The 144179-nt window shown below is 35.2% G+C and overlaps 2 protein-coding genes across 2 annotated transcripts; both read right to left on the reverse strand.

Annotated features, from left to right (window-relative positions):
- Positions 1–81138: 81138 nt before the first annotated feature.
- On the reverse strand, positions 81139–81597 carry LOC148938366 (uncharacterized). Its single transcript, XM_089107853.1, has one exon. The coding sequence runs from the start codon at positions 81595–81597 to the stop codon at positions 81139–81141; it is 459 nt and encodes a 152-aa protein (XP_088963979.1).
- Positions 81598–83358: 1761 nt separating this feature from the next.
- Positions 83359–83748, reverse strand: LOC148938367 (protein CFDP2-like). Its single transcript, XM_089107854.1, has one exon. The coding sequence runs from the start codon at positions 83746–83748 to the stop codon at positions 83359–83361; it is 390 nt and encodes a 129-aa protein (XP_088963980.1).
- Between the last annotated feature and the right edge of the window lie 60431 nt (positions 83749–144179).

Consider the following 144179-nt stretch of genomic DNA (forward strand, 5'->3'; position numbering starts at 1 on the left):
GGGTAAAGCTCTTAAGGATTGTGGAGATATATCAAACAGTTTGTGGTAACAAACTGTAAGTAAGGAGTGACTCGGCTCAATAGTAACCGAAACTCTAAAAGATGGATTTTTGATATTAACAGATGCATCAAAAAATTTGGCTTATTATTCTGATTCCAAATATATAAGATTCATTAAGTTTAATGTTACCCATCCAAAAGTTACGAGCCTGAATAATTTGCCTGATTTTGGAAAAAAAGGGTAAAACACCCCTTAAAAGTAAGGAAATCTTAAAGAAAATCACACCATCAAATTCAACGTAGTAGAGATCCTTTATGTAGAAGTTTCAAGCTTAAATCTGCAAAAATGTGAAAATTTATATTTTTGCCAGAAGAAAGATCATGGATGCGTGTTTATTTGTTGTTTTTTTTTTCCCCCAAGGGTGATCGCATCAAACCAATAGTCCTAGAATATTGTGAAAGTTCTCATTCGAATGGAAACTAAAAGTTTTAGTGCCCATTTTTAGCGACTAAAAGGATTAGGGGGCAACTAACCCTCTCCCACCCCCTTTTTTTCCTCAAAGTCGACCGATCAAAATTTCCAAATTTTGAGACAGCCATTTCGTTCAGCATGGTTGAAAAGTCCAGTAACAATGCCTTTTGGGGATAAAATGACCCCCAACAGTCCCTTTGGAAAGGTTTGTATGGATTTTACCCGTTGTTTACGTATAGCATTTGTCATTGGGAAGTATACAGATACTTTTTTAGAGGGGGGGGAGTAAATATTCTGCTATGGGGATTTTCCATGGGGAGAGTTATCCATGAGGAAGGAGGTTTCCAGGGGGGGGGTGAACTTTCCAAGGTAAAGTTTACCCTGGGGAAATTTGCCAGATTTCCTATACAAAATAATTTTTATTTGTCTTACATTATCTTTCCCGACTCAATTTTACGTGTCGAAATGTTCAGGAAAATCGCCAGGGGAAATTTTTACGGGGTTGCAATTGTCAAGAACATCTTTCCGTAGGGGAGAAGGAGATTTTCCCATGGAGATATTCTTCATAAGGGAGTTTTCCACGGAATATATTTCCCATAGGGAACTTTCTACAGGAGCAACTTTCTACTAAAGGGAGGGGGAAGCTATTTGCGGGAAAACTTTTCCACAGAGGAGCGAGCTTCCGGCATGATTTTAAAGACAGTCAGAAATTGAAGTCGTTTTCAAATGAAAGTGCGTTAAGAAAATTTTGTTACCTGGAATTACCCGCAAGAAATTATCCGAGTGGAATTTTCAGCCAGAATGGAACTGTCTAGGGGGAATATCCCTGGGAGTGGAGGCGGGTGGTATTTTACGAGGAAAGAACTTTCCATGGCGAAATTTTCCATGTGAAGGCGAGCCGTATTTCCCGGTATTATTTAAAAACGATTAGAAATTAAATAAAAGAAACAAGATTTTATCAACTGAAAGTAAGTAGCAACATCCGAACCTAAAACGAACATCAATTATTTCGTATAGAAAAGGGGTTGTCCCCAATTCGAGACTTTGCTCTTTACGCTTAAGTTTGACTTTGTGTCCCAATTCTTTAAGCATGACTCCTGAAACACAAAGGCCGTTTAATCCCAATTCTTTAATTGGAATTTAAAAATCTTTAATTCCAATAATCCCAATTCTTGAAGAACGACTCTTGAAACACAAAGGCATTCCACATTCCACAAGGTCAAACATATTCCAATTCTTTGATTAGAGTTTAAAAAACATCTTTAAATCCAATAATCCCAATTCCTTAAGAACGACTCCTGAAACACAAGGCCCGTTTAATTTGAATAATCAGCTTATTTATAGATTCTATAAAGCACTTTAGCGTAAAGAACGAGATCTTGAAGAGGGAACAACCCCTTTCATATACGAAATAATATCTGTTCGTTTTAGGTTTTGATGTTGCTCCTTACTTTTGGTTGGAAAAAAACTTGTTTATTTATTTAATGTCAAACTAAGTCAAAAGACACTACTGTATGTGCATCTAGGCTATGAATAAGGGCTTACCTACAATGTCTCAGGAAGGCAAAGCGTATTAAGTTGAAACTTCCAGACAATATTGACGGGATAATGAACTAAATCAAAAGATCCTATGTGCAACCAGGTTGTCAATTTGTCCGGTTTCGACAGGTGGTACAAAAAGAACTGCAAAAGCTCTCGTTTAATTTTGATTTTTCTAAGTTTAACTTTCGCTAAACATGTTTTGTATTAAGAATTATAATAATATTTAAATTTTTTATATTTACATTACGGTCTGCCCGGAGCGACCCATGTCATGTCCAAAAAAACCCCGCTCTCTGGGGTTGTTTCGGAGGATTTTTGTTCTGTTTTTTAAACCGTTTCTGAAAAAACCTGCGCATATAAAGATTGGCAAAAATTATCGTAGGTGTGGAATTTCTGAACACACATTGAGTTGCTTGAAGCGCCTAGATATGTCTGCTAGTTTACGATGTTTTTGAGAAAGAAAAAATCGTCCAGGTCAACCCCGACCTCCCCTATTGACCTGAAACTCTCTTGGAATTTTGAGGGGGCTATTGAATTAGATCAAGTGTGTTAGACCAAGGTTATCTAATGGGTGTATCCGCTCCATCTCAGGAACGACTATGGGTATTAAGTTGAAACTGTCAGGGAATGTTTAGGGGAATATTGAACCAAATCAAAAGACATATTACTGCCAATGAATAAATGGAAGACAAAACGGGCTAAAAATAAGACAAATAATTATGTCAAACACAAAGATAAAACCAATTGCTATAGATGAATCACAAACTAAAATGAATAATCCAGTTGAACTAAAATCAACCCAAATTACTACAAACGGAAGTAGGACTATCGCCCCCTAAAACCTCTACGGGCCATAGCGTTATTTGAGCTTTATTGAAAATGATTTGTATTTCAAGGAGCTTTTTTTCTATTTTTCATAACATCAAGAACAACACAACAAAGAAATAATATCACAGGACTAATCAAGGTTTACAAATAAGAGTGGTGCTACTTTCCCCCCTCCCCCAAACCCTCTAAACAGGTTGGGTGTCATTTGAGTTCTATTGAAACAATATTTCGAGCAATAGGTCTATTGGACAGTATGAATTTGAATAATCAAAACACACACGCACAAAAAAACACCATAATAATCAATTGACTAAAAACAACAAATGAAAGTAGACCCAGAGGCGTAGCTAGGGTTTTCAGCCCCAGGGGACAATGTTGTTTTTGTACCCCCTCTCCAATAACCTCCTCCACCCAAATCGTAGTATTAACCTAAAAATCAAGTTTGACGCCCCCCCCCGCCCCACAGTGGCTGCGCTTGGGGACATCTGTCCCCCCCGCCCTCCTAGCCACGCCACTGACAATAATTCTTACTTAATATATAAATGCTTTAGTATCTTCTAATTACAGCAATGTTCTATTCTCCTTTATTTTCCAAATTTTAATTATAAAAAGATTTAAATATGTTTCGTTTTCAGTAAAGTGTAAATGGCGCTAGAACCCTTTGAGTTTGTTTTTTTGAGTGTTTAATTCTACCTTTGCATGAACACCTCTATCACTAGCAACATAAAGCAAAACTTGGGTTCATTTTACGACTAAGCATAAATGGTTCCAAAAAAAAAATCGCAAATCATCTCATTAACGATAATACTTTCCCACAATCCGCATAGCCTAATTACTTGCCTTTGGTAATACATCACACTGGTATATTTCCGTGTTTAATTTATTTATATTCTCTGCTGGTTACGACAATGTTTCAATCCGAAAAGCTGTCGAAGAGTTTGGCGTTAAGAAATCTACATTACAGGATTATGTTAAAGTTCAAAGAGTTTATCAAACAATATAGCTGAAACGCCACTAGAAGAACAAGTAGGGACTTCCGCAGCGGCAGTGTCTCAAGTCCAAGAGCCTACACAAGCTCTAGTCACAGGGAGAGCACCAGATCTTAATTTCACCTTTTCAGAGAAGATAGTTCATAACAGGCATGTCTTCAACCCCAACGAGAAGAAGGCACTTTCAGACTACTGATCAGACTACTTTCAGACTACTGATCAGAAGGCACTTTCAGACTACTGGCACTTATCAGATCCAACGAGGCAACAAGTGCAGCTAGAGCAAGTGGTTTCAACGAAGTGGTTGTACGGAGGTTCTTTGATGACCTTGCCTTAGCCTATGCAAAATACCAAATCCCTCTGTACCATATTTGGAACACAGATGAAAAAGGTGTTCCAACTGTATTACCACCTCCTAGAGTGCTTGCCAAGAAGGGCCAGAAGCAAGTAGTCTAGACAACATCAGTAGAAAGTGGTCACAATGTAACGATGGTCTGTTTTGTTAGTGCGACAGGTAACCACGTAACTCCGGTTTTTGTCTTTTCAATTGCTAATTTCCAACAACGGATGCTAAAAGATTGGCCCCCTGGTGCTCTGGGACTAGCTCATCCAAGTGGTTGGATTAATTCTGACAACTTCTTGGAGAAAATGAAACTTTTTGTGAAGCATACCAGATCATTAAAAGATACCAAAACTCCACTGTTACAGGACAACCATAACAGTCATCAGGACATCAAAGTAGCCAACTACTGCAAAGAAAATGGAGTAATCTTACTTACCTTCCCACCTCACTGCTTGCACCGCTTGAAAACTTCAGATATTTCAATCTATGGACCATTCAAAGGAGCGTTGAGAAATAGTTTTAGTGAATGGTTGAACCTTCATCCAGGCCAGCGTATCTCTATACATGAAGTAGCAGAACTCAGCCGTATTCCATATCTCTAGAAGTTCAGCATGAGTAACATTGTGGCTGGCTTCAGAAAGCCTGGACTCTGGCCATTCGATTGCAACACTTTCTACTATGCTGACTTTTCTGCTGCTTCAATTACAGATCGTCAATTGCTGGACAGCCAATCTCAACATGCTGTGCCTGACCCACACGAGCCAGAGCAAAGTGCTGACGAAACTCAAGCACTTTTTGTAGTCTTTTCCGTAACTCCTGAGCAACTAAGACCGTTTCCTCGTGTACCATCTACAACAACCATGGGTAGAGGAGTAAAACAAAGAGGAAAAACTAGAATACTTACAGAAACACCAGAAAAGGAAGAGCTAGAACAAATGGTGGAAAATAGAAATAGATCTCAGAAGAAAGCTGTCGCCTCCATTCCAGACAAAGCAAGAGAACCAAGGGCCACTGACCGAGGGGATGATAGTGAAGATGAGGAACAGGAATATCAATTCGTAGATGATAGTTCTGGTGAGTATCTAAATTTCAAAGAAACTGAGCTGGACGATCTGTTTGATGTAAAAATCCTAGCGGCTAATGACTTAGTGTCCGTGAAATTTGTCGTAGGAAAAGGAAACGTTTTTTAAGTTGGACGTGTAGAAGGCATTGTTGATGCTGATGTGGAGATGACGTTTCTAAAAAAAATGGGACAAAATTTGTCTTTCCTGGTCCTGTTGACCAGGCTTCAGTTTCAAAATATGGCATTATCTTGAAACTTGCTTGTCCAGTTGTGGCAGGTGGTACAAAAAGAGCTGCAAAAGCTCTCGGCTTTAACTTTGATTTTTCCAAGGTGTAAAATTCGCTAAAGATGTATTGCATAAAGAATCTTAATAATAATTGAAAGCTTTATGACTATATTATAAGCTGCCTAGAGCAACCCATGTATTGTCCGAAAAATCCCCAGCCTCTGGGGAGGTCCTTCGGAGGATTTTTGTTCTTCTTATTTAACCGTTTCCTAGAAAATCTGCACATATAAAGATTCGCAAAAATTACCATAGGTGTGGAATTTTTGAACACACAATGGGGTGCTTGAAGCGCCTAGATATATCTGCTACTTAACGAGGTTTCTGAGAAAGAAAAAAATCGTCCGCGTCAACCCCGAACTCCCCTATTGACCTGAAACTCTCTTGGAATTTTGAGGGGGCTATTGAATTAGATCAAGTGTGTTAGAGCAAGGCTATCTAATGGGTGTATCCGCTCCATCTCAGGAACGACTATGGGTATTAAGTTGAAACTTTCAGGGAATGTTTAGGGGGATATTGAAACCAAATCAAAAGACATATTACTGCCAATGAATAAATAGAAGACAAAACGGGCTAAAAATAAGACAAATAATTATGTCAAACAAAAAGATAAAACCTATTGCTATAGATGAATCACAAACTAAAATGAATAATCCAGTTGAACTAAAATCAACCTAAATTACTACAAACGGGAGTAGGACTATCGCCCCCTAAACCCTCTACGGGCCATAGCGTTATTTGAGCTTTATTGAAAATGATTTGTATTTCAAGGAGTTTTTTTTCTATTTTTCATAACATCAACAACAACACAACAAAGAAATAATATCACAGGACTAATCAAGGTTTACAAATAAGAGTGGTGCTACTTTCCCCCCTCCCTCAAACCCTCTAAACGGGTTGGGTATCATTTGAGTTCTATTAAAACAATATGTCGAGCTATAGGTCTATTGGACAGTATGAATTTTAATAATCAAAACACACACACACAAAAATCACCATAATAATCAATTGACTGAAAAGAACAAATGAAAGTAGACCCAGAGGCGTAGCTAGGGTTTTCAGCCCCAGGGGACAATCTTGTTTTGTACCCTCCTCCACCCAAATCGTAGTATTAACCTAAAAATCAAGTTTGACACCCCCCCCCCGCTCCCGCCCCCCCGGGGCTGCGCTCGGGGACAGCTGCCCCCCTTCCCTCCTAGCCACGCCACTGACAATAATTATTACTTAATAAGTAGAAAGGCCCCTATTGCTCGTGACAGTACATAATTTATGCATGTTTTTATGGTTTTTGTCACTGAGAATGAAAAAACAGGATTTTTCTCACTTTGATGTATTTTCATAGTTTATTGATTCTACTGGGGTCAATTACACCTCCTTCAAGGTCGATTTATTTGTTGTTTCCAAGTGTATTGTTTCCGGAGTGAAGTTTGCACATGCGTATTAACGGTGGGGAAGAGATATATTGGTCTAGGACAAGAGGGGGGAAATGGATTTCCGAGAAATTAATTTGCATAATTGAGGGGAGAGAATTTCCGAGAAATTGATTTACATAGTCGAGGGGAATCATTGATTTACGAAAGGGGAATTAACAAATAAATATGGCTTCTTTGATCTTAGGTCTGAGGGATAAACGGTCTTTAGGTCAGAGAGAAAAATTAATATTCGTTTTTTTAATATGGCTTCATTGATCCTTAGTGTCAGGAATTAGAAATGACATCACTTTTTATCTTGGAATTATGTGGGAGTCTAAAGAGATAGAAAAATCCTTTTTTTAAATACGGCTTCTTTGATCTTTAAGTCAGAAGGATGAATTGATATTCTATCGAAACCTTAATAGTGTAGCTAGGAACATCTATGGGATGAAGAGATTAACGCGGGAAAGGGTTTCCTAGGAATTTCAAATGTGACAGCTCAGGGATGCCAAAAAAAAGGAACACCCAGAAACTACTTTTAGGGGATTATTTGGGCGAAACAGTTCGAGACATTTTAGAAGATGTTTTGGGTGAAACAGTTTGATGCATTTTAGAAGATGATTTTAGAAGATGATTTAGAAGAGGGTTTTAGGGTGAAACTCCGTGGTCATTATAATACGCAAGTTCCATTTGAAGAGTGTTGTGAGGTCCTCTACCCCAACCCCAAAGGGCCCTCCTACCCCAACCCCAAAGGGCCCTTCTACCCCAACCCCAAAGGGCCCTCCTACCCCAACCCCAAAGAGCCCCCGCCCAACCCCAGCGCCCCCCCTGGGTCCCCCCAGCCCCCAAATTCCCCCGGGCCCCCAAAGGCTCCCCAGACCCCCAAAGGCCCCCCGACCCCCCCCCCAAATAATCCAAGGCCCCAAAAGTTTTTCGGCCCTCCAAGTGCCCCCGGGCCCCCAAATTTTTTAAATACTTTAGAATCAATTTGTTTGAATGTCTGGGTTGGTGTTTTCAAGTCGAAGAATTTGTCTTTGTTGGTTTGTATATCTAAAGGCCTACGAACATGTAGTAGGGGAGGGGGGACGTATTTTCTCAAGAGCTATGGGGAACAATTTTACTGTTTTTTTTATATGTTTTCAATGAGATTACAAAAAAGGGTATTTTTCGATGAAAGTATCATAAAAAGCTGTTTTCCAATATATAGTGAGAAGGAGTGGAAGGGAAGATGATTTTGAACAGGATTTGAGGTTGAAACTCCGTGGTCATTATAATACGCAAGTTCCATTTGAACAGTGTTGTGAGGTCCTCTACACCAGCCCCAAAGGGCCCTCCTACCCCAACCCCAAAGGGCCCTACTACCCCAACCCCAAAGGGCCCTCCTACCCCAACCCCAAAGGGACCCCAAACCCCAATGCCCCCTCCCCCCCCGGGGCATCCTGAGCCCCAAAATGCCCCCGAGCCCCCAAAGGCCCCTGGACCCCCAAAGGTCCCCGAACCCCCCCCCCCCAAAAAAAAAAAATGCCCAAAGGCCCCCAAAAGCCCCCAGGCCCCCCAAGTGCCTCCAGGCCCCCACATTTTTTAAATACTTTTGAATCAATTTGTTTGCATGTCTGGGTTGGTGTTTCCAAGTCCAAGAATTTGTCTTTGTTGGTTTGTATATCTAAAGTGCCTGTCTTTCGCCGTTTGAATGTCTGATTCTATTTGTTTGCATGTCGGGGCTGGTGTTTGCAAGTTCAAGTATTTTTCTTTGTCGGTTTGTATATCTGAAGTGCCTGTCTTTCTCTGTTTGCATGTCTGATTCTATTTGTTTGCATGTCTGGGTTGGTGTTTTCAATTCCAAGTATTTGTCTTTGTCGGTTTGTATATCTAAAGTGCCTGTCTTTCTCTGTTTGCATGTCTGATTCTATTTGTTTGCATGTCTGGGTTGGTGTTTGCAAGACAAGTATTTGTCTGTGTTGGTTTGTATATCTAAAGTGCCTGTCTTTCAATGTTTGCATGTCTGATTCTATTTGTTTGCATGTCTGGGTTGGTGTTTGCAAGTCCAAGTATTTGTCTTTATTGGTTTGTATATCTAAAGTGCTTGTCTTTCTCTGTTTGCATGTCTGATTATATTTGTTTCCATGTCTGGGATTGGTGTTTGCAAGTCCAAGTATTTGTCTTTGTTGGTTTGAATATATAAAGTACCTTTCTTTCTCTCTTCACTTGTTTTAATCTATTTTTGTTCATTTCTGGGATGGGTGTTTGCAATTCCAAATATGAGTCTTTGTTGGTTTGTCTATCAAAAGTGCATATGTTTCTATGTTTTCATGTCTGATTCTATTTGTTTGCATGTCTGATTTGATGTTTTCAAGCCCAAGTATTTGTCAATGTTGGTTTGTATATCTAAAGTGCCTGTCTTTCTCTGTTTGCATGTCTGATTATATTTTTTTTTCATGTCAGGGTTGGTGTTTGCAAGTCCAAGTATCTGTCTTTGTTGGTTTATATATCTAAAGTGCCTGTCTTTCTCTGTTTGCATGTCTGATTCTATTTGTTTGCATGTCTGGGATTGATGTTTGCAAGTCAAAGTATTTGTCTTTGTGGGTTTGTATATCTAAAGTGCCTGTCTTTCTCTGTTTGTGTGTCTGATTCTATTTGTTTGCATGTCTGGGTTGGTGTTTGCAAGTCCAAGTATTTGTCTTTGTTGGTTTGTATATCTAAAGTGCCTGTCTTCCTCTGTTTGCATGTCTGATTCTATTTGTTTGCATGTCTGGGTTGGTGTTTGCAAGTCCAAGTATGTGTCTTTGTTGGTTTGTCTATCTAAACTTCATGTCTTTGTCTGTTTGCATGTCTGATTCTATTTGTTTGCATGTCTGGGTTGGTGTTTGCAAGTCCAAGTATTTGTCTTTGATGGTTTGTAAATCTAAAGTGCCTCTCTTTTTCTATTTGTATGTCTGATTCTATTTGTTTGCATGTCTGGGTTGGTGTTTCCAAGTGCAATTACTTGTCGTTGTTTGTTTGTGTATCTAACGTGCGTGTCTATCTCTGTTCTCATGTCTGATTTTATTTGTTTGCATGTCTGTGTTGGTGTTTGCAAGTCCAAGTATTTGTCTTTGTTGGTTTGTATGTCTAAAGTACCTGTCTTTCTCTGTTTGCATGTCTGATTCTATTTTTTTGCATGTCAGGGTTGGTGTTTGCAAGTCCAAGTATCTTTCTTTGTGGGCTTATATATCTTTAGTGTCTGTCTTTCTCTGTTTACATGTCTGATTCTATTTGTTTGCATGTCTCGGTTGGTGTTTGCAAGTCCAAGTATTTGTCTTTGTCAGTTTGTATATCTAAGGTGCCTGTGTTTCTATGTTTGCATGTCTGATTCTATTTGTTTGTATGTCTGGGTTGGTGTTTGCAAGTCCAAGTATTTGTCTTTGTTGGTTTGTATATCTAAAGTGCCTTTCTTTCTCTGTTTGTGTGTCTGATTCTATTGGTTTGCATGTCTGGGTTGGTGTTTGCAAGTCCAAGTATTTGTCGTTGTTGGTTTGTATATCTAAAGTGCCTGTCTTTCTCTGTTTGCATGTCTGATTCTATTTGTTTGCATGTCTGGGTTGTTGTTTGCAAGTCCAAGTATTTCTCTTTGTTGGTTTGTATATCTAAGGTGCCTGTGTTTCTATGTTTGCATGTCTGATTCTATTTGTTTGCTTGTCTGGGTTGGTGTTTGCAAGTCCAAGTATTTGTCTTTGTTGGTTGTATATCTAAAGTGCCTGTCTTTCTCTGTTTGCATGTCTGATTCTATTTGTTTGCATGTCAGGGTTGATGTTTGCAAGTCCAAGAATTTGTCTTTGTCGGTTTGTATATCTAAAGTGCCTGTCTTTCTCTGTTTGCAAGTCTGATTCTATTTGTTTGCATGTCTGGGTTGGTGTTTGAAAGTCCAAGTATTTGTCTTTGTTGGTTTATATATCTAAATTGCCTGTGTTTCTCTGTTTGCTTGTCTTATTCTATTTGTTTGCATGTCTGGGTTGGTGTTTGCAAGTCCAAGTATTTGTCTTTGTTTGTTTGTATATCTAAAGTGCCTATATTTCTCTGTTTGCATGTCTGATTCTATTTGTTTGTATGTCTGGGTTGGTGGTTTGCAAGTCCAAGTATTTGTCGTTGTTGGTTTGTATATCTAAAGTGCATGTCTTTCTCTGTTTGCATGTCTGATTCTATTTGTTTGCGAGTCTGGGTTGGTGTTTGCAAGTCCAAGTATCTGTATTTGTTGGTTTGTATATCTAAAGTGCCTGTCTTTCTCTGTTTGCATGTCTGATTCTATTTGTTTGCATGTCTGGGATTGGTGTTTGCAAGTCCAAGTATTTGTCTTTGTGGGTTTGTATATCTAAAGTGCCTGTCTTTCTCTGTTTGTGTGTCTGATTCTATTTGTTCGCATGTCTTGGTTGGTGTTTGCAAGTCCAAGTATTTGTTTTTGTTCGTTTGTATGTCTAAAGTGCCTGTCTTTCTCTGTTTGCATGTCTGATTCTATTTGAATGCATGTCTGGGATGGTGTTTGCAAGTCCAAGTATTTGTCTTTGTTGGTTTGTATATCTAAAGTACCTGTCTTTCTCTGTTTGCATGTCTGGGTTGGTGTTTTTTAAGTCCAAATATTTGTCTTTGTCAGTTTGTATATCTAAAGTGCATGTCTTTCTCTGTTTGCATGTCTAATTCTATTTATTTGCATGTCTGGGTTGGTGTTTGCAAGTCCAAGTATTTGTCTTTGTTGGTTTGTATATCTAAAGTGCCTGTCTTTCTATGTTTGCATGTCTGATTTTATTTGTTTGCATGTCGGGGTTGGTGTTTACAAGTCCAAGTATTTGTCTTTGTTGGTTTGTATATCTAAAGTGCCTGTCTTTCTCTGTTTGTGTGTCTAATTCTATTGATTTGCATGTCTTGGTTGGTGTTTACAAGTCCAAGTATCTGTCTTTGTTGGTTTGTGTGTCAAAAGTGTCTGTCTTTCTCTGTTTGCATGTCTGGTTCTATTTGTTTGCATGTCTGGGTTGGTGTTTGCAAGTCCAAGTATTTGTCTTTGTTGGTTTGTATATCTAAAGTGCCTGTCTTTCTCTGTTTGCGTGTCTGATTCTATTTGTTTGCATGTCTGGGTTGGTGTTTGCAAGTCCAAGTATTTGTCTTTGTTGGTTGTATATCTAAAGTGCCTGTCTTTCTCTGTTTGCATGTCTGATTCTTTTTTTTTGCATGTCAGGCTTGGTGTTTGCAAGTCCAAGTATCTGTCTGTGTTGGTTTATATATCTAAAGTGCCTGTGTTTCTCTGTTTGCATGTCTGATTCTATTTGTTTGCATGTCTGGGTTGATGTTTGCAAGTCCAAGAATTTTTCTTTGTCGGTTTGTATATCTAAAGTGGCTGTCTTTCTCTGTTTGCAAGTCTGATTCTATTTGTTTGCATGTCTGGGTTGGTGTTTACAAGTCCAAGTATCTGTCTTGTTTGGTTTTTATATCTAAAGTGCCTGTCTTTCTCTGTTTGCATGTCTGATTCTATTTGTTTGCATATCTGGGATTGGTTTTTGTAAGTCAAAGTATTTTTCTTTGTCGGTTTGTATATCTAAAGTGCCTGTCTTTCTCTGTTTGTGTGTCTGATTCTATTTGTTTGCATGTCTGGGTTGGTGTTTGCAAGTCCTTGTATTTGCATTTTTGTGTATGTTTCTATAAAGTTAAGTTATTTCTATTTTTTATTGTTTTATTATATTTTTTTGAATGTTTGGGTTAGTGTTTGCAAGTCCAAGTATTTGTCTTTGTTGGTTTGTATATCTAAAGTACCTGTCTTTCTCTGTTTGCATGTCTGATTCTATTTGTTTGCATGTCAGGGTTGGTGTTTGCAAGTCCAAGTATCTTTCTTTGTGGGTTTATATATCTTTAGTGTCTGTCTTTCTCTGTTTGCATGTCTGATTCTATTTGTTTGCCTGTCTGGGTTGGTGTTTGCAAATCCAAGTATTTGTCTTTGTCAGTTTGTATATCTAAAGTGCATATCTTTCTCTGTTTGCATGTCTGATTCTATTTGTTTGCATATCTGGGATTGGTTTTTGTAAGTCCAAGTATTTGTCTTTGTTGGTTTGTATATCTAAAGTGCCTGTCTTTCTATGTTTGCATGTCTGATTCTATTTGTTTGCAAGTCGGGGTTGGTGTTTGCAAGTCCAAGTATTTGTCTTTGTTGGTTTGTATATCTAAATTACCTATCTTTCTATGTTTGCATGTCTAAATATACTTCTTTGCATTTCAGGGTTGGTTTTTGCAAGTCAAAGAATGTGTCTGTGTAGGTTTGGATATATCATTTGAATGTATTCTTATAATTTAATGTCTTATTATATATGTTTGCAAGTCAGGGCTAGTGTTTGCAAGTCCAATAATCATTATGTGTAGCTTTATATATAGAAAGTGACTGTCTTTATCTTTTTGATTGTATGAATCTTTATTTTTGAATTTCGGGGTTGATGTTTGCAAGTCCAAGTGTTTGTCTTTGTTGGTTTGTATATCTAAAGTGCCTGTCTTTCTCTGTTTGCAAGTCTGATTCTATTTGTTTGCATGTCGGGGGTTGGTGTTTACATGTCCAAGTATTTGTATTTGTTAGTTTGAATATCTAAAATGCCTGTCTTTATCTGTTTGCCTGTATGACTGTATTTTATTGCACATCTGGGTGGGTATTTTTAAGTACAAGTATTTGTTTGTGATGGTTCGCACATATAAAGTGCCTGTATTTCTCTTTTTGCAAGTGTGATTCTATTTTTTTGCATGTCAGGGTTAGTGTTTTAAAGTCCAATAATCTGTCTGTTTTTGTTTATATATCTAAAGTGCCTGTCTTTCTCTGTTTGCATGTCTGATTCTATTTGTTTGCATGTCTGGGATTGGTGTTTGCAAGTCCAAGTATTTGTCTTTGTCGGTTTGCATATCTAAAGTGCCTGTCTTTCTCTGTTTGTGTGTCTTATTCTATTTTTTTGCTCGTCTGGGCTGGTGTCTGCATGTCCAAGTATTTGTCTTTGTTGGTTTGTATATCTAAAGTGCCTGTCTTCCTCTGTTTGCATGTCTGATTCTATTTGTTTGCATGTCTGGGTTGGTGTTTAAAAGTCCAAGTATTTGTCTTTGTTGGTTTGTACATCTAAAGTGCCTGTCTTTATCTGTTTGCATTTCTGATTCTTTTTGTTTGCATGTCTGGGTTGGTGTTTGCAAGTCAAAGTATTTTTCTTTGTTGGTTTGTATATATAAAGTGCCTGTCTTTCTGTGTTTGCATGTCTGATTCTATATGTTTGCTTGTCTGGTTTGGTGTTTGCAAGTCCAAGAATCTTTCTTTTTTGTTTTTTATTTATAACGGGCCTGTCTTTCTCTTTTTGCATGTCTGATTTTATTTGTTTGCATGTCTGGGTTGGTGTTTGCAATTCCAAGTATTTGTCTTTGTTGGTTTCTATATCTCAAGTGCATGTTTTTCTCTGGTTGCATGTCTGATTCTATTTGTTTGCATGTCAGGGTTGGTGTTTGCAAGTCCAAGTATCTGTCTTTTTTGGTTTGTATATCTAAAGTGCCTGTCTTTCTCTGTTTGCATGTCTGATTCTATTTGTTTGCATGTCTGGGATTGGTGTTTGTAAGTCCAAGTATTTGTCTTTGTTGGTTTGTACATCTAAACTGTCTATTTTTATCTGTTTGCTTGTCTGATTCTATTTGTTTTCATGTCTGGGTTGGTGTTTGCAAGTCCAATTATTTGTCTTTGTTGGTTTGTATATCTAAAGTGCCTGTCTTTCTCTGTTTGCATGTCTTATTATATTTGTTTGAAGGTCTGGGTTGGTGTTTGAAAGACAAAGTATTTGTCTTTGTTAGTTTGTATATCTAAAGTACCTGTCTTTCTCTGTTTGCATGTCTGATTCTATTTGTTTGCATGTCAGGGCTGGTGTTTGCATGTCCAAGTATCTTTCTTTGTGGGTTTATATATCTTTAGTGTCTGTCTTTCTCTGTTTGCATGTCTGATTCTATTTGTTTGCATGTCTGGGTTGGTGTTTGCAAGTCCAAGTATTTGTCTTTGTCAGTTTGTATATCTAAAGTGCCTGTCTTTCTATGTTTGCATGTCTGATTCTATTTGTTTGCTAGTCGGGGTTCGTGTTTGCAAGTCCAAGTATTTGTCTCTGTTGGTTTGTATATCTAAAGTGCCTGTCTTCCTCTGTTTGTGTGTCTGATTCTATTTGTGTGCATGTCTGGGTTAGTGTTTGCAAGTCCAAGTATTTGTCTTTGTTGGTTTGGGTATCTAAAGTACAAATTTTCCTCTGTGTGCATGTCTGACTATATGTGTTCGCAGGTCAGGGTTGGTGTTTGCAAATCCAAGTAATTGTCGTTGTGTGGTCTGGTGTATAAATGGCATGTGTATCTCTTTTTCAGTATCTGATTCTATTTGTTTGCTTGTCTGGGTCGGTCTTTTCAAGTCCAAGTATTTGTCTTTGTTGGTTGTATATATAAATTGCCTGTCTTTCTCTGTTTGCATGTCTGATTCTATGTGTTTGCATGTCAGTGTTGGTATTTGCAAGTCCAAGTATCTGTCATTGTTTGTTTCTATATCTAGAGTGCCTGTCTTTCTCTGTTTGCATGTCTGATTCTATTTGTTTGCATGTCTGGGTTGTTGTTTGCAAGTCCAAGAATTTGTCTTTGTTGGTTTGTATATCTAAAGTGCCTGTCTTTTTCCGTTTGCTAGTCTGATTATATTTGTTTGCATGTCTGAGCTGGTGTATGCAAGTCCAAGTATTTGTCTTTTTTGGTTTGTATATCTAAATTGCCTGGATTTTTCTGTTTGCATGTCTTATTCTATTTGTTTTAATGTCTGGGTTGGTGTTTGCAATTTCAGGTATTTGTCTTTGTGGGTTTGTATATCTAAAGTGCCTGTCTTTCTCTGTTTGCATGTCTGATTCAATTTGTTTGCATGTCTGGGTTGATGTTTGCAAGTCCAATTATTTGTCTTTGTTGTTTTTTATATCTAAAGTGCCTGTCTTTCTCTGTTTGCGTGTCTGATTCTATTTGTTTGCATGTCTGGGTTGGTGTTTGCAAATCCAAGTATTTGTCTTTGTTGGTTTGTATATCTAAAGTGCCTGTCTTTCTCTGTTTGCATGTCTGATTCTATTTGTTTGCGTGTCTGGGTTGTTGTTTGCAAGTCCAAGTATTTGTCTTTGTTGGTTGTATATCTAAAGTGCCTGTCTTTCTCTGTTTGCATGTCTGATTCTATGTGTTTGCATGTCAGGGTTGGTGTTTGCAAGTCCAAGTATCTGTCTTTGTTGGTTTATATATCTAGAGTGCCTGTCTTTCTCTGTTTGCATGTCTGATTCTATTTGTTTGCATGTCTGGGTTGATGTTTGCAAGTCCAAGAATTTGTCTTTGTCGGTTTGTATATCTAATGTGCCTGTCTTTCTCTGTTTGCAAGTCTGATTCTATTTGTTTGCATGTCTGAGCTGGTGTTTTCAAGTTCAAGTATATGTCGTTGTTGGTTTCTATATCCAAAGGGCATGTCTGTCTCTATTTGAATGTCTGATTCTATTTGTTTGCATGTCTGGGTTGGTTTTTACAAGTCCAAGTATCTGTCTTTGTTGGTTTGTATATCTAAAGTGCCTGTCTTTCTCTGTTTGCAAGTCTGATTCTATTTGTTTGCATGTCTGGGTTGGTGGTTGCAAGTCCGAGTATTTGTCGTGGTCGGTTTGTATATCTAAAGCGCCTGTCTTTCTCTGTTTGCGTGTCTGATTCTATTTGTTTGCATGTCTGGGTTGGTGTTTGCAAGTCCAATTATTTGTGTTTGTTGGTTTTTATATCTAAAGTGCCTGTCTTTCTCTGTTTGCATGTCTGATTCTATTTGAATGCATGTCTGAGTTGGTGTTTGCAAGTCCAAGTATTTGTCTTTGTTGGTTTGTATATCTAAAGTACCTGTTTTTCTCTGTTTGAATGTCTGATTCTATTTGTTTGCCTGTCTGGGTTGGTGTTTGCAAGTCCAAGTATTTGTCTTTGTCAGTTTGTATATCTAAAGTGCCTGTCTTTCTCTGTTTGCATGTCTGATTCTATTTGTTTGCATGTGTGGGTTGGTGTTTGCAAGTCCAAGTATTTTTCTTTGTTGGTTTGTATATCTAAAGTTCCTGTCTTTCTATGTTTGCATGTCTGATTCTATTTATTTGCATGTCTGGGTTGGTGTTTGCAAGTCCAAGTATTTGTCTTTGTCGGTTTGTATATCTAAAGTGCCTGGGTTTCTCTGTTTGCAAGTCTGATTCTATTTGTTTGCATGTCTGGGTTGGTGTTTGCAAGTCCAAGTATCTGTCTTTTTTGGTTTTTATATCTAAAGTGCCTGTCTTTCTCTGTTTGCATGTCTGATTCTATTTGTTTGCATGTCTGGGTTTAGTGTTTGCAAGTCAAAGTATTTGTCTTTGTCGGTTTGTATATCTAAAGTGCCTGTCTTTCTCTTTTTGCATATCTGATTCTATTTGTTTGCATGTCTGGGTTGGTGATTGCAAAACCAAGTATTTGTCTTTGTTGGTTTGTATATCTAAAGTACCTGTCTTTCTCTGTTTGCATGTCTGATTCTATTTGTTTGCATGTCAGTGTTGGTGTTTGCAAGTCCAAGTATCTTTCTTTGTGGGTTTATATATCTTTAGTGTCTGTCTTTCTCTGTTTGCATGTCTGATTCTATTTGTTTGCCTGTCTGGGTTGGTGTTTGCAAGTCCAAGTCTTTGTCTTTGTCTGTTTGTATATATAAAGTGAATATCTTTCTCTGTTTGCATGTCTGATTCTATTTGTTTGCATGTCTGGGTTTGTGTTTGCAAGTCCAAGTATTTGTCTTTGTTGGTTTGTATATCTAAAGTGACTATCTTTATTTGTTTGCAAGTCTGATTATATTTGTTTGCATGTCTGGGTTGGTGTTTGCAAGTCCGAGTATTTGTCTCTGTTTGTTTCTATATCTAAAGTGCCTGTCTTTCTCTGTTTGCTTGTCTGATTTTATTTGTTTGCAAGTCTGGGTTGTTGTTTGCAAGTCCAAGAATTTGTCTTTGTCGGTTTGTATATCTAAAGTGCCTGTCTTTCTCTGTTTGCAAGTCTGATTCTATTTGTTTGCATGTCTGGGTTGGTGTTTGCAAGTCCAAGTATTTGTCTTTGTTGGTTTGTATATCTAAAGTGCCTGTCTTTCTCTGTTTGCAAGTCTGATTCTATGTCTTTGCATGTCCGGGTTGGTGTTTGCAAGTCCAAGAATTTGTCTTTGTCGGTTTGTATATCTAAAGTGCCTGTCTTTCTCTGTTTGCAAGTCTGATTCTATTTGTTTGCATGTCTGGGTTGGTGATTGCAAGTCAAAGTATTTGTCTTTGTAGGTTTGTATATCTAATGTGCCTGTCTTTCTCTGTTTGCAAGTCTGATTCTATTTGTTTACATGTCAGGGTTGGTGTTTGCAAGTCCAAGTATTTGTCTGTGTATGTTCGTATATCTAAAGTGCATGTCTTTCTTTGTTTGAATGTCTTATTCTATTTTTTTAAATGTATGGGTTGGTGTTTTCAAGTACAATTATCTGTCTGTGTTGGTTTTTATATCTAAAGTGCCTGTATTTCTCTGTTTGCATGTCTGATTCTATTTGTTTGCATGTCTGAGTTGGTGTTTGCAAGTCCGAGTATTTGTCGTGGTCGGTTTGTATATCTAAAGCGCCTGTCTTTCTCTGTTTGCGTGTCTGATTCTATTTGTTTGCATGTCTGGGTTGGTGTTTGCAAGTCCAATTATTTGTTTTTGTTGGTTTTTATATCTAAAGTGCCTGTCTTTCTCTGTTTGCATGTCTGATTCTATTTGATTGCATGTCTGAGTTGGTGTTTGCAAGTCCAAGTATTTGTCTTTGTTGGTTTGTATATCTAAAGTACCTGTTTTTCTCTGTTTGCATGTCTGATTCTATTTGTTTGCCTGTCTGGGTTGGTGTTTGCAAGTCCAAGTATTTGTCTTTGTCAGTTTGTATATCTAAAGTGCATGTCTTTCTCTGTTTGCATGTCTGATTCTATTTATTTGCATGTGTGGGTTGGTGTTTGCAAGTCCAAGTATTTTTCTTTGTTGGTTTGTATATCAAAAGTGCCTGTCTTTCTATGTTTGCATGTCTGATTCTATTTATTTGCATGTCTGGGTTGGTGTTTGCAAGTCCAAGTATTTGTCTTTGTCGGTTTGTATATCTAAAGTGCCTGGCTTTCTCTGTTTGCAAGTCTGATTCTATTTGTTTGCATGTCTGGGTTGGTGTTTGCAAGTCCAAGTATCTGTCTTTTTTGGTTTTTATATCTAAAGTGCCTGTCTTTCTCTGTTTGCATGTCTGATTCTATTTGTTTGCATGTCTGGGATTAGTGTTTGCAAGTCAAAGTATTTGTCTTTGTCGGTTTGTATATCTAAAGTGCCTGTCTTTCTCTTTTTGCATATCTGATTCTATTTGTTTGCATGTCTGGGTTGGTGATTGCAAAACCAAGTATTTGTCTTTGTTGGTTTGTATATCTAAAGTACCTGTCTTTCTCTGTTTGCATGTCTGATTCTATTTGTTTGCATGTCAGGGTTGGTGTTTGCAAGTCCAAGTATCTTTCTTTGTGGGTTTATATATCTTTAGTGACTGTCTTTTTCTGTTTGCATGTCTGTTTCTATTTGTTTGCCTGTCTGGGTTGGTGTTTGCAAGTCAAAGTATTTGTCTTTGTCGGTTTGTATATCTAAAGTGCCTGTCTTTCTCTGTTTGCATGTCTGATTCTATTTGTTTGCATGTCGGGGTTGGTGTTTGCAAGGCAAAGTATTTGTCGTTGTTGTTTTTTATATATAAAGTGCATATATTTCTCTGTTTGCAAGTCTGATTCTATTTGTTTGCAAGTCGGGGTTGGTGTTTGCAAGTCCGAGTATTTGTCTTTGTTGGTTTGTATATTTAAAGTGCCTGTCTTTCTCTGTTTGCTTGTCTGATTCTATTTGTTTGCAAGTCTGGGTTGATGTTTGCAAGTCAAAGAATTTGTCTTTGTCGGTTTGTATATCTAAAGTGCCTGTCTTTCTCTGTTTGCAAGTCTGATTCTATTTGTTTGCATGTCTGGGTTGGTGTTTGCAAGTCCAAGACTCTGTCTTTGTTGGTGTGTATATATAAAGAGCCTGTCTGTCTCTGTTTGCAAGTCTGATTCTATTTATTTGCATGTTTGGGTTGATGTTTGCAAGTCCAAGAATTTGTCTTTGTCGGTTTGTATATCTAAAGTGCCTGTCTTTCTCTGTTTGCAAGTCTGATTCTATTTGTTTGCATGTCTGGGTTGGTGATTGCAAGTCAAAGTATTTGTCTTTGTCGGTTTGTATATCTAAAGTACCTGTCTTTCTCTGTTTGCATGTCTGATTCTACTTGTTTGCATGTCAGGGTTGGTGTTTGCAAGTCCAAGTATATGTCTTTGTGGGTTTATATATCTATAGTGTCTGTCTTTTTTGTTTGCATGTCTGATTCTATTTGTTTTCCTGTCTGGGTTGGTGTTTGCAAGTCCAAGTATTTGTCTTTGTCAGTTTGTATATCTAAAGTGCATGTCTTTCTCTGTTTGCATGTCTGATTCTATGTGTTTACATGTTTGGGTTGGTGATTGCCAGTCCAAGTATTTGTCTTTGTGGGTTTGTATATCTAAAGTGCCTGTCTTTCTCTGTTTGAACGTGTGATTCTAATTGTTTGCATGTGGGGGTGTGTGTTTTCAAGTCCAAGTATTTGTCTTTGATGGTTTGTATATTTAAATTGACTGTCTTTCTCTGTTTGCATGTCTGATTTTATTTGTTTGCATGTCTTGGTTGATGTTTGCAAGTCCAAGAATTTGTCTTTGTCGGTTTGTATATCTAAAGTGCCTGTCTTTCTCTGTTTGCATGTCTGATTCTATTTGATTGCATGTCTGGGTTGGTGTTTGCAAGTCCAAGTATTTGTCTTTGTTGGTTTGTATATCTAAAGTGCCTGTTTTTCTCTGTTTGCATGTCTGATTCTATATATTTGCGTGTCTGTATTGGTGTTTTATAGTCTACGAAGCTGTCTTTGTTGGTTTGTATATTTAAAGTGCCTGTCTTTTTCTATTTGCATGTCTGATTCTATCTTTTTCCATGTTTGGGTCAGTTTATTCAAGTCAAATTATTTTTATGTGTTTATTTTTAAATCTTAAGTTAATCTCCTTCTCTATTTGAATGTCTGAGTCTATTTGTTTGCATGTCTGGGTTGGTGTTTGCAAGTTAAAGTATTTGTCTTTGTTGGTTTATATATCTAAAGTGCCTGTCTTTCTCTGTTTGCATGTCTGATTCTATTTGTTTGCATGTCTGGGATTGGTGTTTGCAAGTCCAAGTATTTATCTTTGTCGGTTTGCATATCTAAAGTGCCTGTCTTTCTATGTTTGCATGTCTGATTCTATTTGTTTGCAAGTCGGGGTTGGTGTTTGCAAGTCCGAGTATTTGTCTTTGTTGGTTTGTATATTTAAAGTGCCTGTCTTTCTCTGTTTGCTTGTCTGATTCTATTTGTTTGCATGTCTGGGTTGATGTTTGCAAGTCCAAGAATTTTTCTTTGTCGGTTTGTATATCTAAAGTGCCTGTGTTTCTCTGTTTGCATGTCTGATTCTATTTGTTTGCATGTCTGGGTTGGTGTTTTAAAGTCCAAGTATTTTTCTTTGTTGGTTTGTATATCTAAAGTGCCTATCTTTCTCTGTTTGCACGTCTGATTATATTTATTTGCATGTCTGGGTTGGTGTTTGCAAGTCCAAGTATTTGTCTTTGTCGGTTTGTATATCTAAAGGGCCTGTCTTTCTCTGTTTGCAAGTCTGATTCTATTTGTTTGCATGTCTGGGTTGGTGATTGCAAGTCCAAGTATTTGTCTTTGTCGGTTTGTATATCTAAAGTACCTGTCTTTCTCTGTTTGCATGTCTGATTCTACTTGTTTGCATGTCAGGGTTGGTGTTTGCAAGTCCAAGTATCTTTCTTTGTGGGTTTATATATCTTTAGTGTCTGTCTTTTTTGTTTGCATGTCTGATTCTATTTGTTTTCCTGTCTGGGTTGGTGTTTGCAAGTCCAAGTATCTGTCTTTGTCTGTTTGTATATCTAAAGTGCCTATCGTTCTCTGATTGCATGTCTGATTCTACTTGTTTATATGTCTGGGTTGGTGTTTGCAAGTCCAAGTATTTGTCTTTGTTGGTATGTATATCTAAAGTGCCTGTCTTTCTCTGTTTGCAAGTCTGATTCTTATTGTTAGCATGTGGGGGTTTGTGTTTTAAAGTCCAAGTATTTGTCGTTGTTGGTTTGTATATTTAAAGTGCCTGTCTTTCTCTGTTTGCTTGTCTGATTTTATTTGTTTGCATGTCTGGGTTGATGTTTGCAAGTCCAAGAATTTGTCTTTGTCGGTTTGTATATCTAAAGTACCTGTCTTTCTCTGTTTGCATGTCTGATTCTATTTGATTGCATGTCTGGGTTGGTGTTTGCAAGTCCAAGTATTTGTCTTTGTTGGTTTGCATATCTAAAGTGCCTGTTTTTCTCTGTTTGCAAGTCTGATTCTATTTGTTTGCATGCCTGGGTTGGTGTTTGCAAGTCCAAGTATTTGTCTTTGTTGGTTTGTATATCTAAAGTGCCTGTCTTTCTCTGTTTGCATGTCTGATTCTATCTGTTTGCATGTCTGGGTTGGTGTTTGCAAGTCCAAGTATTTGTCTTTGTTGGTTTGTATATCTAAAGTGCCTGTCTTTCTCTGTTTGCATGTCTGATTCTATTTTTTTGCATGTCAGGGTTGGTGTTTGCAAGTCCAAGTATATGTCTTTGTTGGTTTATATATCTAAAGTGCCTGTCTTTCTCTGTTTGCATGTCTGATTCTATTTGTTTGTATGTCTGGGATTGGTGTTTGCAAGTCCAAGTATTTGTCTTTGTCGGTTTGCATATCTAAAGTGCCTGTCTTTCTCTGTTTGTGTGTCTTATTCTATTTTTTTGCATGTCTGGGCTGGTGTTTGCATCTCCAAGTATTTGTCTTTGTTGGTTTGTATATCTAAAGTGCCTGTCTTACTCTGTTTGCATGTCTGATTCTATTTGTTTGCATGTCTGGGTTGGTGTTTGCAAGTCCAAGTATTTGTCTTTGTTGGTTTGTATATCTAAATTGCTTGTCTTTCTCTGTTTGCATGTCTGATTCTATTTGTTTGCTTGTTTGGGTTGGTGTTTGCAAGTCCAAGTATTTGTCTTTGTTGGTTTGTATATCTAAAGTGCCTGTCTTTCTTTGTTTATATGTCTGATTCTATCTGTTTGCATGTCTGGGTTGGTGTTTGCAAGTCCAAGTATTTGTCTTTGTTGGTTTGTATATCTAAAGTGCCTGTCTTTCTCTGTTTGCATGTCTTATTCTATTTGTTTACATGTCTGGGTTGGTGTTTGCAAGTCCAAGTAATTATCTTTGATGGTTTGTATATCTAAAGTGCCTTTCTTTCTCTGTTTGCATGTCTAATTCTATTTGTTTGCATGTCTGGGTTGATGTTTGCAAGTCCAAGTATCTGTCTTTTTTGGTTTTTATATCTAAAGTGCCTGTCTTTCTCTGTTTGCATGTCTGATTCTATTTGTTTGCATGTCTGGGATTGGTGTTTGTAAGTCAAAGTATTTGTCTTTGTCGGTTTGTATATCTAAAGTGCCTGTCTTTCTCTGTTTGTGTGTATGATTCTATTTGTTTGCATGTCTAGGTTGGTGTTTGCAAGTCCAATTATTTGTCTTTGTTGGTTTGTATATCTAAAGTGCCGGTCTTTCTCTGTTTGAATGTCTGATTCTATTTGTATGCATGTCTGTGTTGGTGTTTGCAAGTCCAAGTATTTGTCTTTGTTGGTTTGTATATCTAAAGTACCTGTCTTTCTCTGTTTGCATGTCTGATTCTATTTGTTTGCATGTCTGGGTTGGTGTTTGCAAGTCTAAGTATATTTCTTTGTGGGTTTATATATCTTTAGTGTCTGTCTTTTTCTGTTTGCATGTCTGATTCTATTTGTTTGCATGTCTGGGTTGGTGTTTGCAAGTCCAAGTATTTGTCTTTGTCAGTCTGTATATCTAAAGTGCCTGTCTTTCTATGTTTGCATGTCTGATTCTATTTGTTTACTAGTCGGGGTTGGTGTTTGCAAGTCCAAGAATTTGACTTTGTTGGTTTGTATATCTAAAGTGCCTGTCTTTCTCTGTTTGTGCGTCCGATTCAATTGGTGTGCTTGTCTGGGCTGGTGTTTGCAAGTCCAAGAATCTGTCTTTTATGGTGTCAATGTCTAAAGTGCCTAACTTTCTCTGTTTGCATGTCTGATTCTATTTGTTTGCATGTCTGGGTTGGTGTTTGAAAGTCCAAGGATTTCTCTTTGTTTGTTTGTATATATAAAGTGCCTGTCTTTCTCTGTTTGCATGTCTGATTCTATTTGTTTGCATGTCTGGGTTGTTGTTTTCAAATCCAAGTATTTGTCTTTGTTGTTTGTATATCTAAAGTGCCTGTCTTTCTCTATTTGCATGTCTGATTCTATTTGTTTGCATGTCAGGGTTGGTATTTGCAAGTCCAAGTATCTGTCTTTGTTGGTTTATATATCTAAAGTGCCTGTCTTTCTCTGTTTGCATGTCTGATTCTATTTGTTTGCATGTCTGGGGTGATGTTTGTCTTTGTTGGTTTGTATATTTAAAGTGCCTGTCTTTCTCTGTTTGCTTGTCTGATTCTATTTGTTTGCATGTCTGGGTTGATGTTTGCAAGTCCAAGAATTTGTCTTTGTCGGTTTGTATATCTAAAGTGCCTGTCTTTCTCTGTTTGCATGTCTGATTCTATTTGTTTGCATGTATGGGTTGGTGTTTGCAAGACCAATTATTTTTATTTGTTGGTTTTTATATCTAAAGTGCCTGTCTTTCTCTGTTTGAATGTCTGATTATATTTGTTTTGATGTATGGGTTGGTATTTGCGAGTCCAAGTATTTGTCTTTGTTGGTTTTTATATCTAAAGTGTCTGTCTTTCTCTATATGCTAGTCTGATTCTATTTGTTTGTACGTCAGGGTTGTTGTTTGAAAGTCCAAGTATTTGTCTTTTTTTCTTTGTATATCTAAAGTGCCTGTCTATCTCTGTTTGATTGTCTCATTCTATTTGTTTGCATGTCTGGGTTGATGTTTGCAAGTCCAAGTATTTGTCTTTGTTGGTATGCATATCTAAAGTGCCTGTCTTTCTCTGTTTGTGTGTCTTATTCTATTTGTTTGCATGTCTGGGCTGGTGTGTGCAAGTCCAAGTATTTGTCTTTGTTGGTTTTTATGTCTGAAGTCCCTGTCTTTCTATGTTTGTATGTCTGATTCTATTTGTTTGCAAGTCGGGGTTGGTGTTTGCAAGTCCAAGTATTTGTCTTTGTTGGTTTGTATATCTAAAGTGCCTGTCTTTCTCTGTTTGCTTGTCTGATTCTATTTGTTTGCATGTCTGGGTTGTTGTTTGCAAGTCCAAGAATTTGTCTTTGTAGGTTTGTATATCTAAAGTGCCTGTCTTTCTCTGTTTGCAGGTCTGATTCTATTTGTTTGCATGTCTGGGTTGGTGTTTGCAAGTCCAAGTATTTGTCTTTGTTGGTTTTTATATATAAAGTGCCTGTCTTTCTCTTTTTGTGTGTCTGATTCTATTTGTTTGCATGTCTGGGTTGGTGTTTGCAAGTCCAAGTATTTGTCTTTGTTGGTTTGTATATCTAAAGTGCCTGTCTTTCTATGTTTGCAAGTCTGATTCTATTTGTTTGCAAGTCGGGGTTGGTGTTTGCAAGTCCAAGAATTTGTCTTTGTGGGTTTGTATATATAAAGTGCCTGTCTTTCTCTGTTTGCTTGTCTGATTCTATTTGTTTGCAAGTCTGGGTTGATGTTTGCAAGTCCAAGAATTTGTCTTTGTCGGTTTGTATATCTAAAGTGCCTGTCTTTCTCTGTTTGCATGTCTGATTCTATTTGTTTGCACGTCAGGGTTGGTGATTGCAAGTCCAAGTATCTGTCTTTGTTGGTTTATATATCTAAAGTGCCTGTCTTTCTCTGTTTGCATGTCTGATTCTATTTGTTTGCATGTCTGGGATGATGTTTGCAAGTCCAAGCATTTGTGTTTGTTGGTTTGTATATCTAAAGTGCCTGTCTTTCTCTGTTTGCGAGTCTGATTCTATTTGTTTGCATGTCTGGGCTGTTGTTTGCAAGTCCAAGTATTTGTCTTTGTTGGTTTGTATATCTAAAGTGCCTGTCTTTTTATGTTTCCATGTCTGATTCTATCTGTTTGTATGTCTGGGTTGGTGTTTTCAAGTACAGGTATTTGTATTTGTTAGATTCTATATCTAAAGTTCCTGTCTTTATCTGTTTTCAAGTCTGATTATATTTGTTTGTGTGTCCGGGTTTGTGTTTACAAGTCGAAGTATCTGTCTTTGTTGGTTTTCGTATTTATTGAAGCTGTCTTTCTATAATTTCAAATCTGATTATACTTTTTTGCATCTTCTAGTTTTTTTTTACAAATCTAAGTATCTGTCTTTTGTTGATTTGTTTATCTAAAGTACACGATTTGCTAAGTTTTAATTTCTAATTTTAATTGTTGACGTGTCTGGGTTAGTGTTTTCAAGTCCAAGAATTTGTCTTTGTTGGTTTATATATATAAAGTGCCTGTCTTTCTCTGTTTGCATTTCTGATTCTATTTGTTTGAATGTCTGGGTTGGTGTTTGCAAGTCCAAGTATTTGTCTTTGATGGTTTGTATTTCTAAAGTGCCTCTCTTTCTCTGTTTGCATGTCTGATTCTATTTGTTTGCATGTCTGGGTTGCTGTTTGCAAGTCAAAGAATTTGTCTTTCTCGGTTTGCATATCTAAATTTCCCGTCTTTCTATGTTTGTGTGTCTTATTCTATTTTTTTGCATGTCTGGGCTGGTGTTTGCAAGTCCAAGTATTTGTCTTTGTTGGTTTGTATATCTAAAGTCCCTGTCTTTCTATGTTTGCATGTCTGATTCTATTTGTTTGCAAGTCGGGGTTGGTGTTTGCAAGTCCAAGTATTTGTCTTTGTTGGTTTGTATATCTAAAGTGACTGTTTTTCTCTGTTTGCATGTCTGAATATATTTGAGGGTGTGTCTTGTAGGAGATTTCCTCCTCCGTAAATGGGTTCTTATTGGTTTAAATTACTAACTTTCATGTCTGTTACTATTCGCATTTGAGGTTATTCAATAGTACAGTCCTGGGTTGGTGTTTGCAATTCCTAGAATCTATCTCGGTGGGTTGGTGTATCTAAAGAGCATATCTGTCTCTGTCTTTATGTCTGATTCTATTTTTTTGCATGTCTGGGATGGTGTTTGCAAGTCCAAGTATTTGTCTTTGTTGGTTTGTATATCTAAAGTGCCTGTCTTTCTATGTTTGCAAGTCTGATTCTATTTGTTTGCAAGTCGGGGTTGGTGTTTGCAAGTCCAAGAATTTGTCTTTGTCGGTTTGTATATATAAAGTGCCTGTCTTTCTCTGTTTGCTTGTCTAATTCTAGTTGTTTGCATGTCTGGGTTGTTGTTTGCAAGTAAAAGAATTTGTCTTTGTCGGTTTGTATATCTAAAGTTCCTGTCTTTTTCTGTGTGCATGTCTGAGTCTATTTGTTTTTATTTCTGGGTTGGTGTTTGCAAGTCCAAGTATTTGTCGTTGTATGTTTGTTGATATAAAGTAAACGTCTCTCTGTTCGCATGTCTTATTCTCTATGTTTGAATGTCTGGGCTGGTGTTTTCAAGTCAAAGAATTTTTCTGGTTCGGTTTCTATATCTAAAGTTATTATCTTTCTCTGTTTGCAAGTCTCATTCTATTTGTTTGCATGTCTGGGTTGGTGTTCGTAAGTCCAAGTATTTTTCTTTGTTGGTTTGTATATCTAAAGTGCCTGTCTTTTTATGTGTCTATGTCTGACTCTATCTGTTTTCATGTCTGGGTTTATGTTTGCTAGTCCAAGTATATGTCTTTTTTGGTTTGTATATCTAAAGTTCCTGTCTTTTTATATTTGCAAGTCTTATTCTATTTGTGTGCTTGTCTGTCGTAGTGTTTGCAAGTCAAAGTATTTGTCTGGGTTGGTTTGTATATCTAAAGTGCCTGTCTTTCTCTGTTTGCATGTCTGATTCTATTTGTTTGTATGCCTGGGTTGGTGTTTGCAAGTCCAAGTATTTGTCGTTGGTGGTTTGTATATCTAAAGTGCCTGTCTTTCTCTGTTTGAATGTCTGATTCTATTTTTTTACGTGTCAGGGTTGGTGTTTGCAAGTCCAAGTATCTTTCTTTGTTGGTTTATATATCTAAAGTGCCTGTCTTTCTCTGTTTGCATGTCTGATTCTATTTGTTTGTATGTCTGGGATTGGTGTTTGAAAGTCAAAGTATTTGTCTTTGTCGGTTTGCATATCTAAAGTACCTGTCTTTCTCTGTTTGTGTGTCTTATTCTATTTTTTTGCATGTCTGGGCTGGTGTTTGCATCTCCAAGTATTTATCTATGTTGGGTTGTATATCTAAAGTGCCTGTCTATCTCCCTTTGCATGTTTGATTCTATTTTTTTGTATGTCTGGGTTGGTTTTTGCAGGTAAAAGTATTTGTCGTTGTTTGTTTGTCTGTATTAAATGTATATATTTTTCTGTTTGCATTTATGATTCTATTTTTTTTAATGTCTGGGTTGGTGTTTGCAAGTCCAAGAATTTGTCATTGTTGGTTTGTATATCTAAAGTGCCTGTCTTTCTATGTTTGCATGTCTGATTCTTTATGTTTGCATGTCTGTGTTGTTGTTTGCAAGTCCAAGTATTTGTCTTTGTTGGTTTGTATATCTAAAGTGACTGTCTTTCTCTTTTTGCATGTCTGATTCTATCTGTTTTCATGTCTGGGTTGTTGTTTGCAAGTCAAAGTATTTGTCTTTGTTGGTTTGTATATCTATAGTACCTATATGTCTCAGTTTGCATTTTTGATTCTATTAATGTGCCTGACTGGATAGATAATAGCAATTCCAAGTATTAGTATTTGAAGGTTTGTAAATATAAACAACATGACATGCTCTGTCTAAATGTCTAAATCTATTTTTTGGCATATCTGGGATTGTTGTTTTTAAGTCCAAGTATTTGTCTTTGTTGGTTTGTATATCTAAAGTGCATGTCTTTCTCTGTTTGCGTGTCTGATTCTATTTTTTTGCATGTCAGGGTTGGTGTTTGCAAGTCCAAGTATCTGTCTTTGTTAGTTTATATATCTAAAGTGCCTGTCTTTCTCTGTTTGCATGTCTGATTCTATTTGTTTGCATGTCTGGGATTGGTGTTTGCAAGTCCAAGTATTTGTCTTTGTTGGTTTGTATATCTAAAGTGCCTGTCTTCCTCTGTTTGCATGTCTGATTCTATTTGTGTGCATGTCTGGGTTCGTGTTTGCAAGTCCAAGTATTTGTCTATGTTGGTTTGTATATCTAAAGTGCCTGTCTTTCTCTTTTTGCATGTCTGATTCTATTTGTTTGCATGTCTGGGTTGGTGCCTGTCTTTCTCTGTTTGCATGTCTGATTCTATTTCTTTGCATGTCTGGGTTGATGTTTGCAAGTCCAAGAATTTGTCTTTGTCTGTTTGTATATCTAAAGTACCTGTCTTTCTCCTGTCTTTCTCTGTTTGCATGTCTGATTCTATTTGTTTGCAGATCTGGGCTGGTATTTTGCAAATCCAAGTTTTTGTCTTTGTTGTTTTGTATACCTAAAGTGCATGTCTTTCTCTGTTTGCATGTCTGATTCTATTTGTTTGCATGTCTGGGGTGGTGTTTGCAAGTCCAAGTATTTGTCTTTGTTGTTTTGTATATCTAAAGTGCCTGTCTGAATCTATTAGTTTGCATGTCTGTGTTTATGTTTCCAAGTCCTAGTATTTTTGTTTGTTGATTTGTATGTCTAAAGTGCCTGTCTTTCTCTATTTGCATGTCTGATTCTATGTGTTTTCATGTCTGGGTTGGTGTTTACAGGTCTATGAATCTTTCTTTCTTTGTATGTTTATATAAAGTGCCTGTCTTTCTCTTTTTGCATGTCTGATTCTATTTGTTTGCATGTCTGGGTTGGTGCCTGTCTTTCTCTGTTTGCATGTCTGATTCTATTTCTTTGCATGTCTGGGTTGATGTTTGCAAGTCCAAGAATTTGTCTTTGTCGGTTTGTATATCTAAAGTGCCTATCTTTGTCTGTTTGCATGTCTGATTCTATATGTTTGCAAGTCTGGGTTGGTGTTTTGCAAGTCCAAGTATTTGTCTTTGTAGGTTTGTATATCTAAATTGCCTATCTTTCTCTGTTTGAATGTCTGATTCTATTTGTTTGAATTTCTGGGTTGGTGTTTGAAAGTCCAAGTATCTGTCCTTGTTGGTTAGTATATCTAAAGTGCCTGACTTTCTCTGATTGCATGTCTGATTCTATTTGTTTGCATGTCTGGGTTGGTGGTTGCAAGTCCGAGTATTTGTCGTGGTCGGTTTGTATATCTAAAGCGCCTGTCTTTCTCTGTTTGCGTGTCTGATTCTATTTGTTTGCATGTCTGGGTTGGTGTTTGCAAGTCAAAGTATTTGTTTTTGTTGGTTTTTATATCTAAATAACCTGTCTTTCTCTGTTTGCATGTCTGATTCTATTTGAATGCATGTCTGAGTTGGTGTTTGCAAGTCCAAGTATTTGTCTTTGTTGGTTTGTATATCTAAAGTACCTGTTTGTCTCTGTTTGCATGTCTGATTCTATTTGTTTGCCTGTCTGGGTTGGTGTTTGCAAGTCCAAGTATTTGTCTTTGTCAGTTTGTATATCTAAAGTGCATGTCTTTCTCTGTTTGCACGTCTGATTCTATTTATTTGCATGTGTGGGTTGGTGTTTGCAAGTCCAAGTATTTGTCTTTGTTGGTTTGTATATCTAAAGTGCCTGTCTTTCTATGTTTGCATGTCTGATTCTTTTTATTTGCATGTCTGGGTTTGTGTTTGCAATTCAAAGTATTTGTCTTTTTAGGTTTGTATATATAAAGTGCCTGGGTTTCTCTGTTTGCAAGTCTGATTCTATTTGTTTGCATGTCTGGGTTGGAGTTTGCAAGTCCAAGTATCTGTCTTTTTTGGTTTTTATATCTAAAGTGCCTGTCTTTCTCTGTTTGCATGTCTGATTCTATTTGTTTGCATGTCTGGGATTGGTGTTTGCAAGTCAAAGTATTTTTCTTTGTCGGTTTTTATATCTAAAGTGCCTGTCTTTCTCTGTTTGCATGTCTGATTCTATTTGTTTGCATGTCTGGGTTGGTGATTGCAAAACCAAGTGTTTGTCTTTGTTGGTTTGTATATCTAAAGTACCTGTCTTTCTCTGTTTGCATGTCTAATTCTATTTGTTTGCATGTCAGGGTTGGTGTTTGCAAGTCCAAGTATCTTTCTTTGTGGGTTTATATATCTTTAGTGTCTGTCTTTCTATGTTTGCATGTCTGATTCTATTTCTTTGCATGTCTGGGTTGGTGTTTGCAAGTCCAAGTATTTGTCTTTGTCAGTTTGTATATCTACAGTGCATTTCTTTCTCTCTTTGCATGTCTGATTCTATTTGTTTGCATGTCGGGGTTGGTGTTTGCAAGTCCAAGTATTTGTCTTTGTTGGTTTGTATATCTAAAGTGCCTGTCTTTCTCTGTTTGAATGTCTGATTCTATTTGTTTGCAAGTCGGGGTTGGTGTTTGCAAGTCCAAGTATTTGTCTTTGTTGGTTTGTATATTTAAAGTACCTGTCTTTCTCTGTTTGCTTGTCTGATTCTATTTGTTTGCATGTCTGGGCTGATGTTTCCAAGTCAAAGTATTTGTCTGTGTTGGTTTGTATATCTAAAGTTCCTATCTTTTTCTGTTTGCGAGTCTCATTCTATCTGTTTGCATGTCTGTGTTGGTGTTTGCAAGTCCATGTATTTTTCTTTGTTGGTTTGTATATCTTAAGTGCATCTTTTTCTCTGTTTGCATGTCTTATTCTATCTGTTTGCATGTCGGGGTTGGTGTTTGCAAGTCAAAGTATATGTCTTTGTTGGTTTGTATATCTAAATTGACTGTCTTTCTCTGTTTGAATGTCTTATTCTATTTTTTTTCTTGTCAGGGTTGGTGTTTGAAAGTCCAAGTATATTTCTTTGTTGGTTTATATATCTAAAGTGCCTGTCTTTCTCTGTTTGCATGTCTGATTCTATTTGTTTGCATGTCTGGGATTGGTGTTTGCAAGTCCAAGTATTTGTCTTTGTCGGTTTGCATATCTAAAGTGCCTGTCTTTCTCTGTTTGTGTGTCTTATTCTATTTTTTTGCATGTCTGGGCTGGTGTTTGCAAGTCCAAGTATTTGTCTTTGATGGTTTGTATATCTAAAGTGCCTGTTTTTCTATGTTTGCATGTCTGATTCTATTTGTTTGCATGTCGGGGTTGGTGTTTGCAAGTCCGAGTATTTGTCTTTGTTGGTTTGTATATTTAAAGTGCCTGTCTTTCTCTGTTTGCATGTCTGATTTTAATTGTTTGCATGTTTGGGTTGATGTTTGCAAGTCCAAGAATTTGTCTTTGTCTGTTTGTATATCTAAAGTGCCTGTCTTTCTCTGTTTGAATGTCTGATTCTATTTGTTTGCATGTCTGGGTTGGTGTTTGCAAGTCCAAGTATTTGTCTTTGTTGGTTTGTATATCTAAAGTGCCTGGGTTTCTCTGTTTGCAAGTCTGATTCTATTTGTTTGCATGTCTGGGTTGGTGTTTGCAAGTCCAAGTATATGTCTTTTTTGGTTTTTATATCTAAAGTGCCTGTCTTTCTCTGTTTGCATGTCTGATTCTATTTGTTTGCATGTCTGGGATTGGTGTTTCCAAGACAAAGTATTTGTCTTTGTCGGTTTGTATATCTAAAGTGCCTGTCTTTCTCTGTTTGCATGTCTGATTCTATTTGTTTGCATGTCTGGGTTGGTGATTGCAAAACCAAGTGTTTGTCTTTGTTGGTTTGTATATCTAAAGTACCTGTCTTTCTCTGTTTGCATGTCTAATTCTATTTGTTTGCATGTCAGGGTTGGTGTTTGCAAGTCCAAGTATCTTTCTTTGTGGGTTTATATATCTGCAGTGTCTGTCTTTTTCTGTTTGCATGTCTTATTCTATTTGTTTGCCTGTCTGGGTTGGTGTTTGCAAGTCCAAGTATTTGTCTTTGTAGGTTTGTATATATAAAGTGACTGTCTTTCTCTGTTTGCATGTCTGATTCTATTTGTTTGCATGTCTGGGTTTTTGTTTGCAAGTACAAGTATTTGTATTTGTTGTTTTGTATATATAAAGTGCCTTTATTTCTATGTTTGAAGGTATGATTCTATTTGTTTGCAAGTCGGGGCTGGTGTTTGCAAGTCCAAGTATTTGTCTTTGTTGGTTTGTATATCTAAAGTACCTGTCTTTCTCTGTTTGCATGTCTGATTCTATTTGTTTGCATGTCTGGGTTGATGTTTGCAAGTCCAAGAATTTGTCTTTGTCGGTTTGTATATCTAAAGTGCCTGTCTTTCTCTGTTTGCAGGTCTGATTCTATTTGTTTGCATGTCTGGGTTGGTGTTTGCAAGTCAATGAATTTTTCTTTTTGGTTTTCTATATATAAATTTCCTATCTTTCTTTATTTGCTTTTGTGAATCGTTTTTTTTGTATTTCTTTGTTGGTGTTGTAAAGTTCAAATATTTGTATGTGTTGGTTTGTATATCTAAAGTGCCTGTCTTTCTCTGTTTGAATGTCTGATTCTATTTTTTTACGTGTCAGGGTTGGTGTTTGCAAGTCCAAGTATCTTTCTTTGTTGGTTTATATATCTAAAGTGCCTGTCTTTCTCTGTTTGCATGTCTGATTCTATTTGTTTGCATGTCTGGGATTGGTGTTTGCAAGTCCAAGTATTTGTCTTTGTCGGTTTGCATATATAAAGTGCCTGTCTTTCTCTGTTTGTGTGTCTTATTCTATTTTTTTGCATGTCTGGGCTGGTGTTTGCAAGTCCAAGTATTTGTCTTTGATGGTTTGTATATCTAAAGTGCCTGTCTTTCTCTGTTTGCATGTCTGATTCTATTTGTTTGCAAGTCGGGGTTGGTGTTTGCAAGTCCAAGTATTTGTCTTTGTTGGTTTGTATATATAAAGTGCCTGTCTTTCTCTGTTTGCTTGTCTGATTCTATTTGTTTGCATGTCTGGGTTGATGTTTGCAAGTCCAAGAATTTGTCTTTGTCTGTTTGTATATCTAAAGTGCCTGTCTTTCTCTGTTTGAAAGTCTGATTCTATTTGTTTGCATGTCTGGTTTGGTGTTTGCAAGTCCAAGTATCTGTCTTTGTTGGTGTGTATATCAAAAGTGCCTATCTTTCTCTGTTTGAAAGTCTGATTGTATTTGTGTGTATGTCTGTGTGTATGTTCGCAAGTCCAAGTATTTATCATTGTTGGTTTGTATATCTAAAGTACCTGTCTTTCTCTGTTTGCATGTCTGATTCTATTTTTTTACATGTCAGGGTTGGTGTTTGCAAGTCCAAGTATCTGTCTTTGTTGGTTTATATATCTAAAGTGCCTGTCTTTCTCTGTTTGCATGTCTGATTCTATTTGTTTGTATGTCTGGGATTGGTGTTTGCAAGTCCAAGTATTTGTCTTTGTCGGTTTGCATATCTAAAGTGCCTGTCTTTCTCTGTTTGTGTGTCTTATTCTATTTGTTTGCATGTTTGGGTTGTTGTTTGCTTGTCCAAGAATTTGTCTTTGTCGGTTTGTATATCTAAAGTTCCTATCTTTCTCTGTTTGCGAGTCTGATTCTATTTGTTTGCATGTCTGGGTTGGTGTTTGTAAGTCCAAGTATTTGTCTGTGTTGGTTTGTATATCTAAAGTGCCTGTCTTTCTATGTTTGCATGTCTGATTCTATTTGTTTGCATGTATGGTTTGGTATTTGCAAGTCCAAGTATTTGTCTTTGTTGGTTTGTATATCTAAAGTGCCTGTCTTTCTCTATTTGCAAGTCTGATTCTATTTGTTTGCATGTCTGGGTTGGTGATTGCAAGTCCAAGTATTTTTATTTGTTGGTTTGTATATCTAAAGTGCATGTCTTTCTCTGTTTGCATGTCTGATTCTATTTGTTTGCATGTCGGGGTTGGTGTTTGCAAGTCTAAGTATATGTCTTTGTTGGTTTGTATATCTAAAGTTCCTGTCTTTCTCTGTTTGCATGTCTGACTCTATTTGTTTGCATGTCTGGGTTGGTGTTTGCAAGTCCAAGTATTTGTCTTTGTTGGTTTGCATGTCTGGGTTGGTGTTTGCAAGTCCAAGTATTTGTCGTGGTCGGTTTGTATATCTAAAGCGCCTGTCTTTCTCTGTTTGTGTGTCTGATTCTATTTGTTTGCATGTCTGGGTTGGTCTTTGCAAGTCCAATTATTTGTCTTTGTTGGTTTGTATATCTAAAGTTCCTGTCTTTCTCTGTTTGCATGTCTGATTCTATTTGTTTGCATGTCTGGGATTGTTGTTTGCAAGTCAAAGTATTTGTCTTTGTCGGTTTGTATATCTAAAGTGCCTGTCTTTCTCTGTTTGCATGTCTGATTCTATTTGTTTGCATGTCTGGGTTGGTGATTGCAAGTCCAAGTATTTGTCTTTGTTGGTTTGTGTATCTAAAGTACCTGTCTTTCTCTGTTTGCATGTCGGATTCTATTTGTTTGCATGTCAGGGTTGGTGTTTGCAAGTCCAAGTATCTTTCTTTGTGGGTTTATATATCTTCAGTGTCTGTCTTTTTCTGTTTGCAAGTCTGATTCTATTTGTTTGCATGTCTGGGTTGGTGTTTGCAAGTCCAAGTATCTGTCTTTTTTGGTTTTTATATCTAAAGTGCCTGTCTTTCTCTGTTTGCATGTCTGATTCTATTTGTTTGCATGTCTGGGATTGGTGTTTGTAAGTCAAAGTATTTGTCTTTGTTGGTTTGTATATCTAAAGTGGCTGTCTTTCTCTGTTTGCATGTCTGATTCTATTTGTTTGCATGTCTGGGTTGGTGTTTGCAAGTCCAAGTATTTGTCTATGTTGGTTTGTGTATCTAAAGTACCTGTCTTTCTCTGTTTGCATGTCTGATTCTATTTGTTTGCCTGTCAGGGTTGGTGTTTGCAAGTCCAAGTATCTTTCTTTGTGGGTTTATATATCTTCAGTGTCTGTCTTTCTCTGTTTGCATGTCTGATTCTATTTGTTTGCCTGTCTGGGTTGGTGTTTACAAGTCCAAGTATTTGTCTTTGTCTGTTTGTATATCTAAAGTGCATGTCTTTCTCTGTTTGCATGTCTGATTCTATTTGTTTGCATGTCTGGGTTGGTGTTTGCAAGTCCAAGTATTTGTCTTTGTTGGTTTGTATATCTAAAGTGCCTGTCTTTCTCTGTTTGCGTGTCTGATTCTATTTGTTTGCATGTCGGGGTTGGTGTTTGCAAGTCCAAGTATTTGTCTTTGTTGGTTTGTATATCTAAAGTGCCTGTCTTTCTCTGTTTGTGTGTCTGATTCTATTGGTTTGCATGTCTGGGATGGTGTTTGCAAGTCCAAGTATACGTCTTTGTTGGTGTGTATATCTAAAGTGCCTGTCTTTCTCTGTTTGCATGTCTGATTCTATTTGTTTGCATGTCTGGGTTGGTATTTGCAAGTCCAAGTATTTGTCTTTGTTGGTTTGTATATCTAAAGTGCCTGTCTTTCTCTGTTTGCGTGTCTGATTCTATTTGTTTGCATGTCTGGGTTGGTGTTTGCAAGTCCAAGTATTTGTCTTTGTTGGTTGTATATCTAAAGTGCCTGTCTTTCTCTGTTTGCATGTCTGATTCTATTTGTTTGCATGTCAGGGTTGGTGTTTGCAAGTCCAAGTATCTGTCTTTTTTGGTTTTTATATCTAAAGTGCCTGTCTTTCTCTGTTTACATGTCTGATTCTATTTGTTTGCATGTCTGGGATGAGATTTTCAAGTCAAAGGATTTGTCTTTGTTGGTTTGTATATCTAATGTTCCTATCTTTCTCTGTTTGCATGTCTGATTCTATTTGTTTGCATGTCTGGGTTGGTGTTTGTAAGTCCGAGTATTTGTCTTTGTTGGTTTCTATATTTAAATTGCCTGTCGTTCTCTGTTTGCATGTCTGATTCTATTTGTTTGCATGGCTGGGTTGGTGTTTGCAAGTCCAAATATTTGTCTTTGTTGGTTTGTATATCTAAAGTACCTGTCTTTCTCTGTATGTGTGTCTGATTCTATTGGTTTGCATGTCTGGGTTGGTGTTTGCAAGTCCAAGTATTTGTCGTGGTCGGTTTGTATATCTAAAGCGCCTGTCTTTCTCTGTTTGCATGTCTGATTCTATTTGTTTGCATGTCTGGGTTGGTTTTTGCAAGTCCAAGTATTTGTTTTTGTTGGTTTGTATATCTAAAGTGGCTGTCTTTCTCTGTTTGCGTTTCTCATTATTTTTTTTTGCGTGTCTGGGTGTGTGTTTGCAAGTCCAAGTATTTGTCTTTGTATATCTAAATTGCCTGTCTTTCTCTGTTTGCACGTCTGATTCTATTGGTTTGCATGTCAGGGTTGGTGTTTGCAAGTCCAAGTATCTGTCTTTTCTGGTTTGTATATCTAAAGTGCCTGTCTTTCTCTGTTTGCATGTCTGATTCTATTTGTTTGCATGTCTGGGATTGGTGTTTGCAAGTCAAAGTATTTGTGTTTGTCGGTTTGTATATCTAAAGTGCCTGTCTTTCTCTGTTTGTATGTCTGATTCTATTTGTTTGCATGTCTGGGTTGGTGTTTGCAAGTCCAAGTATTTGTCTTTGTTGGTTTTTATATCTAAAGTACCTGTCTTTCTCTGTTTGCATGTCTGATTCTATTTGTTTGCATGTCAGAGTTGGTGTTTGCAAGTCCAAGTATCTGTCTTTGTGGGTTTATATATCTTTAGTGTCTGTCTTTCTCTGTTTGCATGTCTGATTCTATTTGTTTGGCTGTCTGGGTTGGTGTTTGCAAGTCCAAGTATTTGTCTTTGTCAGTTTGTATATCTAAAGTGCATGTCTTTCTCTGTTTGCATGTCTGATTCTATTTGTTTGCATGTCTGGGTTGGTGTTTGCAAGTCCAAGTATTTGTCTTTGTTGGTTTGGATATCTAAAGTGCCTGTCTTTCTATGTTTGCATGTCTGATTATATTTGTTTGGATGTCGGGGTTGGTTTTTGCAAGTCCAGGGATTTGTCTTTGTCAGTTTGTTTATCTAAATGTCCTGTCTTTCTCTGTTTGCATGTCTGAATCTATTTGTTTGCATGTCTGGCTGGGTGTTTGCAAGTCCAAGAATCTGTCTTTGTAGGTTTGTATATCTAAATTGCCTGTCTTTCTCTGTTTGCAAGTCTGATTCTATTTGTTTGCATGTCTGGGTTGGTGTTTGCAAGTCCAAGTATTTGTCTTTGTTGGTTTATATATCTAAATTGCCTGTCGATCTCTGTTTGCATGTCTGATTCAATTTGTTTGCATGTCTGGGTTGGTTTTTTCAAGTCCAACTATTTGTCTTTGTTGGTTTGTATATCTAAAGTGCCTATATTTCTCTGTTTGCATGTCTGATTATATATGTTTGTATGTCTGGGTTGGTGTTTTGCAAGTCAAAGTATTTTTCTTTGTTAGTTTGTATATCTAAATTGCCTGTCTTTCTCTGTTTGCATGTCTGATTCTATTTATTTGCATGTCTGGGTTGGTGTTTGCAAGTCAAAGTATTTGTCTTTGTTGGTTTGTATATCTAAAGTGCATGTCTTTCTCTGTTTGCATGTCTGATTCTATTTGTTTGCATGTCGGGGATGGTGTTTGCAAGTCCAAGTATTTGTCTTTGTTGGTTCGTATATCTAAAGTGCCTGTCTTTCTATGTTTACATGTCTGATTCTATTTGTTTGCATGTTGGGGATGGTGTTTGGAAGTCCAAGTATTTGTCTTTGTTGGTTTGAATATCTAAAGTGCCTGTCTTTCTCTGTATGTGTGTCTGATTCTATTGGTTTGCATGTCTGGGTTGGTGTTTGCAAGTCCAAGCATTTGTCTTTGTCGGTTTGTATATCTAAAGCGCCTGTCTTTCTCTGTTTGTGTGTCTGATTCTATTTGTTTGCATGTCTGGGTTGGTCTTTGCAAGTCCAATTATTTGTCTTTGTTGGTTTGTATATCTAAAGTTCCTGTCTTTCTCTGTTTGCATGTCTGATTCTATTTGAATGCATGTCTGGGTTGGTGTTTGCAAGTCCAAGTATTTGTTTTTGTCAGTTTGTATATCTAAAGTGCATGTCTTTCTCTGTTCGCATGTCTGATTCTACTTATTTGCATGTGTGGGTTGGTGTTTGCAAGTCCAAGTATTTGTCTTTGTTGGTGTGCATGTCTGGGTTGGTGTTTGCAAGTCCAAGTATTTGTCTTTGTCGGTTTGTATATCTAAAGCGCCTGTCTTTCTCTGTTTGTGTGTCTGATTCTATTTGTTTGCATGTCTGGGTTGGTCTTTGCAAGTCCAATTATTTGTCTTTGTTGGTTTGTATATCTAAAGTTCCTGTCTTTCTCTGTTTGCATGTCTGATTCTATTTGTTTGCATGTCTGGGATTGGTGTTTGCAAGTCAAAGTATTTGTCTTTGTCGGTTTGTATATCTAAAGTGCCTGTCTTTCTCTGTTTGCATGTCTGATTCTATTTGTTTGCATGTCTGGGTTGGTGATTGCAAGTCCAAGTATTTGTCTTTGTTGGTTTGTATATCTAAAGTACCTGTCTTTCTCTGTTTGCATGTCTGATTCTATTTGTTTGCCTGTCAGGGTTGGTGTTTGCAAGTCCAAGTATCTTTCTTTGTGGGTTTATATATCTTCAGTGTCTGTCTTTCTCTGTTTGCATGTCTGATTCTATTTGTTTGCCTGTCTGGGTTGGTGTTTGCAAGTCCAAGTATTTGTCTTTGTCAGTTTGTATATCTAAAGTGCATGTCTTTCTCTGTTTGCATGTCTGATTCTATTTGTTTGCATGTCTGGGTTGGTGTTTGCAAGTCCAAGTATTTGTCTTTGTTGGTTTGTATATCTAAAGTGCCTGTCTTTCTATGTTTGCATGTCTGATTCTATTTGTTTGCATGTCGGGGTTGGTGTTTGCAAGTCCAAGTATTTGTCTTTGTTGGTTTGTATATCTAAAGTGCCTGTCTTTCTCTGTTTGTGTGTCTGATTCTCTTGGTTTGCATGTCTGGGCTGGTGTTTGCAAGTCCAAGTATACGTCTTTGTTGGTTTGTATATCTAAAGTGCCTGTCTTTCTCTGTTTGCATGTCTGATTCTAATTGTTTGCATGTCTGGGTTGGTGTTTGCAAGTCCAAGTATTTGTCTTTGTTGGTTTATATATCTAAAGTGCCTGTCTTTCTCTGTTTGCGTGTCTGATTCTATTTGTTTGCATGTCTGGGTTGGTGATTGCAAGTACAAGTATCTGTCTTTGTTGGTTGTATATCTAAAGTGCCTGTCTTTCTCTGTTTGCATGTCTGATTCTATTTGTTTGCATGTCATGGTTGGTGTTTACAAGTCCAAGTATTTGTCTTTGTTGGTTTATATATCTAAAGTGCATTTCTGTCTCTGTTTGAATGTCTAAGTCTATTTGTTTTTATGTAAGTGTTGATATTTTGAAGTCAAATTATTTTAATGTGTCTGTTTGTATATCTAATGTTCCTATCTTTTTATGTTTGAATGTCTGATTATATGACATTGAATTTCAGTGTTGGTGTTTGTAAGTCCGAGTATCTGTATTTTTTGGTTTGTATATCTAAATTGCCTGTCGATCTCTGTTTGCATGTCTGATTCAATTTGTTTGAATGTCTGGGTTGGTGTTTGCAAGTCCAAGTATTTGTCTTTGTTGGTTTGTATATCTAAAGTGCCTGTCTTTCTCTGTTTGCATGTCTGATTCTATTTGTTTGTATGTCTGGGTTGGTGTTTTGCAAGTCCAAGTATTTGTCTTTTTTGTTTTGTATATATAAAGTGCATTTCTTTCTCTGTTTGCATGTCTGATTCTATTTTTTTGAATGTCTGGGTTGGTGTTTGCAAGTCATAGTATTTGTCTTTGTTGGTTTGTATATCTAAAGTGCATGTCTTTCTCTGTTTGCATGTCTGATTCTATTTATTTGCATGTCTGGGTTGGTGTTTGCAAGTCCAAGTATTTGTCTTTGTTGGTTTGTATATCTAAAGTGCCTGTCTTTCTATGTTTACATGTCTGATACTATTTGTTTGCATGTCGGGGATGGTGTTTGCAAGTCTAAGTATTTGTCTTTGTTGGTTTGAATATCTAAAGTACCTGTCTTTCTCTGTATGTGTGTCTGATTCTATTTGTTTGCATGTCTGGGTTGGTGTTTGCAAGTCCAAGTATTTGTCTTTGTCGGTTTGTATATCTAAAGCGCCTGTCTTTCTCTGTTTGTGTGTCTGATTCTATTTGTTTGCATGTCTGGGTTGGTCTTTGCAAGTCCAATTATTTGTCTTTGTTGGTTGTATATCTAAAGTGCCTGTCTTTCTCTGTTTGCATGTCAGATTCTATTTGATTTCATGTCTGGGTTGGTGTTTGCAAGTCCAAGTATTTGTCTTTGTTGGTTTGTATATCTAAAGTGCCTGTCTTTCTCTGTTTGCATGTCTTATTCTATCTGTTTGCATGTCTGGGTAGGTGTTTGCAAGTCCAAGTATTTGTCTTTGTCAGTTTGTATATCTAAAGTGCATGTCTTTCTCTGTTTGCATGTCTGATTCTATTTATTTGCATGTGTGGGTTGGTGTTTGCAAGTCCAAGTATTTTTCTTTGTTGGTTTGTATATCTAAAGTGCCTGTCTTTCTATGTTTGCATGTCTGATTATATTTATTTGCATGTCTGGGTTGGTGTTTGCAAGTCCAAGCATTTGTCTTTGTCGGTTTGTATATCTAAAGCGCCTGTCTTTCTCTGTTTGTGTGTCTGATTCTATTTGTTTGCATGTCTGGGTTGGTCTTTGCAAGTCCAATTATTTGTCTTTGTTGGTTGTATATCTAAAGTGCCTGTCTTTCTCTGTTTGCATGTCTGATTCTATTTGTTTGCATGTCAGGGTTGGTGTTTGCAAGTCCAAGTATCTGTCTTTGTTGGTTTGTATATCTAAAGTGCCTTTCTTTCTCTGTTTGCATGTCTGATTCTATTTGATTGCATATCTGGGTTGATGTTTGCAAGTCCAAGAATTTGTCTGTGTCGGTTTGTATATCTAAAGTGCCTGTCTTTCTCTGTTTGCAAGTCTGATTCTATTTCTTTGCATGTCTGGGTTGGTGTTTGCAAGTCCAAGTATTTGTCTTTGTTGGTTTATATATCTAAATTGCCTGTCGATCTCTGTTTGCATTTCTGATTCTATTTGTTTGCATGTCTGGGTTGGTTTTTGCAAGTCTAAGTATTTGTCTTTGTTGGTTTGTAGATCTAAAGTGTCTATATTTCTCTGTTTGCATGTCTGATTCTATATGTTTGTATGTCTGGGTTGGTGTTTTGAAAGTCAAATTATTTTTGTTTGCTTGTTTGTATGTCTAAATTGCCTATATTTATCTGTTTGAATTTCTGATTCTATTTGTTTGAATTTCTGGGTTGGTTTTAGAAAGTCAAAGTATTTTTCTTTGTTGTTTTTTATATATAAAGTTAATGTTTTTCTCTGTTTGCTTGTCTGATTCTATTTATTTGCATGTCTGGGTTGGTTTTTGCAAGTCCAAGTATTTGTCTTTGTTGGTTCGTATATCTAAAGTGCCTGTCTTTCAATGTTTGCATGTCTGATTCTATTTGTTTGCATGTCGGGGTTGGTGTTTGAAAGTCCAAGAATTTGTCTTTGTTAGTTTGAATATCTAAAGTGCCTGTCTTTCTCTGTTTGTGTGTCTGATTCGATTGGTTTGCATACCTGGGTTTGTGTTTACAATTCCATGTATCTGTATTTGTTGGTTTGTGTTTCTAAAGTGTCTGTCTTTCTCTTTTTGCATGTCTGATTCTATTTGTTTGCTTGTCTGGGTTGGTATTGGCAAGTCCAAGTATTTCTCTTTGTTGGCTTGTACATCTAAACTGCCTGTCTTTCTCTGTTTGCATGTCTGATTCTATTTGTTTGCATGTCTGGGTTGGTGTTTGCAAGTCCAATTATTTGTCTTTGTTGGTTGTATATCTAAAGTGCCTGTCTTTCTCTGTTTGCATGTCTGATTCTATTTGTTTGCATGTCTGGGTTGGTGTTTGCAAGTCCAAGTATCTGTCTGTGTTGGTTTATATATCTACAGTGCCTGTCTTTCTCAGTTTGCATGTCTGATTCTATTTGTTTGCATGTCTGGGTTGATGTTTGCAAGTCCAAGAATTTGTCTTTGTCGGTTTGTATATCTAAAGGGCCTGTCTTTCTCTGATTGCAAGTCTGATTCTATTTGTTTGCATGTCTGGGTTGGTGTTTGCAAGTCCAAGTATCTGTCTTTTTTGGTTTTTATATCTAAAGTGCGTGTCTTTCTCTGTTTGCATGTCTGATTCTATTTGTTTGCATGTCAGAGTTGGTGTTTGCAAGTCCAAGTATCTTTCTTTGTGGGTTTATATATCTTTAGTGTCTGTCTTTCTCTGTTTGCATGTCTGATTCTATTTGTTTGCCTGTCTGGGTTGGTGTTTACAAGTCCAAGTATTTGTCTTTGTTAGTTTGTATATCTAAAGTGCATGTCTTTCTCTGTTTGCATGTCTGATTCTATTTGTTTGCATGTCTGGGTTGGTGTTTGCGAGTCCAAGTATTTTTCTTTGTTGGTTTGGATATCTAAAGTGCCTGTCTTTCTATGTTTAAATGTCAGATTCTATTTGTTTGCACGTCTGGGTTGGTGTTTGCAAGTCCAAGTATTTGTCTTTGTTGGTTTGTATATCTAAAGTGCCTGTCTTTCTCTGTTTGCATGTCTGATTCTATTTGTTTGCATGTCTGGGTTGATGTTTGCAAGTCCAAGTATTTGTCTTTGTTGGTTCTATATCTAAAGTGCCTGTCTTTCTCTGTTTGCATGTCAGATTCTATTTGTTTGCATGTCAGGGTTGGTGTTTGCAAGTCCAAGTATCTGTCTTTGTTGGTTTTATATCTAAAGTGCCTGTCTTTCTCTGTTTGCATGTCTGATTCTATTTGTTTGTATGTCTGGGTTGATGTTTGCAAGTCCAAGAATTTGTCTGTGTCGGTTTGTATATCTAAAGTGCCTGTCTTTCTCTGTTTGCAAGTCTGATTCTATTTCTTCGCATGTCTGGGTTGGTGTTTGCAAGTCCAAGTATTTGTCTTTGTCGGTTTATATATCTAAATTGCCTGTCGATCTCTGTTTGCATTTCTGATTCTATTTGTTTGCATGGCTGGGTCGGTGTTTGCAAGTCCAAGTATTTGTCTTTGTTGGTTTGTATATCTAAAGTGCCTGTCTTTCTCTGTTTGCATGTCTGATTCTATTTGTTTGCATGTCTGGGTTGGTGTTTTGCAAGTCCAAGTATGTGTATTTGTTGGTTTGTATATCTAAATTGCATATCTTTTTTTGTTTGAATGTCTTATTCTATTTGTTTTCTTGTCTGGGTTGGTGTTAGCATGTCATAGTATCTGTCGTTGTTTGTTTGTATATCTATAGTTAATGTCTTTCTCTGTTTGCTTGTCTTATTCTATTTCTTTGCATGTCGGGGATGGTGTTTGCAAGTCCAAGTATTTGTCTTTGTTGGTTTGTATATCTAAAGTGCCTGTCTTTCTCTGTTTGTGTGTCTGATTCTATTGGTTTGCATGTCTGGGTTGGTGTTTACAAGTCCAACTATTTGTCTTTGTTGGTTTGTATTTCTAAAGTGCCTGTCTTTCTCTTTTTGCATGTCTGATTCTATTTGTTTGCTTGTCTGGGTTGGTATTTGCAAGTCCAAGTATTTCTCTTTGTTGGCTTGTACATCTAAACTGCCTGTCTTTCTCTGTTTGCATGTCTGATTCTATTTGTTTGCATGTCTGGGTTGGTCTTTGCAAGTCCAATTATTTGTATTTGTTGGTTGTATATCTAAAGTGCCTGTCTTTCTCTGTTTATATGTCTGATTCTATTTGTTTGCATGTCAGGGTTGGTGTTTGCAAGTCCAAGTATCTGTCTGTGTTGGTTTATATATCTAAAGTGCCTGTCTTTCTCTGTTTGCATGTCTGATTCTATTTGTTTGCATGTCTGGGTTGTTATTTGCAAGTCAAAGAATTTGTCTTTGTCGGTTTTTATATCTAATGGTCATATCTTTATCTGTTTGCATGTCTGATTCTATTTGTTTGAATGTCTGGGTTGGTGTTTGTAATTCCAAGTATCTGTCTTTTTTGGTTTTTATATCTAAAGTGCCTGTCTTTCTCTGTTTGAATGTCTGATTCTATTTGTTTGCATGTCTGGGATTGGTGTTTGCAAGTCAAAGTATTTTTCTTTGTGGGTTTGTATATCTAAAGTGCCTGTCTTTCTCTGTTTGTGTGTCTGATTCTATTTGTTTGCATGTCTAGGTTGGTGTTTGCAAGTCCAATTATTTGTCTTTGTTGGTTTGTATATCTAAAATGCCTGTCTTTCTCTGTTTGCTTGTCTGATTCTATTTGTTTGCATGTCTGGGTTGGTGTTTGCAAGTCTAAGTATTTGTCTTTGTCGGTTTATATATCTAAAGTGCCTGTCTTTCTCTGTTTGTGTGTCTGATTCTATTTGTTTGTATGTCTGGGTTGGTGTTTGCAAGTCCAATTATTTGTCTTTGTTGGTTTGTACATCTAAAATGCCTGTCTTTCTCTGTTTGCATGTCTGATTCTATTTGTTTGCATGTCTGGGTTGGTGTTTGCAAGTCTAAGTATTTGTCTTTGTTGGTTTGTATATCTAAAGTGCCTGTCTTTCTCTGTTTGCATGTCTGATTCTATTTGTTTGTATGTTTGGGTTGGTATTTTGCAAGTCCAAGTATTTGTCTTTGTGGGTTTGTATATCTAAAGTGCCTGTCTTTCTCTGTTTGAATGTCTGATTCTATTTGTTTGAATGTCTGGGTTGTTGTTTGCAAGTCCAAGTATCTGTCTTTGTTGGTTTGTATATCTAAAGTGCCTGTCTTTCTCTGTTTGCATGTCTGATTCTATTTGTTTGCATGTCTGGGTTGGTGTTTGCAAGTCAAAGTATTTGTCGTTGTCGGTTTGTATATCTAAAGTGCCTGTCTTTCTCTGTTTGTGTGTCTGATTCTATTTGTTTGCATGTCTTGGTTGGTGTTTGCAAGTCCAATTATTTGTCTTTGTTGGTTTGTATATCTAAAGTGCCTGTCTTTCTCTGTTTGCATGTCTGATTCTATTTGAATGCATGTCTGGGTTGGTGTTTGCAAGTCCAAGTATTTGTCTTTGTTGGTTTGTATATCTAAAGTACCTGTCTTTCTCCGTTTGCATGTCTGATTCTATCTGTTTGTATGTCTGGGTTGGTGTTTGCAAGTCCAAGTATTTGTCTTTGTCAGTTTGTATATCTAAAGTGCATGTCTTTCTTTGTTTGCATGTCTGATTCTATTTGTTTGCATGTCTGGGTTGGTGTTTGCAAGTCCAAGTATTTGTCTTTGTTGGTTTGTATATCTAAAGTGCCTGTCTTTGTATGTTTGCATGTAAGATTCTATTTGTTTGCATGTCGGGGCTGGTGTTTGCAAGTCCAAGTATTTGTCTTTGTTGGTTTGTATATCTAAAGTGCCTGTCTTTCTCTGTTTGTGTGTCTGATTCTACTTGTTTTCATGTCTGGGTTGGTGTTTGCAAGTCCAAGTATTTGTCTTTGTTTTTTGTATATCTAAAGTGCCTGTCTTTCTCTGTTTGCATGTCTGATTCTATTTGTTTGCATGTCAGGGTTGGTGTTTGCAAGTCCAAGTATCTGTCTGTGTTGGTTTGTATATCTAAAGTGCCTGTCTTTCTCAGTTTGCATGTCTGATTCTATTTGTTTGCATGTCTGGGTTGGTGTTTGCAAGTCCAAGTATTTGTCTTTGTCGGTTTGTATATCTAAAGTGCCTGTCTTTCTCTGTTTGCAAGTATGATTCTATTTGTTTTCATGTCTGGGTTGTTGTTTGCAAGTCCAAGTATTTGTCTTTGTTGGTTTGTATATCTAAAGTGCCTGTCTTTCTCTGTTTGCATGTCTGATTCTATTTGTTTTCATGTCTGGGTTGGTGTTTGCAAGTCCAAGTATTTGTCTTTGTTGATTTGTATATCTAAAGTGCTTGTCTTTCTCTGTTTGCATGTCTGATTCTACTTGTTTACATGTTAGGGTTGGTGTCTGCAAGTCCAAGTATTTGTCTTTGTTGGTTTGTATATATAAAGTGCCTGTCTTTCTCTGTTTGCATGTATGATTCTATTTGTTTGCATGTCTGGGTTGGTGTTTGCAAGTCCAAGTATTTGTCTTTGTTGGTTGTATATCTAAAGTGCCTGTTTTTCTCTGTTTGCAAGTCTGATTCAATTTGTTTGCACGTCTGGGTTGGTGATTGCAAGTCCAAGTATCTGTCTTTGTTGGTTTCTATATCTAAAGTGACTGTTTTTCTCTGTTTGCATGTCTGATTCTATTTGTTTGCATGTCTGGGTTGAGGTATGCAAGTCCAAGTATTTGTCTTTGTAGGTTTGTATATCTAAAGTTACCATTTTTCTCTGTTTGCAAGTCTGATTCTATTTGTTTTCATGTCTGGGTTGGTGTTTGCAAGTCCAAGTATTTGTCTTTGTTGGTTTTTATATCTAAAGTGCCTGTCGTTTTCTGTTTGCATGTCTGATTCTTTTTGTTTGCATGTCTGCGTTGATGTTTGCAAGTCAAAGAATTTGTCGTTGTTGGTTTGTAAATCTAAAGTGCCTCTCTTTCTCTGTTTGCATGTCTGATTCTATTTGTTTGCATGTCTGGGTTGGTGTTTGCAAGTCCAAATATTTGTCTTTGTTGGTTTGCATATCAAAAATGCCTGTCTTTCTCTGTTTGCATGTCTGATTCTATTTATTCGAATCTCTGGGTTGGTGTTTGCAAGTCCAAGTATTTGTCTTTGTTGGTTTGTATATCTAAAGTGCCTGTCTTTCTCTGTTTGCATGTCTAATTCTATTTCAATCAATAGATATATCAATATATCTCTTCCCCACCGTTAATGCATATGAGCAAACTTCACTCCGGAAACAATACACTTGGAAACAACAAATAAATTGACCTTGAAAGAGGTGTCATTGACCCCATTAGAATCAATAAACCATGAAAATACATCAAAGTGAGAAAACTCCTGTTTTTTCCTTCTCAGTGACAAAAAACATAAAAACATGTATAAATTATGTACTGTCACGAGCAATAGGGGCCTTTCTACTTTAATATATAAATGCTTTAGCTTCTTCTAATTACAGCAATGTTCTATTCTCCTTTATTTTCCAAATTTTAATTATAAAAGGATTTAAATATGTTTTGTTTTCAGTTAACTGTAAATGACGCTAGAGCCCTTTGAGTTTGTTTTTTTTAAGATTTAATTCTACATTTGCATGGACACCTCTATCACTAGCAACATAAAGCAAAACTTGTGTTCATTTTACGACTAAGCATAAATAGTTAAAAGAAATCGCAAATCATCTCATTAACGATAATACTTTCCCACAATCCGCATAGCCTAATTACTTGCCTTTGGTAATACGTCACACTGGTATATTTCAGTGTTTAATTTATTTATATTCTCTGCTGGTTATAACACCGCGTATACGCGTGCCTAATTCGCCCTAATAAGTGTTTTTATACCTGGATCTATATACTTTAATTTATTTAATTTTTATATAGCAGGGATTGTCTGTCAAATTTTTCAGCCAGTTATATTTCCAAAGAATTCCCGAAATTCTTCCTATTCAATCAGTATCGTTTTTATTCCCGTTCTAATTGAATTTTCGGTCAATCGGTATCGTTTTTATTCCCGTTTTAATAGAATTCCCGAGTAGGGAGCTATCATGAGTTCCAGGACGTACTGAATTTATTCATGTTTATATGGTTTTTGTCACTGAGAATGAAACAACAGGATTTTTCTCACTTTGATGTATTTTCATGATTTATTCATTCTAACGGGTCAATGACACCTCATTCAAGGTCAATTTATTTGCTGTTTGTCCAGGTGTAATGACTCTGGGGTGAAGTTTGCACATGCGCATTAACGGAGATGAGATGTATTGATCTAGGACAAGAGGGGGAAGTGGAAATCTGAGAACTTGATTTACATAAACGAAGGGGAACTAGATTTCTGAGAAATTGATTTACATAATCGAGGGGAATTATTGATTCACGAAAGGGGAATTAATTTTTTGTTTCTAAGGGGAATTATTGATCCAAGAAAGAGGAATTTATTTGTTGTTTCTAAGGGGAATTATTGATCCATGAAAGGGGAATTTATTTATTGTTTCTAAGGGGAATCATTGATTCACGAAAGGGGAATTAGAAATGACATCACTTGTTTCCAAGGAATTATACGGGATTCTAAAGAGATAAATTAATATTCTATTTTTAAATATGGCTTCTAAGGTCATTAGACTTAGCGATAAAATAAGATTCTATTGAGGCCATAATAGTGTAGCTAGGAAAACCTTAGAGATGAAGATATTAATGCGGGAAAGGGTTTCCTAGGAATTTCAAATGTGACAGCACAGGGATGCCGAAACAAAAGGAACACGTAGAAATTACGTTTAGGTATTATTTGGGCGAAACAGTTTGAGACATTTTAGAATATGATTTTAGAAGATGATTTAGAAGATGATTTGGGGTAAAACTCCGTGGTCATTATAATACACAAGTTCCATTTGAACAGTGTTGTGAGGTCCACTACCCCAACCCCAAAGGGCCCCCCTACCCCAACCCCAAAGGGTTTTTCCCTCCTCCCCCAACCCCAATGGGCCCCCGGGCCCCAAATGCTTCCCGAGCCCCCAAAGGCCCCCCGACCCTCCAAATATCCCCGGGCCCCTAAATGCCCCAAGGACCCTCAAATACTCCCCAAACCTCCAAATGCCCCCCAGACACCCAAAGGCCAAATGAGGCCCCCAAAGAGCCCCCGGCACCCGCAGGGCCCCAAAGGCCCCCTAATTTTTATGCCCCCCCCCCCATTTTTTAAATACTTTTTTATTTGCACATTTGAGACACAGAAGGGCCCCATCCCCCAACTTTTGGCTCCCCATCCCACCATTAGTGTTTTGTTGTGGTTTACCTTGTCACAGTTACATTCTCTTGATTTTTCAAAGTTCATTTTAGATTTATTTCGTTGAAATGCAAAAGTTGGAATATTTCAGTAGTGTTTTGTCGTGATTTACCTTGTCACAGTTACATTCTCTTGATGTTTCAAAGTTAATTTTGGATTTCTTTCCTTGAAATGCAAGAGTTGGAATATTTCAGTAGTGTTTTATCGTGGTTTACCTTGTCACAGTTACATTCTCTTGATTTTTCAAAGTTCATTTTAATTTTTTTTTTATTTGAAATGCGAGAGTTGGAATATTTCAGTAGTGTTTTGTCGTGGTTTACCTTGTCACAATTACATTCTCTTGATTTTTCAAAGTTCATTTTGGATTTCTTTCATTGAAATGCAAGAGTTGGAATATTTCAGTAGTTTTTTTTTCGTGGTTTACCTTGTCACAGTTACATTCTCATGATGTTTCAAATTTCATTTTGGATTTCTTTCGTTGAAAACTAAGAGTTGGAATATTTCAGTAGTGTTTTGTCGTGGTTTACCTTGTCAGAGTTACATTCTCTTGATTTTTCAAAGTTCATTTTGAATTTCTTTCATTGAAATGCAAGAGTTGGAATATTTCAGTAGTGTTTTGTTGTGGTTTACCTTGTCACAATTACATTCTCTTGATTTTTCAAAGTTCATTTTGAACTTCTTTCATTGAAATGCAAGAGTTGGAATATTTCAGTAGTGTTTTGTCGTGGTTTACCTTGTCACACTTGCATTCTCATGATTTTTCAAAGTTCATTTTGAATTTCTTTGATTGAAATGCAAGAGTTGGAATATTTCAGTAGTGTTTTGTCGTGGTTTACCGTTTCACAGTTACATTCTCTTGATGTTTCGTTGAAATGCGAGAGTTGCTATATTTCAGTAGTATTTTGTTGTGGTTTACCTTTTCACGGTTACATTCTCTTGATTTTGCAAAGTTCATTTTGAATTTCTTTCGTTGAAATGCAAGAATTGGAATATTTCAGTAATGTTATGTCGTGGTTTACATTGTCACAATTACATTCTCTTGATTTTTCAAAGTTCATTTTGGATTTCTTTCATTGAAATGCAAGAGTTGGAATATTTAAGTAGTGTTTTGTCGTGGTTTACATCTTCACAGTTACATTCTCTTGATTTTTCAAAGTTCATTTTGGATTTCTTTCGTAGAAATGCAAGAGTTGGAATATTTCAGTAGTGTTTTGTTATGATTTACCTTGTCACAGTTACATTCTCTTGATTTTTCAAAGTTAATTTTGAATTTCTTTCGTTGAAATGCAAGAGTTGGAATATTTCAGTAGTGTTTTGTCGTGGTTTACCTTGTCACAATTACATTCTCTTGATTTTTCAAAGTTCATTTTGGATTTCTTTCGTTGAAATGCAAGAGTTGGAATATTTCAGTAGTGTTTTGTTGTGGTTAGCTTGTCACAGTTACATTCTCTTGATTATTCAAAGTGTATTTTGAATTTCTTTCGTTGAAATGCAAGAGTTGGAATATTTCAGTAGTGTTTTTCACAGTTACATTCTCATGATTTTTCAAAGTTCATTTTGAATTTCCTTCATTGAAATGAAAGACTTGGAATATTTCACTAGTGTTTTGCCGTGATTTACCTTGTCATAATTACATTCTCTTGATTTTTCAAAGTTCATTTTGGATTTCTTTCGTTGGAATGCAAGAGTTTGAATATTTAAGTAGTGTTTTATCGTACTTTACATAGTCACACTTACATTGTAATGATTTTTCAAGGTTCATTTTGGATTTCTTTCATTGAAATGCAAGAGTTGGAATATTTCAGTAGTGTTTTGTTATGGTTTTCCTTGTCAGAGTTACATTCGCTAGATTTTTCAAAGTTCATTTTGGATTTCTTTCGTTGAAATGCAAGAGTTGGAATATTTCAGTAGTGTTTTGATATGGTTTACCTTGTCACAGTTACATTATCTTGATTTTATAAAGTTCATTTTGGATTTCTTTCGTTGAAATGCAAGAGTTGAATATTTCAGTAGTGTTTTGTTATGGTTTACATTGTCACAGTTACATTTTATTGATTTTTCAAAGTTCATTTTTGGATTTCTTTCGTTGAAATGCAAGAGTTGGAATATTTCAGTAGAGGTTTGTTATGGTTCACCTTGTCACAGTTACATTCTCTTTATTTTTCAAAGTTCATTTTGGATTTCCTTCGTTAAAATGCAAGAGTTGGAGTACTTCAGTAGTGTTTTGTCGTGGTTTACCTTGTCACACTTACATTCTCTTGATTTTTCAAAGTTCATTTGGAAGTTCTTTCGTTGAAATGCAAGAGTTGGAATATTTCAGTAGTGTTTTGTTATGGTTTACCTTGTCACAGTTATATTCTCTTGATTTTTCAAAGTTCATTTTGGATTTATTTCGTTGAAATGCAAGAGTTGGAATATTTCAGTAGTGTTTTGTTATGGTTTACCTTGTCACAGTTACATTCTCATGAATTTTTCAAAGTTCATTTTGAAGTTCTTTCATTGAAATGTAAGAATTGGAATATTTCAGTGGTGTTTTGTCGTGGTTTACCTTGTCACAATTACATTCTCTTGATTTTTCAAAGTTCATTTTGGATTTCTTTCATTGAAATTCAAGAGTTGGAATATTTCAGTAGTGTTTTGTCGTGGTTTACCTTGTCACACTTATATTTTCTTTATTTTTCAAAGTTCATTTTGAATTTTTTTCGCTGAAATGCAAGAGTTGGAATATTTCAGTAGCGTTTTGTAGTGGTTTAACTTGTCAAAATTACATTCTCTTGATTTTTCAAAGTTCATTTTGGATTTCTTTCGTTGAAATGCAAGAGTTGGAATATTTCAGTAGTGTTTTGTTGTGATTAGCTTGTCACAGTTACATTCTCTTGATTTTTCAAAGTTCATTTTGAAGTCTTTCGTTGAAATGCAAGAGTTGGAATATTTCAGTAGTGTTTTTCACAGTTACATTCTCATGATTTTTCAAAGTTCATTTTGAATTTCTTTCATTCAAATACAAGACTTGGAATATTTCACTACTGTTTTGCCGTGGTTTACCTTGTCACAATTACATTCTCTTGATTTTTCAAAGTTGATTTTGGAATTCTTTCATTGCAATGCAAGAGTTGGAATATTTCAGTAGTGTTTTGTCATGGTTTACCTTGTCACAGTTACATGCTCTTGATTTTTCAAAGTTTATTTTGGATTTCTTTCGTTGAAATGCAAGAGTTGGAATCTTTCAGTTGTGTTTTGTTATGGTTTACCTTGTCACACTTACATTCTATTGATTTTTCAAAGTTCATTTTGGATTTCTTTCGTGGAAATGCAAGAGTTGGAATATTTAAGTAGTGTTTTGTTATGGTTTTCTTTGTCACAGTTACATTCTCTTGATTTTTCAAAGTTCATTTTGGATTTCTTTTGTTGAAATGCATGACTTAGAATATTTCAGTAGTGATGTCTCCTGGTTTACCTTTTCACAGTTACATTCTCTTGATTTTTCAAAGTTCATTTTGGATTTCTTTCATTGAAATACAAGTTGGAATCTTTAACTTGGGGTTTCCTATGGTTTACATTGTCGAAGTTACAATCTCTAGCTTTTTCAATTTTTATTTGGAATTTCTTTCGTTGAAATGCAAGATTTGAATATTTCAGTAGTGTTTTGTTATGGTTTATATTGTCACAGTTACATTCTATTGATTTTTCAAAGTTTATTTTTGGATTTCTTTCGTTGAAATGCAAGAGTTGGAATATTTCAGTAGTGTTTTGTTATTTTTTACCTTGTCAAACTTACATTCTCTTGATTTTTCAAAGTTCATTTTGGATTTCTTTCGTTAAAATGTAAGAGTTGGAGTACTTCAGTAGTGTTTTGTTGTGGTTTACCTTGTCAAAGTTACATTCTCTTGATTTTTTAAAGTTCATTTTGGATTTCTTTCGTTGAAATGCAAGAGTTGGAATATTTCAGTAGTGTTTTGTCATGGTTTACCTTGTCACACTTACATTCTCTTGATTTTTTTCAAAATTCATTTTGGAATTTCTTTCGTTGAAATACAAGAGTTGGAATATTTCAGTAGTGTTTTCTCGTAGTTTACCTTGTCACAGTTACATTCTCTTGATTTTTCAAAGTTCATTTTGGAATTTCTTTCGTTGAAATGCAAGAGTTGGAATATTTCAGTAGTGTTTTGTTATTTTTTACCTTGTCAAACTTACATTCTCTTGATTTTTCAAAGTTCATTTTGGATTTCTTTCGTTAAAATGTAAGAGTTGGAGTACTTCAGTAGTGTTTTGTTGTGGTTTACCTTGTCAAAGGTACATTCTCTTGATTTTTTAAAGTTCATTTTGGATTTCTTTCGTTGAAATGCAAGAGTTGGAATATTTCAGTAGTGTTTTGTCGTGGTTTACCTTGTCACACTTACATTCTCTTGATTTTTTTCAAAATTCATTTTTGAATTTCTTTCGTTGAAATGCAAGAGTTGGAATATTTCAGTAGTGTTTTGTCGTGGTTCACCTTGTCACAGTTACATTCTCTTGATTTTTCAAAGTTCATTTTGGAATTTCTTTCTTTGAAATGCAAGAGTTGGAATATTTCAGTAGTGTTTTGTTATTTTTTACCTTGTCAAACTTACATTCTCTTGATTTTTCAAAGTTCATTTTGGATTTCTTTCGTTGAAATGTAAGAGTTGGAATATTTCAGTAGTGTTTTGTTATGATTTAACTTGTCACAGTTACATTCTCTTGATTTTTCAAAGTTAATTTTGTATTTCTTTCGTTGAAATGCAAGAGTTGGAATATTTCAGTAGTGCTTTGTCGTGGTTTACCTTGTCACAGTTACATTCTCTTGATTTTTCAAAGTTCATTTTGGATTTCTTTCGTTGAAATGCAAGAGTTGGAATATTTCAGTAGTGTTTTTTCGTGGTTAGCTTGTCACAGTTACATTCTCTTGATTATTCAAAGTGTATTTTGAATTTCTTTCGTTGAAATGCAAGAGTTGGAATATTTCAGTAGTGTTTTTCACAGTTACATTCTCATGATTTTTCAAAGTTCATTTTGAATTTCCTTCATTGAAATGCAAGAGTTGGAATATTTCACTAGTGTTTTGCCGTGGTTTACCTTGTCACACTTACATTCTCTTGATTTTTCAAAGTTCATTTGGAAGTTCTTTCGTTGAAATGCAAGAGTTGGAATATTTCAGTAGTTTTTTGTTATGGTTTACCTTGTCACAGTTATATTCTCTTGATTTTTCAAAGTTCATTTTGGATTTATTTTGTTGAAATGCAAGAGTTGGAATATTTCAGTAGTGTTTTGTTATGGTTTACATTGTCACAGTTACATTCTCATGATTTTTTCAAAGTTCATTTTGAAGTTCTTTCATTGAAATGTAAGACTTGGAATATATCAGTGGTGTTTTGTCGTGGTTTACCTTGTCACAATTACATTCTCTTGATTTTTCAAAGTTCATTTTGGTTTCTTTCATTGAAATTCAAGAGTTGGAATATTTCAGTAGTGTTTTGTCGTGGTTTACCTTTTCACAGTTACATTCTCTTGATTTTTCAAAGTTCATTTTGAATTTTTTTCTCTCAAATGCAAGAGTTGGAATATTTCAGTAGCGTTTTGTAGTGGTTTAACTTGTCAAAATTACATTCTCTTGATTTTTAAAAGTTCATTTTGGATTTCTTTCGTTGAAATGCAAGAGTTGGAATATTTCAGTAGTGTTTTGTTGTGATTAGCTTGTCACAGTTACATTCTCTTGATTTTTCAAAGTTCATTTTGAAGTCTTTCGTTGAAATGCAAGAGTTGGAATATTTCAGTAGTGTTTTTCACAGTTACATTCTCATGATTTTTCAAAGTTCATTTTGAATTTCTTTCATTCAAATGCAAGACTTGGAATATTTCACTACTGTTTTGCCGTGGTTTACCTTGTCACAATTACATTCTCTTGATTTTTCAAAGTTGATTTTGGAATTCTTTCATTGCAATGCAAGAGTTGGAATATTTCAGTAGTGTTTTGTCATGGTTTACCTTGTCACAGTTACATGCTCTTGATTTTTCAAAGTTTATTTTGGATTTCTGTCGTTGAAATGCAAGAGTTGGAATCTTTCAGTAGTGTTTTGTTATGGTTTACCTTGTCACACTTACATTCTATTGATTTTTCAAAGTTCATTTTGGATTTCTTTTGTTGAAATGCAAGAGTTGGAATATTTAAGTAGTGTTTTGTTATGGTTTTCTTTGTCACAGTTACATTCTCTAGATTATTCAAAGTTCATTTTGTATTTCTTTCGTTGAAATGCATGACTTGGAATATTTCAGTAGTGTTTTGTCGTGGTTTACCTTTTCACACTTACATTCTCTTGATTTTTATAAGTTAAATTTGTATTTCTTTCGTTGAAATTCAAGATTTGGAATATTTCAGTAGTGTTTTGCTATGGTTTACCTTGTCACAGTTACATTCTCTTGATTTTTTAAAGTTCATTTAGTATTTCTTTCGTTGAAATGCAAGATTTGAATATTTCAGTAGTGTTTTGTTATTGTTTATATTGTCACAGTTACATTCTATTGATTTTTCAAAGTTTATTTTTGGATTTCTTTCGTTGAAATGCAAGAGTTGGAATATTTCAGTAGTGTTTTGTTATTTTTTACCTTGTCAAACTTACATTCTCTTGATTTTTCAAAGTTCATTTTGGATTTCTTTCGTTAAAATGTAAGAGTTGGAGTATTTCAGTAGTGTTTTGTTGTGGTTTACCTAGTCAGAGTTACATTCTCTTGATTTTTTAATGTTCATTTGGAATTTCTTTCATTGAAATGCAAAAGTTGGAATATTTCAATAGTGTTTGTCTTGGTTTACCTTGTCAAAATTACATTCTCTTGATTTTTTTCAAAATTCATTTTGTAATTTCTTTCGTTGAAATGCAAGAGTTGGAATATTTAAGTAGTGTTTTGTCGTGGTTCACCTTGTCACAGTTACATTCTCTTGATTTTTCAAAGTTCATTTTGGATTTCTTTCGTTAAAATGTAAGAGTTGGAGTACTTCAGTAGTGTTTTGTTGTGGTTTACCTTGTCAAAGTTACATTCTCTTGATTTTTTAAATTTCATTTTGGATTTCTTTCGTTGAAATGCAAGAGTTGGAATATTTCAGTAGTGTTTTGTCGTGGTTTACCTTGTCACACTTACATTCTCTTGATTTTTTTCAAAATTCATTTTGGAATTTCTTTCGTTGAAATGCAAGAGTTGGAATATTTAAGTAGTGTTTTGTCGTGGTTCACCTTGTCACAGTTACATTCTCTTGATTTTTAAAAGTTAATTTTGGAATTTCTTTCGTTGAAATGCAAGAGTTGGAATATTTCATTAGTGTTTTGTCGTGGTTTACCTTGTCACAGTTACATTTTCTTGATTTTTCAAAGTTCATTTTGAATTTCTTTCATTTAAATGCAAGAGTTGGGACTATTTCAGTAGTGTTTTGTTGTGCTTTACCTTGTCACAGTTACATTCTCTTGATTTTTAATAGTTCATTTCGGATTTCCTTCGTTGAAATGCAAGAGTTGGAAAATTTCAGTGTTGTTTTGTTGTGGTTTACCTTGTCAAAGTTATATTCTCTTGATTTTTCAAAGTTCATTTTGGATTTTTTTCGCTGAAATGCAAGAGTTGGAATATTTCAGTAGCGTTTTGTAGTGGTTTAACTTGTCAAAATTAAATTCTCTTGATTTTTCAAAGTTCATTTTGGATTTCTTTCGTTGAAATGCAAGAGTTGGAATATTTCAGTAGTGTTTTGTTGTGATTAGCTTGTCACAGTTACATTCTCTTGATTTTTCAAAGTTCATTTTGAAGTCTTTCGTTGAAATGCAAGAGTTGGAATATTTCAGTAGTGTTTTTCACAGTTACATTCTCATGATTTTTCAAAGTTCATTTTGAATTTCTTTCATTCAAATACAAGACTTGGAATATTTCACTACTGTTTTGCCGTGGTTTACCTTGTCACAATTACATTCTCTTGATTTTTCAAAGTTGATTGTGGAATTCTTTCATTGCAATGCAAGAGTTGGAATATTTCAGTAGTGTTTTGTCATGGTTTACCTTGTCACAGTTACATGCTCTTGATTTTTCAAAGTTTATTTTGGATTTCTTTCGTTGAAATGCAAGAGTTGGAATCTTTCAGTAGTGTTTTGTTATGGTTTACCTTGTCACACTTACATTCTATTGATTTTTCAAAGTTCATTTTGGATTTCTTTTGTGGAAATGCAAGAGTTGGAATATTTAAGTAGTGTTTTGTTATGGTTTTCTTTGTCACAGTTACATTCTCTAGATTATTCAAAGTTCATTTTGGATTTCTTTTGTTGAAATGCATGACTTGGAATATTTCAGTAGTGTTTTGTCGTTGTTTATCGTGTCACAGTTACATTCTCTTGAGTTTTCAAAGTTCATTTTGGATTTCTTTCCTTGAAATGCAAGAGTTGGTATATATGAGTAGTGTTTTGCTATGGTTTACCTTGTCACAGTTACATTCTCTTGATTTTTTAAAGTTCATTTTGAATTTCTTTCGTTGAAATGCAAGAGTTGGAATATTTCAGTAGTGTTTTGTTATGGTTTATATTGTCACAGTTACATTCTATTGATTTTTCAAAGTTTATTTTTGGATTTCTTTCGTTGAAATGCAAGAGTTGGAATATTTCAGTAGTGTTTTGTTATTTTTTACCTTGTCAAACTTACATTCTCTTGATTTTTCAAAGTTCATTTTGGATTTCTTTCGTTAAAATGTAAGAGTTGGAGTACTTCAGTAGTGTTTTGTTGTGGTTTACCTTGTCAAAGTTACATTCTCTTGATTTTTCAAAGTTCATTTTGGATTTCTTTTTTTGAAATGCAAGAGTTGGAATATTTCAGTAGTGTTTTGTCGTGGTTTACCTTGTCACACTTAAATTCTCTTGATTTTTTTCAAAATTCATTTTGGAATTTCTTTCGTTGAAATGCAAGAGTTGGAATATTTCAGTAGTGTTTTGTCGTGGTTCACCTTGTCACAGTTACATTCTCTTGATTTTTCAAAGTTCATTTTGGTATTTCTTTCGTTGAAATGCAAGAGTTGGAATATTTCAGTAGTGTTTTGTTATTTTTTACCTTGTCAAACTTACATTCTCTTGATTTTTCAAAGTTCATTTTGGATTTCTTTCGTTAAAATGTAAGAGTTGGAGTACTTCAGTAGTGTTTTGTTGTGGTTTACCTTGTCAAAGTTACATTCTCTTGATTTTTTAAAGTTCATTTTGGATTTCTTTCGTTGAAATGCAAGAGTTGGAATATTTCAGTAGTGTTTTGTCGTGGTTTACCTTGTCACACTTACATTCTCTTGATTTTTTTCAAAATTCATTTTGGAATTTCTTTCGTTGAAATGCAAGAGTTGGAATATTTCAGTAGTGTTTTGTCGTGGTTCACCTTGTCACAGTTACATTCTCTTGATTTTTCAAATTTCATTTTGGAATTTCTATCGTTGAAATGCAAGAGTTGGAATATTTCAGTAGTGTTTTGTTATTTTTTACCTTGTCAAACTTACATTCTCTTGATTTTTCAAAGTTCATTTTGGATTTCTTTCGTTGAAATGTAAGAGTTGGAATATTTCAGTAGTGTTTTGTTATGATTTAACTTGTCACAGTTACATTCTCTTGATTTTTCAAAGTTAATTTTGAATTTCTTTCGTTGAAATGCAAGAGTTGGAATATTTCAGTAGTGCTTTGTCGTGGTTTACCTTGTCACAATTACATTCTCTTGATTTTTCAAAGTTCATTTTGGATTTCTTTCGTTGAAATGCAAGAGTTGGAATATTTCAGTAGTCTTTTGTTGTGGTTAGCTTGTCACAGTTACATTCTCTTGATTATTCAAAGTGTATTTTGAATTTCTTTCGTTGAAATGCAAGAGTTGGAATATTTCAGTAGTGTTTTTCACAGTTACATTCTCATGATTTTTCAAAGTTCATTTTGAATTTCCTTCATTGAAATGAAAGACTTGGAATATTTCACTAGTGTTTTGCCGTGATTTACCTTGTCATAATTACATTCTCTTGATTTTTCAAAGTTCATTTTGGATTTCTTTCGTTGAAATGCAAGAGTTGGAATATTTCAGTAGTGTTTTATCGTGGTTTACCTAGTCACAGTTACATTCTCTTGATTTTTCAAAGTTCATTTTGGATTTCTTTCGTTGAAATGCAAGAGTTGGAATATTTCAGTAGTGTTTTGTTATGGTTTTCCTTGTCATAGTTACATTCGCTAGATTTTTCAAAGTTCATTTTGGATTTCTTTCGTTGAAATGCAAGAGTTGGAATATTTCAGTAGTGTTTTGATATGGTTTACCTTGTCACAGTTACATTTTCTTGATTTTTTAAAGTTCATTTTGGATTTCTTTCGTTGAAATGCAAGAGTTGAATATTTCAGTAGTGTTTTGTTATGGTTTATATTGTCACAGTTACATTCTATTGATTTTTCAAAGTTCGTTTTTGGAATTCTTTTGTTGAAATGCGAGAGTTGGAATATTTCAGTAGAGGTTTGTTATGGTTCACCTTGTCAAATTTAAATTCTCTTGATTTTTCAAAGTTCATTTTGGATTTCTTTCGTTAAAATGCAAGAGTTGGAGTACTTCAGTAGTGTTTTGTCGTGGTTTACCTTGTCACTCTTACATTCTCTTGATTTTTCAAAGTTCATTTGGAAGTTCTTTCGTTGAAATGCAAGAGTTGGAATATTTCAGTAGTTTTTTGTTATGGTTTACCTTGTCACAGTTATATTCTCTTGATTTTTCAAAGTTCATTTTGGATTTATTTTGTTGAAATGCAAGAGTTGGAATATTTCAGTAGTGTTTTGTTATGGTTTACCTTGTCACAGTTACATTCTCATGATTTTTTCAAAGTTCATTTTGAAGTTCTTTCATTGAAATGTAAGAATTAGAATATTTCAGTGGTGTTTTGTCTTGGTTTACCTTGTCACAATTACATTCTCTTGATTTTTCAAAGTTCATTTTGGATTTCTTTCATTGAAATTCAAGAGTTGGAATATTTCAGTAGTGTTTTGTCGTGGTTTACCTTTTCACAGTTACATTCTCTTGATTTTTCAAAGTTCATTTTGAATTTTTTTCGCTGAAATGCAAGAGTTGGAATATTTCAGTAGCGTTTTGTAGTGGTTTAACTTGTCAAAATTACATTCTCTTGATTTTTCAAAGTTCATTTTGGATTTCTTTCGTTGAAATGCAAGAGTTGGAATATTTCAGTAGTGTTTTGTTGTGATTAGCTTGTCACAGTTACATTCTCTTGATTTTTCAAAGTTCATTTTGAAGTCTTTCGTTGAAATGCAAGAGTTGGAATATTTCAGTAGTGTTTTTCACAGTTACATTCTCATGATTTTTCAAAGTTCATTTTGAATTTCTTTCATTCAAATGCAAGACTTGGAATATTTCACTACTGTTTTGCCGTGGTTTACCTTGTCACAATTACATTCTCTTGATTTTTCAAAGTTGATTTTGGAATTCTTTCATTGCAATGCAAGAGTTGGAATATTTCAGTAGTGTTTTGTCATGGTTTACCTTGTCACAGTTACATGCTCTTGATTTTTCAAAGTTTATTTTGGATTTCTGTCGTTGAAATGCAAGAGTTGGAATCTTTCAGTAGTGTTTTGTTATGGTTTACCTTGTCACACTTACATTCTATTGATTTTTCAAAGTTCATTTTGGATTTCTTTTGTGGAAATGCAAGAGTTGGAATATTTAAGTAGTGTTTTGTTATGGTTTTCTTTGTCACAGTTACATTCTCTTGATTTTTCAAAGTTCATTTTGGATTTCTTTCGATGAAATGCATGACTTGGAATATTTCAGTAGTGTTTTGTCGTGGTTTACCTTGTCACACTTACATTCTCTTGATTTTTCAAAGTTCATTTTGGATTTTTTTCGTTGAAATGCAAGAGTTGGAATATTTCAGTAGTGTTTTGTTGTGGTATACCTTGTCATAGTTAGATTCTTTTGATTTTTTAAAGTTCATTTAGTATTTCTTTCGTTGAAATGCAAGATTTGAATATTTCAGTAGTGTTTTGTTATGGTTTATATTGTCACAGTTACATTTTATTGATTTTTCAAAGTTTATTTTTGGATTTCTTTCGTTGAAATGCAAGAGTTGGAATATTTCAGTGGTGTTTTGTTATTTTTTACCTTGTCAAACTTACATTCTCTTGATTTTTCAAAGTTCATTTTGGATTTCTTTCGTTAAAATGTAAGAGTTGGAGTACTTCAGTAGTGTTTTGTTGTGGTTTACCTTGTCAAAGGTACATTCTCTTGATTTTTTAAAGTTCATTTTGGATTTCTTTCGTTGAAATGCAAGAGTTGGAATATTTCAGTAGTGTTTTTTCGTGGTTTACATTGTCACACTTACATTCTCTTGATTTTTTTCAAAATTCATTTTGGAATTTCTTTCGATGAAATGCAAGAGTTGGAATATTTCAGTAGTGTTTTGTCGTGGTTTACCTTGTCACAGTTACATTCTCTTGATTTTTCAAAGTTCATTTTGGATTTCTTTCGTTAAAATGTAAGAGTTGGAGTACTTCAGTAGTGTTTTGTTGTGGTTTACCTTGTCAAAGGTACATTCTCTTGATTTTTTAAAGTTCATTTTGTATTTCTTTCGTTGAAATGAAAGAGTTGGAATTTCTCAGTAGTGTTTTGTCGTGGTTTACCTTGTCACACTTATATTCTCTTGATTTTTCAAAGTTCATTTGGAATTTCTTTCGTTGAAATGCAAGAGTTGGAATATTTCAGTAGTGTTTTGTTGTGGTTTACCTTGACACAGTTACATTATCTTGATTTTTAAAAGTTCATTTTGGATTTGTTTCGTTGAAATGCAAGAGTTGGAAAATTTCAGTGATGTTTTGTTGTGGTTTACCTTGTCAAAGTTACATTCTCTTGATTTTTCAAAGTTCATTGTGGATTTTTCTCTTTGAAATGCAAGAATTGGAATATTTCAGTAGTGTTTAGTCGTGCTTTACCTTGTCGCAATTACATTCTCTTGATTTTTCAAAGTTCATTTTGGATTTCTTTCATTGAAATGTAAGAGTTGGAATATTTCAGTAGTGTTTTGTCGTGGTTTACCTTGTCACAGTTACATTCTCTTGATTTTTCAAAGATCATTTTGGATTTCTTTCATCGAAATAAAAGAGTTGGAATATTTCAGTAGTGTTTTGTAGTGCTTTACCTTGTCACAGTTACCTTCTCTTGATTTTTCAAAGTTCATTTTGGATTTCTTTCGTTGAAATGGAAGAGTTGAAATATTTCAGTAGTGTTTTGTCATGGTTTACCATGTCATAGTTACATTCTCTTGATTTTCAAAGTTCATTTTGGATTTCTTTCATTGAAATGCAAGAGTTGGAATATTTCAATAGTGTTTTCTTGTGCTTTACCTTGTGAAAGTTACATTCTATTGATTTTTCAAAGTTCATTTTGGATATCTTTCATTGATATGCAAGAGTTGGAATATTTCAGTAGTGTTTTGTAGTGGTTTACCTTCTCACAGTTACATTCTCTTGATTTTTCAAAGTTCATTTCGGATTTTTTTCGTTGAAATGCAAGAGTTGGAATATTTCAGTAGTGTTTTGTTACGGTTTACCTTGTCACAGTTACATTCTCTAGATTTTTTAAAGTTCATTTAGTATTTCTTTCGTTGAAATGCAAGATTTGAATATTTCAGTAGTGTTTTGTTATGGTTTATATTGACACAGTTACATTTTATTGATTTTTGAAAGTTTATTTTTGGATTTCTTTCGTTGAAATGCAAGAGTTGGAATATTTCAGTAGTGTTTTGTTATTTTTTACCTTGTCAAACTTACATTCTCTTGATTTTTCAAAGTTCATTTTGGATTTCTTTCGTTAAAATGTAAGAGTTGGAGTACTTCAGTAGTGTTTTGTTGTGGTTTACCTTGTCAAAGTTACATTCTCTTGATTTTTTAAAGTTCATTTTGGATTTCTTTCGTTGAAATGCAAGAGTTAGAATATTTCAGTAGTGTTTTGTCGTGGTTTACCTTGTCACACTTACATTCTCTTGATTTTTTTCAAAATTCATTTTGGAATTTCTTTTGTTGAAATGCAAGAGTTGGAATATTTCAGTAGTGTTTTGTCGTGGTTCACCTTGTCACAGTTACATTCTCTTGATTTTTCAAAGTTCATTTTGGATTTCTTTCGTTAAAATGTAAGAGTTGGAGTACTTCAGTAGTGTTTTGTTGTGGTTTACCTTGTCAAAGGTACATTCTCTTGATTTTTTAAAGTTCATTTTGGATTTCTTTCGTTGAAATGCAAGAGTTGGAATATTTAAGTATTGTTTTGTAGTGGTTTACCTTGTCACACTTACATTCTCTTGATTTTTTTCAAAATTCATTTTGGAATTTCTTTCGTTGAAATGCAAGAGTTGGAATATTTAAGTAGTGTTTTGTCGTGGTTAACCTTGTCACAGTTAAATTCTCTTGATTTTTCAAAGTTCATTTTGGAATTTCTATCGTTGAAATGCAAGAGTTGGAATTTTTCAGTAGTGTTTTGTTGTGGTTGACCTAGCCAGACTAACAGTCTCTTGATTTTTCAAAGTTCATTTGGAATTTCTATCATTGAAATAATAGTGTTTGAAAATTTCAGTAGTGTGTTTTCGTGATTTACCTTGTCAAATTTAAATTCTCTTTATTTTTCATATTTTATTTTTAATTTCTTTAGTTTTAATGAACAAGTTGGAATATTTCAGTAATGTTTTGTTGTGGTTTACCTTGTCAAAGTTATATTCTCTTGATTTTTCAAAGTTCATTTTGGATTTCTTTCGTTGAAATGCAAGAGTTGGAATATTTCAGTAGTGTTTTGTCGTGGTTTACCTTGTCACAATTACATTCTCTTGATTTTTCAAAGTTCATTTTGAATTTCTTTCCTTGAAATGCAAGAGTTGGAATATTTCAGTAGTGTTTTGTCGTGATTTACCTTGTCACAGTTACATTCTCTTGATTTTTCAAAGATCATTTTGGATTTCTTTCATCGAAATAAAAGAGTTGGAATATTTCAGTAGTGTTTTGTAGTGATTTACCTTGTCACAGTTACATTTTCTTGATTTTTCAAAGTTCATTTTGGATTTCTTTCGTTGAAATGGAAGAGTTGAAATATTTCAGTAGTGTTTTGTCATGGTTTACCATGTCATAGTTACATTCTCTTGATTTTCAAAGTTCATTTTGGATTTCTTTCATTGAAATGCAAGAGTTGGAATATTTCAATAGTGTTTTTTTGTGGTTTACCTTGTCACACTTACATTATGTTGATTTTTAAAAGATCATTTTGGATTTCTTTCATTGAAATGCAAGAGTTGGAATATTCCAGTAGTGTTTTGTCGTGCTTTACCTTGTCACAGTTACATTCTCTTTATTTTTCAAAGTTCATTTTGGATTTCTTTCGTTGAAATGGAAGAGTTTAAATATTTCAGTAGTGTTTTGTTCTGGTTTACCTTGTCAGGGTTACATTCTCTTGATTTTTCAAAGTTCATTTTGAATTTCTTTCGTTGAAATGCAAGAGTTGGAATATTTCAGTAGTGTTTTGTCGTGGTCTACCTTGTCACAGTTACATTCTCTTGATTTTTCAAAGATCATTTTGGATTTCTTTCATTGAAATGCAAGAGTTGGAATATTTCAGTAGTGTTTTGTAGTGGTTTACCTTGTCACAGTTACCTTCTCTTGATTTTTCAAAGTTTATTTTGGATTTCTTTCATTGAAATGCAAGAGTTGGAATATTTCAGTAGTGTTTTGTCTTGGTTTACCTTGTCACAGTTACATTTTCTTGATTTTTCAAAGTTCATTTTTGTTTTCTTTCATTGAAATGCAAGAGTTAGAATATTTAAGTAGTGTTTTGTTGTGCTTTACCTTGTCACAGTTACATTCTCTTGATTTTTTAAAGCTCATTTTGAATTTCTTTCATTGAAATGCAAGAGTTGGAATATTTCAGTAGTGTTTTGTCGTGGTTTACTTTGTCCAACTTACATTCTCTTGATTTTTCAAAGATCATTTTGGAATTCTTTCGTTGAAATCCAAGAGTTGGAATATTTCAGTAGTTTTTTGTTGTGGTTTACCTTGTCAAGGTTAAATTCTCTTGATTTTTCAAAGTTCATTTTGGATTTCTTTCATTGAAATGCAAGAGTTGGAATGATTTCAATAGTGTTTTCTCGTGGTTTACCTTGACACTGTTACATTCTCTTGATTTTTCAAAGTTCATTTTGAATTTCTTTCGTTGAAATGCAAGAGTTGGAATATATCAGTAGTGTTTTGTCATGGTTTACCTTGTCACAGTTACATTCTCTTGATTTTTCAAAGTTCATTTGGATTTCATTCGTTGAAATGCAACAGTTGGAATATTTCAGTAGTTTTTTGTCGTGGTCTACCTTGTCACAGTTACATTCTCTTGATTTTTCAAAGTTCATTTTGGATTTCTTTCATTGAAATACAACAGTTGGAATATTTCAATAGTGTTTTCTCGTGGTTTACCTTGTCACTGTTACATTCTCTTGATTTTTCAAAGTTCATTTTGAATTTCTTTCGTTGAAATGCAAGAGTTGGAATATATCAGTAGTGTTTTGTCATGGTTTACCTTGTCACAGTTACATTCTCTTGATTTTTCAAAGTTCATTTGGATTTCTTTCGTTGAAATGCAAGAGTTGGAATATTTCAGTAGTTTTTGTCGTGGTATACCTTGTCCCAGTTACATTCTCTTGATTTTTCAAAGTTCATTTTGAATTTCTTTCATTGAAATGCAAGAGTTGGAATATTTCACTAGTGTTTTGTTGTGGTTTACCTAGTCACTGTTACATTCTCTTGATTTTTCAAAGTTCATTTTTGGATTTCTTTCGCTGAAATGCAAGAGTTGGAATATTTCACTAGTGTTTTGTATCTGGGTTGGTTTTTTGCAAGTCCAAGAATTTGTCTTTGTCGGTTTGAATGTCTAAAGTGCATTTCTTTCTCTGTTTCTATGTCTGAATCTATTTATTTACATGTCTGGGTTGGTGTCTGGTTAGGTTAGGTTAGGTTAGCTAAGTTAGGTTAGGTTAGGTTAGCTAGTAAACATTTCTCCATGTTTAAGTTAGGTTAGGTTAGGTTAGCTTATCATGAGCGTTCATGATAAGCTAACCTAACCTAATCCAACTTAAACATGGATAAATATTTACTAGCTAACCCAACCTAACCTAACTTAGCTAACCTAACCTAACCAAACACCAACCAAGACATGTTAACAAATAGATTCAGACATAGAAACAGAGAAAGACATGCACTTAAGACATTCAAACCGACAAAGACAAATTTTTGGACTTGCGAAAAACCAACCCAGATACAAAATACTAGTGAAATATTCCAACTCTTGCATTTCAACAAAAGAAATCCAAAAATGAACTTTGAAAAATCAAGAGAATGTAACTGTGACAAGGTCAACCATGACAAAACACTACTGAAATATTCCAACTCTTGCATTTCAACGAAAGAAATCCAAAATGAACTTTAAAAAATCAGGAGAATGTTACAGTGACTAGGTAAACCACAACAAAACACTACTGAAATATTCCAACTCTTGCATTTCAATGAAAGAAATTCAAAATGAAATTTGAAAAATCAAAAGAATGTAACAGTGACAATGTAAGCCACGAGAAAACACTATAGAAATATTTCAACTCTTACATTTCAATGAAAGAAATCCAAAATGAACTTTGAAAAATCAAGCGAATGTAACCGTGACAAGGTAAACCACAACAAAACACTACTGAAATATTCCAACTCTTGCATTTCAACGAAGGAAATCCAAAATGATTTTTGAAAAATCAAGAGAATTTATGTGTGACAAGGTAAACCTCGACAAAACACTACTGAAATATTCCAACTCTTGCATTTCAATGAAAAAATCCAAAATGAATTTTGAAAAATCAAGAGAATGTAACTGTGACAAGGTAAACCACGACAAAACACTATTGAAATGTTCCAACTCTTGCATTTCAATGAAAGAAATTCAAAATGAACTTTGAAAAATCAAGAGAATGTAACTGTGACAAGATAAACCATGACAAAACACTACTGAAATATTCCAACTCTTGCATTTCAACGAAAGAAATCCAAAATGAACTTTGAAAAATCAATGAAATGTAAGTGTGACAAGGTAAACCATAACAAAACACTACTGAAATATTAAAACTCTGGCATTTCAAAGAAATAAATCCAAAATGTAATTTGAAAAATCATGATAATTTAACTGCGACAAGTTAAACTACGATGGAACACCATTGAAATATTCAAACTCTTGCATTCCAACGAAAGAAATACAAAATGAACTTTGAAAAATCAAGAGAATGTAATTGTGACAAGGTAAATGACGGCAAAACACTAGTGAAATATTTCAACTCTTGCATTTCAATGAGAGAAATTCAAATTGAACTTTGAAAATCATGATAATGTAATTGTGGCAAGGTATACCACGAGCAAACACTACTGAAATATTCCAACTCTTGCATTTCAACGAAAGAAATTCAAAATGAACTTTGAAAAATCAAGAGAATGTAACTCTGACAAGGTAAACCACAACAATACACTACTGAAATATTCAAACTCTTGCATTTCAATGAAAGAAATTCAAAATGAACTTTGAAAAATCAAGAAAATGTAATTGTGACAAGGTAAACAACGACAAAACACTATTGAAATATTCTAACTCTTGCATTTCATCGAAACAAATACAAAATGAACTTTGAAAAATCAAGAAAATGTAACTGTGACAAGGTAAACCATAACAAAACACTACTAAAATATTCCAACTCTTGCATTTCAACGAAAGAAATCCAAAAAGAACTTTGAAAGATCAAGAGAATGTAACTGTGACAAGGTAAACCACGACAAAACACTACTGAAATATTCCAAATATTGCATTTCAAGGAAAGAAATCCAAAATGAACTTTGAAAAATCAAGAGAATGTAATTTTGACAAGGTAGACCACGAGAAAACACTACTGAAATATTCCAACTCTTACATTTCAATGAAAGAAATTCAAAATGAACTTTGAAAAATCATGAGAATGTAACTGTAACAATGTGAACCACGACGAAACACTACTGAAATATTCCAACTCTTGCATATCAACGAAAGAAATTCAAAATGAACTTTGAAAAATCAAGAGAATGTAACTGTGTGAAGGTAAACCACAACAAAACACTACTGAAATATTCCAACTCTTGCATTTCAACGATACATCAAAAGAATGTAACTTTGACACGGTAAACCACGACAAAACACTACTGAAATATTCCAACTCTTGCATTTCAACGAAAAAAATTCTAAAATGAACTTTGAAAAATCAAGAGAATGTAACTTGTAACACGGTAAACCACGACAAAATAGTACTGAAATGTTCCAACTCTTGCATTTTAACGAAAGAAATTCAAAATGAACTTTTAAAAATCAAGAGAATATAAGAGATACAAGGTAAACCACGACAAAACACTACTGAAATATTCCAACTGTTGCATTTAAATGAAAGAGATCCCGAATGAACATTGAAAAATCGTGAGGATTTAATTGTGACATTGTAAATCATAATAATTCACTACTGAAATAGTCAATCTCTTGCATTTCTGTGAATAAACTCCAAAATTAACTCTAAAAAATCATGAGAATAAAACGAGGTCAGGGTGGACAACGACAAAAAACTACTGATATATTCCAACTCCTACATTTCAATGAAAGAAATTCAAAATAAACTTTGAAACATCAAGAGAATGTATCTTTGACAAATTAAACCACGACAAAACACTACTGAAATATTCCAACTCTTTCAATACAACGAGATAAATCCAAAATGACATTTGAAAAATCATGATAATTTAAGTGTGACAAGGTAAACCACGATAAAACACTACTGAAATATTCCACCTCCTACATTTCAATAAAAGAAATACAAAATGAAATTTGAAAAATCAAGAGAATATAAGTTTGACAAAGTAAACCACGACAAAACACTACTGAAATATTCCAACTCTTGCATTTCAATGCAAGAAATTCAAAATGAACTTTGAAAAATCAATAGAATGTAACTATGAGAAGGTAAACCACGACAAAACACTACTGAAATAATCCAACTCTTGCATTTCAAGGAAACAAATTCAAAAGGAACTTTGAAAAATCAAGAGAATGTAACTGTGACAAGGTAAACCACAGCAAAACACTACTGAAATATTCCAACTCTTGTATTTCAACGAAAGAAATCCAAAATGAACTTTGAAAAATCAAGAGAATGTAAGTGTGACAAGGTAAACCCTGACAAAACACTACTGAAATATTCCAACTTTTGAATTTCTATGAAAAAAATCCAAAATGAACTTTTAAAAATCAGGAGAATTTAAGTTTGTTAATCTGAGGCACAAAAAAACAATACTGAAATATTCCAACTCTTGCATTTCAACGAAAAAAATCCAAAATTAACTTTGAAAAATGAAGAGAATGTAACTGTGACAAGGAAAAGCACAAAAAGACACTACTGAAATATTCCAAGTTTTGCATTTCAATGAAAGAAATCCAAGATGAACTTTGAAAAATCAAGAGAATGTAATTGTGACAAGGTAAACTACGACAAAACACTATTGAAATATTCCAACTCTTGCATTTCAAAGAATGAAATCCAAAATGAACTTTGAAAAATCAAGAGAATGTAACTGTGAGAAGGTAAACCACGACAAAACACTACTGAAATATTCCAACTCTTGCATTTCAACGAAAGAAATCCAAAGTGAACTTTGAAACATCAAGAGAATGTAACTGGGACTAGGTGAACCATGAAAAAACACTACTGAAACATTCCAACTCTTGCATTTCAACGAAAAAAATCCAAAATAAACTTTGAAAAATCAAGAGAATGTAACTGTGACTAGGTAAACCACGACAAAACAATACTGAAATATTCCAACTCTTGCATTTCAACGAAAGAAATCCAAAATGAACTTTGAAAAATCAAGAGAATGTAACTGTGACAAGAAAAACCTCGACAAAACAGTACTGAAATATTCCAACTCTTGCATTTCAATGAAAGAAATCCAAGATGAACTTTGAAAAATCAAGAGAATGTAATTGTGACAAGGTAAACTACGACAAAACACTACTGAAATATTCCAACTCTTGCATTTCAAAGAATGAAATTCAAAATGAACTTTGAAAAATCATGAGAATGTAACTGTGACAAGGTGAACCACGACTAATCACTACTGAAATATTCCAACTCTTGCATTTCAACGAAAGAAATCCAAAATGAACTTTGAAACATCAAGAGAATGTATCTGTGACAAGGTAAACCACGACAAAACACTACTAAAATATTCCAACTCTTGCATTTCAACGAAAGAAATCCAAAATGAACTTTGAAAAGTCAAGAGAATTTAACTGTGACAAGGTAAACCACAACAAAACACTAATGGTGGTATAGGGAGCCAAACGTTGGGGGGATGGGGCCCTTCTGTGTCTCAAATGCGTAAATAAAAAAGTATTAAAAAAATGGAGGGGCAAAACGTAAAGGGGCCCTTTGGGGCCCTGGGGGTGCCCGGGGGCTCTTTGGGGGCCCCATGGGACTTTTGGGAGCCCGGGGGCATTTGGGAGTCCGGGGGGTATTTAGGGGTCCTTTGGGCATTTGGGGGCCCCGGAGCATTTGGGCGACCAGGGGGCCTTTGGGGGCTCGGGGGTCATTTGGGGACCTGGGGGCCCATTGGGTTTGGGGGGGATGGAACCCTTTGGGGTTGGGGTAGGGGGGCCCTTTGGGGTTGGGGTAGTGAACCTCACAACACTGTTCAAATGGAACTTGTGTATTATAACGACCACGGGGTTTCACCCCAAATCATCTTCTAAATCATCTTCTAAAATCATCTTCTAAAAAGTCTCTAACTGTTTCGCCTAAATAATCCCCTAAACGTAATTTCTGCGTGTTCCTTTTGTTTTGGCATCCCTGCGCTGTCACATTTGATATTCCTAGAAACCCTTTCCCGCGTTAATCTCTTCATCTCTAAGTTGTTCCTAGCTACACTATTATGGCTTCAATAGAATATTATTTTATCGCTAAGTCTAATGACCTGAGAAGTCATATTTAAAAAATTGAATATTAATTTATCTCTTTAGAGTCCCGTATAATTCCTAGGAAACAAGTGATGTCATTTCTAATTCCCCTTTCGTGAATCAATAATTCCCCTTAGAAACAACAAATAAATACCCTTTTCTTGAATCAATAATTCCCCTGAGACACAACAAATAAATTGTCCTTTCATGGATCAATAATTCCCGTTAGAAACAACAAATAAATTAACCTTTCTTGGATCAATAATTCCCCTTAGAAACAACAAATTAATTCCCCTTTCTCGAATCAATAATTCCCCTCGATTATGTAAATCAATTTCTCAGAAATCCACTTCCCCTCTTGTCCTAGATCAATACATCTCTCCCCCGTTAATGCGCATGTACAAACTTCACCCCAGTGTCATTATACCTGGACAAACAGCAAATAAATCGACCTTGAAGGAGGTGTCATTGACCCGTTCGAATCAATAAACCATGAAAATACATCAAAGTGAGAAAAATCCTGTTTTTTCATTCTCAGTGACAAAAACCATAAGAACATGCATAAACTATGTACATCCAGGAACTCATGATAGCTCCCTACTTTCCCGTTAAATCGGTATCGTTTTCATTCCGGTTTCGTTGTTATTCCTGTTCTAATTGAATTCCTGTTCAATCGGTATTATTTTTATTCCAGTTCTAATTGAATTCCTTTTTATTCCCGTTCCAATTGAATTCCCGTTCAATCGGTATCGTTTTTATTCCCGTTCTAATTGAAATCCTGTTCAATCGGTATCCTTTTTATTCCCGTTCCAATTGAATTCCCGTTCAATCGGTATCGTTTTTATTCCCGTTCTAATTGAATTCCGGTTCAATCGGTATCGTTTTTATTCCCGTTCTAATTGAATTCCCGTTCAATCGGTATCGTTTTTATTCCCGTTCTAATTGAATTCCCGTTCAATCGGTATCGTTTTTATTCCCGTTCTAATTGAATTCCCGTTGAATCGGTATCGGTTTTAATTAGACTCCTAAACCAATGAGGGGGCTTTTTCAGAGATATGAAGACCAGAAATAAAGACTTTTTAGCTGATGAAATAAAAAATAAATTTCAACTGAAAGTAAGGAGCAACATCAAAAGTTAAAATGAACAGAAATCAATCTGTGTATGAGTGGGGGGGTCGTCCTAATTACCCCTCTTTTCACGTTAAAGATTTTTAGTACTTTTAAAAAAGCTTCTGGTCCTAATTAAATGACCCTGTCTTTCAGGAGTAGTTTTTACAGAATTGGGACAAAAGTTCAGACCTTAGCCTAAAGAGTGGGTTATTGAAGGGAAAGTCCCCCTGATATATGGTATAATTTCTGTTCTTTTTAAGTTTTAATTTTGCTCCTTACTTTCAGTTGAATTTTTTATTTAATTTCTGATCGTTTCTCCAATAATGCCAGGATATCCACCTCTCCCTTCACTAGAAATTACCCCCACAAGAAATCCTCCGTGGAAAGTTCCCCCGTGCACCTCTCCGGAAATTAACCCCGGACGGTTCCAACCCCGATGTAATTCTACTTAGAAAATATGTTGCGGGCGATTCTGCGTGAAACATTCTTCTCAGCATCTTTCTATTTAAAAAAAGACTTGTTTTTTGTTTAAATTCTGATCGTTTTTCAAGGCATGCCTGAAATCCCCCTATGTGGAAATTTTTTCCGGGTAACTCCGTTCCCCGTGGAAAGTTTCTCCTTCGGATAATTCCCCATGGATAATTTATCCTGGTGATGATTCCCCCATGGAGAAATTTTCCCGCGGAAATCCCCTCCACAATCCTCTCTGGGGGGGGGGGAATACCCCCAGAGAATTCCATCCTTTCTCAATATTTCCCCCTGGTAATTTGTCGATGATTTTTGGCAATTCCCCAGAAAGTAAGAGAAATAAATTAAATTTCATATGTGAATTCTGGAAAATTCCCGCATGTAAAGTTTTTCTGAAAAGTTCCCCCCCCCCTGGAAACTTCCTTCCCAATAGAAAACTATCTCCGTATAAAGTCCTCTTCCCGCTCCGTAGAAAATTTTAAAACAGTTATTAAACTAACTAATAGAAACTCATTTGAACCTTGAGACACGAGTTTAACCAGATGACTCAGAATTATCAAAACACTAGATTTTGGCCAGAAAAATTCCCAGATTTCAAGTCTGTTCCTCAGAAAGAAGCCCCATCGTCCCTCTTCCCCTATAAAAGGTACTTGGGGTTAGGAATCTGGTCTCAATTCATGGAAAAATCCAACTTTATTTGCAAGAGGTTTATCTTTCACATTTTGAAATTAAGTCGAAAACAATGGATTAAGCTATACTTACGAATGAAACAACTCAAAGTCGTTTCTGTTATCAAAAAGACACAGAAAAACTTTGCGTTTTGCACAATACCACCGGTTCATCTTGTCGCAGCCTGGATTCTTAAGAATTTTCGACTCATGTAAGGGAATGTCTGCTCTTGCAAAATCTAGGGGGCAGAATTTGAAACCTTTCCAGATGAACCAAGTCCGGTGCTTTGTCATCAAATCTCCCCCTTAAATATGGGGTGTTCAGCAAGAAATTAGTCAATGGGCTACTTCACCACTGCTGTATACTTGTTGTTTTTGTTTTCCCACAAGTCAAGAAAACTATTAGGAATACCAATGACGATGAAACAATTAACAAGACGTACTGTCCATTTCTTTGTCCTGGATTTAAATCAGTAACAACAATTGGTTCGATCACACATATCTATCCCACCCATGAAGCGACTATAGTCAGCAAATCTTTTGAGGTACTTCCTTTCTAATTATGTCTTTATGTTCTTGTCCCAACGTTTACAGGTGTTTCTTCGTCTACCCATCTATAATATATGCAAGCAATGAAGTTTTGTTGTCGTAACCGTATGGAAATGCTATTTTTCTACCCTCTCTTGTGTCATGGATGTACCACGACCAAGTGTTTTAAGTCTCTAATAGTTTTTAAAAGCGGACAATTTTATGCGTAACCGGGTCTTCACTATCGTACCACTTGCCATCAGTTCCTTATCAATCAGGATATCAAGCAGATTTCACCAACGTGTCATATAGAAAATCTAACGAAGCACCAAGTCAATGTGCTCTTAGTCCCACATTGTAGATTATTTGCTCCTAGCAAATCATAAAATTCAGCATCAACCCAAACGAGCTGGCAGGCACAATGTTTTTAAGATTTACTGAGATAGGTATTTTACGAATATGCTGGTTCAGTGAAGAGAATCCATCAGCTTGGATGGAGCCTCACTCATACTCATGCTTTGAGTAGCTGTTATCACTATGTGGGAGCAATTAAACTTTTTTAAAGGTTGGTTGACATCAGTGGCCCAGGTTCCCAAAGCCTATTAGCCAGCCTCTGCTCTTTTAATAGTTGATCAGTGGGAAAGTGTTTGAAGATGTCTAGAATGACAAAAATTGGCACCTTGACATCAGCTCAGAAATTTTGCAAACGTGATATTCAGCTTACAAATACATTCACGGCCATAGAAATTCCAAATTATCCCAAAGGTTAACTATGACGAAGAATATTTTGATCTCTTCTGGGATCACAATCAATGTTTGTCGGCTTTTTGAGTCATGTTGAAATTCATTGCAAATGCAAATTTCTCAAAAATCTTGTTCAGGAAACTGCTCAAAAGTGTACTCTGGATATAAACTATAATCAGTCTCTAATTTCTATTGGTCATCACTTTGTTAAAATTTCGAGCCAATACGCCATTTTATCGCTGCCGACCTCCAATTAGAGATTAACGATAAAGTTATTATGAAGATTATTGATATAGTCTTCTATATCACCCTGCTCATCAGTGATTAGCTTATCATTATCATCAGAATTTGAAAGTATTGAACAGCTATCACTGGCTAGGTTAACAGTTAAAGCAGAATATACACATCTATCTTAATAAGCAGTTTCCGATGCAGCATTCCTAGGCTGGCAGAGATCATCTTTCTCTTCCCTGGGCAGATCCAGATAGCTGTTGCCATTATCTAACAGCGTATTCACTGTCATATGGATGGCAAATATAAAAGGAGTAGTTTAGTTTCCTGAGAAGCAAAGAGAATCAGTGTTTTAAGGAACTACTACTACTACTATAACTACTACTACTAACATATCACCGCAACAACAAGTTGCCCGACACCAGCAAAGCTACGTACGCTCCTCTTCATCCCAATCTATTCAAAGCCTCCCTCTTTACAGCCTCCCAGGTAGTTCCCATTTCCTTTGAATCTGTATGTATAACATCCTCTCACCCCAACCGTGGACAACCTGCTTTCGGTTTAATCCTAGACGTTTAGCCAAAAAGGACAATCTTCGGATATCTGTCATCCTTCATCCACAGAACGTTCCCCAGCCATTTCAACCGTTCTCTCATTATCATAGGCATCGCTATAGCGCTGCCAAAATAAAGAACGATGTTGGCACAATTTATTATTAGTTTTTTTTCCATACCAGGGCACTTCGTATCGAAGAGTTGTCGTAGAAACTTCGAAAAGGGCTCATTTGATTGGAAATTGGAAGTGGCTAGTGCCCTTTTTAATAGCCGGAAGTGATTGGATGGCAACTACCCCCCCCCCCCACGCCCATCATTTCCCAAAACACATCCAATCAAAATTTTGAGATAGCCATTTTGTTCAGCGTAGTCGATTTCCAGATAGAAAATATGTTTTTGAGGAGGACATTTTCCCACAACCCTCGGGGCAAGGGTTTTAAGTTATGCCCTGGGGGTATATAAGAGCGATATTGGCACAATGTATTATTTTTTTTTTTTTTCTTTAGAGCAGGTTACTTCGTATCAAAGAAGTTGTCATAGAAACTTCGAAAAGGGCTCATTCAGTTGGAAATTGGAATGGCTAGTACCCTTTTTAATAGTCGAAAGTGATTGGAAGGCAACTAACAGCCCTTCCACGCCCACCATTTCCCGAAACATATCCAATCAAAATTTTGAGATAGCCATTTTCTTCAGCGTAGTTGATTTCCAGATTGAAATTATGTTTTTGAGGAGGACAGTCCGCCACAACCTTCAGGGCAAGGGTTTTAAGTTATGCCCTGTGGGCATATAAGGTTTTATAGAAGGTGTTGTCATAGAAACTTCAAAAAAGGCTCATTCGATTGGAAATCGAATGATCCTTAATAGTTAATTCTTAATAGTTAATTTAATAGTTGAAAGTGATTGGAGGGCAACTAATCACCCTCTCACGCCCACTTTTTCCCGAAATACATGCAATAAAAATTTTGAGATAGCTGTTTTGTTCAGCGCAGTTGATTTCAAAATAGAAATTATGTTTTTGAGGAGGACACTCCCCCACAGCCTTCAGGACAAGGGTTTTAAGTTATGCCCTGGGGGCATATATGGTTTTTATAGAAGGCGTTGTCGTAGAAACTTCAATTAAGTCTCATTCCATTGGAAATCCAAAGGACTAGTGCCCTTTTTAATAGTCGAAAGTGATTTGAGGGCAACTAAACCTCGTCTCATGCCCACTTTGTCCCCAAACACATCCGATCAAAATTTTCAGATAGCAATTTTGTTCAGCGTAGTTGATTTCCACATATGAATTATGTTTTTGAGGAGGACACTCCCCCAGAGCCCTCAAGGTAAGGGTTGTAAGTTATGCCCTTGAGGCATATGAGGTTTTTATAGAACGTGTTGTCGTAGAAACTTCAAAAAGGGCTAATTCGCTAAGAAATTGAAATGGCTAGTGCCCTTTTTAATAGTCGAAAGTGATTGGACGGCAACTAACACCCCTTCCGCATCAACCATTTCCCCAAACACATCCATTCAAAATTTTGAGACAAACATTTTGTTCCACGCAGTTTAAAGTTCAGGAAATTATACCTTTGAGCAGGACACTCCCCCCAAAGTCTTCAGGGCAGGGGTTATAAGTTATACCCTGGGGGCATATAAGGTTTTTATTTAAATCTTTGTCGTTAAAACTTGAAAAAGGGCTCATTCGATTGGAAATTAAAAGGGCTAGTGCCCTTTTTAATAGTCTAAAGTGATTTAAGGGCAACTAACCCCCCTCTCACGCCCACCATTTCCCCAAACACGTCCAATCAAAATTTTGAGATAGCCAATTTGTTCCACGCAGTTTAAAGTTCAGGAAACTATACCTTTGAGCAGGACACTTCCCCACAAAGTCTTCAGGGCATGGGTTATAAGTTATGCCCTGGGGGAATAAAAGGTTTTTTTTGAAGTCTTTGTCGTAGAAACTTGAAAAAGGGCTCATTCGATTGGAAATTCAAAGGTCTATTGCTCTTTTTGATAGTTGAAAGTGATTTGAGGAAAACAAACCCCCCTCTCACGCCCACCTTTTCCCCAAACACATCCAATCAAGATTTTTAGATAGCAATTTTGTTCGGCGGAGTTAATTTTCAGATAGAAATTATGTTTTTGAGGAGGATACTCCCCCACAGCCCTCAGGGCAAGGGTTGTAAGTTATGCCCTGGGGGCATATGAAGTTTTTATAGAACGCGTTGTCGTAGAAACTTCAAAAAGGGCTCATTCGATTGGAAATTGAAATAGCTAGTACCCTTTTTAATAGTCCAAAGTGATTGGATGGCAACTAACACCCCTTCTATGCCCACGCTTTCCCCAAACATATCCAGTCACAATTTTTAGATAGCATTTTTATTACATGCAGTTTTGAGTTCTGGAAATTATGCTGTTGAGCAGGACATTCTCGCTATAGTCTCCAAGGGCAGGGTTACAAGTTATGCTCTGGGGCATGTTAGGTTTTTGTTGAGATCTTTGTCGTAGAATCTTGAAAGAGGGCGCATTTGATTTGAAATTCAAAGGGCTAGTGACCTTTTTAACAGTCAATAGTGATTTAAGTGCAACTAACCCCCCTCTCATGCCCACCTTTTCCCCAAACACATCCAATCAAAATTTTGAGATAACCATTTTGTTTCAGGCAGTTTAAAGTTCAGGAAATTATACTTTTTAGCAGGACACTAACCCCACAGTCTTCAGGGCAAGGGTTATAAGTTAGTAAAAAAGTCCTAAAAACTTTAAAAGGGCTAATTTGATTAGAAATTGTTAGGGCTAGTTCCTTTTTTAATATTTGAAAGTGATTGGAGAGTGGCTACCGCCCCTCTCACGCACTCAATTTTCCCAAACACTTCCAATCAAAATTTTGAGATAGCATTTTTTTTACACACAGTTTAAAGTTCAGGAAATTATACCTTTGAGCAGGACACTCCCCCCACAGTCTTCAGGGCAAGGGTTATAAGTTATGCCCTTTGGGCATATAAGGTTTTTATTGAAATCTTTATCTTAGTAACTTGAAAAAGGGCACATTCGATTGGAAATTTAAAGGGCTAGTGCCCTTTTTAACAGTCAATAGTGATTTAAGTGCAACTAACCCCCCTCTCATGCCCACCTTTTCCCCAAACACATCCAATCAAAATTTTGAGATGGCCATTTTGTTTCAGGCAGTTTAAAGTTCAGGAAATTATACCTTTTAGCAGGACACTAACCCCACAGTCTTCAGGGCAAGGGATATAAGTTAGTAAAAAAGTCGTAAAAATTTCAATAGGGCTCATTTGATTGAAAATAGAAAGGGCTGATACCCTTTTTAATAGTCGAAAGTGATTGAAGGGCAACTAATCCCCCTCCCACACCCAACTTCCCATTTGCCTTTATATTTAAAAACTAAATGTTGCCTAAGATTAAATCAAAATGCACTGTGTTAATGCTAATTCCCAATAAAGCATATCAGCAGTATTACAAGAACGACTGAGGGTATTATGTTCAAACTTTCGGGGCTACTTCTGCTCTTAAAATTCATTCAAGTCAAAATAGCGTAAGTGTATCCAAGCTATCAAAGAAAGAAAGCAGATTTTTTGGCGAATGGTATCAAGTTTTCCATTTCAGGTCAACTAGAGGAGGTATGAAACTAAATTGAACACTACTATCTGTGTCCAGATTTTTCAAAGGATGTATGTTGTTAAAAATTGCTGAATATTTTTCTCCAGCATACAAATAATAGGCTAAAGTATAAAGTCTTAAAAAACGAAAACATTTAAAGTATTATTTTCTTTTTCCCTTTAAAGACTATGTCAATATAAAACGAACAGAAATAAATTAAAAAAAAACTTTTTCCACAAAATAAGTTTTTCAAAGAAAAGTAAAGAACTCCATTAAACAAAAAATGAGGAAAAATAAAATCAAATAATCTACCAAGGGTGAAACTACCACAAATCAGCTTCGATAAATAAATGAAACCCAAAACTAACAGAAATTATTATAAATAACCGAGTCAAACTCAAAACGAGTGGAAATTAACATGAGTAGGGCTCAAAACCCCTATGCCTTCCCAAGGCCAGAACATAATTTACACTCTACTGTAAAAAATACAAATGAATATGCATTGTCAGTTTCTACCAAGCGTGAAACTACCGCAAATCAGCATCGATGACTAAATGAAACCCAAAACGAACAGATATTACAATAAATAACCGAGTCAAACTCAAAACGAGCAGAAATTAATATAAGTTGGGCTCAAAAGCCCTATGCCTTCCCATGGCCGGAACATAATTTGCACTTTCCAGAAAAAATACAAATGAATGTGCATTGTCAGTTTAATATCCATATACTGATATTTATATATCAAAATATTAATATTATTTGATTTATTAAAGTTATAAAAGTAAAAACATTTATATTTTTCCAGTAAAGGGCAAATTTTTATAACACCATGTAAGGTATTGATAATATTTGAGAAGATTTTAATAATCTTGCTAATAGCAGACACGATTTTGATATCACTATGTTAGGTTTCCTTAATAGGTAACATGATTTTGATAGCAACATTTCAAATTTTGGCAATAGTGGACATGTTTTGATTGTAGCTGGAAATATTTTGTTAATAACTTGCGAGATTAAATGATAATATTATGCATGATTTTGTTAATAACTTACATTATTTTTATAATACCATGTATAGTTTTGTTATTTTCATACAGTATTCTCAATATACCAGTCGAAATTTGACAATGTAGCGCGAGATTTTTTCAATATATTGGACAAGATTTTGCATACAAGAGTTGGGTAATACTTGGCAAGATTTTGATAATCTTTATAATGAAAAACACGATTTGATCACAATATGTTAAATTTGGCAGTAGCACACACGATTTAGATAACATCATGTCAGATTTGACGTAATCAAATACTTACTTACTTAAGGCTCCTGTCAAGTTGGGGGTGGCGTAGAGAGCTTCGCAACTTTGCTCCTCCAGGCTGACCGGTCTACTGCTATTAATGGGGCCTCTTCGACAGCGATGTTAGCTATCTCAAGGAATTTGTTGAGGCTATCCTTCCATCTTGTCTGAGGTTTGCCCCTCGGGTGAGACCAGCCATTAGCTTTAGCGTCAAAATCGTAGACTATTCGGGCTGGGGTTGTCGTCGGCATACGCAGGAGGTGTCCGAACCATCTAAGAGTACGGTGCGCTATTTGGATGGAGAATGGCACTTGGGAGGTGAGTGCGAGCAACCTTGCGTTGCTTACAAAATCGTCCCATCGAAGTCCCTGAATCCGACGGTGCTGTTTTGTCTGGCAGATGTCTATCATGCTGAGGATTGTTGATTTGAGAGGCCAGGTTTCCGTTGCATAGAGGAGGACCGAGCCTACGGATGCATTATAAATTCGCATCTTCGTGCGCCTATATATATGCGGCATTCTAAAGAGATTGTTGAGCCTTCCGACGATAGACGAGGCTTTTGAAACTCGGCTGCACACCTCTTCCTCTATAGAGCCTTCATTAGACAGCACGGAGCCAAGATAAGTGAAGTTCTTTACAACTTCAACAGGAGCTGCGCAAACAATTATGTTCTCAGGGGATAAAACTGGGCTTGAGGGTTAAGGTCCCATTATCTTTGTTTTAAACCAGTTTATTTTCAGGATAACTTTTACAGGCTGATTCTGCAAAACTTTTAGAGCATTAGTCAAGTGGTTAACCGAGTTAGCAACAAAAACAAGGCTACCTGCAATGTCAGTGTACATCAAAATGCGATTTCCAAACTGCAGACCAAAGGGTAGAGGATTTGTTGTTCGTGTCATGACATGGTGTATCACGCAATTGAACAGTTCCGGGGCGGCGGCACACCCTTGTCGTACACTGGTTTTGATGCCGAATGTTGTGCTCTGTTTGCCGTTGACTTGGACACAACCCACGGTCTCTTCGTAAAGCTTTTCAAACAACTTGCAGTATTTGTCTGGTAGAAAAGTTGATTGAAGTATCAGCCAGAGCGAGTTGCGATCCACCGAGTCAAGCGCAGCCTTAAAGTCCACAAAGGCTACATATGCTTTCCTCCTGAATTCCTTCGTCTTCTCAATTAACTGGCGCATGGTAAAGATTTTTTCGATAGTGCATCTCCCGGGAATATACCCCGCCTGCTGGACTCTCCTCTTTCTTCTGAGGATACTCGTACATCTATCCAGCAGGGTCATAGCAAAGAGCTTTCCAGGCACTGAAAGTAGCGTTATGCCTCTGTAGTTCAAACAGATGCTCTTGCTCCCCTTTCTCTTCCATAAGGGCAGGATTATACCAGCTCGCCAGTCCTTCAGGATCCATTCTGTGCGCCAAACAACAGAAAACAGCATATGGAGCCAAAGTAGCATTGCCGGTCCGGCCTACTTCAGGAGCTCAGCGGATATTCCACATACGCCTGCCGCTTTGTTATTCTTCAAACGTTTTACTGCTGTGTAGATTTCTGATGACGTGAAAGGAGTTTCCGTGTCACTTGTCAGTGGTTCCTGGGTCCTGGTAGCTAGGCTAATGATTTCCTGGTCAGTCTGTGTTACGGCTTCGGTGTTGAGGAGGCCCAAGAAGTGGTCTTTCCATCGACTGACCTGGGCAATTTCGTCACTAAGCGGCTGACCATCCACAGAGACAACACATGCAACCGAGGGAGCTATGTATCCTGTTAGATCACGAAGAAAAGTGTAGAGACTGACAACGTCACCTTTCTTGGCTGCACCCTCTTGCTCATGTGTCTTTCTTTCAACAAACAGTTTCTTGTCTCGCTGTATCAGTTTGTTGCGGACCCCATTAAGGCTTCTATAGATTGGCATGTCACCGAGTAGCCTCGCCTTGCGTCTCTGCTCTCTGACGTCAAGTGTATCCTACTGAATCCACGCTTTATTAGCACGCTTTTTCCGACTAATATTTGCTGTCGCTGATTCCAGGAAATTCTTTTTGGACGTGAGGCATGCGTTTTCACAACTTTCAAATGGCAGGAGTGTGTCGAAGCGGTTCGAGACATCAATGGCATATTTCGACCGTATCTTCTGATCGCAGAGGCGAGAGACATCGATCTTGGCTGGTCTTGGTTCTGAGCGATGGGCTTTGAGCCTTAGTCGCATGTTAGCGACGACGAGGCGATGGTCAGTGTTGCCAATCTCAGCTGCCCTCTACGTCCTGCAGTTACTGATCGAAGACCTCCATCTCTGTGATACGATGATGTAGTCGATCATTTTTTTGGTATGGCCGTCATTGCTGTACCATGTATATGTGTGAATGTCCTTCCTTGCAAACATGGTATTCGTAATCACTAGTTTGTGCATGCTGCAGAGCTGTAGAGGCCTTAGATCATTGTCATTTAGGGACTCAGGAGTAACTGGGCCAATGACTTGTCGCCATAAGTTGTGGTTGTCGCTCACAGTTGCATTAAGGCCACCCTGGAGAATCAAAATATCGTGCGGGGATATCTTAGATAATTCATTCGTCAGGGCAGAGTAGAAATTGTCCTTTATTTCGGTGTCAGCTTCGTTTGTCGGGGCATAACAAACAAGGACCGTCATTTTTCCTTGCTTGTGATTGAGTCGAGCATTAGCGATTCTAGCCGAGACGGGAGTGAATGAAAAATAGACACTTCTTGGATTTGTCATCAAGAACTAGTCCGACTCCATTTCTTCTGGTGGTTGTCTGGCCAGACCAGAGAAGGTTTTATCCCTCATTTATGAGATCATTTCCATTCCCGACTAGGTGGGCTTCTGTTATTCCAGCAATGGAGATGCGGAATCGCTTCAGTTCCATCACCAGAAGCGTCTTAGCTCCGGGAAAATTTAATGTCAATACATTCCAGGTGGCAATTCGGAGGCCACCTTGGTCAATAAGATTCAAACGCTGGTCATTTCTCAGTCCAGGGGCAAGCAAGGGTCGTGATGGGATAAAAGAAGGTTAGTCATCCGAGGTAGTTGCTAAGCTATTCGTTGCAATGGGTTTCAGGTGGAGGGTTGCAAGCCCAACCAACCCTAGGCCTGGATTCTGATTAGAGCCAGGATTTATCTGTATACTGAGAATCCGGGGGTGGGCTCCACCCACCTCATGAGGTTGAGGCCACCCTGATTGGAGCGTTTAGTTAAAGGAAACCCCGTATCCAGAGGTCCGTGGTCAGCAGACATGGTCTGCATCATTCCGGACGAGCTCCATTCACTTTTAATCAAATACGTTTTGTTATTATTAGAAAAAGCTTTTTGTTAATATCAGGTACAATTTCCATAATACCATGCAAGATTCTGTTATAACTTTCAAGAATTTGATAATAATACGTTAAGATTTTGTTATATCATAGAGGATTCTCATTATACCATGTTTGGATTTTGATAATGTAGCGTAAGATATTTGATAATTTTTGGCAAGATTTTTATAATACCACGTAAGATTTGGTAATGCTTGATAATATTTTGATAGTAACAGACACGATTTTGCTAGCACCGTTCTATATTTTGATAATAACTTGCAAGATTTTGGTAATACAGGAAAAGATTCTCAAATTATCTCACAAGACTTTGAAGATGCAAGACAAGATTTTGCAATATTTAACAGCATTTGGTAATACCATGCAAGACTGATAATATCATGATAATATCTTGATAATAGCAGACATTATTTTGCTATCACCATTCTAGATTTTGATAATAACTTGCAAGATTTAGGTAATGCCAGAAATGATTTTCATAATATTTCAAAACATTTTGAAAATGTAAGAAAAGATTTGGTAATATTTAATAGGATTTGACAATGTCATGCAAAACTTTGATAATATCCTGTAAGGTATCGATAATATTTGACAAGATTTTTGATAATCTTGAGAATAGAAGACACGACTTTGATATCACTATGCTAAGTTTTGTTAATAGGTAACATGATTTTGATAGCACCATATTATATTTTAGTATTAGCGGACATGTTTTGATTGTAGCTGAAAATATTTTGTTAATAACTTGCAAGATTAATATCATGCAATATTTTGTTAATATCTTGCTTGATTTTGATAGTACCATGTACGGTATTTATATTGTTATAGAGAATTCTCATTATACCAGTCGAGATTTTGATAATGTAGCGGGAGATTTTTCTAAATATCAGACAAGATTTAGATAATATCGTACAAGAGTTGGGTATTACTTGGCAAGATTTTGATAATCTTGATAATGACAAACACGATTTGATCACACTATGTTGAATTTTATAATAGCAGACACGATTTATATAAAATCATGTCAAATTTCATGATATTAAATACATTATGTTCTTCCCAGAAAAATACTTTTCTTAATATCAGGCAAAATTTTGATAATACCATGCAATCTTTCTTTAATAACTTTCAAGGTTTAGATGATAATGCGTAATGCTTTGATAATTTAATACAGGATTCTCATTGTACCATGTTGGGATTTTGATAATGCAGCGCATGATATTTGCTAATTTCATGCAAGATTTTTATAATACCAAATAAGATTTGGTAATGCTTGATAATATTTTGATAGTACCAGAGAATATCTTGCTATCACAATTCTAGATTTTGATAATAACTTGTAAGATTTTGGTAATATCGGAAAGGATTCTCAAAATGTCTCACAAGACTTTGAAAATTCAAGACAAGATTTTTTAATATTTAACATGATTTGGTAATATCACGCAAGACTTTGATAATATCATGATAATGTCTTGATAATTGCAGACATGTTTATAAAACATTATTTTAAGTTTTCTTGGTAGCTAACTTAATTATTGATAGCACTATATTATATTTCGGTAATAACAAATATGTTTTGATTGTACCTGAAAATATTTTGGTTAATAACTTGCGAGATTATGATAATACCATACATGATTTTGTTAATAACTTGCACGATTTTGATAAAATCATGTATGGTTTTGATATTGTCATACAGGATTTTCATTACATTTGCCGTGATTTTGCTATTATAGTGCGAGACTATTCATAATAACAGACAAGATTTTGATAATACCATACAAGAGTTGGTAATACTTGGCAAGATTTTTATAATCTTAATAATGAGAGACACGATTTGATCACACTATATTAAATTGAGTAATAGTAGACACAATTTAGATAACATCTTGTTAGATTTGACGATATAAGAAATTTTTTGATAGCACCAGAATTTTTTTTTTTTAAGTTCAGCGAAGATTTTCATAATCATAGGCAGCGCGATAGCGCTGCCTAAGTAAAAAACGATGTGGGCACAATTTTTTTTGTTGTTGTTTTTTTTTCCTCCATACCCGGGCACTTCGCATCGAATTTGATAATATCATATATGGTTTTGATATTGTCATATAGGATTTTCATTACATTTGTCATGATTTTTATATTATAGTACGAGATTATTTATTATATCAGACAAGATTTTTATAATACCATACAAGAGTTTGGTAATACTTGGCATGGGTTTGGTAATACTTGGGAAGATTTTTATAATCTTAATAATGAGAGACACGATTTGATCACACTATATTAAATTGAGTAATAGTAGACACAATTTAGATACTATCTTGTTAGATTTGACGATATAAGAAATTTTTTGATAGTACCAGAATTTTTTTTTAAGTTTAGGGAAGATTTTCATAATAATAGGCAGCGCGATAGCGCTGCCTAAGTACAAAATGATGTTGGCACAATGTTTTTTTTGTTGTTTTTTTTCTCCATACCCGGGCACTTCGTATCAAAGGGGTTGTCGTAGAAACTTCTAAAAGGGCTTATTCGATTGGGAATTGGAGTGGCTAGTAACCTTTTTAATAGTCGAAAGTGATTGGAGGGCAACCCCCCCCCCCATGCCCATCATTCCCCCAAAAATATCCTATCAAAATTTTGAGATAGCCATTTTGTTCAGCGTAGTTGGTTTCCAGATAGAAAATATGTTTTTAAGGAGGGCACTCCCCCCAAACCCTGGGATCAAAGGTTTTAAGTTATGCACTGGGGGCATATAAGGTTTTTATAGAAGGTGTTGTCGTAGAAACTTCAAAAAAGGCTCATTCGATTGGAAATTGGAGTGGCTAGTGCCATTTTTAATAGTCGAAAGTGATTGAAGGGCACCTAGCTTCCCATGCCCATCATTCCCCCAAACACATCCAATCAAAATTTTGAGATAGCCGTTTTGTTCAGCGTAGGTGATTTCCAAATAGAAATTATTTTTTTTAGGAGGACACTCCCCCAAAGCCTTCAGGGCAAGGTTTGTAAGTTGTGCCCTGGGGGCATATAAGGTTTTTATAGAAGGCGTTGTATTAAAAACTTAAAAAAAAGCTCATTTGATTGGAAATTCAAAGGGCTAGTGCCCTTTTTATAAAACAAAAGTGATTTGAGGGCAACTAGCCCCCCAGCGCGCCCATCATTCCCCCAAACACATCCAATCGAAATTTTGAGATGGCCATTTTGTTCAGCGTAGTTGATTTCCATATAGAAATTATTTTTTCGAGGAGTACACTCTCCCACAGCCTTCAGGGCAAGATTTATAAGTTTGGCCCTGGGGGCATATAAGGTTTTTATAGAAGGTGTTGTAGTAGAAACTTCAAAAAAGGCTCATTCGATTGGAAATTCAGAGGGCTAGTGCCCTTTTAAATAGTCAAAAGGGATTGGAGGGCAACAAACCTCCGTCTCACACCCACCTTTTCCCCAAACACATCGAATCAAAAATTTTAGATAGCCATTTTATTCAACGTAGTTTAAAGTTCTGTAAATTAGGTCTTTGAGCATGACAACCCCCTCAGAGCCCTCAGGACATGGGTTGTAAGTTATGTCCTGGGGGTATATGAAGTTTTTATAGAAAGTGTTTTTGTAAAGAATTCAATAAGCGCTCATTCGATTAGAAATTGAAATGGCTAGTGCCTTTTTTAATAGTCAAAAGTAATTGGAAGGCAACTAACACCCCTTCCACGCCCACCATTTCCCCAAACACATCCAATCAAAATTTTGAGACAGTCTTTAGGGCAAGGGTTATAAGTTATGCCCTGGGTGTATATAAGTTTTAATTGAAATCTTTGTCGTAGAAACTTGAAATAGGGCTCATTCGATTGGAAATTCAAAGGTCTAGTGCCCTTTTTAATAGTCGACAGTGATTTGAGGGCAACTAGCCCCCTGTCTCGCCCACCTTTTCCCCAAACACATCCAATTAAAATTTTTAGATATCAATTTTGTTCAGTGTTATGGATTTCCAGATAGAAATTATGTTTTCGAGGAGGACACTCCCCACAGCCCTCAGGGCAAGGGTTGTGAGTTATGCCCTGGGGGCATATAAAGTTTTTATTGAATGTGTCGTCGTAGAAACTTCAAAAAGGGCTCATTCGATTAGAAATAGAAATAGCTAGTGCCCTTTTTAATAGTCGAAAGTGATTGGAAGGCAACTAACACCCCTTCCACGCCCACCATTTCCCAAAACATATCCAATCAATAATTTTAGATAGCTATTTTGTTCCACGCAGTTTAAAGTTCAGAAAATTATACCTTTGAGCAGAACACTCCCCCCACAGTCTTCAGGGCAAGGGTTATAAGTTATGCCTTGGGGGCATATAAGGTTTTTATTGAAATCTTTGTCGTAGAAACTTGAAAAAGGGCTCATTTTATTGGGAATTCAAAGGGCTAGTGCCTTTTTTAATAGTCAAAAGTGATTTGAGGGCAACTAACCCCCCTCTCAGGCCCACCATTTCCCAAAACACATCCAATCAAAATTTTTAGATAGCCATTTTATTCAACGTAGTTGAAAGTCTTGGAAATTAGGTCCTTAAGGAAGACAGCCAATCCCCCCCAAAACCCTCAGGGTAAGGGTTGTAAGTTATACCCTGGGAGCATATAAGGTTTTTATAGAAAGTTATGTTGTAAAAACATCAAAAAGGACTTATTCAATTGAAAATGGAAAGGGCTAGTGCCCTTTTAATAGTCGAAAGTGTTTGAAGGGCAACAAACCCCCTCCAATTTCCCCAAACACATCCAATCAAAATTTTGAGATATCCATTTTGTTCAACGTAGTCAAAGGTTCTGGAAATTAGGTCTTTTAGGATGATAACCCCATCAGAGCCCTCAGTGCAAGGGTTGTAAGTTATGCCCTGGGGGCATATAAGGTTTAAAAAGAAAGTTGTAGTAGAAATTTCAAAAATGGCATATTTGATTGGAAATTGAAATTACCCTTTTTAATAGTCGAAAGTCAGTGGAGAGTAATTAACCCCCCTTTCACGCCCACCATTTACCCAAACACATTTAATCAAAGTTTAGAGATAGCCATTTTTTTCAATGTAGTTGAAAGCTCTGGAAATTATGTATTTAAGGATTACAAACCCCCAGAGTCCCCAGGGAAAAGGTTGTAAGTTATGCCCTGGGGGCATATTCGGTTTTTATTGAAAGCGTTGTCATAGAAACTTCAAAGGGGCTCATTTGATTGGAAATTGAAAGGGCTAGTGCCTTTTTTAACAGTTGAAAGTGATTGGAAAAAGACTAACGCCCCTCTCACAGAAATTAGGTCTTTGGGGATGACAACCCCCCCCCCCCCCCCAGCCCTCAGTTTGAGGGTTGTAAGTTATCCCTTGGGGGTATATACGGTTTTTATCGAAAGCGTTGTCATAGAAACTTCAAAGGGGCTCATTTGATTGGAAATTGAAAGGGCTAGTGCCTTTTTTAACAGTTGAAAGTGATTGAAACAAGTCTAACGCCCCTCTCACGCCCATCATTTTCCCAAACACATCCAATCAAAATGTTGACTATAGCCATTTTATTTTACGTAGTTGAAAGTTATGGAAATTAGGTCTTAGAGGATGACAACCACCCTCACAGCCCTTAGGGTAAGGGTTATAATTTATGCCCTGGGGACATATAAGGTGTTAATAGGAAGTGTTGTCGTAGAAACTCAAAAAAGGCTCATTTGATTGGAAATTGAAAGGCCCAGTGCCCTTTTTAATAGTCGAAAGTGATTGGAAGGCAACTAACACCCCTTCCACGCCCACCATTTCCCAAACATATCCAATCAAAATTTTTAGATAGCCATTTTATTCAACGTAGTTGAAAGTTTTGGAAATTAGGTTTTTAAGGATGACAGCCCATCCCCCCCACAACCCTAAGGGCAAAGGTTGTAAGTTTTGCCCTGGGAGCATATAAGGTTTTTATAGAAAGCGATGTTGTAAAAACCTCAAAAAGGACTTATTCAATCGAAAACGGAAAGGGCTAGTGCCCTTTTAATATTCAATACTGATTGAAGGGTAAATAACCCTCCTTTCACGCCCACCATTTCCCAGACACATTCAATCAAAATTTAAAGATATCCATTTTGTTTAAAGTAGTTAGAAGGTCTGGGTATTAGGTCTTTTAGGATGATAACCACATCAGAGCCCTCAGGGCAAGGGTTGTAAGTTATGCCCTGGGGGCATATAAGGTTTATATAGAAAGTTGTAGTAGAAATTTCAAAAGGGGCATATTTGATTGGAAATTGAAATCGCCCTTTTTAATAGTCGAAAGTCAGTTGAGGGTAATTAACCCCCCTTTCACGCCCACCATTTCCCCAAACATATTCAATCAATGTTTAGAGATAGCCATTTTGTTCAACGTAGTTGAAAGTTCTGGAAATTATGTATTTAAGGATGGAAAACCCCCAGAGTCCCAAAGGTTGTAAGTTATGCCCTGGGGCTATATAAGGTTTTCAATGATAGAGTTGTCGTAAAACTTTAAAAGAAGTTCATTCAATTAGAAATTGAGAGGGCTAGTGCCCTTTTTAATAGTTGATAGTGATTGGAGGGTAACTAACCCCCCTATCAAGCCCACCATTCCCCCAAACACATCCAATCAAAATTTTAAGATAGCCATTTTGTTCAACGTAGTAGAAAATTCTGGAAATTAGGTCTTTGGGGATAACAACCCCCCAGCCCTCAGGGCGAGGGTTGTAAGTTATCCCCTGGCGGCATATACGGTTTTTATTGAAAGCGTTGTCATAGATAATTCAAAGGGGCTCATTTGATTGGAAATTGAAAGGGCTGGTGCCGTTTTCAACAGTTGAAAGTGATTGGAGAAAGACTAACGCCCCTCTCGCGCCCATCATTTTCCCAAACACATCCAATCAACATGTTGACGATAGCCATTTTATTTTATGTAGTTGAAAATTATGGAAATTAGGTCTTAGAGGATGACAACCACCCTCACACCTCACAGCCCTTAGGGTAAGGGTAATAATTAATGCCCTGGGGGCATATAAGGTGTTTTCAGGAAGTGTTGTCGTAGAAACTCAAAAAAGGACTCATTCGATTGGAAATTGAAAGGGCTAGTGCCCTTTTTAATAGTCGGAAGTGATTGGAAGGCTTGCCATTTTTATAGTAAAGATCGATTTGGGTATAATGTACTATTTTTGTTGTTGTTGTTGTTTAGACCAGGGCACTTTGTATCGAAGGAGTTGTCGTAGGAACTTCGAAATGGGCTTATTCGATTAAAAATAAAAAGGGTTTATGCGCTTTTTAATAGTCGAAAGTGATTGGAGGAAAACTAAAACCCCTTCCATGCCCACCCTCCCATTTGACTTAATGTTTAAAAACTAAAAGTTGGCATAAGATTAAATCAAAATGCATTGTATTAATGCTAATTCCCAATAAGGCATCTCAGCAGTATCCTAAGAACGACTGAGGGTATTATGTTCAAACTTTCGGGGCTGCTTCCGCTCTTAAAATTTAACCAAATCAAAATAGCGTAAATTTATTCAAGGTATCAAAGAGAGTGAACAGATTTTTTTGTGAATGGTGTCAAGTTTTGCATTTCAGGTCAACTAGAGGAGGTATGAGTAGTAAGTCGTATAAAGGTTAAAAACTTACATTCAAACTTACACCTGAGGCAGGGATATGTGTGTAAGTTTTCAACGAATTGGGGTTACCAGGGTCATTTGCAAAGAGGTATCATTTCTATAGAAGGTATAGTAATTTGAAATATCATATGGAATTCTCTTGAAGGTATATAATTTGCGTACGTCCCCGTACCAAACAGGTTTTTCTGGTAGTCCCATTTTAGTGGTCATTACACTCTTTGCCAAGAGGAATGAGTATAACTTGATTGGTGATTAGGATTTGAATAAAAGGAATAGTTTTCTTTACAATTCATATTAGTAAGAGAATTGCATTCAAAGAGAATAGATTATTTGCAAGGATATTAGTGAAAAAAAAAATGAGTGGTGCATTTACACTATTGGAGATTAATTATGGAACCGAAAGCAGCAGCAGCAGCAATATACGAGTACATAATGTAGCTGTGGAATTAACCGCTGGCTGTAGACTATGTCTTGAATGGGACATTATGTACGCGAGATATGTGATATCATTAAACAAATTTAAGCAGGAAGAGCAGCTGTGTTTTGCTGGAAAAGTGAATATTCTCCATATAAATAAACTTCGGTCAGCATTAGATGTCCTATCGAAATATATTGATGAGAACAAAATGCATCAGTGAATATTATTATTGTAATTATGTTGAATAAAAATGTCTCTAAATCAACTATATTTTTCTTTATTTATATAGTAGACAAGCATATATTTTCTAGAGCACAAAAAGAAATTCTGTTTAGTATGAATTTGATCGTGATATATTTAGGACTAAAAAAAAAAAAAAATGGATATATTCGAGAAAGATCGAATCATGAGGAATCTATTTCTTATGGAAAGACATTTAATTCTAGATGATGATTTTCTAGAGTTGTCTATTCAAAGGAAGATATTTTCTCGAGGAATGCTTGTCGATATAATGAAAACTGATTCTCCATCATTAGACTATTGTATGAAGCTTCTACATCATGGTCCAAATGCATTTACACAATTTATTGATATATTGATCACGACCCGACAAAATTATATTGTGGATATACTTTTAAACATTAGTTTAGAAATTTAGGACTTTTTTTTTTCATAAGAAAGATGGTGCTCAAGGATGATTTACTCCTCTCTCTCTCTCAGAAATTTTTTTTTTGTTGATATCTCAGTTTAATTGTGACAGCGAGAGCGTTAAAACATGAAAAAATTTTCCATACATATTCTTTATGTATGTACACACAGGACAGCTGGTCATCATGTGAGAATTGCACAATGACTGTGGAGTATCATGAAAAGTGTAGATTATGCAACCCGTGTAAATTGCACAGAGGATATGCTGTACAAATTAAAGGTTGTAATTCCTGTCTTGAAGAGGTGTGTGACTCTCATCCTAGAGGCCACCTATGCTCCAATTGTCATTATGAAAAATGCAAGCAGTGGGAGAGTACATATCCCGGTATGATTGGAAAGAATCCTAACCGTGATTTTAGTTTATTGCTACGAGATTGGTATCGTCATGGTTTTAGATTGTTCTGGGAGGAGGAACCAGGTCAACAATTCAACTGTTGGAACAACAAAAGAATATGGTTTCTACGTTATCTTTGTGAAGACAATAGGTGTTATGATTATAAGCCCACTGATTTTTATTTGGCTGTGACGGAATGTGATTCGACACTTGAGGACACTGTTTGTGAAATTGCTTCAAATAGGCAAATTGAAACATGTGAATTCTTTAGAATGAATGAGAATAGTATCATTGACTATACAAAGAGATATGACAAGAGTGAAGTCACACTCTACTGTAGAAAATGTGACTCTGACATTGCAGTACATCAGGATCAGTACACTGTGAATTCAGATAATCTACCTGCACTAGTTGTTGTTGACAAATACCTAGTAGTGGATGAAATCTAAAGAGTAGAAGTCGTTTTTATAGTGTATATAATTTTTTTATCAATAAAAAATATAAAATACATCTTTATAACATTTTATTATCATGGCACAAAAATAAATATTAAATAAACTTGTAAATATATTATCCACTAGAAAGTCGTTCAATTGATGTAAGTCAACGTAGATGTCGAGAAACTGCGTGTAGTTGTACCCACGACATCTGAACATGAAAAAGAGTAGTGCATGAAAGCCACATGTCTTAGTCGCTAAATCCTGTACTCTTCGTTGATTTTTAATAATGGTTTTCCCACTGCTTTCAATAAAGTTGCTGATGCATGGTGCGTAGAATTTATACGATAGGCCAAGAGGATCAAAAAATTCAATATTCTTTGCTGTTTGAAAGATGCTAAGCCAATGACCGGTTTTCAAAGTCGACGGACTACTATTAACAATGATTAGGATCTTGTTAACCCTTGGAATTTTTTCAATGAAGTCCGAAGTTAGACAATAGGACTTATACCTGGACATGTATGAATCCATACTAAAGACGTTGATTATTTGGTTTATGTTCATGGTGCTAGGTCTAGTAGAACACTGCCGTCGGGCGGGATTTCCCAATAGGTTTCAAATTGACTCAGTGATATTAGCGTGATGCTCTCAGTCAGAGAATTGGCAAATGCACACTCTAAACGTACGTTCCCTGTTCGTACTATGCTCATATCCTGTGTGCCCGACAAATCCAAAACAATAACCCCATGATTTTTTGAAAACATTGAATCGGTTATTCCATTTTCAAATAGTTGAGATTCATGATCTAGGGATTGCATTGTCAACTCGTACAGCGTTCTATAGGAGTTTTTGTCCAATGATAGAGTGTACAGTGGAATAACATTCACTTTGCACACGAGGCTAGATAGACCGAAAAAATTAAAATCGTGGGGGGATTCAGTCCTGGATCCAACGGCACTCCCACTCTTCACAAAGGCCAAAGCCAATTTTGATGGGATTTCTCCATTGATAAATGATGAATTACTATAGCTGCGAGAGCCAGGGGCAATGTGACGTTGATTGGTGATTGTATGGGGGACCAGAAGTTTGATGTTGTTACCATAGGTTCTTAGATTTACAATTGCCAATGTAACAGAGGTCAGTATTTGTTTTTTTCGGACATGAAGAATCGCCAAAGTGATAATGGCATTTGCCTCAGCCGCTGTGGGAAGAGTTTTTCTCAAAATTATATTTAAAGGTGTCAGCTGCAGCTTTATGTCGATCTTGACAGTGGGGGGTAGCCATTGGGATATATTGAATATCTCGTGATTTAATTTTCCAACCAGATGATACTCCTGGGTCACTGCAGTAGTCAACTCACCGTCAGTATCAACACCTGTTCGATATTCATAGCCCAATGATTGTCCTCTCATCTCCTTGTACGCCTTTGGCATCATCATCATAAATTGTATGTAGCTTGCATAGTTGGATAAATTATTGCTAGTGCTCCCCAATGTTCCATTAATAAATACATTAATTTGTTTGAATAGGTTGTGTAGAAGACAGTTTTCGTAGGAGAGACCATCGCCAAAATTTGGAGTTGTATTATATGACTTTTTCTTCACCACAACATTTAAATCAATAAATGTTGACGACAAATCAATGAAATAGTCTTCATTGGAAAATATTTGAAAGCGTATATTTTCCGAAAGGGGTTGTTGGGGGTGCAATTGTCCATAGTAGCCATACTTGACACTGACATCAACATTTTTAGCATTGAATAGATTCAATGAGGAACTGATTGATGGATATGATTCCTTGTGGGGGAGATAAGTCATCTTAAGAGAAGAAATCCTTCTTTGATCTAACAATCTTTTTCTTTTTCTTCTTCTGCTGCTTATTGGCCGTCGTTCTTTTATTTCTCAAAGTCCATGTTGATGTCCTTTGCTTCCTGCCTGGCGGGATACTGATGAGTGAATGACGCGAATGCATCCTTTTCAATCACTCCCCATTTTGTCTATATTTTAATTGTTAACCAACCGCTCTTGCTGAAGATCTAATATTTTCCTTAACATTCTCCTTGAAATTCTTGCCCGACCCCCAGTCCTGTAGTGTTGCGGCAGAAAAATCTGATATAGTAGGCACAAGATATTGTCTGGCAAGTGGTAGTGCAGAACGAAATAGCCTAGCAAACCAGCTACCAAGACCATAGCCAGACAACGTAGTACAACACATGTAGTAGTCCAATCCATTGCCTATTTGACGTGGACTCAGAGCACCTACATAGCAATCAATATCGGGACAGACAAATGGAATTCTTCTATTGTTCATTTTTTAGGTTATTGTACCGTCGTTGTCGTTGACAATGGGTCGAAAATGACATGTAAACACAGCTAAGCCGTTTGAAATTTCTATTGGATAACCAAAATCAGTTCTTATTGTTAAATGACAGAGTTCCAAATAGGAAGTGTTTAAGGGAATATACTGAATATGCTTTATATTGTAGTGGTGAACATGTTCTTGATTGGTTTTTCGTTCAAGAACTCGTAGGAGGGGAACATTTGAATTGCCAACCCGAGATGTTTCCACAAACGATGCGTAGAGAAATATACAAGTGTCTGTGGAGAAGCTGGATGCATAGTCTGCATAGATAACATGGTCACTACCACTGAAATTTTCTGTCTTAATAATACTGTTTTTAAAACCAAGAACCTCACGTAAATTCTCATTGATGGCAATTCTTTCATTCTCACATGGATTGGAAATATAAATTCTCCTTTGTTCCGTCGAGTAATTGAAAGTGAAACCACCTTTTTTTTGACTTGCAATTTTTTTGTTGATAACTCAACACAGTGCATGCATGTTATTGTATTCCCTGTAGGGAATGTTAGCAATAGGGTACTGATTAGAGTCAAAAGTTGCCATTGCACCTTCATCACAGAATTCAAACGGTCGTATTTTTATTTCGTATTTACGACCCTTTCTCAGGATGTCATAGGTATTTTTGAGAATACAGTCGACAAGGGCCACTTCATATTCACCGTCAAGTTTGATGGCGGGTAAGAGTTTTGTCCAAAAATTATTTGTCATATTCAAGTCATTGTAGAGAGGATCGAAAATGTTGGACATGAAAGTTACATAGAAATCATTGGGCATTGTCAATATCTTCAACACCGATCCAAGAATCAAAATCAGAGTTGTATCCTAGCCATCGGACAAGTAACTGTTTCTTACCCCCGCGAGTACGTCTCTTTAATATCTTTTCAATTTGATAGATTTCACTGGCATTTTTAACTTTTTGTAGTTCATAGTCATAAAACCCACCGAGAATCTCTTCATCTTTGGTATCACTCAAACGATAAGTTATGGGTTTAGTGTCTAATATTTCTGACACCTTAAAAAGTTCTGTGGACCATAAGTAATTCCCCTTTTCAAAAAAATTAGTTGTTCTATTAAGTCGAACGGTTTCACCAAAATTTAATTTATTTTTCTTCTTCTTAACAGCCGACGATTCATTGGAATACTGTTTAAGAAAGGTGTCAATTGTATCATGATCAGAATGATGAACTTTCGTTTGTGTAGAGTTGGACAATGATCGATGAGGTCGCTGATTATAAATCAACATGATTTTATCAAGATCATGAATAAAAGCCGATGTATTTTTCAATTTACAATATCTTTAAATTAATATTCGAATAATTCTTATGAATCGTCTTGTCTTTTCATCATCTATAGGAATATGACCATTATAGAGCATTGTTTTAAATTTCAATAATAGTTTTGTAACATGTGAATTAAGAAATTTACTACCGCGATCTGGTTGAATTTTTTTACATGAATCCTGTTCGAGAATACTTTCAATGGCCTGAGCAACTTCAACACCTCTCTTTGATCGCAATGGAATTGCATATGCATAGCAACTATAAACACTGATTGCAAGTAGAATATACTTGTACGGTGTATAGTGACGTCGTTGAAGCTCATCTAGAGTCAGGTGATCTGCTTGCATTATATGCAGTGGGTAAATGGCTTTAGTTTTTCGATACTGATTAGCACGAAGTCTATGATTTCTATGCAGAGTGTAACTTGATTCATTTTTTAAATGGTCTTGTACGTTTGTAGTGCGAACACCTGTGACCTTGGAAAGAGTTGGGGGGTACTTAAACTCCCCACCTCACCAATATTTTCATAAACACCTTTCAGAACTTCAACCATTTTGAACGTAAACACGTTGTGTAACGACCGCTACCCTTTTGTATACTGGCTGTTGGAGGGGGTGATGGTGGTGATGATGATGACTTGATACGTCTTCCCTTTTGTCTAGCTATCAGCGGTGTGCTAGTATTTTCCAAAATTGATTTAAAATCTTCTTCTTCAAGTTCATTTTTTAATGATGTCAATGTTGTTGATGATGATGACGATGATGTGTGTTCATTTATTTTTTTTAGAATTTGTCTATTGCCAATAAGACTTTTGGGGAAGTTTAATGTATTTAGAAAGTTGTATAGATGAGTGTCAAATGATAAGTCCTTTACAATTTGTTACCATATCATAGATTAAATCAAGTAGATTATAGCTCTTGCCCTGAATTATAATCCCTGCCCCGTTGCTCTCAACTTTAATATGATCACTTTCCAAGAGATAGGATAGGAGTCGTGTAATTTTTTCACGCGAATAGTGGGGCCTTAGATTTACAAATTTAAATACAAACGAATACAATTCTGCCTTCTCCAATTGTGTTCCAGCAGCAGCAGCAGAATCATGTGGAGGTGATTCTTTTTTGGGGTCAGCAGCAGCAGCAGCAGCAGTGGGATTCGACTGATAGGACTTGTGTTTGTCCACTCGACGAAGTGCATCTTGAAGTAAAAGCAGTTTTTTATCATTCTCAATATTTTCATTGTCAAGGAATTTACTCAGATTATTCTCGAAGTGTTCGAAGGCTGAGAGAGCGAGTTCTATTGGTGCCAATTTATAGGGTTCTGCCATTCTCTTTTAGAAAAAACTGTTTACAATTCCTGCAATTATTTGCAGTAAAAGTTTGAAAAAGGTACCGCCTGCCTGAAGAAGTCGTTTCCTTTTGAAATTCTTTACTTTCTTTTTAGAGGCCAATGTACGTACAATGGAACGATGTTGCTTTGCCTGCTGCTTAACTACTTCTGGCACTTGAACATTACCCTCGATCAAATTTAAACAAAGTTCGGATATTAGATTAATGAAATCATTGTCAATACCGTTTTTGACCATTGTTGTCCTGAGTAAAGATTTGGAAGGGTTTAGAACTGAAAACTGCTACCTATTTTCCTGTCTTCTGTGTAGGGTCATGATATCACCTCATAGCTCTTTTTGGTACTCATAGGGTGATGTACAGTAATGTCACTTTAGAACATATCCCTAACTGGACGCAGATTCTCGGGTATATTTCGATTAAGATAAAATATGATGTATCCTTAGAGTTCATTAGCTACCTGATTGTATGCTGAGAGCAGAAATTTCGGGGCTCCCGGATAGATTTATTTATTGAGAGTTATTAGCGAGCTAGAATCACTAACAACTCTGTAGATTATATATTATGTACAGTTCAATGCAAGTGTTCGTATACATTTGCTCTGATGAAAGAGATTGTGTAGAACCAGAGTAACGGAAATCTTCTCATGATGACAGCGAATAGCGACCAGTTGTAGCATTTCCTGGGACCATTGTTCAACAGATTCAGACCGATCGTCAATGATCAACCAAGAGTTTGGTTCAATAATGCTGAAAATATCAAGTCCCTGTATGAATTATATCTGCACCAACTCTGTCGTGGCAGCAATTGCTTTTATTTTATCATATGACTCCTGCCAAATACTATATCAATAGTATATTTTTTTATGCTTTTCCACAAACATTTTATCACAATTTTTAATTATTTTAGTTAAGAGTGTTGTTTTGCCCGACATTGACGGTCCACACAGAAACGATCTGAATGGTGTTTTAAATTGATACATGTTCCCTTCAACAGTTCACCTGGACAACTAACTGTAGACTATGGCTGTCTAATGACTAAATAATTTCCCTATTACTACTACTACTACTACTCCGTTCAAGAATAATAATAACGAGAAGAAGAAGAATAAAGAATAATATTTTCTTTTATTATATACATAAAAAAAAGTGACAATACTTTAAAAAAAAAAAACTACATTGAAAAAGGCACATTAAACATGAATAAAAAAATACACTTTTTTTTTAATTTATTTATAATAAAAAAAAATACAACATTTACATAACCACTAGAAAAAAAAAACACTTAAATAAATACACTTTTTTTTGTTTATTCATCTAGACAAAAATACAACATTTATTGGACTAATGTGCACACACACTTGGGAAATAATATCATACACTTTCATTTACAACGTTTTAATTTTGGAGGTCCCCCCTCCCCCCCGGAGGGCGGGCGCTGCGGCGGCCGGGGCGGGTAAGCGCCGGGCGCCGGGGGCCCGGTGCGGCGGGCCCGGGCCGGGGCCGGTCATAAATAAAGGCACTTTAACTTCCGTGCAAACACACACACACATTGAAAAATGATTGTGATAGAAAAAAAAAGAATTAAAAAAAAACCTAATTACCCACAAAAAAACCCTCCCATCCAATTTATACTTTTTTTTTTTAGTGAATTTAAGTTAATTTTTTTAGAACGAGTTGTTTTATGTACTATGTACATTAAACAAGGGCTGAAATTAAATAATTAAAGTTTTGTAGTACCTTCAAACCATCCTCAAGTACATAGACTTTGTCCGATATGGCCGACATGGCGTTTTTCTCAACTCTAAATGTGTAGTTTTTAAATTTTATGTAGCGAATCGCCGTGAATTTAACTCTTGGCACTAAAATACGTTCCACACAGTTTCTATACACCCTCATATCGAAATTATGTTTTAAAAAGTGTGTAGGTACCCCCTTGCAAACTTGTTTGATATCCTTGCCGTGCGTTTCCACACAGTATACCTTCGGTACAGGAAAAACACCACTGGATCTCAGATCGCTACCCGTTTCAGATTTTAACATTAAAAATTGATTTGGGGCCTGGCGTTTCAATAGCTCTGGGTAGAGGGATTCATCCCAGTTAGTGTAGTCCATTCGTGAGCTAATGTACTCTCCATTTTCCAAATAATTCAATAGATGTTCAGTTTTTAATTTTCACAGGAGTGAATCAGTGTCCACGTAATACACTTGAACTTGTTCCTCCATCGGCTACTGTACCCTACATACATAATAATAGAATGAAAGCTTGAGTTTCTTGGATATTTCAGTTATTGCACTCCCGCCTGCAATATTTTTATTTAATACAATATTTCTTTTCTTGCGATGTAGGAGCACCATATTAGAGTCTATGATTGTGAATGATGTGAAGTTTGGATCCGCAATGATTGAAGCATAATCTTTAGGGTTGGTTACAATGTCACATCGACTTCTGTTTCGCATGCTTTCGCACATTTTACTGAAGGCTGAGTTAAACATGAGTTTATAGACTTGTTTTTCAACTTTTTTTTTCTTATGTGAACTCTTACTGACAAAGGTGTCAATAAAAGTTTTCATGTAAGGCTTTTGGTCGAATTGGAGGGCTCTATGAATCTTTTTGCCTTTTAAACCATTAGACACCATCCACTTCAATAGCACATTATGAACAACAATATTATGTTTCGGGTTAAGATCGGCAATGAGTTTTTGTTTGGAAGGTACCCAGTGCATACTCCCATCCTCTACGAAAGATAACTTGTAGGGGCTCAGAGAGTCCCTACCCCCCGGTCTATTTATGCACGGAAAAACAAAGTCTTTTACCGAGTCATGGATTTCCATGGGTATTTCACCGTCAATTTCAAAAAACCATCCCTGTGCCCCATTCTCCTCAACACTAGCAATGTTGGGGACATTCGAAGCACACGGATTGTCAAGCCATTTATAATTGTCACACGGCAAACAGTAGTGAGACATTGCCGATGGGTAAAGAGACTTCATATCCAAAAAAATAGCGTCCGACTTTTCATCGGTGTGCTGTCCACTCGGATCAGTTTTCATGATACGATCCCCGTGAAAAACATACCCACCCCGCATTGATCTCTCTACAAACAGATGGTGAACCACCTCAGTAATCAAACATATCTTTTCTCCTATGGTTCTAATAATCTTATACATCACCAACTGGGAGGTGGAAAAATAATGACCTAACATCTACCTAGATTCCCCATTTATTTTATTCGTATTTTTGTACATACAATCCTTTAGAGTAAGTAAATCACTGGCCAATTAATTCGCAAAGGCCTCCCATCTATTTTTACGCTTGCCCATTGCTCACACCCACTTAACAAATTTGTAGTCGCTAGTGGCGCACTCACTTTCAGTAAGAGACTTGTACAAAGCTTCAATGGGAGGTAATGACACCTCATCTAGCCTCGAGCCAGAGTTGTAATAATCATATGGATATATACCCTTACACGTTAATAAATCAGACATTTCATCATCGGGGACGCGCTGTTTGAGGAGGGGGAAGCTATCAAAAGTGTCACTTGTCTGCACCTGAATCAATTGACTTAAAGATTTGGGGAAAAAGCTGAAAGAGTCTAAAAAACGGATTTTATTCAGGCACGTGTTACCCTTGTCAACTGTTTTCCACATGAACTCTAGCAGCAGTAGCTTCTCCGATGATTTGGGTATGATATTATATGAAAAAGAACCATCTATCCATGCGTCATCTACAACTCCACCCTTGGCAATGCGGGCAAATGCCGGTAGAACAAACTTTAAGTCGTAATTGTAATTGTGTATAAAAACAGGTATGAAATATTGCTGTCTAACGTTTAAATTGCAGGACTGGTGTGCTACCCCCCTAAAGTTACTCTCACCCGTTGTAATTTCCTACCACAAATGATCATGATCAATCACCTTCCTCCTCCCCCATTCCCAACACCATCATCAAATTCTCCCTTGCAAACCCAACACATTTTACGATTTTTAATGGCCACGATGTCATCTGGTGATAGGAGCATAGGATAGTTTGTATAACGAAGGCGCGAAATTGCACTGTTCGCTGTTTTGATTAGACTGACCAATGCCGAGCGCATGCAGTCTTCACCGTCACTCAACATCTCACCTACCTCCAACACTTGCATGGTATTATTGGAATCTCGTTGCGCGTGAGCGTAAGCGACCCCTATGGCTTCATGTATTTTAACACGATTTGAATTTGACGGATCGTACACATTCGTCAGTTTAGTTTCACAGTCTAAAACGAACCTGTTACTGTGTGTGAGCATGTTTTGGGAATGTTTCAAACTTATGATTGCCCGATGCACGCTGACCATCTCCAATGACTTTTATCCATGACGTTCACAGTGTTTCATGAGATGTTATATATTTTGATCAGAGTGAAATGATTAGAAGCATTCCTAGTAGAAAAAATACACATCCTCTCGCTTATGACCCTCCCCAGGAACCCGACTAATCTCAGTAATTAGATTGAAATGACCAAGTGAATCGGAGTCTGTAGGTAGGGTGTATAGAAGCCATACCCAGTGTTCTGCTGATTCATTTGAAGGAGCCCGCACTGGAAATAATACACCCTTCTTATCGGAACGCTGACCCTCTTCAAATTCTGTTTCATACTGTAACACCGTGACACCAATCTTTAAATGTGCATTAGCCCGCTCAAAAGTATCTATTCCTTTTAGTGTCACGGGAAATTGACCATTTAAACAATTAAAATTTACTTTCGGGACCTTTGAACCCTCCCTACCATTAACTGCCATTTTGTCTAACTTTTTCTTAGTGGCATAATCGCACAGTGGTCTGTATGCGACAATTAAAAATGTATACTTGAAACACTGTAGCTTCGTATCGAAACAGATTCTTTGTATCCCCCGACACCGCTCTAAATCTGAATGATATTTTAAAACTATAACCCTTGCCCCAGCCCCACCACCTCTTGAAATAAAATACTTTTTGAATTTACAGATGTTAAAATTTAAACTTTCTATAAATAAAACCACATATCCACTACCCCCCCTCGTGATAATTTTATGCATAAATTCTACTAATCGTAGACCCCTTTTTTAACAACTCCCCATAATTTGATAAATGCGGGTGCATTGCCAACATCTCTGTGTGCAAGTATTTCGAATACATCTCACCCGCACTTTCATTTAAAAAAAATATTTTTAGTGCTCTTGATGCTTTTAAACTGACCCCCACTCCCCACACCCCCCTGTGTTGTTCAAGAATGGCTCGAATCTTATCAGTATATGAATGTGTAATGACCAGGGGATCTGTTATTATATCACCAGACACTAGAGAGTTGAAAGGGTCACCAAATTTGGCGTTATAGACTAATGTGTCATGCAAGGCAGAGTTGGAGAGACAAAAATCCGGAAAAGGGGATACTGTTGGTGTTGTATTACTACTGCTTCTTCTATCTAAAGCAGTAAGTGGACTGGTGGCGGGTGACAGAGAATTGTCAATAACACCACTCCCAGTCTCTTCAATCGTATTGGGGGGATGTTGCATGAGGTCCCCTAGTACATATTCCAAGGTGTTTGGTGACAATTACTCGAGCCAGCCTGTATTTTCCTCTGATGGAATTTCGTTATGAGGACCCGGTTCAGATTTACTTGTAACATCACCTAAATATTCACGCATGAAACTATCTGTTCACCCCGGATCCTCAAGCATGTCAATATCACAGCTTCAGTCCTCCAGGCGAGCTATTTCCCCAAAAACGTCGTTAAAGAACCCTCTTTCCCACTCCATATTCTCTAGGACCAGTGTAGCTTTATCCCTGAACTCTGCTGGTGGTGACAGAATTGGTCCTGTAAATATAGTTGCTTCATCACTCAATGGTGCCACTGGTGGTGCTATATTTTTAATCTGTAGAAAAAAAAAGTTTTATTTTTTATGTAAATTTTTTATAGTTAATAAACTTTGTCAATTTCTCATAGTCATTGTCCCACTATCACCACCGCCACCACCACCTGAACAATTAAAAGAAGAAGAAAAAAAGTTATATTCCCGTATGTCTTTCATAATGTCAACTGAACATGTTAAAAAATATATATTTTTTTTTTAGTCGGGAAAATGTAGTCTTATTCTTAGAAAAAATTAATGGTTTTATTCCAAAAATTTTTTTTTTAAATAAAAATGCAAAATATGAGTCCAATTCGATTGTTTGAGCCTCTTCATTATAACTGTCAAGGAAATTTGACCATTGTTCAACTGAGGCTGTATGCTGTATGAATAATTGCTCCTTGGCTTCAGTTTATGGACACGACCTCAATATGTCCATGCTTAGTGGTGTTGTTACTTTCTCAATAATCCGTATTTTCCTGTTTTTTTTGCCAACGGATTTGTTTGATCTGGGCTAAATAAATACTTGCAAGCGAGAAAAACTTTTTTTCTCCATCCATATCAACAATTAAATTGCAATTAAAATGTTGGATGGTCCTTTTTAGAGCCCCCCCCCCCTCCCCCAAAACCCAATCCCCTCCCGGGGAGAACCCTTGGGAACCGGGAGCTTCCTTCGAGGTAGGAGGATCGATACCCTTTCCGAGTTGGAGGTAACGGTCTTCACAACACTGTTAAAATAGAACAGTCTCAAATTCTTTTCTTGAACCTTTCAAAAACGAAAATAATTGCCTGAGTTGGTAAGAAGAAGAAAAAAAAAGTTACATTGCCTTATGTCTTTCATAATGTCAACTGAACATGTTAAAAAATATATATATTTTTAGAGCCTCCCCCCTCCCCCAAACCCCACTCCCCTCCCGGGGAGAACCCTTGGGAACCAGGAGCGTCCTTTGAGGTAGGAGGATCGATACCCAGTCCGAGTTGGGGTTATCGGACTTCACAACACTCTTCAAATAGAAGAGTCTCAAAATCCTTTCTTGAACCTTTCAAAAACGAAAATAATAACTTGAGTTGGTAAGAAGAAGAAAAAAAAAGTTACATTGCCTTATGTCGTTCATAATGTCAACTGAACATGTTAAAAAATATATATATTTTTAGAGAAGTTTTTTTATTTTTTATGTAAAATAATCTTTTTTTTTTTTATAGTTAATAAACTTTGTCAATTAAAATGTTGGATGGTCCCTTTTCGAGCCCCCTCCCCCAACCCCTCCCGGGGAGGATCCCTTGGGAACCGGGAGCTTCCTTCGAGGTAGGAGGATCGATACCCTTTCGAGTTGGGAGTATCGGACTTCACAACACTGTTCAAATAGAACAGCCTCAAATTCTGTTCTCAAATGCATCTTTTTTTCAGCGAAAATAATTGCCTGAGTTGGTTCAAAAATAGTGTTTTTCTTTGCATGTGAAAGCCATAATCGGAGATTATTCAAAGGACTCTTCTTATCGCAAATACAAATCCTGTTTTAAGAAGATCACTTAGAATTCAAAGCGGATTAAAAGCGATGGGGAGATCTGATAAGAGTCCGGATGTGTGTGAAAGTTTAGTATGTGTGTGACGATAGTTTGAGAAACAGTGAATAGATAGTTTTTAAAAGGAATTATTGCATTAGAATGCATCTTGGTTAGAAGTTACGAGGTAAGGTTTTTTTTTGTTATAGAAATGCATGAAAAGCATTCCTTTATATATACCAGCTAATTTGGTTAATGAAAGAAAATGAAATAGTTTTTAGAAACAAATTTTACGTTTTACTCATCAAAAGCTATGCGCCTGAGAAAATTTACCTTATTTTTGAAAATAGGGATAGAAAAAAAAAATTATGTATATACTTACAAATTCTGACTTGCCTTCTATATCTGAACTCCTCTGTAAAACTTGAAGGGGGTTAAGGCCACAATGTTCAGTAGGCTGAGCTGAGACATATGAAGTAATCCATTCCCTTTTCAAGTTCCTTCCAGCTGGCATGGAGCTAACGCTGGGGTCAGAGGACCTTGTCATTAAAAGATTCGCAAGCATTGGCTGGTCCAGGTCTTGTGTACTTCTAGCAGCGAATTTGATAACTGATGCTCTTGCAGCTTGCATTAATATTCCTTTGCTAAATCTTGCTCTGTTTTCAGAAGAGGGGTTATTGCACGTATGTTCTTCCTGTTAAAAAAAAGACAAAAATTTAGCATGTATCAAAAATGCATTTTGAGTTTGGAAAATAATTTAGTTTATGTAAGGCATCTAAAGTAGTGTAAAACATTTTTTTTTTTCAATTAAATAAATATTTATATTTTCCTTTATTAACAAAATAAAATACTCATTGTTACAAATTTAGATTTTTTAGAATAAGAACAGATTTGTTTTTCTTATTCAAGATTATCCGGTCACTGACACTTCCTTCAGCGAGCCTCCTCTTTGTATATTCAAGCGTAAAATTGTTACTAATCATGTGGTTATGAACATTTTGCGAAACTCAAAGTCAATTTAGTCAGAATTTATTAAATTCTTTGGCATAACAGCCCTTTTTCTCTTTAAACTATCATATTTCAATCAAATGTAGACATAAATAGAAATTTAAGAAGTGGAAAAGTTAATTAACATGACTCAGTCAATCCCCTTATGCAGCCTAGATTCTAAATTGTTTTTGATTATTCTTCTTCTAAGGACTAAAAGCATCATTAGCCTACTAAGATATAAAATATCATTGAAATACATTTTCCAGCAGTACATGATAACGAGCTATAAATAAGGAAAAAACAGAAACTCAAAAAAGCAAGCTTTTGTAACAATTAATACACTTAACTTAATGACAAGACAATTTCTTTTTCATATAACACTGAGAATATTTTTTTACTCACCAGAAAATGCTTAGAATTATCCATTTTTCTATGTAAATGTTTCTTACAAAAAATGCTTGTAGTGTTATGTCGAATATGAACTATTCAAAACTGGTGGAGAATCGAATATGAAACCTGAATATATACAAAAAATAATTGGCAACTAAAAAAGAGACACCGGTTTTGCTTTATCACTAAAAAAAAAAGGCATTGAACTTTGAAATTGCGTAAATCCTCTTGGCGAAGGTGTAATTACCAGAAGACTGAACTTTTGAAATTGCGTCATTCCCTGGCAAAAAGTGTAATGACCATTAGAAGTAAAATTAACAGAAAAAAACTGTATGGTACGGGGGCGTACGCAAAGTATATACCTTCAAGCAAATTCCATATGAAATTTCAAAATTACTATACCTTCTATAGAAATGTTACCTCTTTGCAAATGACCCTGGTAACCCCAATTCGTTGAAAACTTACACACATCTCTATGCCTCAGGCGTAAGTTTGAATGTAAGTTTTTAACCTTTATACGACTTACTACTGGTATGAAACAAAATTAAACACTACTATTCGTGTCCAGATTTTTACGAGGGTGTATGTTGTTAAAAATTGTCGAAAATTTTTCTCCAGCATACAAATAGCAGGCCAAACTATAAATTCTTTAAAAAAACGAAAAGATTTAAAGCATTATTTTCTTTTTCTCTGGAAAGACTATGTCCATATAAAACGAACAGAAATTAATTTAAAAAAACTTTTTCCACAAAATAAGTTTTTCAAAGAAAAGTAATGAACTCCATTAAACAAAAAATGAGCAAAAATAAAATCAAATAATCTACCAAGCTTGAAACTACCACAAATCAGCATCGATAAATAAATGAAACCCAAAATGAACAAAAATCACAATAAATAACCGAGTCAAACTCAAAACGAACAAAAATTAACATAAGTTGGGCTTAAAGCCCCTATGCCTTCCCAAGACCAGAGCTTAATTTGCAATTTACTCGAAAAAATGCAAATGAATGTGCATTGTCAGTTTTATACATATACAGATATTTAGCAATCAAAATGTTAATATTATTTGATTGATTTTAGTTGTAAAAGTAAAAACATTTATGTTATGACATTATGTTATGACATTATGTTATGATTTTAATTAAAACAGACATTAAAATTGATATCATCATGTTAGATTTTGATTATGTGAGATAATAACAGAAAATATTTTGTTAATATCAGTTAAGATTTTGGTAATACCATCTATGATTTTGCTACTAATTGGCAAGACGTAGGTAATACTAGAGAGGATACTCATTATATCTGGCAAGACTTTAATAATACAAAAGAAGATTTTGTAATACCTAGCAAGATTTGGTTATATAATGTAAGACATTGATACTGCAATGTAAGATGTTTGATAATATCAGACAAGCTTTGATAATATTTGACAAGATTTTGATAATCTTGATTATAACAGAAACGATTTTGATAGCGCTATTTTAAATTTTTATATGGTGGAAATGATTTTGATAGCACCATTTTAGATTTTGGTACACGTTTTGATTGTAGCTGAAAATATTTTAATAGTTACATTTAAGATTTTGATATTACCAGGTAAGATTTTGTCAATAACTCGCTACATTTTGATGCTATCACATAGGGTCTCGATAGTACCATAGAGAACTCTCATAATAACAGTCGGGATTTTGATATTGTAGTGTAAGATGTTTGATAATATCAGACAGGATTTTGATTGTACCACACAACATTTTGGTAATATTTGTCAATATTTTGATAATCTTGATAATAGCAAATACGATTTCATAGTTCTACATTAAATAAGGGTAATAGCAGATATGATTTTGACGACACAATTTTACGTTTTGACAATATCAGACATGTTTGAATGTGCCAGAAAATATTTTGCTAATGGCAGTTAATATTTTATAAGATCATTCAAGATTTTGTTAATAACTTGCATGATTTTGATAATACCAGCTAAAGTTTTAATAATCCAATAGAGGATTCTCGTTATATCAGGAGAGACTTTGATAATGTAATGCAAGATATTTGATAATATTAGAAAATATTTTGATAATACCACACAAGAATTGGAAACTTATTTTATTAAAGACATTTTATCATTTAAGAAACTAAAGTTCTAGTTTTCAGAAATAAGAAAACACACGGTTACAATACATCTGATTTATTAATAATATTTAATCATTTAACAAACTTTGGTTTTAATTTTTATAAAATGAACGCACATGGTTAATACACATTTCATTTTATTAAAAAAAAATGGCATTTAAGGAAACTTAGATTTTATATTTCAGAAACAAGAATACGTACTATTAAAATACATTTGGTTTTATTAATAATATTTGATCATTTGAGAAACTTTGCGGTTTATTTTTCATCAAAAAGAGCACACACGGTTAAAATTATTTTATTATTTTATTAAGATTATATACCTTATTTTATTAAGAAAATTTGAGTTTTACTTTTCAGAAAGAAGAACACACATGCTTAAAATTCGACAGATTTTATTAATAATATTTAATCATTCAAGAAATTGGGATTCCAGTCTTATAAGAAAACGCATACGGTAAAAATACATCTTATTTTATTTAAAAATATTCGAGCATTTAAGAAACTTGGGGTTTAATTTTCAGAAATAAAAACACGTATGATTAAAATACATATTTTTTTATTAGAAATATTTGAGCATTTAAGAAACATGGATTCTAGAATTCAGAAATAAGAAAACACACGGTTAAAATACATCTGATTTTATTGAAAGTATTTCATCATTTAAGGAGCTAAGGCTTTAGTTTTTCATAAGAATTGAATGCACACGATTAAAAACATATTATTCTATTAAAAATATTTGAGCCTTTAAGATAGTTGTGTTTTAGTTTTCATAAATAAGAATACACATGGATAAAATACATTTGATTTGCATTGATAATATTTGATCCTTTAAGAAACTTGGGGTTTAGTTTTCATGAAAAGAAACGTACACGATTAAAATACATTTGTTTTATTAAAAATATTTGAGCATTTAAGAAACTAGGAGTTTTTTTTTCTGAAATAAAAAACACACAGTTAAATATATCTGATTCTATTAATAGTATTTGACCACTTAAGAATAACAGCATGCAGAATATAATCATACAAAATAAAAAGGAATGCTTTGAATTCATTCTTTAAAATAATGCATTATGTTTTCTCTTGAAATGGTACTTATTCCATTTTGGGGTCATATATATGTTTTTGAAAAAATGTCCCAAATTTTGTAAGAATTGTTAAGCTCTAAAAATAAAATAAGTAAAAAAAAAAATATCACTACAAAAATAATTTTTCTAATAAGACAAATCACGACTAACATATTTATATCATCCTTGTTACGTATTTTGAAAATATTACAAGTGTATTTATTTTGTTGTAAGTTCATTTCATGTCATTTTAAGACATGTGAAAAAGTTTAACAAACTATCAAGTCCAAAAAAAAAATTAAAAAATTTCAAAGCTCGGCAAAAAGTTGGAGGAGGGGCATTGGGGGCCCTTTTAGGTGGGTCATGGATGACCATAAGTGCCCTCTAAAAAAAAGTGTTGATGTAAGGGGATATCCCCATGAATATTCTGATACAAACGGTTACCCTTTGCCTATGTTAGTGTGTGCTGTCAAATAAAGTTCAAAACTATATCATAAATTCTATTAGTCCATTTGAAATCAAATAAAACGGTTTATTCAAGTGGCCATTTCTCTTCTTACGCTGATTCTACCATTCCATTTGATTTCAAATAAACCAGTTTACTTAAATTGTCATTCCTCTGATTAAGGTGATCTGCTAGACCATTTGAATTCAAACAAACCAGTTTACGTAACTGGTCATTCTTCTTATTCATTGAAGGTTGAATATTTGTTAATCATGTCCTGACAGGTATATGTAAATGAGGTGCTGTCCGTGATATGCAAACGAGGTTTAGGGTATATGCAAATGTACCATCTTTAATATGCTAATGAGGTGTACCGATTGTAATGCGCTAATGAGCTGTACCGTCTTTAATATGTTAATGAAGTGTACTGTCTGGAATATGCTAATGAGCGATCGTATTCATAGAAGATCTTTATAGCCTCGGGCGTTTCTTCTGGGATATAGGCGAATTTTGTTCCTATTGGCTGTATTAACCCACCGCTACTCTTCAGTATTCTTCAGTATTCCACTGTTCTTCAGTACCCTATTTTTAACCTCAGAGCCACCATATTGAAGAAACTCATTTACGAGACTCAGCATTCGTTATTACTCAAACGAAAATATTCAGTATTTTAGTTTGTCCAGCTTTATTTGGTTGGGACCGGTTGTCCACCTGGGTGGACGCAAATTTTAAAAAAGTGTTCTAGATACTTACTATCCAACACCTGCTAATATATCTGATACTATCTGAAACTAAACAAGACACTAATCTGTTTCTTATATTAAAATGTAAGGCTAAGTGTTTTCCGTTTTCATGAATTTAAGAGTGCTCTAGCTCCTATTTTTGTGTTTTTATTGAAATTCTTACCATCCCAACTCTGCATTCTTATCACTCTTTAATTTTCAGCCACTTTTGACTCCTTATATCTTCACGCCCTTGAAATGTAAACTCTTGAAAAAAAAAGTTGCATATCAATGAAGCAGAGTCGACAGGTATCACCAAATAGTTTGGTAATTAGAAGGGCTAGCTACGAAATGAGCTCTGCAGTTTTATTTTCTGTTAATTAAAAGCGCTCTGTTAAACAGCTTGTCAAATCAGTAAAATAGTACTTTCAATTGCTCAGTTTAGTTATGCAATTTTAACGGGTTGGTATTGTAGCCCTACTCCTTGAACACGAAAACACTATAAATTGGTTAATCGTTTTAGTTTGATCATTTAGAAGAAATTTTGGTCTTTTTGCACAAAATGGTATGTTTCTTGTTTTATGAACGCATATTGCAAGTGGAGAATTCTCGCCTATTTTTGGTCTAGCTTCCCTTACAAAGGACGATTTAATAATTGCCAAGGCTGTTGACATACCATCAAGTAACTACTGACACCAAAATAATGAAATAAAAATATTAGACATAGAAATAGTGAATATATTAAATAATAAAATTCTAATAGTAATAGTAAAAATTGTAATAGTAAAAATAGTAATAAAAATAGTAAAATTAAACTCAGAGTTTAGTAACACTCTTATGCATCCCTTGTTCCTTGTGGATAGTTTGAGGTTTCCTAAAGACCTGCCCTTAAAGACGAGCGTTGGTAAGTATGCTAGAAAAAACCCTACTATACGTTGTAAACTCTAGAAAATTGCACAAATTAGGTTTAGATTTCTATTAAACTTATTTGGTGGAAGCTCAAATTAAAATATTACTTTTGAACTTTTTGGCCCCCTCCCTTTCTCTTTCAATCACCAAAACTAGAATTTGACACTAAAATATAGAATTTGGGCTTTAGGAGGAGCTTTAAGTTAAAAACCGGTACTTGTTAGTTATCCCGACCACACTCAAGTTCTTGATCTGAGTAAAACCGGCTTTTCTGTCTGCATTTGGAGATAATTAGCTTAATCTTAGTGAGATAAACTACTGTACTGGTATATTTCAATTGAACATTTAATATATAGAGGTGGTTTAGTTTTGTATTTAATATAATGCGTTTTGGGCGACCTGCTTTCCATAATTCTCTCCTGTAGTTTCCATAATTTTGCTTCTAAAGTATTATATTTTATCATACTCGTATTTCGGTACATTTCATTAGGATTAACCTATCTTCAATTCTTGAGTGCAGTCGGGATAACTGAAAAGTACCTAAAGACCTTAGATCTATTCTCTTCGTACTTATCTACATAACAGTATATGAATGTGGATTCATAGGATGGATAGGTGAAATTCCCGCATTATGGTTTATGTCAAGTGTAAATATGGTATAAACAAATGAAATATTCTGTTTCTTATATTTTGTTTCAAGCTTGAATAACAGCTGTCTCATGCAGAAAATCTGCCTCGCCATATCACAAAATCGTGACATTAAATCATTCTGAATTGCATCATTATTGTACAACAAATTCTTATGGTGACACGTTTAAAAAATTACCTGAAAGGTACCGTAAAAATATAAGAAGATTCAATATAGCAAAGGTAAAATTTTTAGCTGTGTCAGATCGAACAAAACTAATATTCTAAAACGCCTGAAATAAAAAGTATATTTTCAAGAAATTAAAATAAATTGAACGGCCTTTTTTGAAAATTTTCTAGAATTTTTTAAATGGGAGAAGCTCATAAGGCAGCAAAAGCCTCACATAGATCCAAGCCCAGACACAAAGATGGTTGTGTGGTAAAAAGACATCAGTAGGTCTCGTAGAAAGGGAGACAAAGATATAAATAGGAAATTAACAGCTTTTGCAGCCATATTCTCCATAATAGGGTAAATCTCTACTATTAACAGAAAGTACAATTTTTTCAAGTGAAAGTAGAGAATGAAAATGGAACTCAAAATTAATAGAAATTATCCTATATATTTAGAGGGCTACCACCCGTTTATGTTCTTAACTCTTTTTCTAATGTTTGACTTTCTACCATCAGTACTCCACATAGCAAAGTGGAGAAAGCATTAAACTATGAACTAAGGAGGTGTGAAGTCATCCTTTACCTATAGTAACGAGTTAATTTGAGGCCGATCTTTTCATGACCATCCCAATTTTTTTCACATTTTATTTGAATGTAAATTCATATGCGTCTTCATCAAATTTAGTAAAAATTTAGCTGTAAATACGAACACGATGGAATTAGGGTAATTTTGGCATTTTAATTTTTGGTCGTCTCCTTTCTCCCCGCCCCGCCCTGGTCCTCCAGAAACAGGTAAAAATTTGTATGCTAAATATTAGAAAAAAAAATGTTAATGCTCTATTAAAAGAGTATTGCGGTAAAAAGCTTTTTTTATGTTTTTGTTCATTCGTGTTTGCTTTTGAAACGCAATCGGTAAATAAAATATATTCAATGACAAACCAGCTATAATTTTTATGCTCCAAAATTCTTCTGGTACCAAGGACATCAGCATAAGAACAGTTTGGCCCTCTGAACCCATCTTAGGTTTATTCATTCCTGAACAAACCTTAGTTCTGCCCTAAAAATGACATATGGATGAATGATAAATAGACTTATCTATCAACAAATGAAATAACATCATTTTTATACAATTCTAAAAAGGGCTTATCCCAGATTTACCTCTCAAGCACTCGGACTATCTGTCCTTGCTTTTTCTACAATTATCCATGTCTTGATGCCTGCAAAATACTTGATTTTAATTCAAGTATTACTTGCAATTGCAATATGAAAACTGCAATTTTCAGAAAATTTTACGTTGTTTATTTTAAGTTATCAAGTTTTTAGGTCAGTATCATCGAACCTTGTCACGTAAGTACAACTATTTACTTAAATTAGAAAATACTTTTGGGCTGTAAAAAATCCAGGCTAAAAATCTACCGATCCCAAAGATAAGTAAACCTTCAAATGAAAGCTACACCTTCTTAATCTGTCTTGCGCCATTTGCTTATAGCTTTTTTTCTGCTGATTTTTCACCCATGTTTCTTTTTTTAATTTGATACCAACTACTACTAAAACCTGAATAATTGCATATGTAGGCATTTTTTTTCAAAACTAAAATCCTTATTCTTCTTTTTTTAATATTTATGGTTGTATTCAAAAAATCAGATTTCATTTTCACTGTCCTTGGCTCTTCTAGTTCAACATTACTGTAAAGAGTAGGGCTTCGACGGGGCATTCATCAAAGACATCTGTCCAACATGTTTTGAGTGGATTTTTTTTTAATTTAAGCGCTTTGACCAACATTAGCAAGCCTTCAGCTCTTCTCACTTTGATTTGGCGTAACAAACTAAAATCTGACCAGAATGATGTAAGAACAGATAAATTAGGTCTTAACAGTAAAAAAGATGGGCATTATTGTACCAGCCTCGTTGACCCTGCGCCAGCGTTGCCAACACTTTGAAATAAACTGCATCAGTTTTACGACCAAATTGTACCGCAAGAGATAAATTCGTACCATCTGAACAGCAGTTTAAAAATTTGCCTTTACAAGGGGACAACTTTCGATAAACTAAAGCTTGAACAGATATTCGAGTAAAAAAAAGCGAGTAAAGCTAAAATATACCAGAAAATTTGATTGTACCAAGAAATTTTCAAATATGTCGCAATGTACCAGGACCTCTAAATGGTACCAATAGCGGTACAATTGTGCCACGTTGGCAACGCTGCCCTGAGCCCCACTTAGAGCATCTATATATTCTGTTCCACTCGGTATAAAAAACAGGTATTAAGGTGTTTCATTTTTTGACGCTTGAATATTGCATAACCAGATATTTCGCTGCAAACTAGTTGCTGAGTTCAAAAGCCTTCAAGCCCAATTTTTTAGATCTGGCCTGTTTCGGATTAAAGAATCAGTTATAATTTTTGGTTGTATAACGGAATATCAGAACAAGTGTGTTAGATTCTAAAAACGATAAGGTAATAGCTGCTTATAGTTCTTATTTTCACATTAGGATAAGGGATAATGAGCATGGTTGAAAATAGTTAGACTAAAAATTAATGGTCTCTATCCATAAAAAAAAACTTTGAGGGTGATTCATATTCAACCATCTCACATTTTCCTGGAAAATGATCTTAGATTTTGTTTGGATTTTTAATTATATTGGAAAACCCTTCACAAACCAGCCCTTGGACGAAGTCCAAGTTAAACGAACATGGATGAAGGGGTTTGTCTCAAAAACCGGAGTCATCCTATAGTAACGAGTTAATTTAAGGGCGATCCTTTCCTGACCATCCCAAGTTTTTTCACATTTTATTTATATGTAAATTCATATGCGTCTTCATCAAATTTATTAGAAATTTAGCTGTAAATATGAACATGATAGGATTAGGGCATTTCAGTCAAACTCAGTCCAAATTAACAGCAGTACTATAACATATAAACAAAATTTCAAATTTGGCATTTTAATTTTTGGTCGTCTCCTTACCCCGACCCCTCCCTGGTCCTCCAGAAACAAAAAAAAAATTCAAAGAACGAGAATAATGCATATCTTGTGACCGGCCCTTAAAATTGGTCAAAAATTTATTCTGGCCAAATTCGGCCTGAATTCTGGCCTCAGTAATTTTCTAAGATATTAGAATTATTATATATCAAGTAATTATTAGTAATCCATTTTTTTTTTCAAAGCGACAAAATGGGCGTAATTTATGTAAAATTAAGTAATTATAGGAACAAATTTTTTTTAAGTTCAGAAACTTAGGGCACAGGTGCGAGGCAAACCGCTGCAGCTTAAGTGCTTTATTGTTAAATATACCAATCAATGGAGGTACTTAAGAAAATAATTTCTTAAACCACACTGCTTTTCCATTTACGAAGAATTAAGCGAGAAAAACGGGTTTTAATTTAAAAAAAAAGCAGTGAAAAAATAAATAATACAAAACAACACTTTAAAAAATAATATTCCAAATGTTTCGGCCCCACGTCCAGGAGCCTTTCTCAACGGGAAAAAATCAAAAAGAACAAAAAAAATGTTTTGACCCATGACCCATGGTTTCAATATAGACATTTTCTTTGGTTTTGCTCTTGTGTTATAATGTCAGTGGTAAAAGTTTGTTTATAATGTGAGTTGTTCTTATTTATTTATATTTTTTCTTTGTCTTCTTCGTGTGTTTAGTTGTTGTGTATTTTTATGTGTGTTATTTTCTAAAAAAAATGTTGTTTTCGTTTTCATCCGTTGAGAAAAGCTCCCGGACGTGGAGCCGAAATATTCAGAATATTTTTAAGTTAGAGTCTTGTTTTGTTTTTATTCATTTTTGTTTCACTGCTTTGTTGAAATTATAATCCGTTTTTTCTTGCTTAATTTTTAGGAACTTGAGAAATTTCAGTTAGGGCAAACCCTCCTTAAACTTAGAAATTAAACCTCTATGCATGAATATGTTTCTGGAAAGGGGGGGGGGGATAAATGGCCATAATCAAGTGAACCATAGGACAATATCAAATTATCTTGAATTCCCTTTCCTCTTTGTGTCCATACCCAATGATAACATAAATATCTATTATTCTCTAATCTGCTTGTCTAAAATTTGAAGGAGTAAACTTGAGTAGAAAGGCCTCATGAGCTCGTGACAGCACACCAAATATGGGCATAGAGTCCCTAGGGAGAACACGTGGTTAATGGGGTCAATCACCTCTTTTTCCAAGGAGAATTGTCTCCGGGACGAAGTTTATTAATATCTTTGGAGTTCGACCAGGAGAATTGTTTCCGGAATTATTGATTCACGAAAGGGGAATTAATTTATTGTTTCCAAGGAGAATTGTATACGGGACAAAGTTTATTAATATCTTTGGAGTTCTACCAGGATAATTGTTTCCGGAATTATTGTTTCACGAAAGGGGACTTAATTTATTGTTTCCAAGGAGAATTGTCTCCGGGACGAAGTTTATTAATATCTTTGGAGTTCGACCAGGAGACTTGTTTCCAGACTTATTTATTCAAGAAAAGGGACCTAATATATTGTTTCCAAGGAGAATTGTCTCCGGGACGAAGTTTATTAATATCTTTGGAGTTCGACCAGGAGAATTGTTTCCGGAATTATTGATTCACGAAAGGGGAATTAATTTATTATTTCCAAGGAGAATTGTCTCCGGGACGAATTTTATTAATATCTTTGGAGTTCGACCAGGAGAATTGTTTCCGGGTGAATGTTTTGATCTTAGAGATGAAGAGATTAACGCGTGAAAGGGTTTCTTAGTAATTTGAATTGTGACAGCGCAGGGATGCCAAAAACAAAAGGAACACGCATAAATTACGTTTAGGGATTATTTGAGCGAAACCGTTTTAGACATTTTAGGGAATTATTTCGACGAAACAGTTAGAGACATTTTAAAAGATGATTTTAGAAGATATTTTAGAAGAGGATTTGAGGGTGAAACTTTGTGGTCGTTATAATACACAAGTTCCTATTGAACAGTGTCGTGAGGTCCCGTACCCCAACCCCAAAAGGCTCCGAACCCCCAACCCCCACCCCCACGGAAGCCCCCGGCCCCAAGGGTTCCCTCGGTTCCCAAAAATTCCTCCGGGCCTCCCGACCGGCCCCTGGCGCCCCCAAGGACCCTGAGCCCCCATTTTAATACTTTTTAAGGCTTAATTATATCTTGTCAGAACAAGTGATTTTCTTAATGTCCATTCTAAACCCATTTTACAAGTTGGAATGGGTGAGACCGTTTTAGACATTTTAGGGAATTATTTCGGCGAAACGGTTAGAGACATTTTAAAAGATGATTTTAGAAGATGTTTTAGAAGAGGATTTGAGGGTGAAACTCTGTGGTCGTTATAATACACAAGTTTCATTTGAACAGTGTCGTGAGGTCTCCTACCCCAACCCCAAAGGCCCCTGGTCCCCCTAATGCCCCTCGAGCCCCCAAAGACCACCGGGACCCCTCCCCCCCCCCATTTTTTAAAAATAATTTTTGATTTTTTTTAACATGGTATTTTATTAACTTTTTTACGTATCTTAAAATGACATGAAATATGCTTACGGCTCTACCAATCGTACTCTGTGCTTGTTCATAGACACGACGCGGCTTTTCCCACTGGTACTCTATGGCAGGTTATCGACACTACCTAGTTTAATGCGTGCATTAAATCAGTATTTTTTACGCAGTGGTAGGATAAACACACAATTCATATCTGTACAAAAGTGAAGATGAATTATTCGACGAAAGTATGTGCAAATGAAAAAATCATCGTCGTGTTGAATGCTGAAAAGGAGAAATACCTGAACTATGAAACGAGTGCAAGTGGTAACACTATTGGAAATGTTTGCATGCGTTGTCATGACAGCGAGAAGTTAGATTTCTTTGGAGTACCCAAGAATTTCAATTGTGTAAACGGTGGATATGCGAGAGTAACATTATCAGAGAAATTAGTGCTCAAAGAGAATGCAAACTTAAAAATAATTGTCGATGATCGGGGACAACTCCTTGCTACTGTTGCTGGTAACACATTACCTGTTGATACATCCTATCATCATCTTTCCGGTATTAGCATTTTAAAGAGAACAAGAAAAAGACAAGCATACTCCTGCAATAATGTCATTAATCATATCTTGGCAATATGCCTAAACTGTTATCTATGTAAAACTAATGTGAACATAGACAGTGAAATCACAGCCAGAATAAAAATCACAATAGCCGACAATATCATCAATGAATATAACGATGAATTAACGGAAAGTGAAGCGCAAGTGTACTAATAATGTATAATAATGTATTTAACGTATTTTATATTAATATTCTACATGTAGTTATTTCATTAAAAATACCTTATGCATTATTTTGTTAGGTGTTCATTATTTTTAGGGTATGCTAGAACTTCAAACGTTCAGAATATCTATTAAAAAGGTCAGAGATGTAAGAAAAAGAATCTTTAGAGATAAAGATACTACTAGCAGGCTCAAGTTTTAATAGAAGATATAAAAGTTCAAGATCTCTTCTGAATTTTACAAGTGAACACAATTCCATTCTAACTTCACCAGAGAAAATAAAAAGCTTCCACTTCAGTATTAAGTTCACCAAGACATAAAATTTTAAAGTTCATTTCTAAATTTTTCCATAGAAGATAGGAAAAGTTATACTATGATTGTGATTAATTTCCATGAAGATAAAAAGTTTCATTTTAATTCTAAATTTTCTTAAATTCAATTCCGACCTTTCTGAAGGAATCAAATTTAAAGCTTAGTTCCAAATATTTTCCCTGAAGAAGAAAAATTCAACATCGATTCTGAATTTTCTCAATGAAAATGAAATAAGTTATTGATCATTTCTATTTTCCCAAAATAATATAAAAATTTTCCACTTCAGTTCAGATTTTTCTCAAACAGATGAAAAAATTTAAAGTTCTGTTCCAAATATTTTCCCGGAAGAAGAAAAGTCCTAAGAAATAAAAAATTTAAAGTTCACTTCTAAATTTTTCCGTAGAAGATAGGAAAAGTTATACTATGATTGTGAAATATTTTCCATGAAGATAAAAAGTTTCACTTTAATTCTAAATTTTCTTAAATCTTAAAATGACATGAAATATGCTTACGGCTCTACCAATCGTACTCTGTGCTTGTTCACAGACACGACGCAGCTTTCCCACTGGTACTCTATGGCAGGTTATCGACACTACCTAGCTTATTCCATGCATTAAATCAGTATTTTTTACACAGTGGAAGGATAAACACACAATTCATATCTGTAAAAAGTGAAGATGAATTATTCGACGAAAGTATGTGCACATGATAAAATCATCGTCGTGTTGAATGCTGACAAGGAGAAATACCTGAACTATGAAACGAGTGCAAGTGGTAACACTATTGGAAATGTATGCATGCGTTGTCATGACAGCGAGAAGTTAGATTCCTTTGGAGTACCCAAGAATTTCCATCATGCAAACGGTGGATATGTGAGAGTAACATTACCAGAGAAATTAGTACTCAAAGAGAATGCCAACGTAAAAATAATAGTTGATGAAGAGGGACAACTTCTAGCTAATGGTTCTGGTAGCTTGTTAGCCGTTGATAGATCTTATCGCTATCTTTCCGGTGTTAGCATTCGAATGAAAGCAAAGGGAAAAAGAAGACATGCATACAGCTGCACCAACATCATAAATCATATCTTGTCAATGTGTTAAAACTGCTATCTATGTAAAAATAATGTGACAATAGACAGTGAAATCGCAGGCAGAATAAAAAGGACATTAGCAGACAATATCATCAACGAATATAAAGATGAATTGACGGAAAGTGATGCGCAAGTGTACTAATAATGTATAATAATGTATTTAACATATTTTTATATTAATATTCTACATGTCGTTATTTCATTAAAAATATCTTATGCATTATTCTGTTAAGTGTTCATTATTTTTAGGGTATGCTAGAACGTCAAACGTTCAGAATATCTATTAAAAAGGTCAGAGATGTAAGAAAAAGAATTTTAGAGATAATGATACTACTAGCAGGCTCAATTTTTCATAGAAGATAGAAAAGTTCAAGTTCTCTTCTGAATTTTACCAAAGAAGACAATTCAATTCTAATTTCTCAAGAGAAAATAAAAAGCTTCCACTTCAGTTTTAAGTTCACCAAGACATAAAAAATTTAAAATTCACTTCTAAATTTTTCCGTAGAAGATAGGAAAAGTTATACTATGATTGTGATTATTTTCTAAGAAGATAAAAAGTTTCACTTTAATTCTAAATTTTCTTAAATTCAATTCCAACCTTTCACAAAGAGTCAAATTTAAAGTTCTGTTTCAAATATTTCTCCGGAAGAAAAAAAGTTCAACTTCGATTCTGAATTTTCTCAATGAAAACGAAATAAGTTATTGATCAATTCTATTTTCCCAAAATAATATAAATTTTCCACTTCAATTCAGATTTTTCTCAAAGCGATGAAAAATTTAAAATACTGTTCCAAATTTTTCATAGAAGATAGAAAAGTTCAAGTTCTCTTCTGAATTTTACCAACGAACATAATTCAATTCTAATTTCTCAAGATAACATTAAAGGCTTCCACGTCAGTTTTAAGTTCACCAAGACATAAAAATTTTAAGTTTACTTCTAAATTTTTCAATAGAAGATAGGAAAAGCTATGCTATGATTGTATTTCTTTCAGTGACGGTAAAAAGTTGCATTTTAATTAAAATGTTTATTAAATTCAATTTTGACTTTTCTCAAAGAGATGAAAAAATTCTATGTTACTTTTAAAAAATTTTAACGGAAGAAGAAAAAGTTCAACTTCGATTCTGAATTTTCTTAATGAAAATGAAATAAGTTATTGATCAATTGTATTTCCCAAAACTAATAAAAAAATTTTCCACTTCAGTTCATATTTTTCTCAAAGAGAGGAAAAAATTTAAAATACTATTCCAAATTTTTCTTATAAGATAGGAAAGTTTAAGTTCTCATCTGAGTTTTATTAAATAAAATAATTCAATTCTAATTTCACCAGAGAAAATTAAAAGTTTCCACTTCAGTTTTAAGTTCACCAAGACATAAAAATTTAAAGTTCACTTCTAAATTTTTCTGTAGAAGATAGGAAAAGTTATACTATGATTGTGATTATTTTCTATGAAGATAAAAAGTTTCACTTTAATTTTAAATTTTCTTAAATTCAATTCCAAAATTTCACAAAGAGTCAAATTTAAAGTTCTGTTCCAAATATTTTCCCGGAAGAAGAAAAGTTCAACTTCGATTCTGAATTTTCTCAATGAAAATGAAATAAGTTATTGATCAATTCTATTTCCCCAAAATAATATAAAAAGTTTCCACTTCAGTTCAGATTTTTCTCAAAGAGATGAAAAAATTTTTAATACCTTTCCAAATTTTTCATAGAAGATAGAAAAGTTCAAGTTCTCTTCTGAATTTTACCAACAAACATAATTCAATGCTAATTTCTCCAGAGAATATAAAAAGCTTCCACTTCACTTTTAAGTTCACCAAGACATAAAAATTTAAAGTTCACTTCTAAATTTTTCCATAGAAGATAGGAAAAGTTATTATGATTGTGATTATTTTCCATGAAGATAAAAAGTAAGTTCTGTTCCAAATATTTTCCCGGAAGAAGAAAAGTTCAACTTTGATTCTGAATTTTCTCAATGAAAATGAAATAAGTTATTGATCAATTCTATTTCATCAAAATAATATAAAAAGTTTCCACTTCAGTTCCGACTTTTCTCAAAGAGAGGAAAAAGTTTAAAGTACTGTTCCAAATTTTTCTTACAGTATAGAAAAGTTCAAGTTCTCTTCTTAATTTTAGCAAAGAACATAATTCAATTCTAATTTTTCCAGAGAAAATAAAAAGCTTCCACTTCAGTTTTAAGTTCACCAAGACATAAAAAATTTAAAGTTCAGTTCTAAATTTTTCCATAGAAGTTAAGAAAAGTTATACTATGATTGTGATTATTTTCTATGAAGATAAAAGTTACACTTTAATTCTAAATTTTCTTTAATTCAATTCCGACCTTTCCCAAAGAGATGAAAAAATTTAAAGTTCTGTTCCAAATATTTTCACGGAAGAAGAAAAGTCCAACTTCGATTCTGAATTTTCTCAATGAAAATGAAATAAGTTATTAATCAATTCTATTTTCCCAAAATAATATATAATTTTCCACTTCAATTCAGATTTTTCTCAAAGAGATTAAAAATTTAAAATACTGTTCCAAATTTTTCATAGAAGATAGAAAAGTTCAAGTTCTCTTCTGAATTTTACCAGCGAACATAATTCAATTCTAATTTCTCAAGAGAAAATATAAAGCTCCCACTTCAGCTTTAAGTTGACCAAGACATGAAAAATTTAAAGTTCACTTCTAAGTTTTTCCGTAGAAGATAGGAAAAGTTATACTATGATTGTGATTATTTTCCACGAAGATAAAAAGTTTCACTTTAATTCTAAATTTTCTTAAATTCAGTTCAGATTTTTCTCAAAGAGATGAAAAAATTTAAAATATTGTTCCAAATTTTTCATAGAAGATAGAAAAGTTCAAGATCTCTTCTGAATTTTACCAAAGAACACAATTCAATTCTAATTTCTCCAGAGAAAATAAAAAGCTTCCACAGATTATTTTCCATGAAGATAAGAAGTTTCACTTTAATTCTAAATTTTCTTAAATTCAGTTGCGACTTTTCTCAAAGAGATGAAAAAATTTTTAGTTCTGTTCCAAATATTTTCCCTGCAGAAGAAAAGTTCAACTTCGATTCTGAATTTTAGCAAAGAACATAATTCAATTCTAATTTCTCCAGAGAAAATAAAAAGCTTCCACTTCAGTTCAGATTTTTCTCAAAGAGATGAAAAAATTTAAAATACTGTTCCAAATTTTTCTTAGAAGATAGAAAAGTTCAAGTTCTCTTCTGAGTTTTAGCAAAGAACATAATTCAATTCTAATTTCTCCAGAGAAAATAAAAAGCTTCCACAGATTATTTTCCACGAAGAAATAAGTTTCACTTTAATTCTAAATTTTCTTAAATTCAGTTCCGACTTTTCTCAAAGAGATGAAAAATTTTAAGTTTTGTTCTAAATATTATCCCGGAAGAAGAAAAGTTCAACTTCGATTCTGAATTTTCTCAATGAAAATGAAATAAGTTATTGATCAATTCTATTTCCCCAAAATAATATAAAAAGTTTCCACTTCATTTCAGATTTTTCTCAAAGAGATGAAAAAATGTTAAATACTGTTCCAAATTTTACTTAGAAGATAGAAAAGTTCATGTTCTCTTCTGAATTTTTGCAAAGAACATAATTCAATTCTAATTTCTCCAGAGAAAATAAAAAGCTTCCACTCCAGTTTTAAGCTCACCAAGACATAGAAAATTTAAAGTTCAGTTCTAAATTTTTCCATAGAAGATAGAAAAAGTTATACTATGATTGTGATTATTTTCGATGAAGATAAAAAGTTTCACTTTAATTCTAAATTTTCTTAAATTCAGTTCCGACTTTTGTCAATGAGATGAAAAAATTTTAAGTTCTGTTCCAAATATTTTCCCGGAAGAAGAAAAGTCCCAAGACATAAAAAATTTAAAGTTCACTTCTAAATTTTTTTGTAGAAGATAGGAAAAGTTATACTATGATTGTGATTATTTTTCATGAAGATAAAAAGTTTCACTTTAATTCTAAATTTTCTTAAATTCAGTTCCGACTTTTCTCAAAGAGATGAAAAAGTTTAAAGTTGTGTTCCAAATTTTTCATAGAAGATAGGAAAAGTTATACTTTGATTGTGAATATTCTTCACAAAGATATGGAGCTACACTTTAGTTCTGAGTTTTCTCGATGAAGTGTAAAATGTACAAGTTCTCTTCTGAATTTTCATAGAGAAGAGAAAAAAAGTTAGCTCAATTCTTAAATTTACCAATCAATATAAAAAATCTTCCATTTCAGTTCCTATTTTCTCAAAGACAGAAAAAATTTAAAATTCATTTCTAAATTTTTCTATAGAAGATAGGAATGGATATACTATGATTGTGATTATTTTCCATGAAGATAAAAAGTTTCACTTTATTTATAATTTTTCTGAAATTCAGTTCATTCATCTAACCATCAAAAACGATAGGTTAGGTTAGGCATAAATAAATATTAATAAATAATTAGAAACATTTCTCCATGTTTAAGTTAGGTTAGGTTAGGTTAACTTATCATGAGCGCTCATGATAAGCTAACCTAACCTAACTTAAACATGATAAAAAGATAACCTAACATAACCTAACCTAACATAACTTAAACATGGAGAAATTTTTCTAATTATTTATTAATATTTATTTATACCTAACCTAACCTATTGTTTTTGATGGTTAGATGAATGAAATGAATTTCAGAAAAATTAGAAATAAAGTGAAACTTTTTATCTTCATGGAAAATAATCACAATCATAGTATATCCATTCCTATCTTCTATAAAAAAATTTAGAAATGAACTTTAAATTTTTTATGTCTTTGAGAAATTAGGAACTGAAATGGAAGCTTTTTCATTTTCATTGGTAAATTTCAGAATTGAGCTAACTTTTTTTCTCTTCTCTATGATAATTCAGAAGAGAACTTGTACATTTTACACTTCATCGAAAAAACTCAGAATTAAAGTGGAGCTCCATATCTTTGTGAAGAATATTCACAATCAAAGTATAAATTTTCCTATCTTCTGTGAAAAATTTGGAACAGAACTTTAAATTTTTTCATCTCTTTGAGAAAAGTCGGAACTGAATTTAAGAAAATTTAGAATTAAAGTGAAACTTTTTATCTTCAAGAAAAATAATTACAATCATAGTATAACTTTTGCTACCGTCTACAAAAAAAATTTGAAATTAAATTTACATTTTATATGTCTTGGGAATTTTTTTCTTCTGGTACAATATTTGGAACAGAACTTAAAATTTTTTCATCTCATTGACAAAAGTCGGAACTGAGTTTAAGAAAATTTTGAATTATAGTGAAACTTTTTATCTTCATCGAAAATAATCACAATCATAGTATAACTTTTCCTATCTTCTATGGAAAAATTTAAAACTCAACTTTAAATTTTTTATGTCTTGGTGAACATCAAACTGAAGTGAAAGCTTTTTATTTTCTCTGGGGTAATTAGAATTGAATTATGTTCTTTGGTAAAATTCAGAAGAGAACTTGAACTTTTCTATCTTCTATGAAAAATTTGGAACAGTATTTTAAATTTTTTCATCTTTTTGAGAAAAATCTTAACTGAAGTGAAAACTTTTTATATTATTTTGGGGAAATAGAATTGATCAATAACTTATTTCATTTTCATTGAGAAAATTCCGAATCGAAGTTGAACTTTTCTTCTTTCGGGAAAATATTTGGAACAAAACTTTAAATTTTTTCATCTCTTTGAGAAAAGTCGGAACTGAATTTAAGAAAATTTAGAATTAAAGTGAAGCTTTTTATCTTCATGGAAAATAATCACAATCATAGTATAACTTTTCCTATCTTCTATGGAAAAATTTAGAAGTGAACTTTAAATTTTTATGTCTTGGTGAACTTAAAAGTGAAGTGGAAGCTTTTTATTTTCTCTGGAGAAATTAGAATTGAATTATGTTCGTTGGTAAAATTCAGAAGAGAACTTGAACTTTTCCATCTTCTATGAAAAATTTAGAACAGTATTTTAAATTTTTTCATCTCTTTGAGAAAAATCTGAACTGAAGTGAAAACTTTTTATATTATTTTGGGGAAATAGAATTGATCAATAACTTATTTCATTTTCATTGAGAAAATTCAGAATCGAAGTTGAACTTTTCTTATTTCGGGAAAATATTTGGAACAGAACTTTAAATTTGACTCTTTGTGAAAGGTTGGAATTGAATTTAAGAAAATTTAGAATTAAAGTGAAACTTTTATCTTCATAGAAAATAATCACAATCATAGTATAACTTTTCCTATCTTCTACGGAAAAATTTAGAAGTGAACTTTAAATTTTTATGTCTTGGGGAACTTAAAACTGAAGTGGAAGCTTTTTATTTTCTCTGGTGAAATTAGAATTGAATTATGTTCTTTGCTAAAATTCAGAAGAGAACTTGAACTTTTCTATCCTCTAAGAAAAATTTGGAACAGTATTTTAAATTTTTTCATCTCTTTGAGAAAAATCTGAACTGAAGTGGAAACTTTTTATATTATTTTGATGAAATAGAATTGATCAATAACTTATTTCATTTTCATTGAGAAAATTCAGAATCAAAGTTGAACTTTTCTTCTTCCGGGAAAATATTTGGAACATAACTTTAAATTTTTACATCTCTTTGAGAAAAGTCGGAACTGAATTTAAGAAAATTTAGAATTAAAGTGAAACTTTTTATCTTCATAGAAAATAATCACAATCATAGTATAACTTTTCCTATCTTGTATGGAAAAATTTAGAAGTAAACTTACAATTTTTATGTCTTTGTGAACTTAAAAGTGAAGTGGAAGCTTTTAATTTTCTCTTGGGAAATTAGAATTGAATTATGTTCGTAGGTAAAATTCAGAAGAGAACTTGAACTTTTCTATCTTCTATGAAAAATTTGGAACAGTATTTAAATTTTTTCATCGCTTTGAGAAAAATCTGAATTGAAGTGGAAAATTTATATTATTTTGGGAAAATAGAATTGATCATTAACTTATTTCGTTTTCATTGAGAAAATCCAGAATCGAAGTTGAACTTTTCTTCTTCCGGGGACATATTTGGAACAGAACTTTAAATTTGACTCTTTGTGAAAGGTTGGAATTGAATTTAAGAAAATTTAGAATTAAAGTGAAACTTTTTATCTTCATAGAAAATAATCACAATCATAGTATAACTTTTCATATCTTCTACGGAAAAATTTAGAAGGGAACTTTAAATTTTTTATGTCTTGGTGAACTTAAAACTGAAGTGGAAGCTTTTTATTTTCTCTGGTGAAATTAGAATTGAATTGTGTTCTTTGGTAAATTCAGAAGAGAACTTGAACTTTTCTATCTTCTATGAAAAATTTAGCCTGCTAGTAGTATCATTATCTCTAAAATTCTTGTTCTTACATATCTGACCTTTTTAATAGATATTCTGAACGTTTGACGTTCTAGCATACTCTAAAAATAATGAAAACTTAATAAAATCACGCATAAGATATTTTTAAGGAAGTAAAGATATATAGAATATTAATATAAAAATATGTTAAATACATTATTATACATTATTAGTACACTTGCGCATCACTTTCCGTCAATTCATCTTTATATTCATTGATGATATTGTCTGCTAATGTCTTTTATATTCTGCCTGCGATTTTACTGTCTATTGTCACATTATTTTTACATAGATAGCAGTTTTGACCCATTGACAAGATATGATTTATGATGTTGGTGCAGCTGTATGCATGTCTTCTTTTTCCTTTTGCTTTCATTCGAATGCTAACTTCGGAAAGATAGCGATAAGATCTATCAACGGCTAACATGCTACCAGAACCATTAGCTAGAAGTTGTCCCTCTTCATCAACTATTATTTTTACGTTGGCATTCTCTTTGAGTACTAATTTCTCTGGTAATGTTACTCTCGCTTATCCACCGTTTGCATGATGGAAATTCTTGGGTACTCCTAAGGAATCTAACTTCTCGCTGTCATGACAACGCATGCATACATTTCCAATGTTATAGGTTCAGGTTCATCATAGTTCAGGTGTTTCTCCTTGTCAGCATTCAACACGACGATGATTTTATCATGTGCACATACTTTCGTCGAATAATTCATCTTCACTTGTTTACAGATATGAATTGTGTGTTTATCCTTCCACTGCGTAAAAAATACTGATTTAATGCATGCAATAAACTAGGTAGTGTCGATAACTTGCCATAGAGTACCAGTGGGAAAGCCGTGTCGTGTCTATGAACAAGCACAGAGTACGATTGGTAGAGCCGTAAGCATATTTCATATCATTTTAAGATTTAAGAAAATTTAGAATTAAAGTGAAACTTTTTATCTTCATTGAAAATAATCACAATCATAGTATAACTTTTCCTATCTTCTACGGAAAAATTTAGAAGTGAACTTTAAATTTTTTATGTCTTGGGACTTTTCTTCTTCCTGGAAAATATTTGGAACAGAACTTAAAATTTTTTCATCTCTTTGAGAAAAATCTGAATTGAAGTGGAAAATTTTTATATTATTTTGGGAAAATAGAAATGATCAATAACTTATTTCATTTTCATTGAGGAAATTCAGAATCGAAGTTGAACTTTTCTTCTTCCAGGGAAAATATTTGGAACAGAACTTTAAATTTGACTCTTTGAGAAAGGTCGGTATTGAATTTAAGAAAATTTAGAATTAAAGTGAAACTTTTTATCTTCATAGAAAATAATCACAATCATAGTATAACTTTCCCTATCTTCTATGGAAAAATTTAGAAGTGAACTTAAAATTTTTATGTCTTGGTGAACTTAAAACTGAAGTGGAAGCTTTTTATTTTCTCTGGTGAAATTAGAAATGAATCGTGTTCTTTGGTAAAATTCAGAAGAGATCTTGAACTTTTCTATCTTCTATGAAAAATTGATCCTGCTAGTAGTATCTTTATCTCTAAAAATTCTTTTTCTTACATCTCTGACCTTTTTAATTGATATTCTGAATGTTTGACGTTCTAGCATACCCTAAAGATAATGAACACTTAACAAAATAATGCATAAGATATTTTTAATGAAATAACGACATGTAGAATATTAATATAAAAATACGTTAAATACATTATTATACATTATTAGTACACTTGCGCTTGAATTTCCGTCAATTCATCTTTATATTCATTGATGATATTGTCTGCTAATGTGCTTATTATTCTGCCTGCGATTTCACTGTCTATTGTCACATTATTTTTACATAGATAGCAGTTTTGGCATATTGACAAGATATGATTAATGACATTATTGCAGGAGTATGCTTGTCTTCTTCTTGTTCTCTTTAATATGCTAATACCGTAAAGATGATGATAGGATGTATCAACAGGTAATGTGTTACCAGCAACAGTAGCAAGGAGTTGTCCCCGATAATCGACAATTATTTTTAAGTTTGCATTCTCATTGAGCACTAATTTCTCTGGTAATGTTACCCTCGCATATCCACCGTTTACACGATTGAAATTCTTGGGTACTCCAAAGAAATCTAACTTCTCGCTGTCATGACAACGCATGCAAACATTTCCAATAGTGTTACCACTTGCACTCGTTTCATAGTTCAGGTATTTTTCCTTGTCAGCATTCAACACGACGACGATTTTTTCATGTGCACATACTTTCGTCGAATAATTCATCTTCACTTTTTTACAGATTTGAATTGTGTGTTTATCCTTCCACTGCGTAAAAAATACTGATTTAATGCACGCATTAAACTAGGTAGTGTCGATAACCTGCCATAGAGTACCAGTGGGAAAGCCGCGTCGTGTCTATGAACAAGCACAGAGTACGATTGGTAGAGCCGTAAGCATATTTCATGTCACTTTAAGATACGTAAAAAAGTTAAAAAAATATTATGTTAAAAAAATTCAAAAATTATTTTAAAAAAATGGGGGGAGGGGTCCCGGTGGTCTTTGGGGGCTCGAGGGGCATTAGGGGGACGGGGGGCCCTTTGGGGTTGGGGTAGGAGACCTCAAGACACTGTTCAAATGGAACTTGTGTATTATAACGACCACAGAGTTTCACCCTCAAATCCTCTTCTAAAACATCTTCTAAAATCATCTTTTAAAATGTCTCTAGCTGTTTCGCCGAAATAATTCCCTAAAACGTCTAAAACGGTTTCGCCCATTTCAACTTGTAAAATGGGTTTAGAATGGACATTAAGAAAATAACTTGTTCTGAAAAGATATAATTACGCCTTAAAAAAGTATTAAAAATGGGGGCTCTGGGGCCTTTTGGCCGCCGGGGGCCCTTTGGGGGGCCCGGAGGGCCGTTGGGGAGCCCGGGGGACGTTGGGGGCCGGGGGCTTCCTTTGGGGTTGGGGTAGGGGGATCGGAGCCCGTTGGGGTAGGGGACCTCACGACACTGTTCAAATGGAACTTGTGTATTATAACGACCACAGAGTTTCACCCTCAAATCCTCTTCTAAAACATCTTCTAAAATCATCTTTTAAAATGTCTCTAACTGTTTCGCCGAAATAATTCCCTAAAATGTCTAAAACGGTTTCGCTCAAATAATCCCTAAACGTAATTTATGCGTGTTCCTTTTGTTTTTGGCATCCCTGCGCTGTCACATTTGAAATTACTAAGAAACCCTTTCACGCGTTAATCTCTTCATCTCTAAGATCAAAACATTCGCCCGGAAACAATTCGCCTGGTCGAACTCCAAAGGTATTAATAAACTTCGTCCCGGAGACAATTCTCCTTGGAAACAATAAATTAATTCCCCTTTCGTGAATCAATAATTCCGGAAACAACTCTCCTGGTCGAACTCCAAAGATATTAATAAACTTCGTCCCGGAGACAATTCTCCTTGGAAACAATAAATTAATTCCCCTGTCGTGAATCAATAATTCCGGAAACAATTCTCCTGGTCGAACTCCAAAGATATTAATAAAATTCGTCCCGAAGACAATTCTCCTTGGAAACAATAAATTAATTCCCCTTTCGTGAATCAATAATTCCGGAAACAATTCTCCTGGTCGAACTCCAAAGATATTAATAAACTTCGTCCCGGAGACAATTCTCCTTGGAAACAATAAATTAATTCCCCTTTCGTGAATCAATAATTCCGGAAACAATTCTCCTGGTCGAACTCCAAAGATATTAATAAACTTCGTCCCGGAGACAATTCTCCTTGGAAAAAGAGGTCATTGACCCCATTTACCACGTTTTCTCCCTCGGGACTCTATGCCCATATTTGGTGTGCTGTCACGAGCTCATGAGGCCTTTCTACTAACTTTTGCCAAATGGAGGAATATGGAACTGAGTTCCAACATTAGAATCACTAGTATTCTAATTAAATATCAGCAATTAGGCTCTTTTCATAGCTCTGATTCCGGCTGATGTTTATGTCTGAATTATAAAAAAAATAGAACTTCATGTTTATCCAGGATCAAATATCTCAAAATCTATACCTCCCATTGCCTTTATTTTAGTTTCCTAAGAATTTTTATTTTTTATTTATTTTTTTTTTATTTTAGTTTCTGTTAATCGAATAATAACTTCGTTTTTGTAAGTGTCCAGTAGAGGGGCAACAATTGCCACAAAGTTGATGCACCTTGACACATACTGTTAACCTCATTTGGCACAACCCCCCGGGCGGTACACCTGGAGGGTGGCGAAACAAGCTGAAGAGCAAATTAAAAAGAAGAACTTCCCAAAAAACGAACTAGTTAAACATTTGAAATTATCTAAATTACAATAATGGATGTCAAAAACAATTACACGCTTTTAGTAGGCTCTGGCCTTTCCCTCTTGTGTTGCTTTAAGGGTTCGTTTGTGTATTGAGATGATAGAGAAATGTAATGAGGGCGAGTGAGGCCTCTACGGTTGTCTGTTGCCCAACTAGGTAGGGGTACTAGATAGCCCCCCCCCCCCTGTAATTTTCCTCGTCCCCAGGGGCACCAATTCACGAAAATGAAGGGAGGCAACGATTTTAATGTTTTTAATGAAAATACAAAAAAGGTATTTTTCGAAATTCATTGAATATATTTCAGCATACTTGTCTAATGACACACTGACGCTTTTGTTTCGTTTAAGCAGTTGCAATAAAAGTCATATTTACGTCATTATACCACGTTGAAACAATTTTGGAAACAGGTAAGCTTTAAGTTACAGAAACTAACATTAATTGTTCCCAGACAAAGTTAACATAATCATACAACTCGTAGCATTTTCCACATTTTTATTAAGTTTATATTTAACTCTTAAGCAACTTAGTGTCAGTGAAAGAGCCGAATAAAAGTTTTTCTAAAAGATAAAAGCCCGCCGAAATTTGTATTGTGACTAGTCTTAATTGACGGACAACAGAATAAGGGATCCTTTATTTTTGGGCATCAACGTTAATAAGGCGAATATCTTAGGCAGCGCAATAGCGACGCGTAAGTAAAGAGCGATGTCGGCACAATGTTTGTTTTTTACACCAAGGAACATCGTACAGAAGGAGTTGTCGTAGAAACTTCGAAAGGAACTCATTCGACTAGAATTACAAGTTCTGGTCCCTTTTTAAAGAGTCAAAAGTGATTGGAGGACAACACGCCCCCACACGCCCATCACTTTCCCAAACACATCCAATAAAAAAATTTTATATAGCCATTTTGTTCAACATAGTTGAAAGGTACTTTAATAATGAAAGGTTGAAAGGTCTTCAAATCCCCACAGACCTCAGGGCATTACAATGCTTCGAATACGAAAATTGTTCCTGAAGAAGATGACCCCTTAAGAATTTCAAGAAGGACCTGAAATGCAAAAATGATTTTTCAGTTTTTTATGTCCTATATTTTTAGAGAAGGATTCGCTGAGAAATTATTACTTCTTGGGAATATCTCCCCCCTCACTCTTCGATATATGCGTAGGTAAGCATACGACAGGATGTTTATCATAGACAGTGCAATAGCGCTGCCTAAGTAAAGAACGATTTGGGCACAATGGTGGCTGGCGTTAACCCCCCTGGCGTTTACCCCCTGGAAAAATATTCCCCCCCCCGTGGAAAATACATAACGCAAATTTGTTTCTAAAGTAACGAAGAAACTAACAAAGAAACTGGTTTATTTTTGAGTTTTACACATCGTAAACTTGAGTGAGTGGCGTACAATAGCCTACACAAGTACCGGAGTTTTTCATGGAGAGAGAGCCGGATTTCCACGTATTATTTAAACACGATCAGAGATTTAATTAAAAAAACAGGTTTTTTCAACTGAAAGTAAGGAGCAACCTCAACACTTCAAACGAACAGAAATTATTACGTATATGAAAGGAGTTCCCCTTCCACTATACCTTGCTCTTTACGCAAAAGTTTTGACTTTTTGTCACATTAAGTTGAAAGAAACAAACGAAGAAACCGATTTGTTCCCGAGTTTTATGCAGCATAACCTAGAGTGAGTGGTGTATAATACACAAGTACCAAAATTCCTTCCCCCTACGGAAAAATAAGAAAACAACTCTCAAATAAAATTCTCAAATTTAGAAAGCCTTATTTTTCACGGGGGAGGGGGGTATTTTAAGGGAGGGGGCTGTTTTACGGGGGTATTTTCTGGGGGGTAAACGGCGGGAGGGGGGGGGTAAAGGCCTAGAACCCACATATTATATTATGTTTTCTTGCTGATCAAGGCACTTCGTATAGAAAGAAATTTCTTTCTATACGGCACTTCGAATCTCTAATCAATCGAATCTCTTCGAATCTCTTCGAATAGCACTTCGAATCTCTAATCTCTAATCTCTAATCTCTAATCTAATCAAGAATTTCTAATCAAGGCACTTCGAAATGTCTTAGAAATTTCGAAAGGAGCTCATCCGATTGGAAATAGAAAGTTCAAGTGCCCTTTTAAGAGTCAAAAGTGATTGGAGGGTAACCAGCCCCCCCCCCCCACTCCAAGCACATTATCTTTCCAAACAAATCATGTCAAAATTTTGGGATAACCATTTTGCTCAGCATAGCTGAAAGGTCCAGCAATTTTGTCTTTGAGGATGTCAGCCCCCACAGCCCTCGGGCAAGGACTATAAGTTATGCCAGTTGCAGATTATTAACAAATGGGGTTTTATGGAAGGTGTAGTTGCTTTTTACGCTAAAGTTCCTTTTAGAACGTTTATAAAGTCTTATTATTCTAATTGTGTTTCAGGAGTCCTTCTTAAGAGATTGAGACAAAATGTCGACCTTCAACGTAAAGAACGAGATATTGAGGAGGGTACAGCCTCCCTCATATACGTAATAATTTCTGTTCGCTTTAAGTTTTACTGTTGCTCCTTACTTTCAGTTGAAGAAACTTGCTTTTTTTATCTTATCAAGTACAAAGAAATTCAAAATAAAAATAGTTTTTGCGCACTGGACCTACCTTAGGTCTAATCATAGGTGAAGGTCTCATCATAGGTGCAGACTTATTTTCAAAGATTCATCTTTTGGTTTTTTCATATCTATGAATTTTTATAGCAGTACCATTTTTTTACCAGTGTTGCCATGTTCAACCGAGGAAATAAATAAGCCAAATTCATTAATAACCTGCGTACTTAATTTTTTCTTGCACTTCGGAGATAAAAATGATGAGAGAAAAAGAAAAAATAAATCACTTTAAATAAAGTCTTTGTATCCATGTTCATTCCTTAAAGGAGCATTGAATTTGTAAAACAGAAAAAAATACATTTTTTCTAATTTATATAATTTATTGAATTTTTATGTAAGCGGGAGCGGTTTTAATTAGGCTCTAGAATCCGTGAAGGGGCAAGAAATAGAGGGGCTATTAAAACAATTTTTTCAACAGGAAGTAAGGAGCTATATTAAAATTTAAAATATTAAAATATTAAAAAATAAAATTTAAAATTTAAAATTTAAAATATTTAAAAATTATTCCAAATATGAGGGAAACCATCCTCTCCTCAATCCCCCAATTATTGCGCTAAAGTTTTTTTTTTTTTTTTTTAAGACAGCTTCTTAGTCCAACCCAACGGCCCTTTGCTTTAGGAGTCGTACTTAGAGAATTGGGAAAAAAATTCAATGTGAAGTATAAAGAGTGAGGGATTCAGTGGGAGGCAACCCTGCTCATATGTGGAATAATTTCTGTTTGTTTTAAATTTTAATATTGCTCCTTACGTTCAGTTGAAAAAATTGTTATATATAATCTCTTATTGTTCTTCAAATGATGTCAGGAAATCCACCTCCCCCTCCGTGGAAATCCCCCCACAAGAAAAATTCCGCCACAAAAAATTCCTGCTGCGTAAAATCCACCTCCTAAAAATTCCCTCCGAATATTTCCTTCCTTGCTGAAGATTCTCTGAAGAAAATATGATGCGGAAAATTAACCCTGGAAGATTCTCCTTACTTTCGTTTGAATTTTTTTTATTAATTTCTGATCGCTTTTCCAATTATGCCTGAAATCCCCCCTCCCTCATTGCCAAATTTTTCACAGGAGTCCCCATCTCCCAATGGAAAGGTTTCCCCCGTGGGAAATCCGAGCCCTTCTCCTGGAAAAATTACCCAAAAAATATCGCAGAAAATTTACCCTGAACAGTTCATCTGGAACATCTCCACGTGTAAAATCGAGGTGCCGTAGAGAAGGTAAGACAAATCAAACAAACTCTACATATGAATTCTGGTAAACTCCCCCGTGTAAAATTCTCCCTTGAAAAATCCCCTGGAATATTTATTTCCGACGGATAATTGGCCCTCCCCCCGAAAATGTCGGGGGGAATTGCGTTTTATAGTTCCGGTTCGTCCATTTTTAGAGTTTCTGTTTCTATTGACCCGAGTCACTCCTCACTTACATCCTGTTACCACGAACTGTTTAAAAATTGTACTGGGTAAATATACATTTCAGGAATGTTACACTTTACATACAATTAAGCTAACCCATTAATATTTTACTAGGCTTAGGCTATATTTAAGAGAGCGGAGTTTTTTTTTATGAATAATACTATGCATTTTTCAAAAGTAGTGAAAATGAATTGTGAGTTGATACTTTCGATGCACCTATTGACATCAAAATCCCAGTATTAGGCCAGTTTCTAAGGCTCAAAATTTCTAAGCCTCTAAAACACGGGTGTCTCACATATGCTTGTAAAGCTTTGCTAGTAAATATTTGTAACGTCCTGATTATGTGCTTTACTACAGACTTATTAAATTTTCGCAAAATATGGGGTAGGTAATTGCAACTTATAATTATTCATTCTGAAAAAAATGTGCCTGTTCACTGTAACTCAAATTATGTATATTATGTATACACAATTGAGCACCGTCATAAAAACAAGTTATGTTCGTTTGAATTTTAAAGTGGCTGTTCATTTTCACGCAATAAACTTGTTCTGTTTAATTAATGTTCAACGGTATCTCATGATCTCTTCATTTGCCGTGTTTGCCCTTCCAGTTGGAAGGATTGAATAGGGGTCTAATGCAATGTTTTCATTCAATTTCGGGAAGAACTGAATGAATTTTGGCGAAAAGAATCAGGCAGGAAAAATTGAGACATTCTTCGCCAAAGACATCAAAAGCGCTTTTTAACTAGAGGGGAGAATATTGAAATGAAATTTCACTTCGTATTTCACGTAGAATTTCACGAGAAGTGACGCAACGGGCATTTGCCGAAGTTTCCGCGCAAAGGGAAGAAAAGGGAGAAGCTGTCCTCAAAAATCAGAGAGGTAAAACAAAACTTCCCCTTTAATTTTTTCAGCAGCCGAGATGTTTTACTTTTCATCAGCTTTTGCTAGCATACAAGGCGCAAAGCCAAATGAAATAGTAACTGCATTTAACAGCCATAACCCGTAGGTCAGTGTTGCTGATCAGTCTTGCCATGGAGTTTTTATACCCCATCTTTGAACACAAACCAGTCAGAACAGAAACCAGTTCAGCTTTCTTCTGGGGATTTTGTTGCTTTGAAGATTCTTTAGGGCTTCCTAATTGGTTGTTTAGGGCAAACATGACTAGTTTACTGAATATACAGCAGCCAGCAAAGGAAGAAAGAAGATTGTTGCGTCAGTAGTTCAATAGGGTCATCCCGATGATGATACCTGGTTCACTTTGGTCTGTTGCAGTGTTGCCAGATGGGCTTGTTTTCCGCCCCGTGGGCTTGTTTTATCCGTCAGGGGTGGGTTGAATTTTGGAGTGGGCGTGGGGCGGGAATATGGGCTTTTTCTTAAAGAAAATGGGCTCACTTTTACTGAAAGTTGGGAACCGTACGAAAATTCCAAAATGTGCATAGCTCAGCTGTGGCTATACATCAAAACGACAAGAGCCCTCTTTAACGCATGGAACGCTATTCTGCATCGCTCTCCGTTTAGGGAATTTATTTCCGCTTGGCTCTGCAAGTGCACTCTGCGTTTAGATAGGATGCAAACAGAATAGTGCTAATTTAAGGGAATTTAATTGTCTAGTTTCTTATTCTAATTGCTGCTCAGATTCAGGCAAGACTTGAATATGCAGATTTAGGATTTTTTGGATATATTTGAGAGATCTTTGTGAACAGGTTTCTGTTGATATTAAATTGGTGAGGTTTTATGTCCAAACCTTAGATTATTTTTCTTCTGGTTGCCTCTTTATTAAGGTCCTTACTCCGTAGTACACACCTGGGTTTTGCATTTCACAAAGAAATGAACGAATAGATTCGATACAACTTACCTTTCTCTTTCAGAACTTAGTTTGACCACAGAAAAAGAGATTTATAATTACAAAATAAATATTGTAGCTAGTAGAAATGACCCTATAACTCCCAGACGACACCCCTGCTGCCACCTACAACTTTTTTTAACACCTAATATGGGCATAGCCTCCCTAGGGAGAACATCTGGTTAATGGGGTCAATGACCTACGTTTCCAGGGTCAATGTTGTTGTTATTGTAAGTGCACGCTCTCAGCTAATGTCAAGGTCGATTTATGTGTAGTTTTGGGCAAGTGCACGCTCTCAGTGAATGTCAAGGTGTCAAAAAATAGGAAACAGCATGTGTTGTCGTTGTTGTTCTGGGCACGCTTGAGGCGAATGTTATGAGTTTCCAGAAAAAGAAAACATTTAGATCACGTGTTTTCTTCTCAGCCAATCAGCGAGTCGGTTACATCCCCCTTCTCAACCAATCAGAGGGCTCGCAAACATATTAGCGACGGATGGAATATAAGGAAAGGGTTTTTTTGCTAAAGTTTTATTAGTCTGTGAATAGAATTCAAAGGAGTGAGAACAGTTTTGACTTTACTCGTTTGGATATATATTTGTGATGACGAGTGGAATGTTTACCCTCTTAGAAGTTGATAGTGGAGTTGAAGGTATTAATACAAGAGCACCAAACATTGCGGTGGAAATCACGAAAGGATCACGTCTTTGTCTGGAATGGGATGCAGTATATGCAAGAGATGTGATATCCTTGAGCAAATTTAAAATGGAGGACCAATTATGTTTTGCCGCTTAAGTTGATATAGAACATGTGAATAGACTTCAATGTGCTTTAAGTGCATTGGTGAAGCATATTGAAGACAATAAACAGTATCGCTAATTGTACATGCATAGTATTATTGTTGTTATAATTATTCAATAAAATTGTTTCGAAATCGAAAATGTTTTCTTTCTTTTCTGGTCAGAACTGATGAGTCTGGGGCAGTCTAGGGTCAGCAGTCAGAGTGAAAGGATTGAAAAATGAATAAACTTAAGAAAGAGAGAATTAGGTCAAATCTAGTGTTTATGGAAAATCATTTGATTTCGGATGACGATTTTCTAGAGTTATCTCTTCAACGCAGGATATTCTTTTGTCAGGGAACACTTGACAATATAATGAGGAGTGATTCTCCCCCATTGGACTATTGTATGAAACTTTTAAAATGTGACTCAAGTGCTTATAGTCAATTTATTGATATATTAATTGAAACAAGGCAGAATCATATCGTGGATATACTTTTGAAAACATTGCCAATGGATTCAATGTAGATGACTCCGCCGTCATTCGAAAGAGGTAACGTTACAGAGCTACTCCTCTCCCACATTTCCCCTCACTGAATTTATGGAGCAGGAACGATCAGTTTCGATTTAGCTGTGAGAGAGTTGACATCGGAAACCGAAAAATCTTCTATACATGTCCATTGTGCATGTACACTCTTGGCAGTTGGACTCAATGTGAGAATTGTACAATTATTGATGACTATAGTGAAAAGTGCAAATTGTGTAATCCTTGTAAATTACATAGAGGCTATGCAGTACAAATAAAAGGATGTAATTAAAGTCTTGAAGAGGTGTGTGACTCTCACCCTTGAGTACACCTGAGCTCCAATTGTCACCATGATAAATGTGATCAGTGGCAGAATACTTACCCCGCTATGATTGGAAAGAATCCCAAATGTGATTCTAGTTTATTGCTACCCGATTGGTATCGTCGCGGATGTAAATTATTCTGCGAAGAGGAGTCAGGTCTACGATTCAACTGCAGGACTAACAAGAAAATTTGGTTTCTACGCCATCAATGTGATGAAACTATCTACTATGACTATAAAACAAGTAATTTTTATTTGGTTGTTACCGAATGTGATTCAACATTTGAAAACACTGTAGATGATATTGCTTCAAATAGACAGATTGAAACTCGTAAATTTCATAATATGAATGCAAATATTATCATTGACTATACGAAGAGATATGACAAGAATGAAGTTACATTGTACTGCAGAAAATGTAACCCTGACTTTGCAGTCAATCAAAATCAATATACAGTGAATCCAAATTATTTACCGGCATTAGTGGTTCACGACAGTTGCCTATACACCAAAGAAGAAATCTAAAGTGAAGATTTAAAGACATTGTTGTATATATATGCATTTTATTAATAAACAAATTCACAAACATTTTTTAAGCACTTTACTCTTAGTACTACTACTACTAACAACTCATCGCAGCACCAAGCCGCCTGAGGCCAACACAGCTACGCACGCTCCTCCTCCACCCCAATCTATTCAAAGCCTCCCTTTTTACACCCGCCCACGAAGTTCCCATTTCCTTTAAATCTTTCTTTATGACGTCCTCCCAACCCAGACGGGGACGACCTGCTTTCCGTTTAGCCCTAGATGGTTGGCCGAAAAGAACAATCTTCGGCAATCTGTCATCCTTCATCCGCACAACATGCCCTACCCACCTCAACCTTTCTTTCATTATAGACCTAGAAAGCGGTATTGAACCACATTTTTCGTATAGCCTATTGTTTGAAATACGGTCAGTCAGCCAAATACCCAGAACAATCCTTACGCAATTTCTCTGGAAAACATCTAGCAAATCTTCATCCGCTTTTCGGAGAGTCCATGCTTCAGAGCCATATATGACCACTGTCATCACTGAAGATTCTAAGATTCTAATCTTGGTTTGCAGACTTATCTTCCTATTCTTCCAGACTTTTTATAACTGTGAAAAAACACCCTGAGCCTTGGCTATTCTATTTTTAACATCTTCACTGCTCCCACCATCTTTACTAATAATACTACCAAGGTAAGTGAAACTGCCCACCTGATCAATCTTTTAATTACACAACTTCACCTTTTCATCTTCACTTATTCCTAGACTTAGTGACTTTTTCTTCATAACATTAATTTTCAAACCAATACTAGCACCCTGAACTTGCAAAACCTCTAAAACTTCAATAATTTTGCTCGCACTTTCATCTAGGATGCTTCAATCATCAGCATAATCTAAGCCCAGGAGACTTTTTCCTCCCCATTTGATTCTGTGGTCTCCCTTTGCCTTTCCTGTGCTCCTTAAAACAAAATCCATCAAAATAATCTATAAAAAGGGGGATAGAACACAACCCTGCTTAACTTCTGATTTAATACACAAACAACTTGCGTACCTTACTTCCTAGTTCAACTGAAGCAGTTCTTGTCTTGCATGAAACACTTACAGTTTTAATGCAGTTTTCTGGTATACCATGCAAGGATAATACTTTAGCTAAAGCTATTTTATGAACAGACTTAAACAATTCACCGTAATCTATAAAACTGAGGACCAAAGGAGTTCGATAACTCAGGCACTTCTCAATTATTAGACTAAGAGTGAAAATTTCGTCGACACATCCTCTACCTTTCCTAAAACCGCACTGTTCTTCTCTTAAAACTTTGTCTACGGCATCTCTCAGTCTAAAAAGTATCATATTACTAAGCAATTTGCTACCTACAGAGACCAGACTAATGCCTCGATAATTACCACACTCACTTTTATCACCTTTCTTATAAAGTGGCTTAATTAAGGTTTTCCTAAAATCATTAGGTACGTCCCCTTTTTCAAAAATCATAGTCATAATCTCCAATAACTTATTTCTAACCTCAGAGCCACCATATTTAAGAAACTCATGTACTACCCTATCAGCACCTGGAGCCTTATTATTCTTTAATCCTTTTAGTACTGTTGCTAATTCCTCCTCACAAAACAAATCCTCCTTCACATCCAAGGTATCACAAACTTTTTCATTTTCCTCTATATTTTTTACTGCAACTCTATCTTGGTTAAGCAAATTCTCATAATGTTCGGCCCATCTCGCTTTAGCTTTTGTCTTATCGCTAATTGCCACCCCATTCCTATCTTTAACTGGGACAAGTCCGGATTGACTACTACCTCTCAATTTGTTAACGTGCCAGTACAATATTTTACTATTATGCCGTCTAGCTGCATCTTCTAAATCCTCGGCAATTTTATCCATGGCCTCCACTTCACACCTCCTTAGTTCATATTACAATCCTTTCTCCACTTTCTTTACATTTCTTTTGTTTTCATGTGATCTATCACTCAGATAATTCTTGTACAAGTCCTTTCTCCTTTCTATTAAACTTAAAGCTTTTTCACTAATATTCTTAGCTGCAGTGCTAGCTTTCTTCCCTAATACACCTTCAGCAACTTCACAAATTATTTTTCTAAAATTATTCTAACCATCTTCCACATTATCAAATTTTAAACTCCCAAGTTTAGTATTCAACTGTTCCTGGAAAGTTTCTCTCAAATTCTCATCCTGGAGTCTACCAACATCATAACTTCCCGGGAGGTAGTTAGCCTTCCAATATTTTAGCTTTAAATTAAGCCTTGACACTACTAGATGGTGATCTTTACTTTTAACATCAATAACAGTACTCCTATATGCCCTAGTGTCTAGTATTGATCCTGCTAGTATTCGATTTACTATAACATAATCAATAAGGTTTGCTGTCTTACCATCACGTTAATACCATGTTAACTTATGAGCCATTTTATGACCAAACACCGTATTGGTTATAACTAGATTGTTATACCTACAAAATTGCTAAAGTCTGTATCCATTACTGTTTTCTTTTCCTACACCAAATTTACTTAGGCTGGGATACCATCTATCCTTATTTCTACCAACCTGGGCGTTAAAATCTCCCAGCAATAACATCATATTTCTACCTGGTACCTTGTCTATTTGCTCCTGTAACTGTAAGTAGAATTCATCTGAGTCACTAGTATCTCCATCAGTCGGTTCTACAGGGGCGTATACTACTATAACTGATACCTTGAACTTTCTAGTCATAAAATGAGCATAAAATTGCATGGAAGCCGCAGCTTTTAGTCGTTAGATCCTGAACCCTCTTCCGATTTTGAATGATAGTTTTCCCACTGCTCTCAATATAGTCGCTGATGTGAGGCGTGTAGAATGTACATGGTAGACCAAGAGGATCAAAAAATTCAATCTTCCTCATTGTTTGAAAGATGCATAACCAATGACCCGTCAGCACAGTCAATGGACTGCGATTAAAAAAAATCAAGGTATTGTTGACACATTGAATTTTTCCAAGAAAGTCCAAGGGTAGACAATAGGATTAGTACTGGGACATGTAGGGGTCCATATTAAATACATTGATTATTTGACTGGT

This window comes from Artemia sp. Qi Xiang Cuo, unplaced genomic scaffold, assembly GCF_049724085.1.
Source record: "Artemia sp. Qi Xiang Cuo unplaced genomic scaffold, ASM4972408v1 HiC_scaffold_2954, whole genome shotgun sequence".
Classification (NCBI taxonomy): domain Eukaryota; kingdom Metazoa; phylum Arthropoda; class Branchiopoda; order Anostraca; family Artemiidae; genus Artemia; species Artemia sp. Qi Xiang Cuo.

Coding starts and splice junctions, on each gene's coding strand:
- LOC148938366 (XM_089107853.1), bottom strand. CDS start 81,597: ATGCGAATTTATAATGCATCCGTAGGCTCGGTCCTCCTCTATGCAACG.
- LOC148938367 (XM_089107854.1), bottom strand. CDS start 83,748: ATGACGGTCCTTGTTTGTTATGCCCCGACAAACGAAGCTGACACCGAA.